Consider the following 144,179-nt stretch of genomic DNA (forward strand, 5'->3'; position numbering starts at 1 on the left):
GTTAAAAACTTGGCGGTCATTCTCTTTTCCTCAATGGCCCATAGACACAGCTTCATTTAAGTTTGTAAACATTAACAAAAAGTGCTGGTTTTAATAACCAGTATCTGCTGGTTGGCCAGTATTGCAATTGTTTCTTCATCCCAGATGCCTGGAAATCTCATGATGTTGATATACAATGTACCTATACACTTTGTGGCTCTATGTATCGTTTGCTACTGTTATTCTTTACAAAACCATAGTTTTTCTTTCTCAATTCTATTTGCTACATCTTTGAATTTTATTTCAAAAGAATCATTAATACATCCAATAGTTATGAATTTTTATTCCTTTCACTATTTTGAATCTCCTTTTCTTAGTGTTCTCACTTAGTTATTTTCTTAGAGTTTCATCTCTTTAATATTTCTTAGTGGAGTTCACTTAAGTATCTTATTTATTTGAATTTTTAGAACATGTAAAAACAGTATTTTGTCCATTTTTTTCTTGTTTCCTACTGCCACTCCTATGCTTTGTACAATTTTCTACTTCCCTTACCACACATTTTTAAAATTAAGTATGCAGGGCCAGAGAGATAGTAGCAGAGTTAAGTTAATTGCCTTGCAAACTGCAATCCGGGAACCACATGCTCCTCTAGCACTTCCTGAAATAATCCCTGCACATAGAGCTTGAAGTGATCCACAAGGATGATTGGGTTTGATATGGACCAAGGCCTTAGTCCCCCAAATATTAAATATCAATTTATAGATATCTTGTTAGACTCATTCCCTCTAGAATTCATCATTAAATAGGAATAGATCTTGTTAAAGTTCTGTACCTAAGAGTAGGGTGCTGCACTCTGTCCAAAATCTTGTTTCTGAATTTCCAAGATGGTTTCATTATTTAGTTAAAATATAATCCAAAAATATTAATAGCTTTAAATACCTCTCTGTCTTTAAGTGTTTTTCTTCTGTCAAGTTAAAAGTAAATTAACAATTAACTCCCACTTTACAGTAACATATCTTAAACAATGATAAATGGTTGATTGAGTATTTTCATTCTTGCAAAAATGTCATAAAGCAAAATTACACAAATCTACATAGTGTATTTTTCTAGACACTTACGTTATATGTAGAGACAAATTCACTATGTACATCAGTCCCAATTAACTGAGACATAGGTGAGCATACATGGCTGTAGTGACCGTTTTCTACACTAGAACAGCATCTGTGCTGCCAGGAACTACTCTTACTACATAATTTCTTGCTACGAGATCCCATTGGTTCTTAAAGAAATAGTGAGTTAATCCAAAGATATTTGGGTTATACCTGTGAATTATACACATAGTCATACATATTCACTTATATAATCCAAAAAATAATTAAAGAGGTTTAATTAATAATTAAACCTCTTTTGGACAAAGAGGTTTATTTTAACCAACTCTAGATATTCAGAAATAAATGGGAAAGTCAGGAAAACAGGAACAAAAATTAAAGAAATGTGGCTTTTTTTCAGCAACCACTAATTCATAGCTAGGAACACATGTCCATATTTTAGATGAAAGTAAATGAGTTAGAATTAGTTGCTGACTGTGCATTATCTAAAGAATTGAAGTGGTATGACTTTGGGAAATATAAAGGTGTTTGAGTCTTTTGTAAAAATTCTCAGCCCAAAAGCAATTTTATTTTGTTGTTGTGCATGTTGATATAAAAGAAAAGAACATAATGAACTGAAGTTTTTTCCCCCAAAGGAACTTGACCTCCTTAGTGGAAAAAAAATTTTTTTAATAAAATAAAAACCAGCTGTTTGGCCTAAAGGAAGAAAAGGATTCCCCAATGACAAATTTACAATCAAGAGGAACTCAGGTCCAAAGAAATAAAATAAAGACAGCCAATGTGATTGTCTCTGAGTTAAAATAAAATACTTTTAGAATCAAAGGACAGGAAAGGGAAAAGTCACTGAAGAACCAAACTTCACAGTAACTCTCCAAAAAAGAACAAGAAAGGATAAAACAAAATAAAATATTTCAAATATAATGCATTGCTAAATTTTCTTTAAAATTTCCACCAAAAGGCTGAAGCAATAGCAGGTAGGGCACTTGCCTTGCAGGCAGCCGACCCAGGTTTGATTCCCAGCATCCCATATGGTCCCCTGAGCACCGCTGGGAGTAATTCCTGAGTGCAGAGCCAGGAGTAACCCCTGTGCATCGCCAGGTGTGACCCAAAAAGCAAAAAAAATTAAATAAATAAATAAAATAATAATAATAAAATTTCCACCAAAAGCCAATATGTCTTAAACATATTCTTAATATAACCATATCAGAGATGAAGTGATGCAAAGTCCTAACCATAGCCAACCACAATCTTTATCTTTGATGTGGAAAAAACAGATACAGCCTAAATCATAGGAAATAAATATTTAAGGGTTGATAATAAATATAATAAAACACGAATTAAAATACAGATCTAGGTCAGTGACATAGTTCAAAGGACTGAGCACATGGTTTGCATGGAGGAGGCCTGAGTTCAAACTCCAGCACATATAGTTCCCCAAGAACCCCTAGTATTGAACAACATGGACCAGATCACTGATTTGGCTGAAAAGTCAAGTAGATCCTATTTTATTAAAAAGCAATGTACTATCAAAGCAGGTGAAGAAATTAGAACCAGAATTCATACTGAATACCAGGTCTAAATGAATCAATTCAATCCATCTAGATCTATAAGCTAAAAAACAAAAATATTAAGTTTTTTCATATAACACTATACTATCATGCCAGATGGTATTTTTGCCATATATGCCAGACACAGTAACAACAAAGTCTCCAATGGAGACGTTACTGGGCCCTCTCGAGCAAATCGACGATCAACGGGAGGGCCTTTACCTTTACCTTAGTCTTTGAACAAGGAGCAGTCAAAAAGGCCTTAACATGAGTCAAATGCATTTGCTCTCTATCGAGCTTTTTTGCTCTATGAAATTACAGATCAAGTACATCACAAACCTTTATTTAAATAGCATTTAGAATTTGAAGATGACTGCAAAGTCTCAAATTATAATCCCAGGTTTTTAATAAATGTCTTTTATTTTAGTCCTATTTAGTGTAAAAATCTCAAAAATAAGAGATCTCATTTTATAACCAAGTGATTCTGTTCAGTTTCTTGCAGTTGAAGGTTAGAGAGAATTAAATTTTGAAAATGTTCATTAACATCTCAAGGTACCTTAAAGGACCCTATATACAGCTGTCATTTTGGATCTTGGTTTGTTTGTTTCTAGTCTTGATTTTTATTTTTGGACCAAACTCGACGGTGCTTAGAATTTACTCAGAGATCACTCCTGGCAGGTCTTAGGGGAACCTGATAGAGTACCAGGAATGGAAACCAGTCTGGCTGTGTGCAAGATAAACACCCTTTCCTCTGTGCTATCTCTCCAGTCTCCACATTATTTTGTAAACTCAGCTTCAATGTTCATCATTAACTTTCCCTTTACCTGCCACAACTTAAACTGTTTTGTGTCTTGTACTTGCTTCTGAAACTCCTCAAAGAAGTTTTTGCCAAATTATCTACCACAAGAATAGTATGAAAGTATGTCTCAAAATGAGAAGTTTTGAGATTAATTTTTCTAACAAAAAACTAATTTTTAATTAATAAAATAGCTTCAACTTTTTTTGGTTTTTGGTTTTGGGGCCACACTCAGTGGTGCACAGGGCTTACTCCTGGCTCTCTACTCAGGGATCACTGCTGTTGGACTTGGAGGACCACATGGGGAGCAAAGTATCAAACCAGGGTTCGCCATATGCAAGGCAAGTGCCCAATCTGCAATAAAATGTATTTCAGTTACTTTAATAAAAGGATTGAGAGGAAAGAAATCTTAAAAAACAAGTTAGAGTTTTTAAAAAATTTTAAAAACTTTTCAGTTTAAAAAAAATCAAATACAATAAAAGCCCATGTAGATGATGTTCTGCATTTCCACAGTCTCAAAAATGGTGATGTAGGTAAATAACAACAAGATGGAAAGAAGTAATTTCAAATAGCCATTCTATTCCCAATGGCAAAAAAAATGATTTCTGGGAGAATAATAGCAGGCACAAAATGAATAACGTTTTCTAAGGCTATCATGCTTTTTTTTTACCAAAAGGAAAAAAAATAATGACTGCATCCCATTCAATGGAAAAACAGAATTGCAGATGTTGTGGCTTCTAACCAGAGAAAGCTGGACCCCTGAGCAAGGAAAACTCTCTGGTGGTCAGAATTGCTGAACACACATCCTGAAACAGACACAGTAAAGCTGGATGAGAACTCTGGAGAATCAGGAGAGGCAAAGCTTGCTTCAAATTAAAAATGCACCCAATTTTCTACAGTCGCTTTATCTGAAATTGAAATTGTGTGTAACAGAATGTTAGGGTCATTCTAAGTTTTTGAGAAAAAATAGCACGTAGTTTTTGAGACAATTGAAAAAAAATGTTTCTGTTTATAGCATTGACTAAAATATTTATGCACACACATGTGAAATGTCCTGGGAGAGAGTGTCTGAGGAAGTTTGGTATATATGGAGTAAGTTTTCTCTAAATCAGGATCTCAAAGACATACTTGATGATAATCATCTCAAAAGCACTAAGTTGTATTGATGGTTCTTCCAGTCCTTATTTTACCTGCCATAGACCATAAAGAACATCTCTTGGAATCTGAACCACTAGGGCTTTAATCTAGTTAAAACTGAAACTTTACTGAGTTTTCTTAAATATGTTCAAGTTTTCGGCATCTTGGAGAGAGCAGTTCTAAGATCCTCCCCCCAGAATTTATGAGCTAGATATGTTACATTTATTCAGAGTTCCTTTACTTTCCCTTGTTTATTAAGCAAATATGCATCACAGATATAAATTTGTGCCTTTACACATGAGATGACAAAACAGAAAAGAAAATGGCAGCATTATAACAGTAGATCTGAACCCATCTAAAAACGAAAACACTAGATTTTATTTTTGCAAGTCTTTTCTATCCTTGTTGTCAATAAATACTAAACACTCCTTTGTACTTCTTAATCCCTCAAATAACTTCAAGTTCATTCTCTCCTATTATTGTTTCCTCAAATTCTGGGAATGCATATTTGATATAATAAATCTTAACAGATTCCTAAGGATTTCATTACATTTTGATCCAAACTAGTTTTCAGAGGTATTCTATTTGTTTCCCATCCCAGAGTAGATTTTATAAAAACTTGAATATTTTGCTTTATCCAAGTTACATAATTATCTCTGAAAAGGTTGGTATAATCTGAGCTTATGACATATGAAATGAAGAGTGGAACTGGAGTGATAGTACAGTGGTAAGGAACTTGCCTTGCATGCATCCATCCTAAATTCAATCCCCAGCACCACACAGGCATCGCCAGGAGTGATTCCTGAACACAGAATCAAAAGTCAGCTCCAAGCACAGCCAGACATGCCAAGCTACCCACAAAAAAGTCCACACACACACACACACAAAAACAAAAAACAGAAGCAAAAGAAAATAAAGAGACTATGAATCTTTCTCGTCTCCACTTAGTTTATTATTTGTTCTCTCTGGGCAATGTGCTCTGGAAGCAGCATCAGTAAATTTGAATTTTCCCAGAAAAGTTTGATACACTTCATAAATGAATTCAAAATCATCCCCAAGGGAAATTATTAAATGAACTAATCCAAAGAATTCTTGATAAACCTAATTTCTATATTTGTATAATTAATTCAAGTCAGATGATGAATAAAATTCTAATTTAATGCATATAAATACATTGGCATGAGATGTGATGTCATATAATTTCTGTTGAAGTTTATAAGTAAATCTCATGATGACCAAATCAAATGAATTCATAATTTAAATATATTATACATAAATAAAATATACACACTTTTACTTCATGCATTTTGGGTAGAACTTATGTTTTTCTCCAGATATGTAGAATAGAATATCAACACATAAAATACTAAACATTTAACAGCAACTCAAACTTTTTTATATTCTATGACTGCCTACATATAACCAAGCAAACTCTTTTTAGACTACAACCAGGAAAATGGAATTTGATTGCATTTATGTGTCTTTCAAATGCAATCACATTTTTTCTTTAAACTGTTATTTTTCAGACTAATACTTCTCACCATTAAAGATGGGCTTTTTGGGGGGGGGGCTTGGGTCGCACCTGGTCATGCTCAGGGTTACTCCTGGCTCTGCACTCAGGGATCACTCCTGGTGGGTTGGGGGTGGATGGGATGAAGGGAGCAAATCTGGGTGCCAGAGAATGAACCCATGTCAGCTACATGTAAGGAAACACCCTGCCCTCTATACTATCACTCAGGATCTTTTCACTCTTAAAGTTTTAAAGGATGGTATTAAGGTAACTTTTCAACCGATAAGGGACAATGATAGGGATGCTTCATGCACAATATGAGTTTATGTAAAGGAAAGGTGCTTGTCACTGATTCTCAAGAAAATAAAATCAAAATTTCAATTAGATACCACCTCATAGCTCTGAGAATGATCTTTATCAGTAAATTCAGAAATAAGTGCTGGGGTGGGAGTAGGAAAGAAGGGGTGTGGAGAAAAGAGAATGATCAATCATCATTGCTGAAAATGTAAAATGTTTCCACCTCTAGGAAAAGCAGTGTGGGGACTACTCAAAAAATAAATAAAAATAGAACTGCCGTATGATCAGTTGGATCTGTAGTTCACCAGTAGGGATCCAATTTTTTTAAACTAATTTGAAAAGGTATATATGAACCCACTCTTATAGTGCTGTATACAATAGCCAAAAATCTGGGAACTGTCCAAGTACTCAAAAATAGGTAAGTTTTGATGTATATACACAATGGGATTTTATTCAACTGGCTTATGTCCTTCAAGATATTGTGTACTAGGTGAGCAATACTTATAAAATGATATTTTTATATTGCTGTTTATGCATCGTTTATCACCCTTCTGGTCATCAAGGCAGAAAGGTAATACTTATCTGATATTATCCTTGGAGCAGGAAATTTTCTGAGTTCTAATCTATTTTCCCTTTCATTAAACTTACAAAGTTTGAACTCTAGACCGCCAAAGCATAGGAGCTGTGCTACTGACACCATGACTTTTGATTAACAACCTGTAAATCCATTCCACAGTAACTCTATTAAAATTTCAAGAATATTTTTAAATATTAACTTTCCATATAAATGTTATTGCTCTGACGGTATCCATTCTGTACACGAAGTACTAAGTGTTTGCCTTATGTGGTATGGATAAGAACTTCATACATGCAGAACATAGATGCTAATGTCAAGAGACGATAATATTTGGGGGAGTTTAAAAACAACAGAAAAATATAAAACACAGAGGAATCCTATAATGGAAACATATAGAAATGGCATCTAACTCAGATTAAAAAGTCAGAGATGGTCTTGCAGAAAAAGGAACACAGTAATCAAGTGTAGAATTGTTAGGAAAGTGATTCCCCAAGAACTAGAATATTTAAGTTAGAGGGAGAATTGGACTTGAAGAACTGATCTGTAGGTTTGGACAATTAGAAAGAAAGAGCATGAGTGAGGAGGAGGTGGGCAAGAAAATTATGAGATAAATGATTATGAACTGTACATCACACCAGAAGTTTAACTGTTTTTATTTAAATCATTCAAGTCAGGACGTAATAGTAGAGTGAGAATAATCATAGAATTGAGGGATCTTGTCCTAGAAGTCACAGACAGGATTCAGATATGTATGCATGACTAGAAGATAAAAGTCAATGGAGCCATTCATTCCTCTTTTCTCAAACTAAGGTGATGGCACTCATGTTTCAAAAGTGCAGCTTTCTCACCATTTAAGTGCAAGTTACATACACTTAATATGCAGTTATAAGTATCCTTAAGTTTTTCCAGAGGACTTTCCATTTTTATAAAGTAGTCCTTTCTCTCTGCCATATTACTTATCCTGCTTTTCCCCAACCAAAACATCTAGTCTCCGTCTTTAAAATTACACTTCTTATTACCCATCTAGTATTTCACCAAAGGCACATCCTGCCAATGCACAGAAGGACAGACAGAGCTAATGTTAAATACCCCACTTACAGACCGCTTGGCTGTTCTTTTTGCTACCGCTGCCTTTAATTTTGAGGTCTTCATCAGTTTAATTTTTCTTCAGTAATGGTCAATTATTTCTTCATTTTGTTTAGTTACTGAAGTATTTAGCATGTTTTTTAAATGTCTGGGCAGACTGAATCACGTCTGCACACACATATAATTTGGTTTTTGTTCATTATTTTCATGTTATTCTCCCATTTCTTCATCAAAAGCACTTATCTCCACCACCAATTAGTAATAAATGCATGGATACGGCCTAAAAATTATTTGAATGCCTGCCCTAAAAAACTCCATATTTTGTCAGAAAATAGCTTATTTTTTATCAAAAACATTCACATTCCTATGCAGATATAAAGCCACAATGGGTAACTCTAGCTTTATATTTTATTTATTAGTTTATTATTTATTATATTCAACAGGGATTTGTTTACTTGTATGATGCTTACATTTATCCCATAGCAGATCTAAAACAAAAACAATATTTAAAGCAAAATTTTAAAAACATACCAAGAACCAAACCAAATAAAAACAAAACTAACTTGAAGTTAAAGGACAAAGTAAACAAAAAAATTTTTGGTGATAGATCCAAACTCATTTCCTTGGAAATTTTCTAACTTATTCCAGAATGCTTACTTAATAAAGTATTTTTCATTTTTATGTAAACTTGCTAGGAAGACAAAATATTGTTATCCATCCCATGCTTTATCCTTTTCTGACATTTTTATCTTTTTCAGTGCCAAAGATGAGTTTACTTTTTCTTCTAAGAGAGAATGTTACAATTTTTTAATCTTTTAAAAAAGGATTATGGTAGAGTATCTCAAAAGCCCTTAACTTTAACATAAGTAAAGCTCTATTTTCTATCCTTATTCTACTTTGGTTATCAGGATAAATCTTCTCTTGAAACAAAAATTCTCAGATAATTGATTGTCAATATATTTTTTCTGTCAACATTTGCCAATGTCTCCCTGAAACTATTTTTATTATAACATCTTTTAAATCTGTCACTGTCACTGTCCTCCCATTGTTCATCGATTTGCTCAAGCAGGCCCAGTAACATCTCCATTGTGAGACTTGTTATTGTGTTTGGCATATCGAATACGTCATGGGGAGCTTGCTAGGCTTTGCTGTGCAGGCAAGATACTCTCGGTAGCTTGCCTGGCTCTCCGAGAAGGGTGGAAGAATCGAACTCGGGTCAGCCATGTTGGCTGCTTGCAAGGCAAACGCCCTACCGCTGTGCTATCACTCCAGCCCACGTCTTTTAAATAAATATATAAATTATGCACTCTAATTGAATACATTCACACTGTAAAGGAAAGACTCCATCATGATAATACTCTTTTTTTGAAGGAATAGTCAGCTTCACTAAAAGTCCTCATTTGAGTTTTTCTCAAATAATGAACATTAACTCTATAGTCCCTATCCTTTAATATCTTTCTGTCTTCATACTTGTTCAGGTCTTCTTTCTTCTTAATCAGGTGAATCACTGTATAGTCAGAACCTTTGTTAATATTCTTGTCACCTACATGGGTGAAGCAGTAACACTGTAGCACTGTCCTGCCATTGTTCATCAATTTGCTCTAGCTGTCCCAGTAATATCTCTATTGTGAGACTTGTTGTTACTGTGTTTGGCATATCTAACACATCACAGGTAGCTTGCGAGGCTTTGCTGTGCAGACGAGATACCCTCAGTAGCTTACCGGGCTCTCTGAGAGGGGCGGAGGAATCGAATCTGGGCCCACCAGGTTGACCTTGTGCAAGGCAAATCCTTACCCCCTCTGCTATCATTACAATAAAACAGGAGGGTGAGTCACTGATAGAGAATATCGATGTCTTAGCCCTGAACTTTGTCTTTTTGCTCCATTACACTTGGTCCTTCGGATTTTCTCAACTTTGTTAAACATTAATGTGCTGATAACTCACACACCTACATCTACAGCATTAATCTTTCCCTAGATCTAGAGCCCTGCTTTAACTCTACGTGAGCATCTTTTACTCAGATGAACTTGTATCTATGCACCATTTCTTTCCAATATATCATTCATAATGCATTGCAATAATCTAGAACTGTTTTATTTATAGTTTAAAGTATTTTAGTGGCATCACTGTGCATTTGCAAAACACCAATCCCCTAGACCTGGTTATAATTAGAATTCAGTTTTATCATTTGATTGCTCTAAAGTCTACCATGGCTATTAAATTCAACCTCAACAATTCACACTTTTCTCAAAATCTTGGAATCACTACAAATCTTGCAACACATTTTCTCCAAATTGCCCCACGATGACATTATTCTTCATGTTACCAATTGCAACTAATGCTTCAGATTTCCATGTGAGGTTCCACAATCATAAATATCGCCTGGTCCTCTAAATTTTGTCATGCAAACGACACTATATTTGTATTGGTTTTATCTAAATACTGTCTCAAAGTTCAGGAGGAGCAGAGAATGTATATGTAAATAACAGCACTCCACATGAGAATACCAGAATTCAGGGTATTTTGCAGTTGATACCTATAGGTCAAATAGATACAATTAATATGCACTTAAAATCCAAAATATTAATTTTTAGTTCACAACATAATAGTAAATAAGTCATTGGGTCTAAAATAAAATAAGGTGAGTAACAAAATCTGAAGTTGTTTTTAAGACTTAAGAATGAATTATCAAAATGGATTTCAGTGGCTTACAATCATCCACACTTGGCAACTTAGAAAAGTCATATACAATTTGGTAAAAGGCACTTCCAAGCAAAAGCTAAATTACCAAAAATGTCTTCCATATCCTTATTTATCAGATCATAAATGGCACCACTTATTTAATAAATAGATTTCATAAATATTTCATTAAAAACTTTTATTTCTGTAAATTAGCAGGTTGTTATTGCTATTCCTGCTCAAACTCTGCCTAGCAAAGACTGATTGACTCAGTCTTATACCTCTAGCGATCTGAAGTCAGTTTACTGGCAGATTACTGGAACAGAGTCACAGTTATCCTTATTCACTTGACATAAATAATAGTAGTTGTGTGATTTAAAGTTGCCCCAGTACTAATTACTAATTGAATTGGAAGGGTTTATTTTACTTTCTAAAAAATTATGGGGTTTATGCAAGTGGAAGCAAACATAAACAAATGGGACTACATCAAACTAAGAAGCTTCTGCACTTCAAAAGAAACGGAGACCAAGATACAGAAAGAGCCTACAGAATGGGAAAGAATATTTACCTGATACTCATCTGACAAGGGATTAATATCCAAGATATACAAGATACAATAGAATTGTACAAGGAGAAAAACCTCCAACCCCATCAAAATATGGGGAGAAGAAATGAACAGAAGTTCCCTCAAAAAAGAAATACAAATGGCCAAAAGGCATATGAAAAAATGCTCCACATCGCTAGCCATCAGGGAGATGCAAATCAAAACAACAATGAGATATCATCTCACACCACAGAAACTGGCACACATTCAAAAGAACAAAAGTAACCAGTGCTGGCATGGATGTGGGGAAAAGGGGACACTCTTTCACTGTTGGTGGGAATGCCCACTAGTCCAGCCTTTCTGGAGAACAATATGGACAGTCCTTCAAAAACTAGAAATTGAGCTTCCATATGACCCCACAATACCACTTCTGGGAATGTATCCCAAGGATGCAAAAAAGCACAGGAGAAATGACATCTGTACTATACATTCATTGCAGCACTGTTCACAAGAGCCAAAATCTGGAAACAACCCAAGTGCCCTAGAACAGATGACTGGTTAAGGAAACTTTGGTACATCTACACAATGGAATACTATGCGGCTGTCAGGAGAGATGAAGTCATGAACTTTGATTAACAGGACAGACATGGAGAGTATCATGCTAAGTGAAATGAGTCAGAAAGAGAGGGACAGGCATAGAAGGACTGTACTCATTTGTGGAGTATAAAACAACATAACATGAGGCTGACACCTAAGGACAGTAGATACATGGGACAGATAGATTGCTCCATAGCTGGAAGCCTGCTTCATGAGCAAAGGGGAGAAGGCAGCTAGAATAGAGAAGGGATCACTAAGAAAAAGATGGCTGGAGGAATCGGTTGGGATGGGAGATGTGTGTAGAAAGTGGATAAAGGACCAAATATGATAACCTTTCAGGGTCTGTATTGCAAACCATAATGCCCAAAAGTAGAGAGAGATTATGGGGAATCATATCTACCATAGAGGCAGAGGGAGAGGGGGAAGGGGGGGGGGTATACCAGGGATATTGGTGGTGGGGAACGTGCACTAGTGGAGGGATGGGTGTTTCATAATTGTGTGATTGTAATCCAATCATGAAAGCTTATAACTATCTCATGGTTATTCAATAAAATTTAAAAAAATATATATGGGGTCTGATCTAAGAACCAAACCCGCTATATTCTCAGAGCACCAAGCCATATTTCAAGTCCTGCCATCGAATTTGGTTAAAATTATTCAAAGCAACACATTAAAGTGAATGGTTGGATCCAAGGGCCTTTGGTGACATGAAATTTCAATTTTGTTTTTCCTTTCTTATTATTCTTTATTTATTTCTAGGATGTTCCTAATTAAGCTAACTTTTATTGCTTATTCCCCAAAAGTTTTATATATATATGCACACATATATATAATATTGATATAGAAATATGGATAAGGATATTCATGAATAGGTAAATGCACATGTACATGCATATGCCTGTACATAGACATGTATACACATGTACATATTCATAATAATTTTCTTTTGTCGTTTTCTTTTTTATATATAAATTTACTTACTGAATCATCGTGAGAGAAGTTACAAAGCTTTCAGCTTTTAGTCTTGGTCATATAATGATGAAACACCCATCTCTTCACCAGTGCACATTTTCCACCACCTAAAACCCCAGTATACCTCCCATTCCACACCCTCCGGCTACTGTGTGGTAGGTGATTTCCACTTTACTTTCTTTCTACTTTGATTACATTCAATATTTTGACACCAGATCCACCATTATTATTTGGGATTTTGCCCCAACACTCGGATCTGCCAAAAAGGCAACATTAGACGATTTGTTTCCTAGTGCTGATTATGGATAGCATATGATGTCATGCTGCCACGGTAGTGGCCGCATTTTTTTGGAATTCTGAAGTCTTATTAAATCTGGAGGGATTTCTACCAAAAGCTGCTGGGTTCCAAGATTTGTTTCTGAGTCTCTGGGATCATGGCTTAAGCACCTGGTTGAGTAGCCAAAGGGCACACTCAAGGGCAGCAGCTAGGGGTCTTGTTGGGATGGAGGAACAAAGGGTCTGCTCCACCCCCATGCCATGAGGCCCTGAGTGTCTCGTCACTGTGGACCTCTACCTGGCTATCCATTGGCCTCTTGAAGATGGCAGATCCCAAGCCGCCAGGGGGAACTGGCATTGGATCAGCAGGGGTGGCCCGGGACTGGTAACCTAATGCAGAGTCTGTACGCATTTCTGCCAAAAGCCGCTGGGTTCTGAGATTTGTTTCTGGTGACTCATCTTTTGTCCTTTTATTTCTTTTTTACTCACAATGATACTCTATTTTGAATTACATTATAAATATTTAAAATATTAATATTTTGATATCAATTTTTTACTTCAAAATGTTTATCAAAAATTAAAAATGGAATAGAAAAGTTTAATGAAAACCCTTAAGTGAAATTCTTATTTTTGAGATTAGTATCCAAAAGTACCTATGACAACTAATATTGCCTTGGCCTGGAACTTATTGTATTACAACTGTTAGGTGTGCTTTGCGAAGGCAGTGAGGAAAACTGCAGTTGTTTTTGTATTGTTCGTTTACACAGAAATAGATGCAAATATGTATTTTAGATGCTTGGTTTTTGGAATAGTTCATTAATGCCATTTAACATGTCATTGATATTTTGATTAAAGAAGTTTATGAGTGTTACAAATAATTTCTTTCTCTCCCACACCAAATGTAAGTTTCACAGTCACTAACAACAACCACACCCATTCACACACCTTTTCATTATATAAAGAGCTAAATTTTATTAAATTTTTATTGACTCTAGAACCATACATCTGTTCAGAAATGATGCACCCTTAAAGCTAACTTAATGCAAAACTTCACTGATGAAAAACAGGTCCACTGAATAAGTAATAATGATGAGTGAGGTTTCATGCTGTTTTACTGCTAACAGACCATCAGAAATGGGGTTCAGTTCATATAAAAACAGTCCTCCACCAAACAAGTCAGGATGGCTGGCGTCCTTGGTAAACATGTAAGTGAACTTGATAACCCTCTCTGTTTGGAGAATTCATGTAAAGTACTCTACAGCTTGCTTTATTTGGCTTCGTTTTAAAAGTCAAGGGATTTGCAATAGAGCCATTAGCTTCTGAGCTTCTAAATTAACTAAATGTGTATTATGATGGCTGTCCAGGGCCTGAAGTATGACATGCAATAACTTTGGAGGAAACCTAAGAAATATGCAACAGATTCTAGCGTTTCACATGATTAAGGTGTAAAGGTAGCTGACAGAAAACTATTAGGCTATTATTACTGCACTGCTAGGCATTATTGTTCAAAAACAAAGAATTTGAAATCTGAAAAATTGTAAGTTGTAATTAGCAAAGTATAACAATATGATAGTAATAATAGATACCTATTAACCTCCTACACATTGTGACATCCATCGCAATATTCTTTACATATATGAATTCATTGCATGCATATAGTATTTTGGTAAAAAACAAACTAGTCACACATCACAAAAATTAACATCAGCGGTCAGGGAAATTAGATCACATATGAACTTTGCATATAGATTCAGAGCTCAAACCCTGCTTAATTGAATTAAAAATCTTCTCACTACATAATATATAAGACAACGAACACTACACACAAATTCACTTTTCATTCATCTATTTTATATTTGAAGTCTTATTAATTTTAGTCATATGAATCTTGATTTTAATTCTTGATTTAATCAGGATTTTAATCAAATCCCTGTATCCTATGGCAAACTAAATAAGAAGCAAAACTAAGTGATTTATAGGTAAGTCCATCTCCCGCAGGCAAGGCCTTGCTGACTTGCTGACTCTGCTCTACTGATTCCCAAATCAACCTCTCAGGAGACGCACACCAAGCAGCTAAAATTTCTGGAATCACTGGCCCCTACAGCTGAAATTGCCAGGATATTCAGAAGGTGGGTAGAACCAGCTAAAGCTCCAACAGCCGCGCCCACACCCTACCACTGCAGCCACGCCAAGGACTCAACTCCACTGCTTCATGAATATTCTCCACAGAGATGCTAAACTATGAATAATTTTAGGTACCCAGTGCACAGACTAAGAACACTGGTGGTTTTTTTTTGTATTCAGTGTTGGTATCCTCCCCAACCCTAACCCTCTCCCTCACCCCCATGTCAACTTATGAATCCAGACCATAGGTCCTGAAGTCTCAGAACTACACAGCCTCACACATGACCATATGTCACCTCCTAATTCCTTGATACTGAAATTCCAGCAGATGCACACCAAATTGATGGAAAAGTAACACAGAAGGTAACTAAACTCAACAAACAAAACCAGTAATACAGAGAGCTCACAAATCACAATCACAAATCATCCTGTTAATTGTCGATTGCCTCGAGCAGGCCCCAGTAACGTCTCCTTCATCCTAGCCCTGAGATTATATTCAAGGCTCTTTAGGAGAATGAGACCCATCATTGTTACTGGTGTTTGGCATATTGGGTACGCCACGGGGAGTTTCCCAGACTCTGCCGTGTGGGCAGGCTACATTTGGTAGCCTGTCAGTTTGTCCAAAGTAGGAATGAGATAATAAGATGTCATCATAAGATGCTTTCGCGGCCACGTGGTTCTGGGAGCTGGTTTTTATAGTCTCTGAGTCTTGGCCGTTGATGGGATTACACGGTGCCAGGGGGCCAGTTGGTGGGTGTGACCCCTGCCTACTGGAATTTGGAGGATCTGGGTGGAGGATGCTCGGCCCAAATCCGAGTAGGCTTGGAGATCTCGGCCCCGGAACCCACGTGACTTTGTCCCTCTGCCAGTACCTTCTTGTGTGCGGAGAGTGGTCTCAGCATGGTGGTGGCTGGTCCTGGAGGTCTTTGGCTGTCGTAGCCCTGGTAGGGGCGGGGAGGAAAGCTCAATCTACTCCCCTTCAAGGGGCCCTTGCGGCGAGGACAGTCAGGCGCGGGGACAGGAGAGAGAGACAGGGGGCCACGCCTGACAGAGAGCTCAACTAGCAACAATCAATTTAATAAATTCTTAGACAAAGACTTAACCCCATGATCAGATATAACAATTCATACATAAATTGATTTTTTATACTTATCGATTTTAATATTTGAACTTTGTTATCTAATCAATTTTTATTCTTGGACCATATCAATAGTTTTTGCTTTTGTCTTTTTTCTCTACATTAAAATAAAAAATGAATTAAAAAATTAACAAATAAATTATTCATAAGTCGATTCATGAAAGTTAGCATATTTATTTGTCTTCTTCAAGGTTGAATTGGTTCTGATAAAATGAGACAACACAGTTTTTTATTTTATTCCTTTAAAAGCTCTTTTTATTTAAAGATTATCACCACTTGTCCAGCAAAAAAAGTGTTTTTCATTCAGTATTCTTAGTCTCAAGATATCCCTCACTTTAACCCAGCTCCATGAGGTTGGACAAATGCCCAAACTTGATGAAATCTTTATGTATCAAAACATTTTGAACATCTCATTCTTCGTATATGATTCTCATAAAGTTACTGAATTTTTTTTTACTTTGCAAATTCTATCTCCTCTGAGAATCTTTGCTGATTGTTCTTCTGAATGTTCCACATTGTTGATAATAACTGGATTTGATGATTTCCTGTGCCTAAAAACCTTTACTTTTCTCTGCTATTTGTTTTCTAATTTCACATGTTTATCCAGCCTTTCTTCTTTCTAATTAGTTCTTATATTCAGTGTGTATTGACTCTGGCTTAGTTTAACTTTCAGAATTTTTAGCCACCAGGCACACAAATACAAAACATTCACAGAGATCTCTGGTCGTCTTTTTCATGAACAATTTCTGCCTATTTGCTTTCTGAATATTAAAATTAGGTTCAGAGTCCCATATTGCCATGATTACTCAGAAATTCTAGAATCCACTTTGTACAAAGCAGTTTTCCTCTGTTACCAAAGAGTGAAATCCAAAATACGACTCTGAAGGTACCTATAGAAATTTGTCCCAGCCCCTCCATTTTGGTAGACGGGACAAAAAAATTCCTTTTGCTTCCTAAAGTTTTGCATTTGATTGGAATATTAATAGAAAGCCACATGAGTCTAGGTTTTATTTCCCTTTGAAAAGTCACCCCACTTGCAAATAAACCCTGAATTCTCTCCAAAGTTTCTCATTATCTATTCCGTCTTTGTTTACTTCCTTTAATCCATGTTCCAATTTCCTTTTCTCAGAATTCCCTAAACATGCATAGGCATGAAGATGACTTCCTGACAGCAGGCTGGTCTGAGTTTGAATCATAGATCCCTAATTTACCAGCTGAGTGAGTTTGCACTGTGATTTAATGCCTCTGAGGCTCACTTTCTTTAGTTGGAACATCTAAAAAGCCGTAAAGGACAGAACACAAAAGTTATTGTATGATATAAGCTGAATAATGTTTAAAAAGTACTGAAAATTGCCCAGTTCTGTAGAAGTGGTTTAATTACTATTAATTACAAGTATTTATATTTTGAAATCTTAGGGAAAAAATCTTTAACTTTTGTATAACTGAATAATGAAGGTTTTTAAAAATTGTTAAGCCTGAGACTGAAAACAGTGTTTAGGCACAATTATTAAATGCCAGGTGAGCCAGTATTGGCCCAGGCCTTAAATTCTGATTCTTCCATTAAAGAGCCAGGTAACATTGGCAATATGGCAGGTGGTATATTTCAGTTTCCTAAGTCTTATTTTCCTCTTATTTAAAATGTCACTATTGTCAACTGTCTCACCAAATTTTTATGAAATTGAAGGCATATTATACAAAAAGGAGGAAATCTGGTAGTTATTGATATAACTTCATAGGGATGGGAAGAAATTAGAGTAAGATTAGAAAGAATGGCGCCAGAGAGAAAAATTCCTGAGAATGGGCTCTGGATGCAACCAGAATATTTGAAAGATAATCCTTTCAAGTATCCTGTTCTTTCCCAGTACCATCTTACCATCTTGCACGTCTAAAGTCCATTGCAAAGGTGCTTACCCATCCTATTATATAAAGAATATTAAAAGTTTTTTCCACATTTCCCCAGTATTCTACTTAATTAGACCCTATAACCTATTTCCTGTATTTGCCTTCCTTCTCTCAAATTAAATTTCTACTATATTGGACCACCAAATCTCCCATCCTCTGGTCTGCCTGAGATAAGAACTTGAGCTGCTTTAAGATGTTAATCACTTTCTTTATTGTTTTCTCTGTCATTTCTGTTGCTGTTGTTATCACAGTAGCCTAGGAATGACCTAGAAATGGGTTTAAAGTAAAATATATTCAAGAAGCTAGTCAATGGACCCCTATGGTGGTGTTAGATGGCAGCCTGAATTTCCAGGCATTGAAGGGCACTAAGCTGCTAAGGGTTGTGCAGGAACTTTCTGAGAACCTCTGTTTGCAATCACTCCAGCCAGGAGTTTCTTAGACACATATTAAGAATATGTTTAACTGTGCTTTCCCAAAAAGAAGTCATCTTGTTACCAAAAAGGGGTGCGGTGCCAGGGCCCACATAAGACTTTGGTTCTTATTCTTCCCAAAGGAAATAATACTAAAGATATTCCGTTTAGAAAGCAGAAAGAAGGATTCGTTGCAGCGTCAAGTGACTCCGAAGGCAAAGAGGCAGAAGGGCCAACCCAGTGAGAAAACGAGTCTTTTGAGAAAGCCTAAGGCCTGTCTTTATACCCTCTGTCTCACAATGTACTAACTGTAAAAGGGGTTATGGTCTTGAGAACCCAGATGATGCTTCTCCAGACATCATTTATTAGCAGCTCTCTTCTCCCACCCATTTCTGTTTTGTGAGGGAGTTGTTGATTCCAGTGTTTTCTGGTTTAGTTCTTTAAGATCATTTTGTCTCAAGGTCTCTCTAGTCTTCATTAGTCCTTTTTTCTTCCTAAAGCGACTATTGTCGCACATTGTTTCATTTCCCCCTAAATCACCTCCTTCCTGGCACCAGGCTCAGTAAGAAGTTTCTTCTAACATTCTGAGATTAACTAAGATAGAGAGTTAACTAGTAGAACAATTTCTCTTTATATTCTATGTGTAAAAACGAAAGAGATGGTAGACCAAAGAATCACGTTTACCTTGCATGGACCAGAACAAGTGAAGAGAGAGATGGGGAGAACTTTTTATTTACTGAAGTGATCCCATATTTCATTATTTCTGAACACCAAGAAATAAGTCAGGAATCTTGACATACTATGAACAACCTAAAGTAATGCAATACTTCATAATATTATAGGAGCACAAGCAAACAGGCACACATGACTTTTTAAAAAGGATACTGGAAATCAGATGTTTAACTACTTTATTATAAACATGAGTCCCTAAAATTTCAAATAGTAAAGAAATTATAACTAAGGTAAATAAAATGTGAAGATCAGAAAAAACTCATTGAAGCAGACCATGGGAAGTAGTGTAGGAGGCAAGAGACAACTTTAATGTAGCAATAAAGAGAAGATGTCATAGCTTTATAATGATTACCTCCATTTATTATCAAAAGAATGCACTCTGCTCAGTAGAGAATTATTTTAAAAATCTAGAATAAGTATAGGCTTTAGTATGAAAATACAGGAGCACACAAATAGTGTGTAAAATGGTACTTGCTCCCCAAGTCTCCAGAAGAATAATTTTCTAGCAATTAGAATTTTTTGTCTTAGAATCTGTTATTTTAAATTCAATTGAGAACAAATTAAACATTATCGCTTCAAAAAGAAATACAAATGGCCAAAAGGCATATGAAAAAATGTTCCACATTGCTAGCCATCAGGGAGATGCAAATCAAAACAAGAATGAGATATCATCTCACACCACAGAGACTGGCACACATTCAAAAGAACAAAAGCAACCAATGCTGGCATGGATATGGGGAAAAGGGGACACTCTTTCACTGTTGATGGGAATGCCCACTAGTCCAGTCTTTCTGGAGAACAATATGGACAGTCCTTCAAAAACTAGAAATTGAGCTTCCATATGATCCCGCAATACCACTTCTGGGAATGTATCCCGAGGATGCAAAAAAGCACAGAAGAAATGACATCTGTACCTATACGTTCATTGCAGCACTGTTCACAGAGCCAAAATCTGGAAACAACCCAAGTGCCCTAGAACAGATGACTGGTTAAAGAAACTTTGGTACATCTACACAGTGGAATACTATGCAGCTGTCAGGAGAGATGAAGTCATGAACTTTGCTTATAACTGGATAGACATAGAGAGTATCATGTTAAGTGAAATGAATCAGAAAGAGAGGAACAGACATAGAAAGACTATACTCATTTGTGGAGTATAAAACAACATAACATGGGGCTAACACCAAATGGCAATAGATACATGGGACAGATAGATTGTTCCATAGCTGGAAGCCTGCTTCATGAGCAAAGGGGAGAAGGCAGCTAGAATAGAGAAAGGATCGCTAAGAAAAAGAGGGCTGGAGGAATCGGTTGGGATGGGAGATGTGTGTAGAAAGTAGATAAAGGACCAAATATGATTACCTCCAGGGTCTGTATTGCAAACCATAATGCATAAGGCATTAGCCCAAAAGCAGAGAGAGATTTGGGGGTATCATGTCTTCCATGGAGGCATAGGGAGGGTGGGAAAGGGGGGTATACCGGGGACATTGGTGGTGAGGAATGTGCACTGGTGGAGGGGCTGGTGTTTGATCAGTGTGTGATTGTAACCCAAACACGAAAGCTTGTAACTCTTTCATGGTGATTCAATAAAACTTTTTTTAAAAAAAGAAAAAAAATTATTGCTTCATGGTATTACTGAACTTAAAGTATCAGGAAATTTTATAATATGACTCCATATTAGGAAAGTTAAATAGAATCCCTATTTTAAAAATTATATCAATTTCTGGATCATTTACAAAATTGATTCTGACCTTATCAGTTTCAATAATCTTCAGATTTGGATCAGTAAATTTGTCTCATAATGCTCTTGAAAAGTGTAAACCAACCTTTCTTATACCTGCTTTTTTATTGCATTTGATTTTATGAGTAGAAAAACATGTGTGTGTGTATGTGTACCATACAAAAATATATATTAATTCCTAATAAAAACTTACCATACATAATCTTCATATAACTTATGTTTGTCCTAATATTTTAATTGTGCTATAATTTTATTTTTACTAGATTTTTTTTTTATGTGTATTTGGAAGTCACTCCATTTGGGATCAAGATAGATTCAAAACAATTAAGTAAAATATTCCATCTGTAAAAATATTCAATCAAAAACAATAAATTAAGTTACTGAAACTAGAGACATACATGTCATACCTGCTTTGTAAAATCAATAGTTTGTTCTTTTAGGGACTAAAAGTTAGTACAGTGGGTATAGCATTTGACCTTCACTGCACATTCAAGTTCAAGCCCCAACACCACAAATGATCCCTCAGTCCCTCCACTGAATGTGGTCTAAGAACAAAAACAAAAACAATAGCTGCTTTAGAAGTCTTAAAACTTGTACAGTTTAAATGAAATTAGTCATAATGTTGAAAAGAATTTACTGATGAAGATTTACTCTGTGTTTATGTTTTACTTTTCAACCTTGTTTGTTTAGATCATGTCTTGTTCAAAACAATTCAGATTCTGCTAAAGTCTGACACACACATCAAGAGTGAATCATGTTTATTTGTAAATTAGTCATCCTCTGTAAAGATTCTGTATTTAAAACACACTTCAGAGCTGTATTAATTCAATAAAAATGTTGGGTTTTGGCCGGGATATGAAGAAGGGTCAGGGAGATACTATATTCAACCAGGGTCCAAAGAAATAGGAAAGCAGGTAAGGAGCTTGCCTTGCACACAGCTAACCTATATTTGACTCCAAGCATTGCACATGGTCCCCCAAGTACCACCAGAAGTGACCACTGAGCTCAGACAAAATTGGTCCTGAGCACTGTTAGGTGTGCCCCCCAAACAGACAAAAGCATACAAAGTTTACTCATGCTCTTAATTTGTAACGCATAATCACTTCAAAATTTTGATGATTTACCAATATATAATCAAGTACCACTGCCTGTAAATAAGATCAATGCTGCATAGTTAAAGCACAAAATCTCCTCTTGGTGGGTAAAACAGAGACAGCCTCATGCTTTTCACATCCTTGTTGCCCAAACCTGTGAATATGCTAGTTATATATCTTTTAAATAATAATTCTTTAGATGTGGTTATTTCAATATCTGACAGAGAAAAGTTAGACTACATTGTCTTGGTAGGCCCAATTTAATAGAAAAGTCCTTATAAAAATTCAGATTAAAAATTATATGGACCCAGAAATTATATAATACATTTGCTGTTTCTTAAAGTGGAAGAAGGGTCATGACTTAAGGAATATATATAAACAGACTCTAGAAACTTGAAAAGTTAGTGATGTAAGGGAACAAATTCTCCCTCTAGAACTTTCCAAAGAAACAAAATCGTGATCTGACACTTCTAAGTTAACCGAGTGAGACTTATGAGCTCCAGTATGGCAAAACAATGAATTGGTCTCTTTAATTCACCAAATGTACAGTAATTTACTTTAATAATTATAGTAGACATAGACACCTATAAAAGAGTTGATTTCCACTTGACATTTCACCTTCTTCCCTCTTATTCTCTCTTAAACTCTATTCAAAATAGTCATTTCATCCCCACGACTCCAATAAAATATTTTTTCAAGTCAAGATCTCTACATTGCTAAATGCTCTGACCAATATTCCTGTCTCTCTGTCTCATCTCCACAGCAAAATCTTACACAATCTCTCATACTCTTACTCTTAAGGCATCTTCTTTTAATTAATTTCAGAACAGGACCAAATCCCGGCTTACTTGCTACTATTTTTTTTATTTTTTTTAAAAGATTTTTGATTGGATTACCATGAGATACAGTTACAAAGTTTTCATGTTTGACTTCTAGTCATACAATGATTAAACACTTATCCCTCCACCAGCGCACATTTTCCATCACCAATGTCCCCAGTATCCCCCCAATCCTCCCCCTGCCTCTATAACTGACAATTTCCCCCATACTCTCTCTCTACTTTTAGGCATTATGGTTTTCAATATAGATACTGAGAGGCCATCACATTTGGTCCTTTACCTACTTTCAGCATGCATCTCCCATCCCAAATGACCCCTCCAAACATCATTGACTTAGTGATCCCTTTTCTATTCAAGTTACCTTCTCCTCCAGCTCATGAAGCAGGCTTCCAACTATGGAGCAATATTCCTGGACCTTGAGTCTACTGTCCTTGGTAGACTCATACAGTCTCATACTATGTCATATTATATTCCACAAATGAGTGCAGTCCTTATATGTCTGTCCCTCTCTTTCTGAATCATTTCATTTTGCATTATATTCTCCCTGACTATCCACTTATAAGCAAATTTCATGACTTTATCTTTCCTAACAGCTGCATAGCATTCCATTGTGTAGATGTACCAAAGTTTCTTTACTTGCTACTACTTCTTAATGTCACCTCCACTTTCAATGCCTAAACTTCAAAATACCTCACAGGGTTCAGTCTTCAAATGTTCCCTTTGTGTTTCTTAAGCATTCCCATACATTTTTATGGTTTAGAATATTACATTGTAGCCTAATACCTAAATTTTCAGTTTGAATTTGTAACTGCCCATTCGATACTTCTTAATCTTTTTAGGCATCTCAAACCTAGTCTATTTATAATCAATCTGTGGTTACCTTCTGATTTTTCAACTTTTTCTTCCCTGCTTTCTCTATCACAATGAATAACCACACTATTCAATTAATTTTTAAAGAAAACACTCTGAGGACAGCATTTGCCACTTTCTTTCATAGCCCATATCATATCTGTTTAGGTCTCATTTTATGAAAAGCTTAGTTAACTGACCACCATTTTTTTCTATTTTAATTAGTCTGAAGAAACTGAAAAGCAAATCTAAGATCTATGGGAATATTTTCAAATCTGTCTCTGTCACTGTTCTCTCATTGTTCATCAATTTGCTCAAGTGGGCCCAGTAACATCTCCATTGTGAGAATTCTTGTTACTGTGTTTGCATATCAGATAAGTCACAAGGAGCTTGCCAGGCTTTGCCATGAAGGCAAGATACTCTTGGTAGCTTGCCAGGCTCTCCGAGAGGGGCAGAGGAATTGAACTCGGGTCGGCCATGTCGGCCACGTGCAAGACAAACACCCTACCCACTGTGCTATCGCTCCAGCCCATATTTTCAAATGGTCTAAATAAATAATTAAAGTCTAGGCTGAGTACAGTTAAAAATAAAAGGCAGGGAAAATATTTGGAAAAAATACTAATTTTAAAAATTTATCAAAGACATCAATATACAGGTCCAAAAGTTTCAGTAAGCCTTTTATAGAATAAATAAAATAAAGCCATAATTGGGACTGCGTGATAGTACATCAGGGACAGCATTTACCTGGCACACAAATATGTAGGCTTGATTCCTCACACCAAATAAGGTTGCCTCAGCACTGTCAGAAGTGATCCCTGAGCACCGTGCCAGGAATAAGCTCTGAGCACTACTGGGTGTGGTGAAAAAATAATCCACACTAAATCTGCAATAGAAACTTTAAGAAAAGAAACAAAATCAACCACAAACAATAAAGGGGGGAATACAAATAGTGCTTAGTTTCTAACCAGAAATTAAAAGGTCAATATTAACATCTCTTATTTCCTTAGCCTCTAAAACTAAAAAGTATTAACCTATTCTCCTATATACATGTATGTAATTTCTTTTTAACTTAGAAACAGATGAAAAACCAAAGTTTTAGAAATCCACAATCCATATAATCAACATCAGTTGACTTCTACTGAAATACTAAATGACTCAGATTATAGATTTTCCTATTACCGTAGTTTAGATGTATCATAAAATAGCACTTCCATTCTTATTCAATCATAATAATTTCTCTCTATCAATGTCTTTCTTGAGTCATGGATTATGGAGAAGTGTCTCTCTTGATTTCTAAATATTTGGAGGGAGAATAATTTTAGATTGGGTACTACTGATTACTCATTTAAGGATGGCTGAGGCCAATGATGATATTTTATATAATTTCAATACTTTGAAGATTCTGATTCAGATTTATTTTGAGATCCAATATATGATCTAATCACCCTCTATGATCTAGGGTGATTAGAGGTCACCCCAAAAGCCTCTATCCCTCTCGGAAAGACTGGCAAGCTACCGAGAGTATTCCGCCCGCACAGAAGAGCCTGGCAAGCTATCCGCTGTGTATTCAATATGCCAAAACCAATAACTACAACTGGTCACATTCACCTGACCCTGAAGGCTTCACCGACATGGCAGCACTGAAAGGATGAGAAAGGAGAGGCCGACAAAATCTCAAGGCCGACCTAGGCTGCCACAACGAAGGAAGACAAAAATGATCGTCTGTACTTTCAATGCACGTACGCTAGCATCAGATGCATCCATCGAGGACCTGATGGTACAAGCGCGAATGATCAAGTACGACATCATTGGTCTGACCGAGACAAGAAGGCACGAATCTCACCATGCCGTTTTCGACACTGGAGAAGAATTGTTCCTCGGAACATGTGATAAAAGAGGTGTTGGAGGCGTCGGTGTCCTTGTCAACACAAACTTGGCCAAGAGCATTGATACATTCGAATGCCTAACAACCCAAATCGGACGTTTACATTTGAATAGAGGTGACTCACTTCCGGCAGTTTCTATCTTCGTTGTCTACGCACAAACATCTCATTATGATGAAAGAGAAATCGAGAAGTTCTACATGGAGCTAGAGAAGTTCTATAAAGAAGACCACACCTTCTACAAGATCATTGTGGGTGATTTTAATGCCAAGATAGGACCGAGAAGATCAGCTGAAGAACTTCACATCGGGACCCATGGCCTAGAATGGAACGAACAGGGTGAGAGACTGTCTGAGTTCATCATGTCAACCAAGACCATTCATGGTAACTCACAGTTCCAGAAGGCAGAATCAAAACGATGGACATGGGAGTCTCCCGGTGGACGATTCCACAACAAAATAGACCACATCATATTCAATTGACGGTTTTGCCTGACTGATGTCGCTATTGTCCCAAAATTTCGAACGGGATCGGACCACCGTCTCCTTTGTGCAAAATTCTACTTCACAGAGCAGGGAGAAAGGGCTGCAAAGTTCAAAAAGAGAACTCCCAGAATGACCACCAACTGGGAACTCTTTGGTACTATTGCGGCAACATGGGAAAATGCCATTGTTGACAACATTGACGAGGAATACGATCGACTGGTTCAGCACCTCCATGAATGTGCAAGGAACGCCAAGAGAGAGATAGCCACAAAAAATCGCCTATCTTCGAAAACTCTTGAGCTAATTCGCCAGCGTGGTTTGGCGCATGCCTCAGGCAACCGCAAGCTAACATCCGAGCTCGCAAAGCACTGCAGAGATGCGATCAAGGAAGACCTCAAAGAGAGAAGAACAGAAGTACTGGTAGATGCGGCAGAAGCCGGGAAAAGTATTCGTAATGCCCGCCTGTCCTTTGCCAACTATAAGACCAAGATGACTGCCCTCCGACATCCTGATGGATCCATCACATCCTCCAGAATGGCAATGGAGAAGATTATCCATGACTTCTACTCAAATCTCTTCGATAGCCATGTCCACTTGCCAACATACCAAATTCCACAGGATGGATATGTCGTTCCCAACGTTCTCCCTTCCGAAATCCGACGCCATTTCGTTGGTAAAGAAACAAACAGCACCCGGCCCAGACAAGGTCAGACCTGAACACCTGAAGAACCTGCCATCAGTACTCATCAATACACTGGCTCGGCTCTTCACTCGCTACCTGTCTGAATGCAAGGTTCCGTCCAAATGGAAAACCAGCAGGACCGTACTACTGTTCAAGAAGGGAGACATCCATGACATTGGCAACTATCGCCCGATCTGCCTATTGTCTGTCATCTACAAGTTGTTTACTCGAGTCATCCTAAATAGGATTGGCAGAACACTAGATGAAGGACAACCATGCGAGCAAGCCGGGTTCCGCAAAGGATTCAGCACCATCGACCATATCCACACGATAACCAAGCTCACTGAGGTTTCTCGGGAGTTCAAGATGCCGCTCTGTTTAACGTTCATTGATTTAAAGAAGGCCTTTGATTCTGTTGAGTCGGAAGCGGTCATTGAAGCCCTAGCCAATCAGGGCATTCAAGCCCAATACATCAGGATCCTCCGTGAGCTGTATTGCGGATTCACTACCAGGATCTCACCATTCTACAAAGAAGTGATCGTTGATTACAAGAGAGGGGTGCGGCAGGGTGATACCATTTCACCAAAACTCTTCAGTGCCACCCTCGAGAACATCATGCGACGACTGGAATGGGAAGAAATGGGAGTGAAGATAGATGGTCGGCAACTACACCACCTCCGCTTTGCTGATGACATTGTTTTAATAACACCAAACATCAGCCAAGCGGCACAAATGCTGGCTGACTTTGACCGTGAGTATGGAAAGGTAGGACTACAGCTGAATCTTACGAAGACAATGTTTATGAGAAACAGCCTTGTTCCTGGCGCCCCATTCGCTCTCAATGGAACGACCATCTCCGAATGCAACAGCTATGTGTACCTAGGTCGAGAGGTCAACATGACAAATGACCTGGCACCCGAGCTGCGCAGGAGGAAGAGAGCGGCTTGGAACGCCTTCAAGAACATCGAAGAAATAGCTAAGAGGACGAAGAAACTCCAGCTCCAGGCACATCTCTTTGATTCCACTGTTCTTCCTGCATTAACATATGCCTCAGAGACCTGGGCCCTACGCAAACAAGATGAGAACGCTATTCAGGTCTCCCAAAGAAGAATAGAAAGAGCTCTGCTTGGAATATCACGTTTCACTCAAATGAGAGAAAGAATCCGGAGTTCTGACATCCGTGACGATCAAGAATCAGGAACGCTGTCTCATTTGCCAAGGTGTCGAAAATCGGATGGACTGGTCACATAATGAGATTTAAAGACGACCGCTGGACTAGAGCTGTTACCGACTGGATTCCACGGGATGTCAAAAGACCTCGTGGCCGCCCACCTACCAGATGGTCAGACTTCTTCATCAAGATCATGAACGATCGGTTTGAGGCCCTTCATGTTCCCAGAGCGAACAGATGCCTTTGGGCTACACTAGCACGCGACAGGGACAAATGGAGATGTTACTGGCGCCCGCTCGAGCAAATCGACGACTAACGGGAAGTTAAGTGATTAAGTGAATATATGATCTAATAAACTGATATTTCAAAAGTGCATATTATATATATACATACATGTATATTTTTAGTTGTTTGGATAATTTAAATGTCACTTAGGCTAAGGTGTTCAATGATGTTACTCAAATCTTTCACATTCTTTTTGTGTGTGGATGTGACACACACAGCAATTACGCTTAGCTCTGCACTCAGATATTACTCCTGGCAGGCTCAGAGGACCATATGGGATGCCAGGAATTGAACCCAATTAGGCCTTCTGCGAGGCAAACATTCTACCCATTGTACTATCATTCTATACCAAAATATTTATATTCTCAATGGAATTTTTTTTTTAGTTCTTGTCTTATCAACTGATGAGAAGGAGTTTCTATAATCTCTAACATCCCATCATGGATTGCTTTGTCTCCTTTTAATTCTGAAAATGTATGTTTCATATGTATTGAAGCTTTTATTGTTGGATCAATATACTTTTATAATTATTCTGACTTCTTGCACAATCATATTACTATTACTAGTGTTATATGTTCCTTATCCAATACTTTTATTTTTTTAATTACATTTCCCAGCTAATATTGTCATCACACTTTTTTTCTTAGTATTTGAACAGTGTTAATTTTCAACCTTTTGCTTTCAATCTGAGAACTGATAACCTCATACATTTTCTTTTAAACACCAAATAGATCTTACTTTTTGTCAACCTCTGTTTTTATCAATCTCTTTTATTTAAAATGTGTCTTTTTAAGAGAGAGAGAACAAAGGGGAATGCCCTGCCACAGCGGCAGGGTGGGACAGGGGGCATGGGGGGTGGGAGGGATGCTAGGACCCGTGGTGGGGGAGGATGGGCACTGGTGGAGGGATGGGTACTTGATCATTGTATAACTGAAACCCAAGCACAAAAATTTATAAGTCTATAACTGTACCTCATGGTGTTTCACTAATAAAAAAATGATAAAAAAATTAAATGTGTCTTTTTTATTCAATGAAATTCTTATTCTATTGATATAATGCTATCTCTATTTTTGTCAATATAACCATCTTTACTTTTATCTCTATTTTATATCTATTATGCATTTTCTATAAATCAAATTTATTTATATGTAGTATTTTATTTCATTGTTTTTATATAATTATGCTTTAATTATATATTATAACTTCATATTTTCCTCCTACTCTCAAGCTTTCAATTTCTGTAATATATACAGATTTTACACTTCTAGATTGTAATGTAATATACAAATAAATTTCACCTACGCCTGTGGTAGGCTGGAGGCTCTACTTGTTTCTAAAGCCCAGTCCAGCATACTGATGAAAAACAATGATCAAATTATTAATTTATTTTAACAAAACATCATTTTCTTCAATTCTACACTCTGATCTAATATATAGCCATCTCTTGCCTAAACTTCCACAATAACTTTCTTTCTATCATAAATGTATATTTATTTTAAAGGATGACAAATACTGAATAATCTTACTCATTCTGGTATACAGAAGTTAAAAAGGGGAATAGATAGAATCTAATAATGGCAAATCTTTGCCTTTTGATCACAAAATTGAAACTGCAAAGCAGTGGGGGAAAACAGTTGGGAATGGGGTGAAGGAAAAGGTGGAATAGAAGTAACATAAGGACCCATGATCGAGGCTCTTGGACACTTTTGTGGTGCTGGTGGTAGCAGTTGTTTTGTACATCTAAATCATTAACATTAACACTTCTGTAGACATATTACCCAACTACAATAAAAACTAACAAGTAAAGGGACTGAGAGATTGTGTAACAGTTTCTAGCACCACATGTCTTCCTGTGCATCACCAGAAAGAAACTCAGTGGTTCTGAGCATCATATTCTGGAGCCTTAGCATTAAAACCACTGCCTGGGTGAGGATCACTGGAACTAATATTTGGAGCCCCTAATACACCTGGGGGCTCCCTCACCAACCACAGTGAAAGAAAATAAATAATGATGACCACTTATTCAAATAAAACAAAAATAATAATTAATCCAAATAAGAACTTCCCTAAGAAACAAATATTGCATTCTCTAATATTACTTTATTAGAATTAAACATGGAATAGCACCTTTATCATTTAAAGGTGTCAGAACTTAAGAGGATACAAGACTATTGCATGTAGTTCTGCTGCTCATTCTCCATATGAAGAAAGATTACAAAGAATATGACTTATGTCCAAGCCCCTAAGTTTCCCTTTCTCAAGAATTTTCAAATTATCTAGTGTAGCATATGATAAGTAGAATAAAAGTTATATGATCTTTCAATGTTAAAAAAATCTGAAATGTGAAGTACTTTAATTCAAAATACTGTTGTGCACTAAGTACTATTGTGCACAAAATACTATTATGTAGTAACACCAATGGGCTAGAGCGATAGCACAGTGGGTAGGGCGTTTGCCTTGCACGCAGCCAACATGGCCAACCTGAGTTGGATTCCTCGGCCCCTCTCGGAGAGCCAGGCAAGCTACTGAGAGTATCTTGCCCGCACGGCAGAGCCTGGCAAGCTACCCGTGACGTATTCAATATGCCAAACACAGTAACAACAAGTCTCATGATGGAGACGTTACTGGGCCCGTTCAAGCAAATCGATGAACAATGGGAGGACCGTGATACCGTGATACCGTGACTAACACCAATCCTATCACCAGTGTCCTCTTCACCATGTCCCTAGGTTTCCTCCCAATCTCAACCTGCCCCTCTGACATGAACATTTTTCAGTGTAGTAATTATAGTGTGAGTTTCATATTTACCACATTGTTCACTCTGTGGTTTAGATATATAGATATAGCAAGGCTCAACATCACCAATATACTAGAGGACCTTGCCCCTGCCCCAGTTACCTCCCATCTGATTCTTCTTACTTCCCACCTCCATTTATTTTCTTTCCTATCTTTCTCATCTCTGTAATCTAGGATCAAGGGTATACTAGGTATTTCCCCCTTTGTTATCTTGCATTCTCTTGTACTCTTTGTTCTATATACCACAAATAAGTTACATCATCCAATATTTGTCCTTCTCACATTACTTAATGTTTATCCTCCATTTCATCCATGTTGCATCAAATTGCATGATTTCATTCTTCATACCTTGCAGCTGCGTGGTATTCAACTGTGTATATATGCCACATGTTCATTATCCACTTTTCAGCCTTTGGATAACTAAGTTGATTCCATACCCTAGCTATTGTACTCTGGTGCAATGAATAATGATGTGTGTTTGTCCTCTTGAATAAATGTTTTTGCATTTTGGGGGTAAATACCAAGAAGTGGAATTGCTGGGTAGTGTGGGAGTTCTATTTTTACTTTACTAAGATATCCCCATAGAGTTTTCCATAGGAATTGAACTAGACAATGTTCCCATTAAAATGGATGTGAACTCCTGTCTCACCATGTCCCCTCCAATGAGATTGTACCCAGTTTTGTGGTTGTTGTTCACTTATTTGTTTGGTTATATACTATGCTGGGACCACTCTCCACACACTTGGATGAGCCTCACGCATAAAAGAACTGGCAGAGGAACCCAGGTGTGTGGGACCCGGGGCTGAGATCTCCAAGCCTGCACGGTTTGGGACTGGACCTGCCAGTAGCTAGACAGTTACACCCACCAACTGCCGTGTAACCCCAACAATGGCCAGGATGCAGAGATTATCACACTCAGCTCCCGGGAGAGAACAAGGCAGAGTCTCCTACCTTGTGCCTGGCTGTCTCCACCAGGGCCCAATAGCTGAAGACCTCCGGGCCACAGCCAAGGCCATGCTGGGACCACTCTCCACATACTTGGATGAGCCTCACGCATAAAAGAACTGGCAGAGGAACCCAGGTGTGTGGGATCCAGAGATTATCACACTCAGCTCCCAGAAGCGCGTGGTCGCATTCGCAGCCATGCGACATCTTATCATCTCATTCCTACTTTGGACAAACTGGCAGGCTACCGAATGTAACCTGCCCACAGAGCAGAGTCTGGCAAACTCCCCGTGGTATACCCAATATGCCAAATACCAGTAACAATGATGGGTCTCATTCTCCTAACCCTGAAAGAGCCTTGAATATGGTACTTTTTAAAAAAATCTCAGGGCTAGGACGAAGGAGACGTTACTGGGGCCTGCTCGACGAACAACAGGCTGGTCATGATAGTCGTGATCGTTGTACCATTCTATTGGTATGAAATGAAATCCTATTATCATCTTGATTTTGGGTTTCCTTGATAAAAAGTGATGATCAGCACTTTTTCATATGCCTATTGGTCATTCTATCTTCTTCAGAGAAGCGTCTGCTACAATAGCTTTCTTAGATTGAGCGATACTACTACCAGTAGGGTGCTTACCTGACAAACAGTCAACCTTGTTCAATACCCAGCACCACAAATGGTCTCCCGAATCACCAGGAGTGTTTCTTCAATGCAGAGTCAGTAGTAAGGCCTGAGTAACATTGGGTGTGGCCCCAAAACAAACCAAAAAAAAATCCAAATTTACCAAATTTAATATTTAAAGGAAAGGATCTTGCCTTGAACACAGCCAAATAAGGTTTGATCCCTGGCACCCGACACGGTTCCCCTGAGCATGTTCAGGAGTAATCCCTAAATACAAAGTCAGGAACAGAGTCAGATGTGACACCATGACTAAACAGAAAAGATAGGTGCTAACTCATTATCAGTCAAAATGGTGAACAAAAATGAGGAGATTTTAGCTCAAGTCATGGAGTCAAATGGTATGCTTTTGGTTGTGAATGTATTAGTTCAGGAAGATTATCTACTGAATTCTTATATGGAGTAAAAGATAGAGTGACAGGGGGGTCTTCCCAAGGGCCTAGATTTTTGTCGGTTTCCCACTTCAAATAGAAGCTGTTCTTCAATGACTTAGTATTCTGAAACTATTCTCTAAAAATATTTAAAGACTCAAATATCACTTTTCTTCATGTGTGCATATTAAAGACAAGAAAAGCCAAGTGGCTAGGGAGACACACATAAAACCACTGGGCTATATGTGATGTATTTGTGTCCTTTGTGCTTTTGAACACAAGCATTTTCAATTAAAATGAACGTTGTTCTACACAAGGGGTGTAAGTGAAGAACCACAATGCAACAACAATGCAAATTCTTTAGAAAAGAATGGCTGCTCCACTGAATATTTTTTCTGAGTCTTTCATTCTCTTCTGACTTGCAAATTTGGAAGAAGTTTCTTAGAAATGAAAAAAAAATTGTTTTATTTTATACAAAGTTTTCAAATATATATTTAACTTCTCTCTAGGAAACTTCCTTTCCTCCAACCCTGAAGGCCTTCTGGCCTTTTTTTCTTTGAATCTTTTGAATCGTATTGCTTTACTTAATGGCACACAATATGCACTGGAATAGCTGGTGTACTTATCTTATAAAATACTGTTTTCTTTCATGCAGGTGGCAGTGAGCGGGTGCCAGGTGTCCATGGGTGGCCACCTTGCCTATTTAAATGTAAATTATGTATGTATGAGAGTTGAACTGCAGGCACTGCTGTAACAAATAGCATTAAATAATGCACTGAAGTCTAGACACCAACTGCAAGAATGTTTATTGTTTGAGGATTAAAGGAAGCATTAGCATAAGCAGAATATCATGAAGAGAGTCATTAGCTGGTCATGCCTTCTAGGAACAGCATATAACAGTTCAGGAGAAATCTAAGTTTGGACTGTTTGCATTCCAAGGTTGACGTACAAATTGAAAAATTAACAGATCCATAGAAAATTCAATCTCTTTTCATGTCTTTTCTCTAATACAAATTGTTTATTGAGTATATATAATGTGTATATTGCTTTAGTTGAGTAAAATCTCAAAAGTTTTTGATATTTCTAAAAGTTTGGACTATTATTGCATTCAGTTCTTGCATTATTTTTCTTTGTTGCATTCATTCGTTGTCCCATTTTATTGCCTTTCTTATCTTGTTTTCATTCTTATAAACTTCAAGAAGAATCCGACACCATCTGAGCTGTGTGCTTAGATCTGTTGGCTAACTACCCTATAGAAGAGAATATAGTCATGTTACATATTCTAGCCATTTTTTAGTGACACAACAATGATTATGCCTTCATATAGGTTTTAATTCTGCACTTAGATATCAGCGTCTTTATAGACTACATTATTTTCGTCAGGAAAATCTAGATTCCACCCATCATGATGCAGCTTGACCTCATTTATCTGATTTACTTACACCGTCTCCCCCTTCCTGTCCAGCAACTATTATTTTGTTTTTGATGTCTAAGAGGGTTTTTTGTTGTGTTCCTTTTTTTTGTTCTATATCTCACACATATGAGTAAAACTGCATGCTGTTTATCTTTCCCTGCTTGATTTATTTCACTAAACCTCATATCGTCTAGATAAATCCATTGTCAAACTACAAGATTTCTTCTTTTTTCCAGATAAGTAGTATTCCATTACATGTATATGCCACCTCTTCTTTATCCAGCTCAAGATTCATGGGCACTAATATTGTGTCCTACTTCCTAAGTATTATAAATAATGCTATAGTGAACATAGCTTAATCTTTTGAACTGTTTTGGACTATAAATTACAATTCATTTTCTCAAGGTAAAATCTAATAGATCAGCTGGATCATATGGCATTTCTAATCTTAATTAATTTGAAGAATCTTTATTCTGTATTCATTATTGATTACACAATTTGCATTCCCACCAAGATTTGTATGAGGGTACTTTTTCCCCTCTACATCCTCATCAACACTATCTTTTCTTATCTTTTGGATAGCCACCATAGTCACCTCTGGGAGATGCTTTCTAATTGGTGTTTTGTGAAGATATTTAGCATTTCTTATTGAATAGGGAAATGCAAATCCTCTAAACTTCTTTTGGCTATTTTCCTTAGTATCATCAAAATTCCTTCTCACGAATCTTCCAACCATACTTTATTAAATATGCGTTTGTTCAATTTATAGTTTGGGGTATTTTCCATCCGGAAATAGAGAATCCTAGAAATGTATGGAAAACATAATATGCATCATATATTTCTTTACTTTCATGAGGGTGGCCATTCACAACTGTGCTTAGAGCTTACTCATGGCTCTGTGCTCAGGGAGGATCATTACTGGACCATATGTGATCCTGGGAATCAAATTGAGGTCAGCCACATGGAAGGCAAATGCTTTATCCCATGCACTACTCTCTGGCCCAAACTGATATTTTAAAATTGGTAAAATATTAGATTTTTTGTGGGGTGGAGCAATAGCACAGGAGGGAAAGTACTTGCCTTAAACACATCAGACTCAGGTTTAATTGCCAGCACCATATATGATCCCCTGAGTCCTGTTGGGAATGATCCTGAATGCAAATCCAAGAGGAATCCCTGGGAACTGCCAGTTATTTTGTGGCATCAGATCGACAGAATTATTCTATACTTTTAATACACACACAAACACAAAAAGTTTGTGTATAACTTTTTTATATTTCAGTGATGTAACTCAGATATATAATACATGTCACACATGTATAATCCCTATGTTAAACTAGAAAAAATTAGAACTGCAAAAATACAAGATAAAATAATGTACTGAAAAAATAGGAAGAAACCATTAAGAAATATGGAAGGAATAATATATACATATAATCTTTATACTATGATGTTAGAAATTAAATCCCAAGTATAAGTTGGGATTGAGTTTTTAAAAATTTATTCTTTTCAGTCATTTAAAAATTTATTAAATTTTTAAAAATTTATTCTTTTCAGTTTTTTTAATTGCTAAATTTTATATGTCTCATGGAATAACTCAGTGGCTTAAAACATGAGTATTGCAAGCAGAAGTCCCAAAATTCAATCCCTGTACCACTACATTCACCAAATGTAAGCTAAGTGGCGTTTGGTAACTCTGCTCTTTGTGAACCTGACTTGGCAAGGTATTCACAGCCACACAGCAGCCAGAGATAGGGTGCAACCCTTGGCATATACCATACTAAATTAGCTTTATGAGCACCACGGCCAGCAAATGCAATTCCTGGTTGGCTCTTATATGAGCATGACAAGGTGCCCTGCTGATAACTACGATCAGAATGTGTGCTAATATGACAACAGAGAATGGTCCCAAAAAATGCTATATAAACACCACATCTAGAGGATTGTGACCCTTAGCAAGAACTACTGAAAGTATGAGCACAGCAACCTGATATACAAACGCCTCTGTTAAAAGTAAACAAAGAGTGTACAAGCACCACCACCAGGCTTGTGTAGGACCCCCACTGCACTGCAGCAAACTGCAACAAAGGGAGCTAAGTGGAAAAGTCCTTTATTCCCCAAATTTATTTTTCTACAAAGATATTTGTCTGAACCAATTTTGTAACATTTATGTCCAGGAGTCAACTGTTTATGCCAATGCTTTGAGAGTTAATGTTGTTTTTTCCTCCTGAGAAAGAAAGTTTACGAAGTCAGTTGTTTTACTCTGTACTTCTGTGGTTTTTACTTTTAATTGTTATGTGTAAATTTCTAAAAGATTTCTAGTTTTCAAAATGTAGCACTTAACAGTGGACTTGGTATAATGATTTTTTGGTGTGCAAAATTTCCGCTTTCTTCTCACACTTAATGATCTAGTCAAGGGGCACATGGCACTTTAACAACAGAGCAGGACTGTATACTGGCCTCAACAGTGAACTCCATAAGCAGAAAAAGATAACAGAACAAAAATAGGAAATACATACATATTTATATATTAATGATTAATGTTAATGATGAAAGTACCACCAAGAATAAGGTACTAAGAATCTGAGTTAACATTTGTGGAATATAAAGTAACAGAATGGGAGAGTAACATCCAAGGATAGTAGAGATAAGGAGCAGGAGGATTGCTGCATAGCTTGGAAGCCAGCCTCACATGCTGGGGGAAAAGGCAGCTTAGATAGAGAAGGGACCACCAACTAAAGGATGCTGGGCGGACCCGCTCAGGATGGGAGATGTGTGCTGAAAGTAGACTATAGACCGAACATGATGGCCACTTAATACCTGCATTGCAGACCACAACATCCTAAATGAGAGAGAGAGTAAAAGGGAAGGCGTCTGCCGCGGGAGGAGGGGGGTGGGATGGGGGAGTGGTGGGAGGGATACCGGGAACTTTGGTGGTGGAGAGTGGGCACTGGTGGAGGGATAGGTACTCAATCATTGTATGACTGAAACATAACCATGAAAGTTGTAAGTCTGTAACTGTATCCCATGGTGATTCATTAAAAAATAAAAAAAAGGAATCTGAGTTAAAATTTGTATTTTTATGTATTGTACACATTTGCTCAGGAGGGGGACTGAGATAATAATGTAATAATGTTTATTCTCGGATGCTATATTATGACAGATAGGGTTTAAAAATGAAATAATTTAATCAATTTTGACCAGAAAATTATCATACTCTCTTTCTACCCTTCATCATGATACTTTTATAGACTTATACAAATTAAGCTTTAGGATTACAAATATTAATCAGATATTCTCTGTATCCTAGGTACACATGTGACTAATGATGCTCTTAAAGTTCTGACTTTTTGTACCTTTATTAAGAATTTTTCCCCAGGGATGAAGTGATAGCACAGCAGGTAGGGCATTAGCCTTGTACACAGCCAACCCGGCTTTGATTCCCAGCATCCCATATGGTCCCCCAAGCACTGCCAGGGTGCAGAGTGCAGAGCCAGGAGTAACCCCTATGCATCACAGGGTGTGACTCAAAAAGAAAAAGAAAATAATTTTTCCCCAGAAACTGATTATTTAATTTGAGTTTTAAAAAAAATTGGCATCTACACTAAAGTGTTTTGCAGTATAGTCATTTTAAATACACCACAGTGTCTATATGCTTGGCATCTCCAGCCAAGTTATAAGTCATTCCTCATGGCTTGACCTTTTCTGTAGCTGCACAATAGTATACATATATACATACCCCTTGTGCCTTACTTCCTCCCCACCAGAATATGCCCCCTGTACACCATATACCCCCCTTCACCTATTTTTATTTCAACATCTAGAACATTTCCCTGAAGGCAATATGAAACTTGGCCGTGATCAGTTGCTAAAACTAATATTTAGTGGCAGCAAAAACTCATTAGCTGGTGCAAATTTGGCTGGGGACAAGCAAAGTTGGTTATAATCCATATCTTGGTTATTACTTGGATTCTGTTAACAATGAGAAGCCAAAACTCAACTGAAGGTAGTCCCACAAGCAAAATACAGGTAGACATGATTGGTACAGAGTACCTTCCCACTCTAACCCCGTACCTATTTAGAAAGCCCATTGTTTAATCTCAGATTGCTCAATTCTACAGGCAGTAGGTCAAGTTAAAGAAGGAACCCACTTTGTGATGCAAAGTAGTATTATAGGCAGAAGGTCAGGACTCCTAGGACCAGCCCAGGCTTCCAAGTCTATTGCTTTTATTGAGTGTTTACTATAGAAAGATACACACACTTAGGAAAGAGGTCTATAAAGAAATACAAACTCTAATCTGAAAGAGTGTACAGTCTGTCCTTAGAAATTGAGATATCCTTTCTTAACCTTTCAATGCTCAAGTTTCCAACGTGAAAAACAGAAAGAATTAAATTTATTCACAATACATTTCACAAACAAATAGTAATGCTCATCAGGCTTACAAACAAGAATCAAAAGATCTATCCTAAAGAAATCACATCTCCCAATTATAAAGCCAATTTTATCTGTCAGCCCATAGTTTGTTATTTTAAAATGTTTCTGGAATGATGAAAATTAAATTAAATGGACTGTTGACTAATGCTTATTCTATTTTATTTTTACACAAATTATTTTTTGTTGTTTACATTTATTTACATTAATTTAAACTTGGAACCACAGAAACTTATTTGACATTATTTCTCAGAAATGTAATCTTCATTGGAATAATATGATAATATGAAAACCACAAAGAATAATTATTTGCCAAGAAATCAATTCACTTTGGAATAGATGACAGCATGATCAAGAAGAGTCCATAAGAAATAAAGATTGTAATAGGATTATAATAGGAAACAAAGATTATAATATGAAAATAAAATATGAGGAAAAAAATTTAAATGAGTGAAATGAGACATCAAAATGAAGAATGGAGTTTTCTAAGATGACCATTTTTTTCTGCTACCTTTCTCTACAATCCTTTTGCCAAAAACTTCTTAGGAAAATAATTAACTATGGCAAAATAAACATTTGCAAAAAATGTTTCTCTCCCCAAATCTATCAGATTTGTAATATTAAAATCGGTAACTCTATGAAATTAGATTCTTTAGAGATTTTATTAAAATATAATTAACCCTTGAACAACAAGGGTTTAAATGTGTGGGTTCACTTATATGAACATTTTATTAAAAACAGATGACAGAAATATATAGCACTAATTATTAATACAGCATTTTCCTTCCTTTTGTCTCTCTTAAGAACATTTTTTTCTCTAGCTTTCTTTGTTGTGAGACAATAGCATGTGCTACATAGATTATAAAATATGCACTATGTTACCAGTAAGACTTTAGCTAGTCAGTAGATGTTTATTTGTTTTTAAGCTTTTGGGTGACTCAACACATAGAACAGATTTTTGATACCACAGGCACCATGGTCTCTGTTTCAATCAAGAGTCAACTGCACTTATTTTTCTCAGTAAAACATAGTCTATTAATCCATTTTCAAACACAGATAGAAACTGGTATAAAATCAACGAATGGAAAATCAGTAAGAGCACTAAATCATCAATAGTACCATGAGGAACTAGGGTTGAAGCTATAAAAAGTCAGAACTGAAGAACTCTGAACACATGGACTGAAGGAAATATATCCGTATATTTCTATTTCACCAAAGTCCTTAAACTCAACCCATGTCTATTGAATTAAAATAGTTCTGCTGTTTAAATTCTGTCAGATATATGACTTGACACAATATAAGAAAATAATTGGGCCATAGATATTGTTCTTACACTGCTTTGCATGTAGGAGGGAGAAGTTCAAATCCTTGCACCTCAAGTTCCCCAACCAAAACTGGGAGAAGCCCCCAGACAAATCCAGGGAAAAGATGGAAAGAAGGAAAGGAGGGAGGGAGGGAGGGAGGGAGACAGGCACTTTAGCATTAAAATTTCCACCAGGACTTATTTATATATTAAAATAAATATAAATATGCCCTCCCGTTGATCATCGATTTGCTCGAGCGGGCCCAGTAACGTCTCCATTGGAGACTTTGTTGTTACTGTGTTTGGCATATCAAATACATCACAGGGAGCTTGCCAGGCTCTGCTGGCGAGATACTCTCGGTAGCTTGCCAGGCTCTCCAAGAGGGGCGGAGGAATCGAACTCGGGTCAGCCATGTTGGCTGCGTGCAAGGCAAATGCCCTACCACTGTGCTATTAGCACAATTTTATTGAAAACCCATTTTTATCATATTCTTAAGATAAAATAGTAGCACTGTAGCACTGTCCTCCGTTGTTTACTGATTTGCTCGAGCAGGCACCAGTAACATCTCTATTGTGAGACTTGTTGTTACTATTTTTGGAATATTGAATACACATGGGTAGCTTGCCAGGTTTTTCTGTGCAGGTAGAATACTCTCAATAGCTTGCCGGGCTCTCCAAGAGGGGCAGAGGAATCGAACCCAGGTCGGCCACATGAAAGGCAAACGCCCTACCCACTATGCTATCGCTTTGGTCCAAGATAAAGTAGTAACCAGTGAAAAAGAAGTTCTTGTCTCCATGTATGTAGTTGTGGACTAGTAGAGAGACATACCAGTAAATAAACAAAATAAATAAAGAATAAATAAGAAGATGAGTGAACCTGCATATGGAGTGAGTGTATAGGTGGAACAGTGAATCAACTGAAATGAAAATGCTTCACACTAGTACTTAAATGGGAGTAGAGTTCTGAAAATGTGTATAAGAGAAGAGAGAGAAAGACAGTTGGGTGTGCTGGAAAGAGAGAACAGTTTTTCAGAGACCAAGAACTCTATGTTGCAAACAATAGAAAATAATTCAACCAGTTTATAGGCAAAAATTAAAACTCCAGAATAATAACATGAGAAGGAGAAGGAAAAAATATGAAATAGAGCAAAGAGAGCTCTTTCCTCTGAAAGCTGAAGAAAATAGCTTAAATTATGACTGTCCAGGGGTGAGTGTGGAAGGAATGGAAATGTAAACTTTCATGATTTCTGTTTCCTCTAGGAAATAAAAGACAGTCACTAATTGAAAGTGAAAGGTCTAAAGTGATTTGTTTGAAGAAAATGATAGCATTTTCAGTATCTGCTTAAAAATAAAGTTGATTGCAATGAAAAGGACAAGTATTGTCAAGGAGAATTGTGGGTTCAGCTAGGGGTTGGACACCAATATCTAACTCCAGATCCTCTCAGGAAAGCACAGATCCTGAAAACACCAGGCTTTCTGAGGCTATCCATGGGAAAAGTTCACGAAACAGTTCTGGGACCAAGCCAGGGTATTCAGAATATTGGATAATCAGTTTGAACATGACAATCCCTTGGAGATTAGCTTGAAGCCAGCATATAAATCAGGTAAGAATAAGCAGAGATGCCAAAATGGAAATGGGGCAAACATAGATGAAAAGAGGAGGCAAAGGGTCAAAGTCTGAGCAGTATCGCACAGAGAAAAACCTGTGGGCAGTTGGGACTTGGTACAGGAGAACACATTTTGCAAACACAGTTATTGGCCAGTACATTAATTTTTCCTGTGGCTAGGTGAGCTCCAGCTAGGTCCAAGCAGGACATTTACAAGAATTTTCATGGATACAGGAAGCATGGTTTTTTTCTAGCAAATTTTGGTGCCCTGGAGTATAACCCTCAACATCAGAGGGTTAAGGCTAATTTAAGACTTTAATATTAGCAGACAAAACATTTGGAATATCAACTGAAGCAATGATCTGGGCCAGATTTTACTTCTTATGTTGTTGTTAGAAGTCACGTACCAGAAAGAAGGTGACTAGATGGCTGTATAATAGACAAGTGGAAGAAAGAGAGTGAAAAACTGGTTATGTTCACTAAGAAAGCAATCCTGTAGGACAGTTTTTCATATCAATTTTGGTACTGGAAAATATGTGATCCTCAATGGAGTGGTTCTGCTGTACAAGAGAAGTTGGGAATAAAAGAGATAAAGAGAGAATGTGGCGCTAATTCCCTTATCTTCCAGTTGGTTAACAGGCAAAGAATATGAAACTATAAAAAAATGAAATTAGGAGGCTATCCAGGGAGCATTGGAAAGAGTCTGTGTAGGGCCAAAAGTCAGAGAGTTTCACAAATAAGCAGATCACTGGCTCTATACTCTTGTACCAGCATGGTAGTTCATTGTCATCATCAATGTGCCACACAAGTGAGGCAAAAATCAGAATTATGTGTCATTTTTTTCAGTACTTCAATGTTTACAATTTATTTGACTTCTTGCTATGTTCAGCGATCCTTGGGATTACTCTGAGAAAGGGGAGAGATGATTTCCCTAAACACCATTACATAGAATCAGAAGCTAGCAAGAGCTAGATAAGCAGTCACTTTCCTCCGATTATCATGTATGTGGGTTAGACAAGCGTCACATATTAAGTTGAAGAAGAGTAAAAACACACTCTGAGAGTTAGTGAAAAGCAGGTAAGTTTGCTAAGCTTCAACCCCATATAAATACAAATTAAGAATACTTTTGATTCATTGGTAGTAAGTGAAGAAGTTTATATTTTATTTAATAAGTTACAAAACGGTACTGTTATCATGAGAAAATATTCTCTACCACTCACCTTAAATCCATAGACTTGGCAGAATTCAAAATGACTCCCTATGGCAACAACAAAGGTTCAGCTGCCATTTAGTGTTTAGGAGAGATTCCTGACTGCTTTTCTCTTACATCACTTAAAACATTGATCCTAAGTCAATATCTGCACAATTGTGAACAAAGTCTTATATGTTTACATGCTGAGGGCAAGGACATAAATTCAACAGTATCATCCAAAGAATTGAACATATTGTTATTCTCTGAGGAAATTTGCTGAAACCCATTGGATATACTTTGAATTATTTGTTTGGTTAATTATCAGTGGCTCCAAAGTGGGTCCTATAAAAGTTTCTCTGCAAATTGCTTTCAAAGCCCGGGGCTGTGTGTAAGCATTACACCTCTTTACGCTTTCTGCACAAGGCTTTCTTTGTTTATGGCTCTGTGTGCCACATATGTCCCTGAGCTTTCCCTGATGGTTTGTGTGCTGCCTGGCTTCACAATTACGCTGGCCTGATCACTTCAATTTCCCATTCTCTCTGGTGGGGTTTGGACTTGAACATAAGCTCTTTACCATCTTCATAATTACATGCATCAGCTCACTATGATGAATTTAAACCTGCAAGTTTCCAAGTCCTTCTTACTCAATATCTTTCGTAAGCTTCCAGGTTCCAGACTGACAATTACCACATCATATGGCTTCTGCTTCCCTTATTATCTTATTATCTTTCTTAGTATCCTTTGCAATTAAGATTCTATCCAGTGTGTCTGGAGAAAAGGTGATCTGGATGAGACTTCCTGAGATGGTATCAGACACAGGCACTGAAGTAAGATGAGAATCCCAATCAACACATCCTATCAGCCCTCAAATTCTAAAGCCATTTTTCCAGGAGAAGCTCAGAATGGTTTGAATTTTCTTTTTTCTTTTCTTCTTCTCCTTCTTCTTCTTCTTCTACTTCTTCTTCTTCTTCTTCTTCTTCTTCTTCTTCTTCTTCTTCTTCTTCTTCTTCTTCTTCTTCTTCTCCTCCTCCTCCTCCTCCTCCTCCTTCTCCTTCTCCTTCTCCTTCTCCTTCTCCTCCTCCTCCTCCTCCTCCTCCTCCTCCTCCTTCTCCTCCTCCTTCTTCTTCTTCTTCTTCTTCTTCTTCTTCTTCTTCTTCTTCTTCTTCTTCTTCTTCTTCTTCTTCTTCTTCTTCTTCTTCTTCCTCCCTTCTTTTTTTGTGAGTGTGTGTGGGCTGGAGCGATAGTGCAGTGGGTAGGTCATTTGCTTTGCAGGTGGCTGACCCAGGTTTGATTCCTCCATCCCTCTCAGAGAGCATGGCAAGTTACCGAGAGTATCCCACCCACATGGCAGAGACTGGCAAGCTCCCTGTGGCGTATTCGATATGCCAAAAACAATAACAAGTCTCACAATTGAGACATTACTGGTGCCTCCTCGAGCAAATCAATGAACAATGGGAGGACAGTGCTACAGTTATTTTTTTTTTGCAATCCGTGAAAAGTGATTTTCTCAGCATATCTACCTCATGTATAGCTACAATTCTCAGATTCTCTCTCCTATAGAGTTAAAAGTTCCTGTGGGCCACAAGAGAAACTTGATGTGATATTTAAGAAACGGAAATGAAGCCAGTCATATCTTTGACACTGGGAAGAACCAAAGCAGTGAATCAGGCGCTGTTGCAACTCCAGTTTTATGTTGCTTTGACTGTGCTGGCTCCCTTGCCTCAGAGGAACGGTAGCCAACCCACAACAACTCCAGTAACCCCTGGGTTTCCACCTTCAGCTTTCCGGGATCCCAGGCAAGTTTGCACAGCCCCTGTAGCTACAACAGGTTTATTCTTCCAATTCCTGCCAAATCTTTTCCCGATGCATCTAACTATTGGGTCGGATACAGGTTTAGCTCCCACAGAGAAGGGTACCAGCCTCACACTCAAATCAACAGCAACCTTGACGTTGAGAGTTTGCACTGGCAAGAGACATATGTGGCTCACATTCATCCTTATGGGTTCAGATTGGTCTTGCCCTCCCTCACTAACCTCACCTTGCTCCTTCAACGTCCCATCATGCTGACTTCAGGCCCAACATTCAATGTAGGAAAGCAAGTAAATTATTTGACCAGTTCCTACAAGTGTGTAAGTTGTCTTATTCCTCCCTGCCCTTTCGATTACTAGTCTGCCTGCACCTTTAGTTGCTAGCCATGGTGCTCTAACACACTTTGTTGTGGTGCTCAGGAAAGTAGACACTTTGTTTTGGTGCCCAGTATCACAAACAGAATTGCCTCTGGGATTGCACTCAGCATGTGAGGTGGTCTCTGTAATTAAACTCAGAGCCTTGTGTCTATGGGGCAGTTGCTCTGCTATAGTCCTTTTAAAGAGGAACTAATTGATTTTCAATGATGTTACAACTATATACTATTATAAAGCAATGTTAGTTCGATAAATAAATAAGCAGTCTTGATAAATAACAGAGCTCATATAATTGGTTATAATTGGAGATGGTAAAGGAGAAAGTTTCTTATTGTTCTAGTTGATATTTTGAGACTCTTATCTTTACAAATCATTTTATTGCTGATTTTTTCCCTACAGTAAGTAACAAATAGAACAAAAATATTAGAAACTTTTAAGATAACCTCCAATGGGCTATTCAAACAGTCACATTTAGGCAGAAATTCATTCAGTCATATGGGAGCAATATTCTTAATTAGGGCATGGATGAGTTTTGTAATCCAAGCCATTGAAATAATTTCCTAACTTTGACATGAAGAATTAATTCTTCTCACACATGAGAAAATAAAAGTACTCGTAAAGTCAATTCAAGACATGGAAAATATCTGGTAGTGAAGACACTAACTAAAAGTAAATGAAACCAGAAACCTAGCTAATAAAATTGTTTATGAACATGAATATCCTGCCTTAATACATTTCCCTTTATAAGCTATTAATCTAATTTATATTATATACTTTCTCCCTTTTGCTTTCCCCATCCTCTCAGAGGAGTGAATATGCTAGCATAAATTCACAGAAGGACATGTTCTCAATTCTACAATGCTCATGAATTTAAAAGACAGAGTTGAACACACATAATTCTTCAGCTTTGTGTCTGTCCCTATGTTACTTATATATGTCAAAGTTATGGAATATATAACATCTGAGGCACTCAATGCTACATAGTATTTCACATATCCATGATACTTGATTGCAGATACCATACAAGATAAAAGGATGATAAGACCCCCAATTTTGCCTGTAATTCAGTGAATATAGAGTAAAGATATTAACATTATTGACCTGTTCCAGTAATATAGAGAATAGGACGTGCTCCAAAGAAAGGCAACAGGAGGAGTTGAGTTTGTTACTCTCTATATCCTTGAAAGAACTTTAGAGACAAAAGAGAAATGAATGGTAAAATGAAGAATCAACAGGTTGGAGAAAGGTGTTTTGATGAAAATATACTGCCTATGTATACATTCTTAGGGAAATGCTTCATTTAAATTTCATACACAATCTACACTAAAGTCTGTGTTTATCCAGCAGTGCAAATGAATTTTAGCAAAAAAAAATTTTTTTAAGTTTTATTTCCTATCGGGTAACATAAAACCTCTGCACGTCTATTCCAAATAAGCTTTTATTTTTTAAGACAAAAAGGGCCTAAAACTTAGATTAATAGTAGAGTGTGATACAAGCACCACAGTAACCACAAAATAAGACAAAGATCATGTAAAAATAACGTTTTACAAAAATAATATTATTTGGGTAAAGGTAGAAGTTAATTAATCAGTGATCTGTGTCAGTAATTTGTAGCAGATTATGGACTAGTCCTGATTGTCCAATTGTTGGAATATGGATCCCAAGAAACCATCTTCTAAGAGAATGTCATGGAAAGTATTGATGATTTAGAAGTAAAAAGAAAACAAATAGCATTTGACCATCACTCCCATAGTTGCAATAACTATTTACTCCACTTTGTTTCCATTGTTCCCACTGGAACTTCCCTATGATAAGTATATTCTTTGCCCAGAGTTGATTAGTTCAAAACAGGGCCTCAGACACCAGTGGAGAGTCAGAGAGCATTCATCCATAATTTCTGGATCCATGTCCCAAAAGATACTTAACGCTCTTTCTAGTAACGCTGTTTTAGAACAGAAGCACAAATTTCATGTTGTGTGTCCTTTTATTGTGCTTTACATATGCTTCCTACCATATACAATGCAGAACAGATGTGATCTACACATGCGTACAAAGACACACACACACACACACACACACACACACACAAAGAAGTTGACTCACAAAGAAGAAAATAATCACAAGATGGAGCAAGATGGAATTTAATTCCATGTTTCTGTTACAAAGGACCAATCCTGTTCCTGGAGTTCTTTGATACTGTGAGACATTCCAAAAAGATTTTTTCAATAAATTTCCCTGATTGCTTAATCTAGTTCAATTTGGTCTTCTGACACTTGCAATAAAAAAGGTTGTTACTAATAAAAATTGTTTTCTCTTTGTAGAATTAACAAAAAAGCTGACTAGGGAGACATGTAAGCATTGCCAGGCACTATTATGGTGTCCATATGAAACTGAGACAATAAATGGGAATTGTACCCATCTGCTTGGCGTGTGAGTTTCTGCAGAAGCATATTACATTTCCTAGAGGAATAGATCTAGGAATAGATGAATACAAGGTAGGTTATAAAACAAGAAAATATGTTGTTTTAATTATAAAAAAAATCAGTGGAAGAACAATAGAACATGAGGTTTAATGATATTGACAAATGTGATTGAGATGACTAAGAGGAAATGTCTTTTGAAAAAAATGATGCAATCCGTTAATAACCCAGAAGGAAGGAAGGAAGGAAGGAAGGAAGGAAGGAAGGAAGGAAGAAAGAAGGAAAGAAAGAAAGAAAGAAAGAAAGAAAGAAAGAAAGAAAGAAAGAAAGGAGAGAAATTCAAGATCCATATTTATACTCCATTGTTATCTTAGCAAAATCAAATCACTATAACTGTTCAAGCCAAGATTAGAATAAAAGAACTGATATTATAATAACTGAGCAAAAGATTTTTGTTTGATTTAGGCTTTTGTTTGTTGTTACTGCTTTTTTTGCCAATAATCAGATGTTTAGCATACATAATTGATTGCATATCATAAGGATAAGATACTCCAAGAAATGTTTTCACAAAAGAAAACTCTGGTTTTGAGGTTGTGGGAATGAAAAAAAAAAGGTGAAAAGTATTGTGTACATACCACTGTGAAATAAAATGGTAACTCAAGTTGCCAGCATTTCGTAGTTTGGAGTAGGGGTAGAAGAATGTGTCAAATCATCTCTCCAGGACCTGTTTCACTAAGGTTCAAGATTTGGAATTTTTTATTTTATCCCTGACGCTAAGAGTACCATCACTTTTTTATGTTAGTTCAGAGATGTGTATTATCTTTGAGATATTAAATTCACTGTCACTGTATCACTGTCATCCCATTGTTCACCAATTTACTAGAATAGGCACCAGTAATGTCTCCATTCCTCCCAGCCCTGAGATTTTAGCAGCCTCTCCTAACTCATCTTTCCCAATGATTGGAGGCTCTTTCAGGGTCAGAAGAATGAGACCTATTATTGTTACTGTTTTCTGCATATCGAATATGCCACAGGGAGCTTGCCAGGCTCTGCTCATGTGGGCAATATAATCTCAGTAGCTTGCAGGGCTCTCCAAGGGGCTTAAGTTGAGTAAATATGACAGATGCCTAGGAGTAAATATTACTCGGTGTGAGTTTTTACAACACCACAAGACACAAGAAGAAAGAGAAAGTGTGGAAAGGTTTGCGGTGGTAGGACACAGAGGTGGTGTTTGGGTGTTTCGGGGTGTGGGGGTGGGTGCATACCTAATTTGGTCAAAGGCAATTCTTGGATCACTGCTTAGGAGTGGCCCCTGCTGATGATCAGGGGACCACATGCCTAGCATCATAGGGGTTGCCTGTATTCAAAGGAAGTGCCTTATCTCCTGCACTATCTCTCTTTCTCTACACACACACACACCCATGACTACTCTCAACTGAAAGTTATTTCCTATCACTAAAAAGAATATGCATTGCTTTTTTTTTTGTCCTTTTGGGTCACATCTGGCAATGCTCAGGGTTTTATTGACTCTGCACTCAAAAATTACTCCTGACAGTGCTTAGGGAACCGACCATATGGGATAATGGGGATCGAACCTGGGACAACCGTGTGCAAGGACCTATCTACTGTTTTATCACTTAGGATCAGAATTTGCATTTCTTTGGTGTTAAGTAAACCTATATACAATAATTAGGGAAGGACCTATGAATAAATCAGCAATTCATATGCTTATTAAAATAATCCTGCCATCTTATTAATATCCATCTCTGAAAATTTTATATCAAAAACATATTCAAGAGTTCAGTTTTCTGAAATGGAACTCACTATTTCCAATCACTTAAATAATCCAGAAGATAATTTTTTCATTTAGTAAGATTAGCTTTCTGTAGCATTTAAGTAAAATTCTGATACCTTAGATAGAATGAAATCTGAAGAACTTTTGATTCATTATTGCTATCTTTTTCTTAATATAGCCAAATTTTCTCCTCTCTAAGGAGGAAGGAATTGTAGAAAATTTAAAGATCAAACTTTAGAATCAAATAAGTACATGATTGTACTGCCAAAAAATTAAAATAAATGGCTTAACATATCAAGATTTCAGTTATGAAATTCACTGATCTTTCCAGTGAAACTGTCTTCTTAATTATTGATTTAGCAATAACCATTTCCATGAACATATTTCCTTTACAACTATTCATTAAGTGTAACTATAATTTTTTTTTAAAAAGCAGCCTGGAGCATAGGGTGGTCTGGATAGTGGAGATAGTGGCAGTAGTGGAGGTCTGCTGATGAGGTATTTATCTGGTACCGGTAGGGTGGGACTTCTGGGTGTGATCCCTGGATCGCTGAAGATTGCTGGAAGCAGGCAGGCAGGGTAGGGTGAGGCTTTTGGGTTTAATCCCTGGGTCGTCGGAGTTTGGTGGGAGCAGGCAGAGGATCTCTGTTTCCAGGTCCCATTGAGTCTGGAGTCCAAGGTCACAAAGTTCCACTTGCTCGGTTCTATGGGGCTTCACTCATGTGTGAACCTCAACCTGAGCATCCAGAAAGTGGCCTGGAGTGGGGCAGTGGGGGGGTAGTGCAGGTAGTGGAGGTGTGGCGGAACGGCACATCATAAGACACTCAATAGCCATCTTTCAAGATTACTGCACCATATTTGATGGGGTTGAAATACGGTTTGAACCATGGGAACACCTGCAATGGCGATTAGAGGCCGCCCTAAAAGCCTCTATCCCTCTCAGAGAGCCTGGTAAGCTACCAAATGTATCCCGCCCACATGGCAGAGCCTGGTAAGCTGTCCGTGGCATATTCAATATGCCAAAAACAGTAAATACAATGGGTCTCATTCCCTGATCCCGAAAGAGCCACCAATGGCAGCGTTAAGAAGGATGAGGAAGGAGAGGCTGATAAAATCTCAAGGCTGAACTAGGCTGCCAAAATGAAGAAGGACAAAAATGAATGTCTGTACTTTCAATGCACGTATGCTGGCATCAGATAAATCCATCGAGGACCTGATGGTACAAGTGTGAAAGATCAAGTACGACATCATTGGTCTGACCGAGACAAGAAGGCATCAACCACTTCACGCCATTTTCAACAAAAGAAGAACTGTTCTTTGTGACATGCAACAAAAGAGGTATCATTGGCGTTGGTGTTCTTGTCAACACGAACTTGGCCATGAGCATTGATTTATTCGAATGCCTAACAACCCGAATCAGACGATTACACTTGAATAATTGTGCCGGCAGTTTCTATCTTCGTTTTCTATGCACCAACATTCAATTATGATGAAGAAGAAATTGAGAAGTTCTACATGGAGCTGGAGAAGTTCTATAAAGAAGACCACACCTTCTACAACATCATTGTAGGTGATTTTAATGCCAAGATAGGACTGAGAAGATCAGCTGAAGAACTCCATATCGAGACATATAGCATGGAATAGAACAAACAGGGTGAGAGACTATCTGAGTTCATCATGTCAACCAAGATCATCGATGGTAACTCACAGTTCCAAAAGGCCAAATCTAAATGTTGGACATGGGAGTCTCCTGGTGGATGGTTCCACAATGAGATTGACCACATCATATTCAATCAACAGTTTTTCCTGACAAATGTCACTGTTGTCCCAAAATTCTAAATGGGGTCAGACCACCGTCTTCTTCATGCAAAATTCTACTTCGTGGAGTGGGGACAAAGGCCCACAAAGTTTAAGAAGAGAAATACCAGAATGATCACCAACTGGGAGCTTTATGGCACTATTGCAGCAACATAAGAAGATGCCATCGTTGACAACATTGACAAAGAATACGATCCACTGCTTCAGCACCTCCATGATTGTGTGAGGAACGCCTACAGAGAGATAGCCACAAAAAGATGGCTGTCTTCTAAAACTCTAGAGCTCATTCGCCAATGTGGCTTGGTGCAAGCCTCAGGCAACCACAAGAGAACGTCTGAGCTCACATAGTGCAGAGAAGCAATCAACGAAGACCTCAAAGAGAGAAGAACAGTAGTCTTGGCAGATGCGGCAGAAGCTGGGAAAAGCATTCTCAGTGCCCACCTGTCCTTCACCAACTACAAGACCAAGATGTCTGCCTTCCGAAGTCCTGATGGATCTATCACATCTTCCAGAAGGGCAATGGAGAAGATTATCCATGACTTCTACTCAGATTTCTTCAATAGCCACATCAACCTGCTCACATACCAAATTCCACAGGATGGATATGTCATTCCCAATGTTCTCCCTTCCAAAATCCGACACGGCATTTTGTTGGTAAAGAAGTGAATAGCACCTGGCCCAGACAAGATCAGACTCAAAAACCTGAAGAATCTTCCATCAGCACTCATCAATACACTGGCTCAGCTCTTCATACTTTACCTGTCTGAATGCAAGGTGCCATCCTAATTAAAAACCAGCAGGACTGTTCCACTGTACAAGAAAGGAGACATCCATGACATTAGCAACTATCGCCTGATCTACCTGTTGTCTGTCGTCTACAAGATGTTCACTCGGGTTATCCTGAATAGGATTGGCAGAACACTAGATGAAGGACAACCATGCGAGCAAACGAGGTTCTGAAAAGGATTCAGCACAATTGACCATATCCACACTATAACCAAACTCATTGAGGTTTCTCGGGAGTTCAAGATGCCACTCTGTCTAACGTTCATTGATTTAAAGAAGGCCTTTGATTTTGTTGAGACACAAGCAGTCATTGAAGCCCTAGCCAATCAGGGCATTCAAACTCAATACATCAGGATCCTCCGTGAGCTGTATTATGGATTCACTACCAGGATCTCACCATTCTACAAAGTAGTGATCATCCATGTCAAGAGAGGGGTTCGGCAGGGTGATACCATTTCACCAAAACTCTTCAGTGCCACCCTCGAGAACATCATGCGACAACTAGAATTGGAAGGAATAGGAGTGAAGATAGACGGTTGGCAACTACACCACCTCCACTTTGCTGATGACATCATTCTAATAACACCAAACATTAGCCAAGCGGCAGAAATGCTGGCCTACTTTGACCATAAGTGTAGAAAGGTCGGACTCCAGTTGAATCTCATGAAGACAATGTTTATGAGAAACAGTCTCCTTCCTGACGTTTCATTCGCTCTCAACAGAATGAACATCTCCGAATGCAACAGTTATGTGTACCTAGGTCGAGAAGTCAACATGATGAATGACCTGGCACCTGAGTTGTGCAGGAGGAAGAGTGTAGCTTGGAATGCCTTCAAGAGTATCGAAGAAATAGCTAAGAGGACGAAGAACCTCTGGCTCTGGGTACATCTCTTTGATTCCACTGTTCTTCCTGCATTAACATACGCCTCAGAGACTTGGGTCCTACAAAAACAGGATGAGTATGCTATTCGGGTCTCCCAACTAGGAATTGAAAGAGCTACGCTTGGGGTATCACGCTTCATCAAGTGAGACCTCCATCAATGATCAAGAATCAGGGACACTGTCTTGTCTGCCAAGGAATCAAAAATCAGATGGGCTGGACACGCAATGCGATTTGGAGACGACTGCCAGACTAGAGCTGACTGGATTGCACAGGACGTCAAAAGATCGTGTTGCCGTCCACCTATGAGATGATCATACTTCTTTATCAAGACCCTGAACAATCGGTTTGAGGCTCTTCATGTTCCTGGAGCGAGCAGACGCTATTGGGCTACACTAGCACGTGACAAGGACAAATGGAGACATTACTGATGCCCACTCGAGCAAATCGATGAGTAACGGGATGTCAAGTGATTAAGTAATCAAGTGATCGGTCCCTCGTTAAGAAGGTTAAGAGAAAAGAGGAAGGAGATGAACAATTATCTGTTTTTTAATTCTGTCATACAGTAAATGATGATATTTTCATTACTCAGGAGAGGGAAAAAAGAAAGCAGACAGAAGATAATTATTTTGGAGTAAATTAGATATTTTAACACTAAAGAATAAAATAATTTACTTATATAGTGTATATAAAGGGATTTGGGAAAAAAACATAATTCTTCTGAAATAAATTAGTCTTTCACTTTTTGGTTTCTGGGAATGTGTTACTAATGCCAATTAATCTCCACCTACCCATACATACAACTTCCCCATTCCTACATTCCTAGAATCTCAGTCAACTGTTGCCTTTGGCAAATTTCTGGAAAAGTATGTAGATTTAAGAATGTCTTTGCAGATGGAAATTCTACTTTCTTCCTTTCATTATCTTTTATGCTCTTCACTTTTCCTGACCATGGGAAAAAAATTTAATGAAAGAACACCTTATAAGAAATTTATTTAGTCCCTAAAGGCACCAAAATACCACTTATTTTCTAACATATTGTTGATCTTTGTTTTCCTTTTTGAAATAGGGAATAGACAAACAGTGTCCTATTTGGAAAAGTATAATTGTCAACTCTGATTTAAACAGAACTCAAAAACTTCTTGGAGGAAACTGAGAATTTCACCTCAAGATAGTTGTTTCTATGTGTGGGTGCATTTAAAATTCTCCTAAGAGGGGAGGGGTAAGGAACAGAGAAAAAAAATCACTTACAGAATTTTGAATGATAAGTTTATTTTTAGATAACTTATTTAAAATAACTAGTTCTTGCTTGTGTATATTTGAATTAGTATGCCTCTTTTTTTAAGGAGGAACTTAGCATTTCCTATCAATACTTAAAAAGGAGTTAACTGACCTGACAGATTTGATTACTCAAAGTGGTCAGTCTCATATTTTAACTTTACTTTGACATAAAACTTGGCACAAGTCTATTACAAACTATGCTCGTTTATTGCTACACTTCTAAGTTATAAATCTGGTTTACATCTATGGAAAATGTAGTGTAGAATCGAAGACATGTCCAATTATCTGGGCAATTTGTTTTATAAACTTATACCAAATTAAATAGAAAGGAAAGCATTGCTAGTATTTGTCCTTCCTCTGTGGGCTGCAAATCAGTTAGAAAAAAAAATCTTGAACAGCGGCAGTGAAAGCTCTGGCTTTTCAGACTATTTCCTGAATGTGTTCTGATTAAAACAGGATCTGAAAGTCTGATTGATAGTTGCTATTTCCTTTCTTAATGTCACAAATACATTCAGAATGTTGACTCCTGTGAAAGGTAGAAGTGCTGAGCTAGATTGCTTTGCCTACAGCAGTTCTTTGTATTAGTGAGAGGAAATGATTTGACTAAGCACTTAAATCAAGGATATGCAAGGCTGGTTTTCTCAGGAAATAGTTACTGAAAGAGAATTTGTGAGTCTCTCATCTACAAAAATAAAAATATATACAACATAAGGCGGGCAATCAGCACAAAATATTTATTATATATATGTTTGGGGATTTTTAGAAATAAAATTATTCATTTGATCAAGCATCCATATGCACAAGGTGAATGCTTAAGCAATTTTCTGCTGATAATAAAGAAGTGGGTGCTACTCTGGGGCATGAAATTATTGTGGGTGATAGTAGAAAATTTTGTGGTCTGCTTTTATGGTTTTATTCTTATTTGGGGGGTGTTGGGGTTGGTGGGGAGGACTCTGTAATGTTAAAAAACTGGGAAAGATTTTAAGATTATGAGGACTTCTTGGATAAAAACTAATTTTTACTTAGGCAAAAAATTTTTTAAGTAAAAGAGATTTAGAGGAGAATGACCAGGAAAAGGAACAGAGGGAGAGTCTCAGGTTGAGACTCAGGTGACTCTCTAAGACAGAGAAATGCACCTACTTAGGTAATTTTTAAGGAATTAATCATCAGTTTGTGATTGGAATCAGCTCTTGGGTTGTTCCTGCCGGGAAACTTGACACAGTTTTCTTTAAAAAGTAAATGTCTTAACATTCTATTCTTGTTTTAGAAATAAGATAATTTCCCCATCTTTCTCATGTTGAAAATCAAAATTCTATTAAAATTTCAGATCTAATAGATCTTTAAAAATGAAAGGAAAGGAGGTGGGAGCAAAAAAAAAAAAAGAAGAACCAGGAAGCATCCCACCTTAGAAGGCTATTGTAATAGTTTGTGCGAAGTTGAAGGCTTAAAGAGGAGAAAGAGGGTAGGACAAAGCTTTTAACATAAGATTGTTTCAGATCAGGCTGCTATCCAGGGGGAATGCAGGAGATCTTTTCATGCAGATTACCTTCTATTGTAGAAGACACAGGTCAGAAGGACATGCCCAGGAGGGGGTGGAACTGAAATTAGATGCTGTGAGTTGGGCCACAGAAACTTTTAATATTAGAAAGCTAATTTAGGAAGATGGCTAGCCAAGTGCTGCTCAGAGATCCGTACAATGCTGGGACCAAGCTCAAGAGTTCCATGTTAAACATGTTCTCTGTCAGTAAGCCACATTCCTGGACCATATATCATGACTATATCTTTATTCATTATATCTTCTATCTTCTTTAGGGATTTGGCTTCAGTCAAGATGACACATGGAGCAAAATAAAAATAACTCAATTTAATTTAGACCATTGTGTTTACCCCATATTTTTCTCTGCTATATCAATACCTATCTGTTTTTAAGACTCACCACCAATTGCCCTTTTACTCTAGATATTTATTGTCATTCATGTATGGATATATATTCAAGAGCCAGTATCAAATTAAATTTTATTTATATGATTTTTAAATTGATGAATTTTGTAAAATAAAATTTAAACATCTAAATTTAGACTGTAGAAAATAACAGTAAATAGCATATGAAGAACATATAAATCTAAGTATGAAACAATTAGAAAAATAAACTACACTATTTCTTTGTCATGGCTTTAGCTCTTAAAAAGCCATTTTTTCTTCCATTGAAGGGAACACAAAACATAACAAATAGGAATATTTTTATATAGAAAACTTTTGAATAACTATTAATTCACTCTTAAGGTAATTTACCCTTAAGAATTACTCAGGCTTAAATTTGCTATCATACATAACAAATCAAGCAGCACAAAAAATAGGACTTTGAAAATAGTTTTTATGCTTATCAAGATTTAATGGCCTAGTAAATACAGTCTATCTCTATGGATGAAGATTTTATTCTCTAAAGACTAGTGAGTATTGGTTTTTATCATATAGAAGAATTAAAAACTATTTCTTAGGATGCTTAAAAGAAATTTTCTTAGCCCATATACATTCCCCCTATGTATTTATTTCTGTAGTTAAAATTATATGGATTTTGTATTGAAACTTATTCCCATTGCCTGCTAATATCTCCAGAATTATTCATGTCACAGTTTATTTTTTCCATTTATTCCATTAATTTTTAGAAATGTGACAGTTTTTCTTATGCATCAATGAATTGTTTTGACAGTGAGCTTCTCATCAAGATTATGAAAAATCCTGAAAAAAGAAAATGATAATATACAGTTAAATCTTAAATGATTTTATTGTTATTATTTTAATTTATTCCACTGTCCTCTGTGCATTATAATCACAAAAAGCTTAAATGACAAGATAATGGATAAAAAACTTTCTAATTTGGCTTAGCTAAAGAGGCCATATTGGATGCGCAGCTAGATCCAGCTCCTAGAAAGCCGTTTTTCTCCCCTGATCTGCGCGGGACGGGCACGGAGGCCCAGCTCTGGGCAACAAAGCAGAACGGCTCCAAATCCAAACAGGTACAGCCCGACCCCAAGGGCCTGGGACCCTCTCTGGGCATGCACACCTAGATCCAGCTCCTAGAAAGACGGTTTTCTCCCCTGATCTGCGCGGGACGGGCACAGAGGCCCAGCTCTGGGCAACAAAGCTGAACGGCTCCTTATTCCAAGCAGGAGACGTTCCCAACTCCTTGCCCAGTGCCAGGGACTCTTTGCGGAGCCCACTACATAGGAAATATTTTCCCACTACATATGCCATAGGAACCATAAGTTACCATCTTAGATGGAAACTTCTCTAGTTTAGCTCAGCCACTAGAAACACAGTAGCCAATAACTCATAAGCCTATCTTAACTCACACTGCATATAAAGCAGAATAATAACAGAGAACGTGAAGGACTAAACCACACCTCTCACAATGGTAAAGCAACGCAAAAGCCCACCAAACTTTCATATTGAAGAGTCTAGCCCAGATGACACCAACAGTATTGTAGTGTTAGACAACCTCTCTGACAAGGAATTCAGAAGGGAGCTACTTAGGATGCTTCGGGAATTAAAAGAAACAATGGAAAGCAATGCCAATAGAAGACAAGATGATTTGATTGCAGAAATGAGGAAAATGCAATCAGAAATGTCAGACCTGAAAAATCACGTAGGCGAATTGAAAAGCTCAGTGGGAGGCCTCAGCAGCAGAGTAAGAGCTGCTGAGAACAGAATCAGTGAGCTCGAAGATGAAGTTCAGAGACTCTCCAGAAAAGAGCAGAAAATGGAAAAGAGACTCACAATTCGGGAACAGATGGCAAGAGAAGATCGTGATGAAGCCAAGAGGGGTAACATAAGAATTATTGGAGTCCCAGAGGTACAGGAAGAAAACCTTGATGAAGAAGAAACTGTCCAAGACATCATTGCTACAACGTTTCCAGAGCTGAAGAAAACTTGTGACCACATTCAGGAGGCCCGAAGGGTACCAGCTTGAAGAAATCCGAATAAAAATACCCCAAGACACATTCTGATCAAAATGACCAAAGCCTTAGACAGAGACAAAATTCTGAAAGCAGCAAGATCGAAGAATGAAATCTCTTACAAAGGAGCATCCTTAAAATTCGCAGCTGATTTTTCTGATGAAACCCTCATGGCCCGAAAACAGTGGTGGGACATAGTGAAAAAACTCAATGAAATAAATGCCTCCCCAAAAATACTTTACCCAGCAAGACTCTCATTCATAATAGAAGGAACAATACACAGTTTCACAGACAAACAACAGCTCAGGAACTTCATAGACTCAAAACCATGGTTACAAGAACAATTAAATGGGCTACTTTAAGGCAAGAAAGGCCCCTCAAATACACCAAATTTTAACAGAACAATGGGACAAAATCCCATAACAATAATATCTCTCAATGTCAATGGGCTAAACGCACCAATTAAAAGACATAGAGTGGCAGGATGGATTAGAAAATTGAACCCAACATTCTGCTGCCTGCAAGAAACGCATCTCAATAGTCAAAGCAAACACAGACTCAGAGTCAAAGGCTGGAAAACAATCCTACAGGCAAACAGCTCCCAAAAAAAAGCTGGGGTAGACATCCTTATATCAGACCACATCGATTTCAGAGTGAGGAAGGTCATAAGAGACAGTGAAGGCCATTTCTTATTGATCAAAGGATCTGTACAACAGGAAGAACATACAATAATAAATGTATATGCACCTAATGAGAGACCAGCAAAGTACTTAAAACAACTACTCATAGATTTGGAAAAAGACATCAATAGCAACACAATACTAGTGGGAGACTTCAACACTGCTTTGTCACCTCTTGATAGATCAACCAGACTCAAGCTTAGCAAGGACATACTTCATTTGAGGGAAACAATGGAAGAAAGAGACTTAGTAGATATATACAGGACACTTCATCCACAAAAAGCTGAATACACATTCTTCTCAAGCGTACATGGAACATTCTCCAAGATAGATCACATGCTGAGCCACAAAACATGCCTCCATAAAATTAAGAAGATAGAGATTGTATCAACAATCTTCTCAGACCATAATGCTCTGAAATTAGAAGTAAATCACACACAAAAACAGAAAACTAAATCAAACACCTGGAAATTAAACAATGCACTATTGAACAACGAGTAGATTAGACAGGAAATCAAAGAGTAAATCAAAAGATTCCTAGAAACGAATGAAAATGAGAACACAAGTTGCCAAAACTTATGGGACACAGCAAAAGCTGTGTTAAGAGGAAAGTTTATAGCTCTACAAGCATTCCTCAGGAAGGAGGAGCGAGCACACATAAGTAACCTAACCTCACAGCTTAAGAGCTTGGAGAAGGACCAAAAAAAAGAGCACAACCCGAACAGGAGAAAGGAAATAATAAAACTCAGAGCAGAGATTAAAGAGATGGAAACCCAAAAAACAATCCGAAAGATCAATGAAACCAAGAGCTGGTTCTTTGAGAAAATGAACAAGATCGATAAGCCTCTAGCAAAACTCACAAAGAAAGGGAGAGAGAAAACCCTAATAAACCGAATCAGAAATGAAAAGGGGGTCATTACAACAGAAACCACAGAAATTCAGAGGATCCTCAGGGAGTACTTTGAGAAGCTTTATGCCACGGAACATCAAAACCTCGAGGAAATGGATAAATTCCTAGGCTCCTACAGACTCCCAAGGCTGAACCAAGAAGACCTGGAATTCCTGAACAGACCTATCACCATCAAGGAAATTGAAATGGTAATAAAAAGTCTCCCCAAGCACAAAAGTCCTGGCCCGGATGGATTCACTAGTGAATTCTTCCAAATCTTTAAAGAGGACTTACTTCCAATCCTCTTTAAGCTTTTCCACGAAATTGAAATATCAAAAACACTTCCAAACAGTTTCTATGAAGCAAATATCACACTGATACCAAAAGCAGACAGAGATACCACAAAGAAAGAGAATTACAGACCGATATCCCTGATGAACACAGATGCAAAGATCCTCAACAAACTACTAGCAAATAGAATCCAACTACTCATCAGAAAGATCATACACCATGACCAAGTAGGATTCATCCCAGGGATGCAAGGATGGTTTAACATTCGGAAATCAATCAACATAATCCATCGTATCAACAAAAGAAAAGTTAAAAAGCATATTATATCAATAGATGCAGAGAAAGCATTTGACAAGATCCAGCACCCCTTTATGATAAAAACCCTAGCAAAAATGGGTATAGAGGGGACCTTCCTCAACATAATTAAAGCCATCTACCACAAGCCTACAGCAAACATCATCCTCAATGTGGAAAAACTGAGAGCCTTCCCTCTAAGATCAGGGACGAGACAAGGATGCCCACTCTCTCCACTGCTGTTCAATATAGTACTGGAAGTACTTGCTATAGCGATTAGGCAAGAAAAAGATATTAAGGGCATTCAGGTAGGAAAGGAAGAAATCAAGCTCTCACTATTTGTAGATGATATGATACTCTACTTAGAGAACCCAATAACCTCCACCAAAAAACTCCTAGAAATATTAGACTCGTATAGTAAAGTTGCAGGTTATAAAATCAATACCCAAAAGTCCATGGCTTTCCTATACGCAAACAGTGAGAGAGAAGAAAGCAACATGAAAAAAAACAATCCCATTCACAATTGTGCCCCAGAAAATCAAGTACCTAGGAATCAGCTTAACTAAGGAAGTAAAGGACCTGTACAAAGAAAACTACAAAACGCTTCTTCAGGAAATAAAAGAGGACATGAGGAAATGGAAAGATATCCCCTGCTCATGGGTCGGGAGACTTAACATTGTCAAAATGGCAATACTATCAAAAACATTGTGTAAATTCAATGCAATCCCTATAAGGATACCCATGACATTCTTCAATGAAATGGAGCAAACACTCTTGAAATTTATATGGAACAATAAGCCCCCACGAATAGCTAAAGCAATTCGTGAGAAAAAGAAAATGGGAGGAATCAACCTCCCGAACTTCAAACTGCACTACAAAGCAGTAATAATTAAAACAGCATGGTACTGGAACAAAGGCAGAACTGCAGACCTATGGAACAGGGTTGAATACACTGACATCTCCCCTCAATCATATGATCATCTAATCTTTGATAAAGGTGCAAGTAATGTGAAGTGGAGTAAGGAAAGCCTCTTTAATAAATTGTGTTGGCATCACTGGACGGCTACATGCAAAAAAATAGGTTCAGAACTCTGCCTAACAACATGTACAAAAGTAAGATCAAAATGGATTAAAGACCTCAACATCAGACCAGAAACCATAAGGTACATTGAAGATAAAGTTGGCAAAACCCTCCATGACATTGAAGCTAATGGTATCTTCAAAGATGCCACGCCACTGTCTAAGCAAGTGAAAACAGAGATAGATAAATGGGACTATCTTAAACTAAGAAGTTTCTGCACCTCCAAAGAAACAGTGACCAAAATACAAAGACAGTCTACAGAATGGGAAAGGATATTCACCGAATACACATCGGACTAGGGGTTGAAATCCAGGATATACAAAATACTGGTTAAACTCCACAAGAAGTAAACATCCAACCCCATCCAAAAATGGGACAATGAAATGAACAGAAACTTTCTCAAAGAAGAAATCCGAATGGCAAAAAAGCACATGAGAAAATGCTCTACATCATTAATCATCAGGGAGATGCAGATCAAAACCACAATGAGATACCATCTCACACCTCAGAGACTGGCCCACATTCAAAAGAGCAAAAGCAACCGATGCTGGCATGGATGTGGCGAGAAAGGGACACTCCTTCACTGTTGGTGGGAATGTCCACTGGTTCAGCCCTTCTGGAAAACAGTATGGACGATTCTCAAAAAATTAGAAATTGAGCTCCCATTTGACCCAGCAATACCACTCCTGGGAATATATCCCAGAGAGGCAAAAATGTATAGTCGAAGTGACATCTGCTCTTGTTTGTTCATTGCAGCACTCTTTACTATAGCCAAAAACTGGAAGAAATCTGAATGCCCAAGAACAGATGACTGGTTAAGGAAACTTTGGTACATCTACACAATGGAGTACTATGTAGCTCTTAGAAAAGATGAAGTCATGAAATTTACATACAAGTGGTACAACATGGAAAGTATCATGCTAAGCGAAATGAGTCAGAAAGAGAGGGATAGACATAGAAAGATTGCATTCATCTGGGGGATATAAAGTAACAAAATATGAGATTAATACCCAAGAATAGCTGAGATCAGCACCAGGAGGATTACTCCATAACTTAGAGGCCAGCCGGGTGTCCTAGAGGAAAGGGCAGTTCAGATAGAGAAGGGAGCACCAAATAAAGGGTATTTGGAGGATCCTCCCAGGAGGGGAGATGCATGTCGAAAGTAGACTATGGACTGAACATGTTTGCCACTCAATGCCTCTTTTGCAGACCACAACACCCAAAAGGAGAGAGAGAACACAGTGGATTGCCCTGCCACAGAGGCAGGGGGGGATGGGGGATGGGGGTGGGGGGATATTATCCATGGTGGTGGAAAATGGGCGCTGGTGGAGGGATGGGTATCTGATCATTGTATAATCGAAACCCAAGCACAAAAAATTGTAAATCTACAACTGTACCTCATGGTGTTTCACTAATAAAAAAAAAAGAGGCCATATTGGATACTGAAATATAAATTAAAACAAATTGTTTAAAAAATAGAAAAAAAGTCTAAATATGCCCATAGTAGGTGAGCAGTTATTATATATATATATTATATATATATAATATATATTATTTTTAAACAATATATATTTAAAAAGCCAATATTTTGAACTTCTATATCTTTTACCCCTATTCATTTCTCATAACCTGAATAAGTATGATCTGCATCATTGGTTTTGTGAGTAATATGAGTTTTTCTTAACCTGCATTTTGCCTATTTTTTTCAGATTCCCCTTATTTGTTAATTTTTTTTGCCTTGATTCCCTTTTCCCCTATATTTTATCTACCCTGTTTTCTTTTATTCAACCCTGCCTCCCTCTCTCCTTCCTTCCTTCCTTCCTTCCTTCCTTCCTTCCTTCCTTTTCTTCCTTCTCTCTTCCTTTCTCAAATCTGTCAGTATTTGCTTTTTATTTCATGAATTTCAGAATTAGTATCTAATATGTTTTCACTTATGGCAATGAAGTTTTTTCTTGCACACTTCCCCTCATCTCTATTTCTGTTCCTCAAAAAAATCCTCAAAAAAATAATTCAGAAGTTAAAACTCTTTGAACTCATAGTTTTGTAGTTGGTGAAGGACAGGTGGGCAATACGAATGCTTTTCCCCGCTTCTGCCACATCTACCTGCACTTCTGCTCTTCTCTCTTTGAGGACTTCCTTGAAAACCTTCAAGAAAAGCATTCATAACGCCCGCCTGTCCTTCGCAAACTACAAGATCAAGATGACTGCCCTCTGACGTCCTGATGGATCTATCACATCTTCTAGAAGGGCAATGGAGAAGATTATCCATCCTCAGATCTCTTCAATAGCCAAGTCTACCTGCCCACATACCAAATTCCACAGGATGGATATGTCATTCCCAATGTTCTCCCTTCTGAAATCTGACACGCCATTTCGTTGGTAAAGAAACGAACAGCACTTGGCCCAGAAAAGGTCAGACCAGAACACCTGAAGAACCTGCCATTAGTACTCATCAATACTCTGGCTCAGCTCTTCACAGGCTACCTGTCTGAATGCAAGGTTCCGTCCCAATGGAAAACTGTACAAGGAGGGAGACATCCACAACATTGGCAACTATCTCCCAATCTGCGTATTGTCTGTCATCTACAAGCTATTCACTCGAGCCATACTGAATAGGATTGACAGAACACTAGATGAAGGACAACCAAGCAAGGAAATGAGGTTCCACAAAGGATTCAGCACCATCGACCATATCCACACGATAACCAAGCTCACTGAGGTTTCTTGGGACTTCAAGATGCCATTCTGTCTAACGTTCATTGATTTAAAAAAGGCCTTTGATCCTGTTGAGACAGGAGCCGTCACTGAAGCCCTAGCCAATCAGGGTATTCAAACTCAATACATCAGGATCCTCTGTGAGCTGTTTTATGAATTCACTACCAGGATCTCACCATTCTACAAAGAAGTAATCATTGTTGTCAAGAGAGGGGTTTGGCAGGGTGATACCATTTCACCGAAACTCTTCAGTGCCACCCTCGAGAACATCATGCGATGACTGGAATGGGAAAGAATGGGAGTGAAGACAGATGGTCGGCAACTACACCACCTCTGCTTTGCTGATGACATTGTTTTAATAACACCAAACATCAGCCAAGTGGCACAAATGCTGACTGACTTTGACCATGGGTGTGGAAAGGTGTGACTACAGCTGAATCTTACAAAGACAATGTTTATGAGAAACAGCCTCCTTCCGGACCCTCCATTCACTCTCAATGGAACCACCATCTCTGAATGCAACAGTTATATATACCTAGGTCGAGAAATCAACATGATGAATGACCTGGCACCTGAGTTGCGCAAGAGGAAGAGAGCGGCTTGGAATGCCTTCAAGAGCATTGAAGAAATAACTAAGAGGACAAAACCTCCAGCTATGAGCACATCTCTTCTATTCCACTGTTCTTCCTGCATTAACATATGCCCCAGAGACCTCAGCCCTATGAAAACAGGATGAGAATGCTATTCGGGTCTCCCAAAGAGGAATTGAAAGAGCTATGCTTGGAGTATCATGTTTCACTCAAATGAGAGAAAGAATCCGGAGTTCCGACATCCATCGACGATCAAGAATCAGGGAGGCTGTCTCGTTTGTCAAGGTGTCAAAAATCAGATGGGCTGGACACGTAATGAGATTTAGAGATGACTGCTGGACTAGAGCCGTTACCGACTGGACTCTATGGGATGTCAAAAGACCATGCAGCTGCCCACTTACCAGATGGTCAGACTTCTTCATCAAGATCCAGAACAATCGGTTTGAGGCTCTTCGTGTTCCTGGAATGAACAGATGCCATTGGGCTACACTAGCACGCGACAGGGACAAATGGAGACGTTACTGGTGCCCGCTCAAGCAAATCGACGATTAATGGAAAGTCAAGTGATCAATTGATCAAGTGAACTCATAGTTTAGCTTTGAAAAATAGTCTTTGTTTACAAATATTTTACAGAATAGGTGTCTACCAGCTTGCAGAGGGTGTTGTGACACTTTGCGAAGGAAGTGTTTATTCAGTATATGCGAGGTGGTATCAGATAATAGCCCCTGGAATTGCCCACTTCAGGTGTGTGTGCGTGTGTGTGTGTGTGTGTGTTTGTGTGTGTGTGTTTGTACCTGGCACCTTTTCTGGGAATTCTAAAGTACCAACAGCCTGGTATGGAGTCTGGGATAGAAAGCAGTTTTCTTCTACTATAGGATTAAAAGATTTTATAACCTTTCCCTCAAAATACATGGCTTATAGAATTGGACTAAATAGTTTCTTGTCCAAAATAATTAAGGAATAAATAAAAAATAGTCTAATTTTTGAGTATAATTTTATGAATTCAATTAGTTATATTATTTAAACTCACTATTTTTTATAAACTATGCTTGTATGGTGATAATTTGTTTAAACTTTGAATATTTGGGGGATAATAGTAATATTAACATCCATGTTAATATGTAAGCTATCTGTTGGATTAAAATATTATTCCAACATATATCACCTGATTTAAAATTCTTATAAAATTGTTAGCACAGAGTTGAAAGCATTAGGATTGGTTTTTAACATTATTGGTAATTGAGGGCATTATCTTATTAAACACAAAAACATTTATATTACCACTTCTTTGAAGCATTATTCTAAACAATAAGTAGTTTTTAAAAAAGTTCTCAGAAAGGTCAATTTAAACTTAATATGGAACATCCCATTTACCTTAATGAAAACTACTATTTTAATAAAACATTTAGACAAAAAAATTGCTTCACACAAAAGTTAAATACTGTTATTTATTGTTTTTATACTGAAGCACTGAAAGATTAAATAAGTAACACTAGAAACAGACCAGAAGCCTAGTAACAGCCGGCACTTTATTACATGAGAGATTGTTGAAATTTTACGTTTAAGTTACTAAATATCAATTTATGTAATATTTGAACATGCAAGTGTCACATTCAATTCTTTTTAAAAAACCTGCTTTATAAAAATTGTTAAATTAGATGCTGATAATTTCTTATCAAATATGCTGAACTTTTGTTTGGTCAGCTGTCTGGCCTTTCAGCCTGTGCCCTAGCTGCCACACTTCTTTACCCAACATTTTTTATGATAGAGATTCCATTTTGCTACATGATAATTGATTTGCTTCATTATAGTGCGTAGCAACACTAGTTGTAGCCCTTTCCCTTGCCTCAGACCTATTGATTCAATTATGAGTACATGGCAAGAGTTAGCCAATACATTTCTTCTCTGATATTTTATTTGTACCGGATAAATTTGTTGTGATAACATTTTCATATTTAAAGAGATCAAAAGATGCTCATGGAACACATCATATTTCATTGGTTAAAGAAGCCATTAACTCACCAGAGAACAATGATTAGAAGAAAGAAAGGGAAGAGAGAGAAAGAAGAAGAAAGAGGAGGAAGAAGAGGAGAAGGAGAAGGAGGAGGAGGAAGAGGAGGAAGAGGAGGAGGAGGAGAAGGAGGAGGAGGAGGAGGAGGAGGAGGAGGAGGAGAAGGAGAAGAAGAAGAAGAAGAAGAAGAAGAAGAAGAAGAAGAAGAAGAAGAAGAAGAAGAAGAAGAAGAAGGAGAAGGAGAAGGAGAAGAAGACAGTTCTAACACTAATTTATTTTCATAACTTTCTTATTGTTCTGTTAAGATGGAAGTGGAGGCAGCTAATCATCATGATTCAATTGGTTGCTTTATAAAACCTTATTTGTACAGGGCATGCATGATCTAATTGGTCATTTATGAAGCTTAGGTAACATCAGTCATATACCGAAAATAGCTAAAAATGGGGATAAGAAATAAATTTAAAAAATAAAAAGGTTACTACATAGGAGATCAGATTGGCCGACTTGTGACCAGAACATGATTATTTCTACAATAACAACAACACAGATGGCTTCAGTGGAGAAAATAAGGACCTAGATATTGAGGACCCAGATTATACAGACTGTGATGAGAAAAGAGTAAAAAAGGGGAGTGATGACTTGGTTCCTGCACGGAACATGGAGTTTCTACTTTCTATGGCTGCTGCAGCCCACAGTGATAGATGGACGTGAGCTACAATATATATATATATATATATATATATATATTATAAGAAAAGTATAAAACTGAAAATATCCTACAGGTTCCTAGACCCTAAAAGTTAGCTGGTTCCACTATAGCAGCTCTGAAAAATACATATTTGTCTTGCAGGTTGCCAACCTGGATTCAGACATCAGCATCCCAGATGATACTCAAAGTTCCACTACCAGTGATCCCTGAACTGAGAGACTGAGCACTGCTGGGTGAAGCTAAAAAAAATTTTTTTCTTATTATCTTTGATTATCCCCAGAATATTGTAGCATTGTCCTCCCTTTGTTCATTGATTTCCTCAAGCGGATCCAGTAACGTCTCCATTGTGAGATTTGTTGTTACTGTGTTTGGCATATCAAATATGTCACAGGTAGCTTGCCAGCCCTTGCTGTGTGAGCGAGATACTCTCGGTAGCTTTCCAGGCTCAAAGGGGGGGGGGGGGGGAGCGGAGGAATCAAACTCGGTTTGGCTGGTTTGGCCGTGTGCAAGGCAAATGTTCTACCTGCTCTAAATATGGGCTATTGTTCCAGCCCATATTTATGTATATATTATATATTACTTTGTAGGAAATTATTTATTGCTTTATAGGTCTCATTTAGAGAGATATGTAATTGAAGAAAAGCAAAGTGCAGTTATATTTTTATATAAAAATGTATAGCTTGGGGTGGAAAGAAAGTACAGTGGGTAAGAAACATAGTGGACCTAGGTTTGATCCCAGGCATCACATATGGCCTTGGAGTCTGCCAGGAATGGTTCCTGAATGCAAAGACAGGGGTAACCTCTGAGCACCACCAGGTGTGGTCTAAAAACTAAAAATAAATTAATTAATTAATTTAAAAAATTGATTTAACATCAATAAAATGATTTAACATCAGTAACAGTCGGCTTTTATTCTATTTTATTTATCTTTAAAAATATATTTATTAAAATATTGTAACTTATAAAAATGTTCATAATGCAGTTGTTTCAGGCATTAAATGTTCCAACACCAATCTCACAACCAATCCCACCACCAGTGTGCCCTTCCCTCCACGAACCCTCAGTTTCTCACCCACCACCATACTCTGTCCCCTTGCATACACAAGTAAATTTACTCATATTGTTTGTTACAACACAAAGGCAAATGGAATTATCAAAACTTAGATCAGTAAGAGTCAAGTTATGATCATTGTTATAGCTATACAGATTAGTCTCAATCATTTAGCCTTCTGTAAAACTGTTTAGGCTCATTGAATTTGTGGTCTTCTATTTTGTGGTCTTCTAAATTGCAGCTTTCCAGTTGGATTTGTAGTAATCCTATTGGGCTGATGGTATTATAAAATTCTGAGTTGTTGAGAGGCCCAGGAGCTCTATAATTGGAACTACTTGGTAGCTTGGCAGCTGGGTGAGCATCAGTTGTAGAATTGGGCCAGTTCTATATAGAAGGGTGTTGGGTATTGCTGTGGTCCAATGTGCTTTAAAGTAGAAAGGGGAAATCAACCCACATCCATATGAAGAAGGCCCAGAGTTCTCTGGGTAATTTTGAACGTTATTATAGAATCATCACCTAGTTGACAAAAAAAATTATCCCTGTTTCCCTATATAAATCCACTTCACTGATGCCTGCAAAATGAGCACTTATACCTTAACTCTAAACTTCCTTTCATTCAAATATCTTTTTAAGGGGTCCTAATCATAAATGACCAGTTGTTTCGATTCTGTGCTCATGTGATGGCATAATGCATGATATGCTGCAACCTTTGTTAATGGAGGACGTAAAATGGCAGTAGAATATTCACCTCTATAGAGAAGGTAAAGGTAAATCTGACATAAGGATGCTTCGCATGCCAAAGACCTGAGTTTTCCATATTAAACACTATCTCTAGTTATAGTCACCAGGTAGGAACTGGGGAATACAACCTGTCAGATGGTCTCTTGACTGCTGTTTTTATTTCAAAGTCACTGTCACTGTCCTTCCATTGTTCATCCATTTGCTCGAGCAAACCCAGTAACATTGTGAGACTTGCTACTGTGTTTGGCACATTGAGTAAGTCATAGTAGCTTTCCAGGCTTTGCTGTGTGGGAGAGATACTCTCGGTAGCTTGCCGGGCTCTCCAAGAGGGGCAGAGGAATCGAACTTGGGTCGGCCATGTTGGCCACATGCAAGTCAAATGCCCTACCTGCTGTGCTATTTCAAAGTAGGACTTAAAAATTTTTTCTGAAGAATAATGATTGTCAGAATTTTTCATGAGGAATGTCAAATAGGGAAAAACTTTGCCTCTTTCAAAAGATGGAGGAATACACAAATTAGGAAAACTACCCATATTACAAAGTACTGTCTTTAGCTAAAATTGTTGGTGTTACTGATCCTTGTCATGATCATTTCCCAGTTTCCCTGACGAATTTCCTTGAGTTCACCCACTGTAAGTTGTGGAGTAGCTTTGCTTTGCAGAGGCATTGCCCTCTTGTGATCGAACTAAACTTCTCATCTTTTTGACTATGTTCCTGGCTTCCATACGATGTCATATTCTATCTTTCCCATTTTCTGATAATGGTTCTTAGGCAGATATAACATCCTTGTTCTTCTATTTTCAGAGCTAAAGTCTCAAAGGGGACCAAAATTAATTTGTTTCTAAGTTTTCTCAGAAAATTTAAGTTCTATTTTGAAATTTAAGCTCATTTCACTTACATTCTTTTAGATCCCTTTCAAAAATCTATTGTTGGTTTGCTGATTACAGGAAATGGTCTGATGGTTCTTAACTAATTGAAAAGGTAATGATGAAAAAACAGACACAAAAATGCCAAGGGAATAGTAAGAGGCTAGGAAAGAGTTTGAGAAAAGACATACTAAATAAAAACGAGGCTATTGTACTAGATAAGCTCACTCATATATGGTACGGAAACATAATCAAAGGAGCAATGTTGAATGGAAATTAACTCTTTGATTTTGACCACAGAAGGGAAAAAGGGGAAGTAGTCTAAAAGAGTTAAGGAGAGTGTGTGATTAGCCGTGAAGTAGAGATAATGACATTTTAGTAGTAAAGTGGCATAGTAACTCTGTACTCCTAAGACAAACACAAAGTCTTGTAAAACAATATTGCCTTAATAAATTTTGTTTAAAAAGTAAACAAAACAAAGCTCCAAAATGAAACAAAAGACTATTATACAATTCCACATTTTCTTGCCTGCTTTCTCAATATATGCACATTTTGAAGGACTGGGTCACATCCAGATGTGCTCAGGGCTCACTCTCTTGATTTTGTGCTCAGGGAGCACTTTTGTTGGTGCTTAGGGTCCCATATGTAGTGCTAGAGATCAAACCAGGCTCTTGGCCCATGTGTGTAAGGTAAATACTTTCCCCGGTCCCTGTATAAAGTGTAGTATAGTCTCATTTTAAGGAAGATGGATTCAGTTAGCATAATGTCTGAAAAAATAAGTGATGACAAGCAAATATTGGTTTTTATGAATAAAAAAAGCAGTAAGAATTTAAATCAAAGTGGCCAGGTGATAAAGGAAAAGTTATGATAACTGCACTTTTGAGAACAAATCCAGACACTCATAAGGTTTGGAGTCAGCGATGTTGAGTGGCTACTGATAAAGTGAGTTTGTCAAAGTAATGGAACAGATGGCTGGTTCTGAAGGTACACAAGATGACTTTGGCTTTTGCTGTATTTATTTTTTATATTCACATAGTATATCCAAAGAAAATATCCAGTATGGATTTATACATTCACATCTTGAAGTCAGAGAAGAAATTGAGACTGGAAATCTGGCTTCGATAAAGGTGTTCTTAAAGAGAAGAATGTAAGTGAACTTTAAAAAGTGAATTGCGAGAAGATACTTTAATTGTGATGGAAATTGATTGATCTACACGTTAGAACATTAAAGAGGAGTATAGTCCAACAGGAAATTTAGGAAAGAGAAAATAAAGACTATGAAATTGTATAACCATTGTCACGTGGTAGTTCTATAGTTTGATCAATTCAAATGGAAGATGCAGAAAAAGATGATTTATATAAGAATCTGTAGGGAATCTTGCAATTTGAGCTGTTTTCTATCCAACTAATTTCTGCCTATGGTTTGAGACAGTTCTTACTAAGGACTTTACAGAGCTGGTTGTGTTAATATTTTTTTTCTTGTCTTGTACAGTTGGAATGGCAGCCAATGTCTGACTATAATCTGAATGACACATGAATACTTATCTTTGACTCACTGAGTTCATTTTGCTTAATGAACACTGAAGAAGATTGTCTTTGCTTTAGGCAAAGAACTTCAGCATCCTCAAAATAGTCTCTGGGTACACATTCCCATGCTAATCTCTTGTTATCTGTTTTCTAAGAATTATTTGAACATGAGGAAATGCTAGCATTGAAGAAAAATTGCAATAGAGGGACCGAGAAGACATAGATAGGGCCCTTTAGGTCCTCAAAGTTGAGTACACTCTCTTCTCCAGTGTACACATAGCATTCTCCAAGATAGTCCATGTACTGGATCACAAAACGTATCTCCATAAAATCAAGAAGACAGAAATTGCATCAACTATCATTTCAAAACCAGAATGATAAAAATTAATCACAAACAGGAATGGGGGAAAAACCCAAACATTTTGAAATTAAACACTAAGTAAATGAAAATACAATTTTATCCATGAAAAGTTGACCACTAAAAACAGCATCTGAAAACAAAATAAAGATACATAGAACGGGAGCAGCACATGGCTTGGAGGCCAGCCACACATGCTAGGGGAAAAGAGCACAGGTAGAGAAGGGAGCACCAAATAAGGGATGTTGCGAGGATTCTCCCAGGATAGGAGAAGCATGCTGAAAGTAGACTATAGACCAAACATGATTGTCGCCCATTGCCTCTTTTGCAAACCACAACACCCAATAATAGAGAGAAAAAAAGGGAATGCCCTGCCACAGAGGAAGGGTGGGATGGGGGATGGGGGGTGGGAGGGATACTGGGATCCGTGGTGGTGGGAAATGGGCACTGGTGGAGGGATGGGTATTTGATCATTGTATAATTGAAACCCAAGCACAAAAATTTGTAAGTCTACAACTATACCTCATGATGTCTCACTAATAAAAATTTTTAAAAAAAGAAAAGAAATAAATGATTTAAAATTCAAAACAAAATATAAAGATAGCTTTTCACACACAAAAAAAAAAGAAAGAAAGAAAGAAAGGGAGCAGCAAATAGCTAAAGGCCTCTGAACTGGAGCGTTGGTCTACAGAGCTGAGCCTAACAGGACATGGTGAGATGCCTGGGAGGGACTGGCACTTTGGTGATGGGTGTGGTGTTGGGCGGAATGTCAAACATATAAAAGTATTGTTAACATTATTATAAATCATGGAACCTCAATACAATTGTGAGAAAAACTATAAAAACAAAACATAGCTTGTAGTACAATCTTTTGTACACAGTCCTTTGTCCTACTCATAATATAGCTAATGCCTGCGTGATAGAGCAATTTATTTGTTTGTTTTTTTAATTTGATAACAGTCCCCAATAGATTGATTGCAATAAACTTTTACAATATGCATGTAAGCAACATGACAAGTTAATCTAATACATTCTAAAAATAGCTTTTTGTACTTTTAAATTCAATCTTTGAGACAAGACTAATAACAAAAGGAAGTAAAAATATTCCTTACACTTGGAAACTTTCGTTGAATTTTTCTACTGTTTTTGTGATTCAGTTATGGACTCCAGAAAATTGAATCTATTTGGACTTGGGCTGTTGATCTATTCTGTTTTCCATTTTTTGAAACACAAATTGGAAAATTTATTGTTTCAGAGTTATAAGCCAGAGGTATATTAAAAATATGCATTCTTTTTTTTCTGATGGAAAAATAGTGCTCTCCATTGGGAAGAGACTCCTCCTTTGGTGGAGTTACCTGCAGAATAGGAGATTATTTATTATGAGTTTAGGATTATTGTCCCCCAAAAATTTGGTGTTTAGTGTGTTCTATAAAACATTTTATTCTTTTCCTTAGATTTTTAAATTTTGTGTATTATAGACATAAAGCTATCCTATTGCTTTTAATATTCATGAAGAGCCATATATTACCCTTAAAATTTCATATTTTTCTTGACATGATCATTAATTTAGAATTAAGAATGTCTATAATTTGTGAGCCAATCAATGAGATTATGAATAAAAAATTGAGTCAATTAAAGCACCAGAGTTAAGATGCATGAGTCAAGTTGTTCTAGAATAAATATTAGTTACCAGTAGTTGAGAACTATATTCAGTCAAAATATAATAGAGTAACCATATGAGAATTATAGAGTAATTCAGTCAGTACATGAAGTAATTTGTGTTTGTTCTTTATAGTTTTGAGGTGATCCAAATATTAACTAATATTGCTAAATACTGAATATTTGTGATCATTCAAAAGTCATTTGACAAAACCCTAGCCTTCTATATGATGTTTTGAAACAGTGCTTTTGAAAGGCAATTTGGTGTGTTTTTTTTATGAAGCCACACCCAACAGTGTTCAGAGCTTACTTCCAAAATTACTCCTGGAGGATTTGGGGGGACCATATGGAGTACTGTTGATCAAACTCAGGTTAGCTGTGTGCAAGACTGGTGCCCTAACCGCTGTACTATTGTTCTAGCTCCTTGAAAGTCACTTTTGGTAATAGCAATTATGAAGATGGGTCCTATTGATGAAGTTAGTAGTCTTACAGGAAGAGAAAGAGAGAAAAATCTATTTCTCCGCTTGTGAGGACATTGTCAGAAGGTCACAAACCAGGAAGATAATTATAACCATAAACATTTGGTCTTTATCTGAATGTTGAATTTCCTATCCTTGAGAACTGTATGAAAATAAAATTCTATTATGCAAGTCACCAGTCTGTGGTGTTTTATATGGAAGCCCAAGACAATTATAATCTTTAGTTGCTTCCTTGTTTGTTTTTTATTTTTTGAATTTTATTTTATTCTTCATGTTTAAAGGCCAACTGATCAATAAATAAACCATTCAGAGATTATTGAAGTATTGCATGGAAACAGTATGATGTCATAGAAACATGGAAATGAAACATCTTTTCTTGGAGATACCATCTTTTGTTGTCAAGAATAAGACTGCTTGCAGTTCTTCATAACAGACAATACAAAATATATTATTTCAGTTGTGTTTTGGGACAGGGATTGGACTTGGGATGGAAACATTCTGAATTTGGTGATGGGAAGGTGTAATGGTGGGGAGATTGGTGTTTGAATATTAAATGTAATCAAATATTGTGAACTTATAAATTAAAAAAATTTAAAATAAAGAATAAGTCTGTTCACATTCGTATTGTGAGGAGGAAGTGAGAGTGTTTCAGAAGGGACTATCCATCTCATTAACTTTCCTGGCACTATATATGGATTCAAAATCCTAAATGACTTCAGTGGAAAATAGGCAGATAGTTTTGAATTTCCTTAGAGAGACTAATTTTTAAAAATTAAACCTTTTCCAGCTTATGAATGCAAATTCTTTAAAGAAAGCACTGTAGCAATGTCCTCCCATTGTTCATCAACTTTCTTGAGCAGGCACCAGTAACATCTTCATTGTGAGACTTGTTACTGTTTTTGGCATATCAAATACGCCACAGGGAGCTTGCCAGGCTCTGCTGTGTGGGCAGGATACTCTTGCCAGGCTCTCTGAAAAGGACAGAGGAATCGAACCGGGGCCCGCCCCTTGCAAGCAAATGCCCTACCTACTGTGCTATCACTCCAGAAAGATAATAGCAAAATATTTAAGATGGAATGAAAGCTCTTGGAAAAGTTTATGTTGTTAGTTTATATTTGTACTCCTATTCCTTTGTGCTACAGAGCAATTTTTTTTCTTTATCCGTCTTGTTTCGGGGTCACATCTAGCTATGCCCAGGGCTTATTACTGTTTTTGTAGTCAGGGATCGTTACAGGCAGTGCTCAGAGGACCTTATATTGTGTAGGGGATAGAACCCAGGTCAGCTGCTTGTAATAGAAGCTCCCTCCCTGCTGTATCTCTGAGGCCCAACAGAGCAATTTCATTTGTCTCTGTGTTCTGTAAGATTAACAACTGTGAATACCTTTTTACATCAGACATTGGAATCTCTGAATAGATTTGGGTAGTCAGTATAGATGTGCCTGTGTGCAGTGTTTTATTTCTACCATGTAAGTTAAGTTCTAACCTCCAGAGCCAGATTTCTGTCTTGATTTCCTGACTGAGCTCTATAAATGTGGTTGGCATGATCTGAGGGTAGCTCAGGTAGCCAGGAACTGAGATTATATTTACCATTTTCATAAACCCTCATGGAATAAATATAAGCTCCAGTCGCCCTTTCTTTTAGCCCCCACTATAGCCTTCAGCAGGAAGGAAGTATCATTTTCATCTCTTGGTACAATGAAAGCTCTGAGAATCTAGTTACAATTTCTCTTAGCAAATGGAATCCCAGAAGTGTCTGTACATAGCTGAAATGCACATGCATTCTCCCCCTTTTTCAGACCACGGCTGAAAAATATCTGCTCTCTAAATTATTCCATTGCTTTACAGAGGAAGTATTAATTACACGACTGCAAAGCACAGATCAGGCTGGGATGTAATTACAGGGCTTACTTTGTCTCTGTTGTCCAACAGAATTAGGCAGGAAGTTCTATGATGCCAGCAGTTTGAGGTGTTTTGGAGCCCATTATGTTTTTGGTTCTTGAGAGAACCGAAGCGTGGATCAAATGACATTTCTGTTGCCCAAATGTCTGGAAAAACTACAAAACAAGCATTGCCAATGATACATTTTTCCAAGTTTAATGTTTGTACATTGACAAAAATGTTATATGCAATCTTAAGGTGATCTTCTATGGCTTTGCTGGTTATCTGATTTTTTTTCTTTTTTTGCTGCTTACTAGCTGTGAATTTGGTTATTCCATTAAACAAGGATGTAACTAAGATGATCAAAATGTATTTAGTAGTATAGCTTCACTCCTTTAAAATAATATGCTGTATGACATTGTTTTATCTTAAATATATAATTGCAATTTACAATGCCAGAATATAAGTCAAAGTTTCTAAAACTATCTATCTCATCCGCTTGTTTCCAGCATTGTGATTGTTCACCATTCTTAATAAAATGGGATCCATTTATATTTTTCCTTAAAGGACACTTTAAATTTGTGATTATTTTCTGTTGCTTGGAGTTATATGCCTCCTGAAAATTTCCCCTCCGTAGAGATTCTTGTCCATCTCTTCTTCCATTCCAAATATTTTCTTGATATTTTTTTCTTGTCACTATTGAGCAAGCAATGATATATCCTTACTCTTTACACAGACTTTTATATTATTAGACTGTTTTCTCTCTCCACAATTTTTCACAAACTATTCTTGAAGCACATGTGCATAAAATGACTTTTAGTCCCAGTTATAATGCTGATACGGAGAGCCCGGCAAGCTACCGAGAGTATTCGATATGCCAGACACAGTAACAACAAAGTCTCCAATGGAGACGTTACTGGGCCCGCTCGAGCAAATCGACGATCAACAGGAGGGCCATATAATGCTGATCTTGTTACTGTTTTTGCAATCACTGAATTTATTTTCTGTTCAAGTTTTATTTTTAAAACTCATAATCTTTTTCTTTTAAAACCAGCTGACAAATTTCTGTCATATATCACTAGAGATAAATACACTTTCAGGGTTGTACATGCCTCTGACTACTGACATTTTTGATATTAGTAAAAGCTATTGAGATAAAAACACAGATCTGAATTTTTTCTAGTGTTTTCATTCTTAGCTAGGAAGGTAACACCAAATTTGGTTAATTGGTTAACTTGTTCTAAAATGAAATAAACAGTCACATTTAGTGTATTACTGAAGTTAAAAATCTGAGTATATGTACATTAAGAAACAAAATAAAAATGCTCAACCAGAAGACTGTGGTCTAGAAATCACATGTAGTATTGCAGAAGAAATGGTGATATAAAGTCAGAAGCCTTGGCTCTGACTTTTGGCTATGTCTTTTATTTTCTCTGTGATAACTTTTGGATATTCATCCCACTTCAAGTCAAATATAAAAAAGGGCTATCAACACCCAAGAATTATCATGTTAAAAATAAAATAATATTGATGTGAAAGTTTTACTTTTTTTAAATAAATTTCTGTCCCATACCTTTATACTTCTTAGTCTGAACTCATTTTCATTAACTTAGTTCTCTGGTTTTCAACCTGTACTAGTTACAGATTAGGGAGCAGTGGTATGCTTTAGTGATATCATAAAGCATAATAGTTAAAGAACATAAATCTAAGCAATTAAATTTGTGTTTATATCTCTCAGCTCCCCTGTGGTATTTTTTGTTTGATGTAGAATAGAATATTTATTTCCAGTTTCCTTGTCTGTAAATCTAGAATAATAATATTAGTATGAGATAGCATACCAAGTACTGATCACAACAACTAGAATATGTTTCATAAATATTCAATCAATATTAATGGTTATAAAACACCACTGTCCTGATTGCTACAATTAAACAGATCCATTACTTATTATAGTAATATTAGCCAGGATGGTTGTATTACATCATGTTTTTCCATTAAAATACATCACAACATAATGCCCTAGCTTTGCTTATGTATACTTATCAATTCTACTTTATAAAATAAATTTAATATATTTTCTAAATTAGATCAATCTGCAGATGTTTGATCTTATTTAAAGAAAAAAATTATCACTTCACTCAATCACTTGACATATCACTACTCATCGATTTAATTGAGTGGGCACCAGCAAGTCTCCATTCGTCCCTGTCATGTGCTAGTGTAGCCCAATAGCATCTGCTAGCTCTAGGAACATGAAGAGTCTCAAACCAATCATTCTGGGTCTTGATGAAGAATTCTAACCATCTCGTAGGTGGACAGCAACATGATCATTTGACGCCCTGTGGAATCCAGTCAGTAATGGCTCTAGTCCAGCGGTCGTCTCCAAATCACATTACATGCCCGGCCCATCTGATTTTCGACACCTTGGCAAATGAGACAGTGATCCTGATTCTCAATCGTCGACAGAGGTCGGAACTCTGAATTCTTTCTCTCACTTGAGTGAAGCGTGATACTCCAAGCATAGCTCTTTCAATTCCTCTTTGGGAGACCCGAATAGCGTTCTCATCCTGTTTTCATAGGGCCCAGGTCTCTGAGGCATATGTTTATGCAAGAAGAACAGTGGAATCAAAGAGCTGTGCCCAGAGCCGAAGTTTCTTCATCCTCTTAGCTATGTCTTCGATGCTCTTGAAGGTGAAATAGTGCCAAAGAGCTCCCAGTTGGTGCTTGTTCTGGGAGTTCTCTTCTTAAACTTTACAGCCCTTTCTCCCCACTCCATGAAGTAGAATTTTGCATGAAGGAGACAGTGGTCCGATTCCTTTTGGAATTTTGGGACAATAGCAACATCAGTCAAGAAAAACCGTCGATTGAATATGATGTGGTCTATTTCGTTGTGGAATGGTCCACCAGGAGACTCCCATGTCCAACGTTTAGATTCGGCCTTCTGGAACTGTGAGTTACCATGGATGGTCTTGGTTGACATGATGAACTCAGATAGTCTCTCACTCTGTTCGTTCCATTCTAGTTCATGGGTCTCGATGTGAAGTTCTTCAGCTGATCTTCTTGGTACTATCTTGGCATTAAAATCACTGACAATGATATTGTAGTGGGACTGATAGCCTTATTAAATATTTCTTAAAGCTATTCTTTCTTCTCATGTTTCAAATATCGCTTACCCATCTTCCTGTCAAATGCCCAACCTTTTCTAGGGTACCCTTTGTTCTAAATTCTGGTAGTACAGCGGTCCTGACAGATAAAATGTTATATATTTTTTGAGTCCAGTGGATAAAAATGTAGAGCACTCAAAGAGAATAGCAATGTAGGTAGCAAAAGGAGTAATTTATGTTATCAAAATAAGCAAACATGACTCAGCCGAAGAGAAGGACAACATGGAGGGCTGGATCCACAGATCCCGAAGGAAAAAAAAAAAACAGGTTCCAAAAAGAGCCGAGATCATCGGGAAGTCCCAGATGGGGTAGGTACCGCATCCCGCCTCCCCCAGATGGAACCCCGGTGACCAGAAGCCTCTACAAGCACAGTTCGAGTATGCGGGAACTAGGACTTTCCTCAAAACCAGCCGCGCGACTTCTCTCTATATACAAAGTGATCAATGGGAAGTAAACCACCCAACCTTTCTCCCTGAAAATCAGAGTTAAGTTTGGAGCACGCCACAGCCCCAGAAACACAAGGACTTAATGCATAACCCAGCAGCTTGGAGCAGAAAAGTGAACGGGCTATGCGTTAATCCAGGCCATCATGTCTGCCCGGAGGGGAAAGGGTGTTGCCCCATTCGCCCTCTCTTCTCTGGAAAGAAGGATGGCGGCCGCATGGGGGCCTTGTGGACAGCAGGTATGAGCCGGGGGTGTGGGGGCGACTAAAACCTCATGGGAAGGGGGGCGTTCCGGTCCGTCCTTCACGCCCTACCGAGGCCACCAGTTGCCCCCCACGAGCGGCTCTCGAGCACCGCCACGGCCCCAGAAGCACAAGGACTTAATGCAGAACCCGGCAGCTTGGAGCAGAAAAGTGAACGGACTATGCGTTAATCCAGGCCATCAGGTCTGTCCGGAGGGGAAAGGGTGTTGCCACACTCGCCTTCTCCTCTCTGGAAAGAAAGATGGCGGCCGCATGGGAGCCTTGTGGACAGCAGGTATGAGCCGGGGGAGTGGGGACGACTAAAACCTCATGGGAAGGGGGGCATTCTCACGCCCTACCGAGGTCACCAGTTGCCCCCCACTAGCGGCTCTCCAGCACGGTCACGACTCCAGAGCACAGAAACCAATTTCTTAACTATCTGACTTTCAGTAGAAATACTTCCAGGGTCAATAAGTAAAATAGTAGAAATCCAAAACCAACATTTAATTCTTGAACCCAGCTGTAGAAAGCAAATCACTTCACAATGCTTTTTCAGCATGTCTGATTTGGGGGGGGGCGGTAAACTCTAAATAATAGTGGTGAATCTTTTATTGAAACAATGAATCTAATCAAAGCAGATAGAGTGTTAACTAGAATTCATCTGCCTCACAGGGACTGGGAGGGGTGGGGGGTGGGGTTTAATTGGGGTTCTTCATGGTAAAAAATAAGTAATGGTAAAGGGAAATGTGTTTGATATTTGCATGACTGAGACCTAAACCTGAAAGCTTTGTAAGCTTTCCCACGGTGATTCAATAAAGAAATAAATAAAAAAATAAAAAATAAAAAAAAATAAGCAAACATGAAAAGCAAAAAGAGATTTTTTTAAAAAAATTAAAATCTGACTGAGCGATAGCAGCACAGCGGGTAGGGCGTTCGCCTTACAAGCGGCCAACATGGCCGACCCGAGTTCGATTCCTCCGCCCCTCTCGGAGAGCCCGGCAAGCTACCGAGAGGATTCGATATGCCAGACACAGTAACAACAAAGTCTCCAATGGAGACGTTACTGGGCCCGCTCGAGCAAATCGACGATCAACGGGAGGGTCTTTTTTAAAATCTGACTGTAAGGGCTAAAGAGATAGTATTACATGTAGTGTATTTGCCTTGCATGCTACCGAACCAGGCTTGATAGATCTTGCACCCCATATGATCCCCTGAGCCGTCCCAGGAGTGACTCCTCAGCACAGAGCTAGGAGTAATCCCTGAACATCACTAAGTGTGTCCCATAAATCAAAAATAAGAAAAAAAAATGGGCTGCCCCTGAGGACCTGCCCAAATTAAAATTCTCAAGTGGTCTTGATAATGTAACTATGGAATATGGTACAAATTTGAACATCAAATTGGATCTACAATGCCTTTTGGATTCCACAGCTATAGACATGAAGCTTTCTCTGGCAATGACTGATGGGAGGAAGAGGGCCCCCCAACAATCTCCCGAAATGATAGGGCAAAGGAACTCTCTGGACCTCTGTTGCTGTTTGCCAGCTAGCTGTCTCTGGAATCTCTTTATTATGTGTCTTATGGCCCTTTCTACATTAAGGTGCTGACTGACTTTTATGTTTGCAGTTATAATATAAACTTCCCCCTATCCCATAAAATCACCTTGCAATATTGTACAATTAGTTTGATTCCAAAAGAGAAAACCTTCCACTTCAAGGTAGAGTTAGCACTATTACCATCTAAATGTTATAGCACAACTTTTCAGGTAACACCAGACTTAAAAGATAAATTTCATTTAAAAGGTAAATTTAGTCATTTTAATTGGTTCTCTCTATTTCTTCCTCTACTAAAATGTAATCTCCAGGATAATCCATGAGCATTCATAATTTGTACTATTGCACATTTTCTTCTACCTGAAACACAAGTCCTCTGTGATATATCATTAAAAACTTAGGCATACTTAGTTTAAAATCAAGCATGACTTCTTCTGAGACCATGCTTTATTCTCCTCGTGGAACACTTAACATCCAGCTCTATAAAATCTTATCACATGGTGATTCTATAGTTACATGTTCTTTTTTCTGTCTTCTGCAAATGACAGAGTTACTGAAGAATGCGGAGGTTTACTAATTAAAACGGGCTGGAGCGATAGCACAGCGGTAGAGCATTTGCCTTGCATGCAACCAACATGGCCAACCTGAGTTCGATTCCTCCACCACTCTCGGAGAGCCCAGCAAGTTACCGAGAGTATCTGGCCCGCACGGCAGAGCCTGGCAAGCTACCCGTGACGTATTCGGTATGCCAAACACAGTAACAACAAAGTCTCCAATGGAGACGTTACTGGGCCTGCTCGAGCAAATCAATGAATAACGGGAGGACAGTGACAGTGACTAATTAAAATATACATGAGCAAGAATTGTCACTGTCACTGTCGCTGTACTCCTGTTGTTCATCAGTTTTCTCAAGTGGGCCCAATAGCCTCCATTGTGAGACTCATTGTTACCATGTTTGGCATATCAAATACATCACTGGTAGCTTGCCAGGTTTGTCTGTATGGGCAAAATACTCTCGGTAGCTTGCTGGGCTCTCAGAGTGAGGCAGGGGAATTGAACCCAGGTCTTCCAGGTCGGCCACATGCAAGGCAAACCCCCTATTAGCTCCACACATAGAAACAACTATCTTGAGGTGAAATTCTCAATTTCCTCCAAAACCCAGCTTGCAATAAACACTGAGTAAATAAACATCATTTGTAAAATGACTTCTAAAATTCACTGACAAAAACTTATTTAAACTGTGAGTGTAAATCTATTTCATCTATTGTCAATAATACAAAAGTTTATCATCTTAGGTTAAATAGAATAAAACAATAGAGTCAATTTTACAAGTTACTAAGGTACATTACAGGACAAGAACAGAACAGGAATTTTAATATCTGTCTTGCAAGCATATGGTCCAAAGTTCATATCTCTACTGTTGTCACATGCACCAAGGGTGATCCTGAAACTCTGCTGATTTCTATGACCTCCAGTACCACATGCAGTTTCTAGCCACACATAGCTCGGGGTGCATGAGAACCAGTAATAAAGGGGAACAACCTCTGATGAACAACACCTCAACTAATGAAAGACGTGTGAGCACCATGGCCAGGAGTGACTCCTGTGACGATTCTTGGGAGTACTGCAACAACACTCCCCATTCCCACCTTGCTCACCCCTGACCCCAGAAAGCACAACAAATAGTAGTTTGTGTGCTTCAACTAAAAGTTCGACCCATGGTGAGCACTCATGTAAACACCACAACTACAGGAATAAAAGCTTAACGGCCAGAACCATTGAACAGTAGGGAAGACACTTGCCTTGTGCACAACTGACCCAGATTTGATCCCTGGCACCCCATGTGATTCTCTAAGACTGCAAGGAGTGATCCCTGCACGCAGAACCAGGAATTAACCCTGAACATCACAAGGTGTGTTTCCAAAACCAAATAATAAAATTTTAAAAATTAAAAAGGTGTACAAGCATCAGTGAGGATCACTGCAAGTGTGTAAGCACTGTGACTTGATATGTTGTAGAATTACATTGGTTTGTCCTTCCTTACGCGACAGGGACAAATGGAGACGTTACTGGCGCCCGCTCGAGCAAATCCACGCCTAACGGGAAGTTAAGTGATTAAGTGATTAAGTCCTTCCTGCATAGCCTCAAGTAGTTTAGGCTTATTGGATTTCTCCCTTCACAGTACTCCTATTCCTCTGTGTTTATTTGTTAAACTACTTTCTTTGTGCTCTGTTAAATTGTAAATATTTTTTTTCTTTTCTCCTTAAGTCCTTTGCATAGTTTATTCAGAGTAATGTTCTTTTTGTATGGGCACAGGAAGACAGTAAAAGCTACGCTTTTGTAATGTGGGAGTCATTTGACTCTCAGTGATATTTTCCTCCTGGGCATCTGTTCTCTCAACCTAAGCCTCAACTGCCCTTACCTCCTAGCGCCCCCAAAAGCAGGGTCCCAACGAGGGACTGGATGGAACCAGGGCAAGTGGTAAACTATGTGCTACACTGGCATTGAAATGGGCCTGGTCAAAGTGCCATAATGCTTAACTATAAGTTAAGAGCTTGGTCATGGACAAATGCTGTCATGATCCAAAAAGTAATAACTAGATTTGGACCCTGCTAGGATTAGGAATGATTAATCTGGCCTGAGCTTTGTAGTATGAGTCTGTGGCAAGATGTTCCCAGGAGAGCTGCCCTACAAGCCTCAATGTATTTCTTACTGTGTCCATACAAAAATAACTAGTATTAAGATGTTGATAGCGTTATTAGACTGAGGAAAGGAGAAAAACACTTTAGGAGGTATTTTGCCCTTGGGCAGTCAGGAAGGGCTTTGGAATACCCCTAGGTGATGTTTCTGTCCTTGATCCTGGCAGTTAGTAAGGGCTTTCTTATGTTGATTTTGCTATCAGACTGAGTGTAGTGTGGGTCCAGAGTGCTGGGGAGTTGGAGAGACAAGAGAGTTGGAGAGATGAGAAAGAGAATGAACAGGGCAGCAAGATGGAGTGTGGAGAGACTAGCAAGGGGGACAGAGGGAGAAGAATGTAAGAGAAGAATACAGGAGCAGGCACATGGAGGGAGCCCAGGCTGCAAGATGGAGCGCAGAGATGAGCAGGAGAGACAGAAGGAGACAGGAATGAGGAGCAGTGTGAGACTAGAATGGGAGGCTCAGAGAGACTGGGCCAGGCGCTTGGGGGAGAATGGAATAAACGGCATCTGATCAATCAACTGGCTTGGCCCTCATTTTGTCCACCGTCTGCCCCATCTCAGGGAGCAGCCTGGGCCCCCAGGACCTGGGCGGCGAGGGGGAGAGCCGCTGGGGCCTCCCCTGGTCGCCCCTAAAGATATTATACCAATATGTAACCTCAGAAAACATACACCTTTAAAAAATGTAGTAGCACCACAACCAGGCATGTATATCACTGCCGGTCATTGAAGAAACAGCAACAGCAAAGAGAAGGGAGAGTGGAGGAAATAAAATTAAATTTAAAATGCATTAACTTTCTTGAAATTGAGTTAATGCAGGAGCAAAATAAAAAAGCTCTGCTATTTTTTTGTTCAATTGGCACAGATATTTTTTCCTTACAATTAATTCTGTGCCGCTGCTGTCTTAGATATTTGTGTAATACTTCAAAGTTCTATTTTTGTCTCCTCTACTTTCTCTTTGGCTTTAAAATAAGTGCAGTGTAACTGTAAATCTCTTTCGTTTTGCTATAATGTATTTAATGGAATTGCTTGTCATTAGGCGCTTAATAAATATCTTTTTATGCTAAGTCAAAAACAAATATTTGCAAATAAAACCAAGATATAAAAAACATGATAAATCTGCATTTTTATTCTGACTTGATGTTAGAACACCTCTTCAATTCTTCCAGTCCTCCAGATGATCTTTTTACAGTGCTTTGATTTTTTATTCTATGTGACAAGAATAATAAGATATTTTTCTTTGACATTATATATATATGTATATATATATATACTATAAACTTTTGGGGAAAATAATTTTTTTAAGTTTTTAAGAAAATATTATCTGAAGTGCTATTTGGAAAGATAATTATTTGGGAAAAGTGCTACTTCTTTTTAAACTGACCTCTATTTTTTTCTTTTAAATGACTGACCAAAGACTTATTTTGTCCTATATTTCACTAATTCACATAAGGATAATCAGTTTTTCGGGAACTCTCCTTCTTCACTTTCTTCTGTATATATATGCCTCCTATAAAATATGCTTACTGATAGGCCAGATAATAATAGTACTGTACGTAAGGCACTTGCCTTGCATGAAGCAAATCAAGTTCAATCCCTAGTACCACACATGGTCCCCCCATCCTCTACCAGGAGTGATCCCTGAGCACAGAGCTAGAAGTATGCCCTGAGTATTTCCAGATGTGGACCCAAAACCAGAACCTCAAAGTAAAATATCCTCCTTGACATGGAATATTTTCAAAATTCTGAGCTGCATTTTGTAAGAATGGAAGCTTTTTGTCCATTCCTATTTGCATGTTGTTTAGTCTTTTCTACTAACAAATTTGTTGAAAGTCATTAGCTATGGATGTTTTTATCTTTTTTTGCCTTGGTTTTAAAACTTACCATGATGTCATGTCTACTTAATTGTTCAACCTTAATTTATTCATTGAAATTCTTAATATATTTAATCAGGATGTTAGAAAGAGGATTAGTTATATTCAAAAGGACCTTACTCTCATTTGCTTTTATTTTTCCCCCTCACTTTTTTTTTAGTGTACCTGCTACAGAGAGGGCCACTGTCTACAATTAATGCTCCACACAAGCTGTGCACTACTTCTTATTTGAATTCACAGAAGAACTCTAAATCCACTTTTCTTAGTGGCAAGATTTATTTCTTCACTCTCTTGCCTCACATATGAAGGTTATTACAAAGTTGATGAGGATAATCAAGTCATACTGGAAAGAATGTTTTGGACAGTGAAAATGCAGCTGCAATGAGGAGATATTTTGGCACTTCCAGCATTGTAAAAGTTAGAATGATTAATATGAAGAAGTATGGAATTGATCTACTGAGAATACTCTAATCCCTTCATAGTTATTAAGAGATGTGTGAAGCGTATAGAAATAAATGTAGATTATTTGTAACTTAAGAGATTTATGATCCAGTTTTATCACCTTTACATTCTTATATGGGTTTTTTGTTTTGTCATTTACAAAACATTTAGGATTTGTGACTTAGATGCTTAGATTCACATTTTTTTAATAATTCTGCATCCTTGTCGAAAGTAGACTATGGACTGAACATGTTTGCCACTCAATGCCTCTTTTGCAGACCACAACACCCAAAAGGAGAGAGAGAACACAGGGGATTGCCCTGCCACAGAGACAGGGGGGATGGGGGCATGGGGGTGGGAGGGATATTATCCATGGTGGTAGAAAATGGGCACTGGTGGAGGGATGGGTATCTGATCATTGTATAATTGAAACCAAAGCACAAAAAATTGTAAATTTACAACTGTAAAAAAAAATAAAATAAAATAAAGGGGAAAAAATAATTCTGCATCTTAATGGTTATATCAAAACATATATTTCAAGTGATGGAATAATACATGCTTATTTTTGTGTTATTACATCCTAAAGTTACTAAGTAAATTTTGAAGGAATTACATGGCATATATGTTATCCTATCAGTAACAGTATTGTAAATTAGAGTGCCTTAAGGGGAAACGATAAAGGAAAGAAGGAAAAGAAAAAAGTATTTTTCGTAGAGGCAGCCTGGGGCCTGGAGGGAAACTGGAGATATTGGTGGAGAAAAGTGGACACTGGTTCACTGTCTTTAAAAAAAAAGACATTCTTTGAAGAATGTACATGACAAATATAAATGTCATGTAGAAGAAGCAAAAACAACACAGTTTTAGAAAAGCAAGGAGAATAAAAGAAATAGTTATCACCTTAACCTAGAGAAAATTGAATTCTAAGACTTCAATTGAGAATGTTCAAAAGCATAGGCAGAACGGTTTTCCCTATAAATCTTAAAAGTTTCTTATAATTTATAGCAGCTGCACTCACATATACGTTCCTTATAATTGGTAGAACCTCCAATCATATAGACTCTGGAAAGAAGACCAAGGGTCCATGGGGCCCAACTGGTATTTCAACTTTAATGTGTGACACACTGAGCCACTAGATCTTCCAAATCACTATTACCTAATTATTATAATACTTTCAATATTATTAGTTTTTCTTAGTAAGAGGTTGAATAATTTTTCTCTAGGAGTACAACCAGAGGAAGGAAGGAGATCTGAAACTGTCAGGAGTTCATTGACCAAAGAGTAGGTCAGCTCACCCGCCAAGAAAGCAGATCAGATGACAAGTCCATAAGTTTCTAACCAGATATCTAGTAACTTATTCCTAAATATTCATGGAAATTCAAGAGTCACTAGATATTTGATAAAACTTTTAACATAGAAGGCAGCCAAAAAAAGGAAAGAAAGAGAGAGAAAGAGGGAAGGAAGGAAGGAAGGAAGGAAGGAAGGAAGGAAGGAAGGAAGGAAGGAAGGAAGGAAGGGAGGGAGGGAGGGAGGGAGGGAGGGAGGAGAGAATGACAGAAAGAATTTGAACAAATCAAGCGTTGGAAACTGAATAAAACTCTTTGTGTATGTGTGCCATATGCTTACTATGCAGCATCCCAGAGCTAGGAAATTTTATACATATGATTAAAAAAATACTTAAACTAACAAAAAAAGAAAGAAAAGAAAAAACTTTTGTAAGTTAGAAATATGAGAACAGGAAAGAACAAAATACCAACTAGAAAATGTTAAAAATGAAGCTAAGAACATCTTTAGAATAAAAATTCTAAAGTACAAAAATTAAATATAAATAAACATGAACTACCAATCCAAGGAGTTCATTATCTAAAAAATAAGAAAACCATAAAAAGAGGACATATTTATTTTTAAAGACATTTAAATAAATAATTGCATTGGACTTCAGGCACTATTTCTTTTAAATCAGTGGTATGCCCTATTGGAACAACTTTGGAGCAAGTTCTGGACTTTGAGAAAGAATTTCCAACTTAAAATTAACCAGATCTGTGACTGTTGAGTGTTGAGGCTGATGAGGTAATGGGCAGTGGTGGTAACTGAAACCAAAATCTATACTAATGGTTTTCTCAGAGAGAATTTCTGAGGGCCAAGAAAAATTTGCAGGAGAGGGTAGGGATTATATGATACAGTGAAAAGAGAAAACAGATCAGTCACAAAACGTATTTTGAGAACTTCTGCATATATTATCTCGTATAATGCTCTCAGAAACTGTGACATTAGGGAGGTTCCAATTTTAAGTAAACGTTTTTATCACAGTACCTCTTTTTAATACTAGAAGGAGCTGTCCTATTTCCCTTCTCACAGCTATACTTTACTTTTGATATGAACTTAGTTCATCTGTTAGACCATGATCTTTCTGTATAACTTTCATCTACTGGTTTTGTCTTCAAATGAAAGATGCTTATAATGGTTCTCCCATTTTATAGATTAATCATTCAAGAACAGAAGACCCTACCTCATTTTTATCTCCACTGATTTCTACCATACGCATAATCATAATTTTTCTCTCGATAATCAGGTTTTCAATTTCCTTTTCTGAAATTGTCACCTGAACTGTCTAACATTTATTCTTTCAATGGCTTGAAATATATTTTCATCATTCCCATAAACATCTCCGAATGCAACAGTTATGTGTACCTGGGTCGGGAACACAGCATGATGAATGACTTGTGCCAGAACTGCGCAGGAGGAAGAAAGTGAAGTGGAATGCCTTCAACAGCATCGAAGAAGTGGTTAAGAGGATGAAGAACCTCCAGCTCCGGGCACATATTTTCTACTGCACCATTCTTCCCACACCAACATAGGCCTCAGAGACCTGGACCCTCCAAAAACAGGATGAGAACGCTATTCGGGTCTCCCAAAGAGGTATTAAAAGGGCTATGCTTTTTCAAATAAGAATGATAATCTAGCTGGATATAGCAATTTCACTGAGATTTAATTTTTACTTTCTATTTTTATTTTCTTCTTGCCTATAGTAGAGTCTCATTTGATAACTGTTGTGAATCTTATAGTCATTTTTGGTGTATAAGTGACCTCTTTGATCTTTGCTCTTTCAATATTCTGTCTCTGTTTTTGGCTTTTGTCATTCTGATTACAATGTATCTCAGAGTTTTTCTCTCTGAGCCTGCTTTGGCTTGGACCATTTGAGCCTCATGGATCTGGGAGACTGCACTCCTCAATTCTGGGAAATCTTTATCTATGATTATTTTAATCATAGTAGTTCTTCATGACATTCACCCTTCTAATTTTTTTATTTGACTTTTTATTATTATTGTTATTATTTTGTAGATTTTTATTAGTGAAACACCATAAGGTACAGTTGTAGATTTACAAATTTTTGTGCTTGGGTTTCAGTTAAACAATGATCGATTACCCATCCCTCCAACAGTGCCCATTCTCCACTACCACTGATCCCAGTATCCCTCCCACCCCCCATTCCTCCCATCTCACCCTGCCTCTGTGGCAGGGCATTCCCCTTTGTTATCTCTTCTTTTGCGTCCTAACTTCTTTTACGTCTTTACATCGTGACAAATTTTCTTATGTTACTGTGTCAAAAGAACATTCTAACTAATTCTTAGGGAGAGTAACATTTATTTGTTCATTTATTTATATATATATATATATATGTGTAGACCTCTACATATATGCACACATATATATTACATATATTACCTCTTTTCAGTAGGCAACAAATCTATGCCTCTTGAAGAGCCCAGCAGGCTACTGAGAGTATCCTGCCCGCATGGGCAAAGCCTGGAAAGCTCCCTGTGGCATATTCGATATGCCAAAAACAGTAACTATAACAGTGCCATTCCTCTGACCCTGAAAGAGCCTCCAATGGTTGGGAAAGACGAGTAAGGAGAGGCTGCTAAAAATCTCAGGGCGGGGATGTTACTGGCACCCACTCGAGTAACTCAGTGAACAGCAGAATGACAGTGATACAGTGATATCACCTTATCTATAAATTTGGAATTCATGGAATGACATCTCAAATTCTACATCAGTGATATACCAGGAGTAGCATACACTGGATAAGATGTAAGGTAAAAGGCAACCAATTTCAATTAAAAAAAATATATAAGCACACAAGGCTCAACCTGTAACATGTTAGTAATACAAGGGCTCAATAGCTCACGGTTAGATACAACAGTTTTCACACAATTTCTTCTAAGGAAACTTTTTCTTATCATTTTAGTGGATTATTCAAATAAAGCAATACAAAATAAATTATTTATGTCCTGCTATTGAGACAGGCTTGGGTGGCGATTGGAAAAATTCAAAATACTGTGGTGGGAAGGTGTAATTGTGATAGGATTGGTGTTGTAATATTAAATGCAATGCAATAAATTATTGTGAACAACTTTATAAAAATAAAATTGTCTGTCCTCTCATTGTTCATTAATTTGCTCGAGCGGGCCCAGTAACGTCTCCATTGGAGACTTTGTTGCTGCTGTGTTTGGCATATCGAATACATCACAGGGAGCTTGCCAGGCTCTGCCTTGCAGGCGAGATACTCTCAGTAGCTTGCTGGGCTCTCCGAGAGGGGCGGAGGAATCGAACTCGGGTCGGCCATGTTGGCTGCGTGCAAGGCAAATGCCTTACCACTGTGCTAATCACTCCAGCCCCATAAAAATAAAATAAAATTTAAAAAATAAATAAATTTTGTAATAGGGCTGGAGCGATAGCACAGCGGTAGGGCGTTTGCCTTGCACGCAGCCAACATGGCCGACCCGAGTTTGATTCCTCCGCCCCTCTCAGAGAGCCCGGCAAGCTACTGAGAGTATCTCGCCTGCACGGCAGAGCCTGGCAAGCTCCCCGTGACGTATTCGATATGCCAGACACAGTAACAACAAAGTCTCCAATGGAGACGTTACTGGGCCCTCTCGAGCAAATTGATGAACAACGGGAGGGCCTTTACCTTTACCTTTAAATTTTGCAATAAAAAAAAAGGCTATGCTTAGAGTATCACGCTTCACTCAAGTGAGAGAAGGAATCTGGAGTTCTGACCTCTGTAGACAATCAAGAGTCAGGGACTCTGTCTTGTTTTGCCAAGGTGTTGAAAATCAGATGGGCCGGGCACATAATGTGATTTGGAGACAACTGCTGTCCTAGAGCTGTTACCAACTGGATTCCATGGAACATCAAAAGAACGCCTTGCTGTCCACCTACGAAATGGTCAGACTACTTCGGCAAGACCTTGAATGAACGATTTGATGCTCTTGTCATTTCTGGAGTGAGCAGAAGCCATTGGGCTACACTAACATGCGAAAGGGATGAGTGGAGACATTGCTGGAGCCCACTAGAGCAAATCGATGAGCAATGGGATGACAAGTGATACAAGTGATATGTAGTCAAAATTAGAGATGCATATTCCAGAAAATGTAAGCAAATATTAGGGCAAGACAATAAGAAATGAAATAACATCTACAAAAAATTTAGAGAGATGGTTTTGTTTACAAACAAGACTTGCATGATAAAAGAAGAATTAATGAAGAATCAGTTATATCATTCAACGTGATAGAGTAGATGCCTGGTCTGGAAAAAGATGCAGACTTCTTTCCACAACACAACATAAACCCTAGAGCACCCCCAGGAGGGGAACGGGTAGCCACTGAGTAACAGCAGCACTGGGAATGACCCCAGAACCACCCTAATCTCCCAAAATGTTCTTATTAAAATAATTGACAGAGAAATTGAGTTTCCTCGCTTACACTATCCAGTGCACATGGAAATAGACCAATTTAATGGGGAAATTGGACAGAGAGAAGTGGGACTTGTATAACACTGACTCCGAGTTAATATAAGATGCAGACGACCTTTGAAATCAATCACCTAGGTAATAATCCCTTGCTTTCTTTTTTTTTTTTGTTGAATCACCTTGGGAAAGGTTACAAAGCTTTCAGGTTTAGGTCTCAGTCATGCAAATATCAAACACATTTCCCTTTACCAATACTTTTTTTTTTTACCATGAAGAACCCCAATAAAACCCCACCCCCCACCCCTCCCAGTCCCTGTGGGGCAGATGAATTCTAGTTAACACTCTATCTGCTTTGATTAGATTCATTGTTTCAATAAAAGATTCACCACTATTATTTAGAGTTTACCCCCCCCCAAATCAGACATGCTGAAAAAGCATTGTGACGTGATTTGCTTTCTACAGCTGGGTTCAAGAATTAAATGTTGGTTTTGGATTTCTGCTATTTTACTTATTGACCCTGGAAGTATTTCTACTGAAAGTCAGATAGTTAAGAAATTGGTTTCTGTGCTCTGGAGTCGTGGCCGTGCTGGAGAGCCGCTAGTGTGGGGCAACTGGTGGCCTCGGTAGGGCGTGAAGGGCGGACCGAAACGCCCCCTTCCCATGAGGTTTTAGTCGCCCCCACTCCCCCGGCTCATACCTGCTGTCCACAAGGCTCCCATGCGGCCGCCATCTTTCTTTCCAGAGAGGAGAAGGCGACTGGGGCAACACCCTTTCCCCTCCGGACAGACATGATGGCCTGGATTAACGCATAGTCCTTTCACTTTTCTGCTCCAAGCTGCCAGGTTCTGCATTAAGTCCCTGTGCTTCTGGGGCTGTGGCCGTGCTGGAGAGCCGCTCGCGGGGGGCAACTGGTGACCTCGGTAGGGCGTGAAGGACGGACCAGAACGCCCCCCTTCCCATGAGGTTTTAGTCGCCCCCACTCCCCCGGCTCATACCTGCTGTCCACAAGGCTCCCATGTGGCCGCCACCTTTCTTTCCAGAGGGAGGAGGGCGGAAGGGACCAACACCCTTTCCCCTCCGGGCAGACATGATGGCCTGGATTAACGCATAGTCCTTTCACTTTTCTGCTCCAAGCTGCTGGGTTCTGCATTAAGTCCTTGTGCTTCTGGGCCTGTGGCCGTGCTGGAGAGCCGTTCATGGGGGGCAACTGGTGACCTCGGTAGGGCGTGAAGGACGGACCGGAATGCCCCCCTTCCCATGAGGTTTTAGTCGTCCCCACACCCCCGGCTCATACCTGCTGTCCACAAGGCTCCCATGCGGCCACCATCCTTCTTTCCAGAGAAGAGAGGGCGAATGGGGCAACACCCTTTCCCCTCTGGCAGACTTGATGGCCTGGAATAATCCCTTGCTTTCAAGTTTCCCAAATCCAATCTCAATCAGAATCTGATATGCCAAAAGTCATGTAACTTTCTAAGATAAACTGAGATGGACATTATAAGTAAACACAATACAAGTGTGAATTATCTGCATTTGGAGAGCTAGTAAATTCCTAAGTGTCAGATAATTTATTCATAAAGTTGTAATAACGAGCTTAGGAAAATTCATAATAATAGTCTCCAAAAAAACCTTCCACAGAGGAGGGAACTTTATGTGTTTGCCCAAAGTAGATGTAAAACATACTATAAAAACAGACCCAAAAGTTTGGACTGGAGAGACAACATAGCAGGCAGGGTGCTTGTCTAGCAAGCAGAGGTTCTGGGTTCTATCCCTGGCGTCCCATATGTTTCCCCCAGCACCACAAGCAGTAATTCCTGAGTGCACAGCCAGGAGTAACCCCTGAGCATCAGCAGGTATGACCCAAAAACTGAAGAAGAAAGGAAAAAGGAAAGGAAAGGAAAGGGAAAAAAGTTCAAAACATGTCTCTAGAAAAAAACATTGGGAATAAAATTTTAGGTTGGCTTTCTGTTATTGATTGATTTCAAAAAGTGTGGGTGCTTGACTCATACAGGAACCGAACCACCTCCCTACTGTGACTGGCCAACAGCAATGGGTGAACAAAGGAGGAAATGGGGCCAGGCTGGTTGGTGATGAGTCACCATTTATTCCTATCTGCATCCTGCCATATATTCCACTCTCATCACGAACCTATTCCAGTCTCACTCTGTCCCCCATTCCAGTCTCACACTACCTCCATTTCCATCTCCTCACGCCTCATCTCACAGCCTCAGTTTCCAAAGGAATCCTGAAATGTTGGTGGTAGCAAATACACACAGGCCTAGTATCACAATCAACATATGTAAAGTCTTTCCTTCCAGGGAAGCTCCTAGGACAAAATCTCATCCTACTAGGAGATCTGCCCAGGGCAGAATCCATCTAAAGTTATCTTTCTCCTTTCTTTAATCCAAATTCATTTAAACAGTCATCTTAAATCTACTTCTTAATAATATTTCTAGCCATTTTGTATAGACACAGTAAGAAATATATTAATCTTAAAGGGAGGCTCTCTTGGGGACATCTAGCAATGTATCCCAGACTACACTTCTTAGGCCAGGTTAGTCTTTCCACACCACAGCAGGGTCCTTATCCGGTTACTTCTTTTGGGGTCATGACAGAGTTTGTTCATGACAACCTGTCCCTTTTTGATGCTAGGGTAGCTTACAGCTTGTCCTTTTTCAATGCCTAGATGGCTTATGGCTTGTCCTGGGTCCACTCAATCCCTTGTTGGAAACTTCCTTTTGGAGTTCTAGGAACTAAGGGCAACTGAGGCTTAAGTCAAGTAAATATGGCAGATGCCCTGGAGTAAATATTATTCAGAGTAAATTAACTCTCAAGTTACAATAATATAGTATTAACTGTCTTCCTGTGGCTATACAAATAGGATAGTGTTCTAAAGTAAACTGCAAAGGACATAAAGGAAGAAGAAAAAAAATATTTCACTTACGAAATCCAGAATCCTCTAAAGAATCTGACTTTACAAGTCTCAGAGTCTTATTAGGGGAAATGAGCGATTAACAGATAGGAGGAACTTAGCACAAAGGAGACGTTAAAGATAAACACTGAGAAAATGAGTGTCTCGGGAGCATTGTGATGGGTATTACTCAATAAACCTAAACTCCTTGCAGCAGAGGAGAAAGGACAGAGGAGAAAGGATGACCCAATATTTTTAGAACTATAATCTAACAATAGATGATTATAGGTATATAATTATTGAGCACTTAAAAATTGAACAACTAGTTCAAATTGAGATATGTTATATGAAAAATATGTTATAGATTCAGTACCAAAAGAATCTCATTAATGTAATCATAATAAATATTAAAGTAACATTAGATTTTTTGTGTCAAATATGCTATGTTATTAAAAACTAAAGTTTCCAATTTATTTTCTTTTGTTGTGTATAAAGCCTGGCAAGCTACCCGTGATGTATTCAATATGCCAAACACAGTAACAAGTCTCAAAATGGAGACATTACTGGGCCTGCTCAAGCAAATTGATGAACAACAGGAGGACAGTGACACTGACAGTAACAGTTGTGTATTAGAAAATGTTTAATTACATAGGCTCATATTTGTAGTTCATGTTATATTTCTATTGAATGCTCCCCATATGTAGGATTTGTAGGAAAGGTAAGTAACACATTAATAAACTAAATTGTGTGGACTGAGCATTTTTGATTCAGAATTTTTTATCATAAATTCACAAAAATTATATATTAATTACTTTTATTTTTATTTCTTATTGTCCCTTATTTTCTTTCTCTTGAACAAAAATCTTAAAATCAGGGTAAAATAAGTTTTAAAAACGTAGATATTTTTTATATTGAGCATTTAACACTAGCCTGACCATAAAATTAAGACCTAGCAAGCCATTATACTATTATCTATTCTGATATAGAAGATATGCTTAGGAAAAACCTGTCTTTAAACCCTATTTTTTTTTATTTGTAAAGGAGAAAACTCTACTCTAATTTATAGAGAGATTACAAGTTGACCAACTATGTCTCTCTATCCTTGGGTATTTTTAATTGCTGTGCCCTCTGCTTCTCACTAATGTCTCTTATTTCATCCTTTATCTATACAAGAAGCAAGTGTTCTCTCACCTTGAAAACTAAAATATCTCTTCCCAATATAATCAGATGCTTTCCAATCCTTTTTAAAGGAAAGGAAATTGCTTCTCTGGCTGCCAGCCATCATGAAGCTGAGAGTATGTTTCTTGGTAAAGGTAAGGCACCCTAATGAATGGCTTTCCTTTGAAAGAAGGAGAGACAATCCCTGCTGTAATTCAGCCCAGGATTTTGTTATTTAGATACTGATGGAGGAAATAAAAATAGATAAAGGCACAACTTCCTATGTGTAGCTGTCAGAGCGATTGATAGTAAGTCACTTCCAAACAATTGAAATGTTAAGTTTAGTTATTTAAAGGAATACGACCAAACATCTATTTTGGTACTTTGGATTCTGTTTGGGCTATTTTTGGGGGGCGGGTGAACACACCCATCAGTATTCTGGGTTACTCCTAGGTCTGCTCTTACGGCTCATTTTTTTAAATTGAATCACCATGTAATACAGTTACAAAGCTTCCATGTTTGAGTTTCAGTCCTGCAATGATCAAACACCCATCCCTCCACTCATGCACATTCTCCACCACCAATGTCCATAGTACACCCCCTTTCTAACCCTCCCCCTGCCTCTACAGGAGACAATTTCTCCCATACTCTCTCTCTACTTTTGGGTATTTTGGCTTGCAATATCGATACTGAGATGCCATCATGTTGGTCCTTTATCTACTTTCAGCACACATTTCCCATCTCGAACTATCCCTCCAATTATCATTGACTTAGTGATCCCTTCTCCATTCCAACTGCCTTCTCCCCAGCTCATAAGGCAGGCTTCCAACTATGGAGCAATATTTCTGGCTTAGGGATCATTGGCAGAGTTGGGAAACCATATGAGGTGCTGAGGAATGAACCTGAGTCAGTCATATACAAAGCAAGCATGTTACCCTCTGCACCATCTCTCCAGACCCTCTATTTTGGATTTCTATGTCATATATTATTTGTCTATTCAAAGGAAGGAAGGAAGGAAGGGAGGGAGGGAGAGAGGGAGGGAGGGAGGAAGAAAGGGAAGGTAGGAGGGAAGAAGAAAAGGAAGGAAGGAAGGAAGGAAGGAAGGAAGGAAGGAAGGAAGGAAGGAAGGAAGGAAGGAAGAAGCCAAACCTTTAACAATGCACATATCTGCTTTGAAATATTATACTTTACTCAGAGGTTAACCCATATGTTAGCCTTATGATAAGAAACCAAATATTTTGTCTAGTACATGGGTATGGTGTCACATATTGCTATTAACTGTCATTTAATAATTGTTTACTCAATTTGTGGTATTTTTCTTGTTACACAAAATATGGAGTTGTGTAGGATGTATTTTGTCATCTCCATACTATTTGGTTCTGCTTTATTTGATATTATTTATCTTACGCTAAAGTAAGGCCAAGATATACAATTCAGAACAAATAAACAGTCTTAAAATTGGCATGGTTAAATTCTCTTTTTCTCTCCATTACCTTATATCTACCAATGATGTCCTCTACTTTATAAGTGATTCTAGCTGGCACTGGAATTCTGCTTCCTGAAGTTAGGAGGGAGAGGTGTTCAGAATCCAGTGATTGCACAAGGTTGCACATTAAAATGGCAAATTAGAACAAAACGACTCTTCCAAAACACACTGTCATTGAACTTTATCATTCTAATCTTCAGGAATTTTTTCCAGACATATGACATGGGATTAATTCCATCAGCTATGGCTATTGTGCAATCAATACATTGCTCTATGAGGAGACAAAAGAAATTTCATTGGACATGGTTTTCCTACCATGACAGACAAAATAATGTCAAGGGGGAAAATAAAAAGCCCTGGTAATCTATTGCTACATAACAATCCACTCCAAAACTTAGTGGCAGAAAACAATAAGCATTGTATTGCTCACCATTCTCTGGGTAAGGAACTCACTCAGAAATAATAGAAAGCAGCTTCTCTTTTATTACAGTGTTGGCTGAAATAACTTGACTGTGGCTGGGAGGTCCAGGAAGGTATATTACATACCTGGGGTTCCAATGCTGGTGGTTATCCTTCACAGAACTGTTATCTGCACTCAGTAGTCTTCATCTATTATTGTCCTTCGGTAGCACTGTAGCACTGTCCTCCCGATGTTCATCAATTTGCTTGAGTGGGCACCAGTAATGTCTCTACTGTGAGACTTGTTGTTACTATTTTTGGCATATAAAATACACCATAGGGAGCTTGCCAGGCTCTGCCACGAGGGCAGGATACTTTCGGTGGTTTGCCGGGCTCTCCAAGAGGGATGGAGGAATTAAACCCGGGTCAGCCACGTGCAAGGCAAACACCCTACCCATTGTGCTATCACTCCAGCCCAGTCTAGACCAAACATTTCAAGTTAAAACTTAAGACCACTGCCCCCTTAAAGCATTCAGCCAGAGGAAAAAAAGGAGTATCGTATCTGTACCTTCCATTGGCAGATCACTACACCAGAATAGATCTAGAAAAAAAAAAGAAAAGAAAAGAAAGTCACAATACTAAGATGCTGAAGGATGAGAGATATTTTATCTATCTTTAAAAAGGTTCTGCCAAGCCATTGTGAAACAATTGGAAATTAAAAAGTAATAGATACCCAGAAATCATATTTATAGAGAAAGTTAAGTCATAGCAGAATCTTAGGTAGCTGCTGTAAGTTGAAAGTGAAACGAACAGGTAGGTGGCAAAATGATTCATTACATCAGGCCAGAATAGAAAGGAATTTTAGCAACTTCCTCCACTGGGGTACCACTGTGTCCTAAAGAGAAATATAAGGCCACTAAATCGGTTAAAATTTAAACTTTAGGAGTTGGAGTAATGGTATAGCAGGCAAGGTACATGACTTGCATCGGACTGACCCAAGTTTGATCCTTGCACCCCATTTGGTCCCCCAGGCCTGCCAGGAGTGATTCCTGCATGCAGACTCAGGAGTAAGCCCAGAGTTCCACCAGGTGTAGCCCAGATGCCACCTCATCTCAATGTCAATTTTTAATATTTTTAAATTTTTTTTGAGACACCATGATTTACAACTATTCATAATAGAGTTGTTTCAGATATACAATGTTCCAACATGAATCCTACCACCAATGTCCCCTTCCCTCCACCAGTGTCTGCAGGATTCCTACTACCACCTAGCATAGCCCATGACAGACATATAACAAATTTATTTCATATCACTTACTCCAACAAAGCTTAAAGAAATGGAAAATGAAATTATTAGAAATCAAATTAACAAAAGTTAATTTGTTCTGATTCGTTGCTATCTTAATTTATGTGGATAAAGAAATTTAAATTATTTAAATGTAAAATAGTATATTGCCTATTCTCATTTACATAACTAAGTTTTAATCTCTGGTATCTAAAATATATTGCATTAAATTTTATTTTATACTTGGATCTTATTGTGGTAATCATCATATATTCCCCTGTCATAAATAAAGATATTTTTTACTCCCGTTGGCAGTCATATTAATAAATTTATTTCACATTATTTGGTCCAAGAAAACTTAATGGAATGGCAAATAGAATTATCATAAAATCAATAAAAGCCAATTTGTAATGATTAAATGCTATATGTTTTTAACCTTTCTTAATCTAGTAGAAGACAACCAGACACATCATTTGTGAGTGCCATACTCAATGCCACATGATGGGAAGTTTCTCCTGTCCTTTAAAGGAGCTCTTTTAACATTTCTTACAAAACTGGTTTCAAGGCTATGAATCCTCTGAACTGTTGCCTGTCCATGAAGCTCTGTATAGTTTCTTCAAATCTGAATGATAATCTAACTGGACAGAGTATTCTAGGTGAAGTGTTCATTTCATTGGGTTTTTGTACTAGATCTTTCCAGTATTCCGGCTTGTAGAGTCTCATTTGATATATCTGCAACATATATTAATGAGCTTTTCAAATGTCAATTAGAACTTTATTATCAAAGTTTTATTTTTCAAGAATATAGTTTCACACATAAACATGAAAAAAGTAAAAAAAAATCCTGGTAAATCTGAATCAAAGAAAAGATCGTTTTTTTAAAAAATTCTGTCATTAACGCTACTTTTATTTTTTTATTTATTAATTTAAGCTTGACGGGTTTTATTTATTTACTTATTTTTGCTTTTTGGGTCACACCCAGTGATGCTCAGGGATTATTACTCCTGACTCTGCACTCAGGAATCTCTCCTTGCGGTGCTGAGGGACCATATGGGATGCCAGGGATTGAACCCAGGTCAGCAGCGTGCAAGGCAAACGCCCTACCCGCTGTACTATAGCTCCAGTCCCTAAAGCTACTTTTAAAATAAACAAGAAGGATTCAGAGAGACAGTACAGTGAGCAGAGAGCTTGCCTTGCATGCGGCTGACATTAGTTCCATCCCCAACACCCTAAATCCTATCAGGAATAATCCGTGAGAGCAGAGACAGGAGTAAACCCTAATCTAAGCATAGTTGGGTATTGCCCCAAGATCAAAGTGCGTGTGTGTGTGTGTGTGTGTGTGTGTGTGTGTGTGTGTGTGTAGGTATGGAGGGAATGGAACAGAGCTATTGGTATAAATGTGTCTGGGAACTAAATCCAGGATTCACACATGCAATACAGTTATATAGTTAGTCCAGGATCAGAAATTTTACCTTTGAATTTTTCTGAGCTTCCCAAGCTGAGTACAATGACGTTACATTAATTTTGTCTTCTAAAAAAAAAAGTGTTGTTCATTAATAAGTGCAAGTCAATTTTGTAGTTATAAGGCTTGGGATTTTTCACTAGTACCACCTACAAAACACAATTAGAATATTATTATAGAGGATATGTAAGAACACTCCTAAATAATCAGCTATAGGTAAATCAGTCAGAATTTCTACCCGTTGCGGACTAGAAGCTGTCCCTTTTTCTTTAACTGACAATTTAAAAAATGTGTGTTGCTCTTTTCAAGTGTATCAATAGCATTTTCAGAAAGTATATTTCTAAGAGCCCATTTAGGAAACTCCTATCATTTGCTCCTCATGTTTCCATTTTGGAGTTCAAAACAACACAAATTCAGTCACTGGCTATAATTTTGTGGTGTATATTTTGTAGAAAGCAGAGTTCCAGTTGCAGTTAGGAATTTAGGAAGGGCAAAAAAGTTCATAGCATCTGAAAATACAGAATCAAAATTATTTTTAACTCTAGGAACAAGTAGAAAACTTGGATAATCCAAGAGAAGTAGCTTAATACAACCATCTTGAAAAACTATTCTCATTAACAGTCACAAATATTATATTCAGCTTATTGATAATGAAAAAATTATTAGTTTTTCTTCCCCAGAAGTTTTATTGAAATCAGAGAGTTGATTGATTTAAATCTGGGATTTTCATATGGAGAAAAGTTTACCCTTTCTCTCGTCCTCCACAGATGAGATATAAAGACACTTTGGTTGTGTGATTAAGCATCTATTGGGTATATTCTGCTAAGCATTCTACAACTCTCGGGTTAGTTTTTCCACAAAGGAGAATGATCAGGCCCCAAGTATAAATACTATCAAGACTGGGTGATTCTACTTCAGATAATGAAGTATCATGTCTATGGTTTCTCTAGAGAAAATTTCTCCCATAAAAATAATGGAAATATAGGGCTGAAGAGATAGTACAACAGGTAGCACACCCGCCTTGCACATGGCTTACCAGGGTTCAATCCTTAGCATCCCATATAGTCCCCCTTGCACTGTCAGTAATAATTCCTGAGAGCAGAGCCAGAAGTAACCCATGAGTATTGTTGATGTGGCCCCAAAACAACAAAAAATGGAAATGAAAATGAATTGACTCATAATTGGGAATTCAAACAAAAACTGCTACTCTATTTTGTGAGGGTTAATTTCTCTACAAATTATTTGGTTAGATTAAGTAATCTAAACCTCAAAGTAACATTGTGAAGCACTATTATAGAGAACTAAATATCATTACTACTATTATTCTCAGTTTACCCAGTCTTGAAACTGGGCACATAACTTGCACATCCAAAGAACATATTTCTTAACACCCCATTAAACAAGGAATGAATTTGGGGCAAAAGGTAAAGATACAATAAATGTACAATTCCAGTTACCTCTAAAAGAGTTCTCACAGGACTACTTTATTCTTTTTTTTCATTCTGAGTGCTGGGAAGACTAAAAAGTTCTACTAGCCACTTTGGACTCACAAGTTGCAGTTATGTGTGATTATAATAGGGACACTTTCCTGCTCCAAATATTCTCCTAACTTTGGACTGATGTATGAGTTAAAATTATTTCCTACATTTATTGTACCACCATAGTTAAAAGTTTGTTATTATAGGAGATTGTCCTACACAGTAGCTATTACACATAGATATTATCATCATTTTAAATATGCAGATCAGAGTAACAACCAAAGCAACAACTAGTAAATTGGAAAGGCTGAGGTCAAACCAAATATGACTCAGTGCTCAGGGTAATGACCAATATGCAATGTTGCCTCATTCCTGCCTCATTTAGCTAGAGTTTATAAAAGTTATTTATTATTGTAGATTTTGATTACAATAAACTCCTTAAAATATTTTTATAGTGTTTTTCAAAGAGAATAGAGCAGAGGTAGTTTTATTATATCTGACTGAAATAATCAACGCCTCCAATTCCATTGAAACTTTAAATTTACCTTTTTCTTTGAAATGGAAAATTGGATATGCTTTAAACATCTCATTGAACCCTGGTGCTCTTGAATAAATGATACACAATTGGGGAGCTATAGAACCTAGAGATACCAGCATGAAAGGATACAGTCGATCCCTAACACAGAGCGTGACTAATTTGACAGTCCAAAGGCAAAACAGAAAGAATGAGTGGCATATGAAAAACTAATTATCTAACAAACAACAAAAAAAATAACAAGAAAATGCTACTTGCTACTGTAGTTTGTACATAAAGACACTGGAGTATTTTAACAGAAATAATCTTGACTTCCTATTGTCAAATAATAGGATCCTTGGTGTTACATAGGAAGTGTCATAATACCTGTTTTAATCAAGGAAGCACTTGGCTTCACAAATCATAAGGAGGAAATGGTGGTAGGATATCATATTTTTAAGAATATATAAAGATCTCAGAAATTGAGTCAGTGGTGCTCTAAGTCAGGTCTCAAAGGAACTAAATTTAGCAATCCATCAAAAACCAAAGTCTGTCTCATGTTTCATGCATTTATTTTTAATTCAAGACTACTTCATTCATTTGCCTCTCTCCCAGGGATCCTTTCCTGCTTCAGCTTAAGCGTGTCTCCCAGGGAGTATTTTAACCCCTTTAACCCCCTCAATAAAATAACAACCCTAACAGCCTGCTTTGTATAGTTCTGGTGTATCTCCCTAAGGTTAACTGCCTTGGGCAGATGTTTCCCAATTCTAAATTCCTGAAACGTGGATCTGATGGGCTCTCTTTACATTTGTTTGAGCCAGGCTATGCAAGCCCTAAATTTCTGCCTTGCTGAAACTCTGACAGGCTTTCTTGGAGTAGATGACCATCCCCAGGCCAGTAAATCTCAGCCAGATGGTGGGATCACATGATGCACAACTAGCACACATTCTTGTAATGGAGCAAGTACCTCAACTGCTTCACTTAGAAGGGGTTGAGGAAATAACAGGTCATTTAAAATCAGTCTAGTACAGCTTTAATCATTTTGCTCAACTGAGAAACCATTTTCAACTCAGATACGAATCAAGAAAGGATTCTTTCTGCCAAATACTGGAGGATGAAATATGCTTGCAATTGCAACGGTGGGAAAGAACACAGAGGCAGCTAGCCAGAACACACAGAAAACAACCGAGCAAAAAACTGGGTGGGCTCAGAAAGTGAATGAGTAGAGTCGCAGCACTAAAAACTGCAAAAAAGAGTCTGGGTCAGGTAATATTCATCAATTTCAAGTCAAAGAAATGTACTCATGTCTGCTTGAGTAAATACAAAGTTAATGCATTTGCTGAATATATGGAAAGTGCTTCACAACTGAAAGAACTTAGGTAACAATCAGTTAGCTTTTGTACTATTGCACAAAATCTAAGTCAGAAGGAGATGCTTGAGAAGTTTGTCCAGGTGCGAAATAAATATACCTAATCATTTTCACTTTGTCATTCTGCCCACTAGGCAAAATTCTCAGTTTCAGGAGTTCCCAGGTAAGCACTGAGGGAAGGATGGAAGCAACTTCACTAACCAACTCAACTTGGAAGTGGTGAATAGAGAATAGCCCTAAAGAAACTGGATGGTATTTAAGAGCTAAAGGAAATGATTATTCAACTAATAATAATACTCGTAATGTCTGCTACAGAATCTGTGTCTTAAGCAATAAGCTGGCAGGACATAATACTGAGACATCTCTTCAAGCATGCTTTTGGAAAGCCAGGTAAAAAGTAAAATTTGAAGAAAATCTTTCACTGGGAATAAAGATAATAGCTTAAATGTGGAACGCACTTCCTGTGTGCCAGCAAGATTTCTAAACAGCTTTCATTTGTTAACTCATTTCATCTTCACTTCCATCCCATGAAGTTGTCAGATAAATCCCCTGCAGAGAGAAAATGGAGCCAGGGAGAGATGAAGTGATTTATATGAGAATCCATACAGAAGTGGCCTCGTGGAAATCAGATCCCTGTATGGCTGGCTTCTCTAAGAACCCACTGCAAGTTTCTTAAGGGAAAAAAGAGAGATAGGAAGTTTGTAAGAAAAAAAAGACCAAAGAACAAATAGAAGGGACATGGTATATTTATACAAAAAAAAAAAAAGAGAGAAATCAAGAAAAATTCAAGAAGACCAGATTTCCTGATCTGACATCCATGGATTTCAGTCACATTTTGGCTAAGAGAAAAATGAATCAATAGATTGATGATCTACTGTATATTAGTTACAGCTTCTGGAGATACTGAAGTTTCCTAGATTGCAGGAGTAGAGTTTATATTCCAAATTGTGAAGTCAGATTTTCTCAGCTGATCTTGTCTTTGTATCTTCCCATTTTAATCTTTCTCCACAGATATCCAATAAAGGCGATTGAAATGGCGACTGAAATGTGGATATTTTCAGTTTTTATCTTTACACAAGCAAAAATTTTGTCTAGTTATTCATTATAATTTTAAGTAATCTTTAACTAAGAGACATTCTTTCTAGTCATATTAATGCATTCTCTATTAATTCCAGGAAAAGAAAGATGAAAAGTGTGAGCACGCCAGGATAACCTGCCTATAACGGTCTACACCCCTTCATTGGTGAGTTGTTTACATCACAGAGTTTCAAGAATTTCACTTCTCTCTTTTCCTGTTTGCTTTCACAGACAAATTAAATGGGACTCCAAATTGCAATTGTTTGTAAACAACAGAAGATTATTTGGTTGATAGAAAAGACTTGTCTATACTTTTAGATAAACTTAAATTCTGTGTACTAGAAATAGCTAAACATGAGTCCTGAACTAACAAACTTACTATCTTTATGTCGCTAGCTCAGGTTTATTGCTTATTATATGGCTAATTGCCTGTTGAGAGTAGACTAAACTGTATGAAATTAGTGAGTTTCTCTAATAGTACAGATTTAACTATATGGTAAATAAAAAAGGAAACTTTACTGTGCTCTGTTTCCTATTCTTCCTTTTTAATTTATAGCTAAGTTGTTCAAAAAAAGAGAGGAAGTCAGTCAAGGACAAAGAGAAATGTTTGTTTAATGCAGTTTATCTTCCTACTCTTCCACATTTCTTAAATTAAAATAAGTAAAGAACTGATTAAGTTGATTAAAATTTAGGAAAATAAAATTTTCTTCTACCGTAGAAGAAATACTGAACTGAAGAATAAACAAAAGACCTGATAATGTCAACATATTGGTTGATACCAAATATTAAACTGAATTTCTCCACTTGTTTCTTCTTTTTGCTGTCAGTTTTTTTTCACTGACATGTAACATTATCTAACATTATAGATGATGAACATGACCTGTTGGTTTGATAGTCATGATACTCATATATTGTGATACTCATATATAATAAAGTAGATAAATTAATACTTTCATCTTTCTATTTTTCTAATTTTGTAAGACTATCATCATCTAAGCAATTTAGCAACTCTTAATTATACAATATGGTTAATAAAATAATGTATAATTAATCACCATGCTATATATTGCATTCCCAGAATTTTTCATCTTATAGTCAAAAATGTGTATACTTTTGAATGTCTCTTTCTTCTCCCTACCAACTAATCCCTGGCAACAACCATTTTACTCTGTTTCACTTAGTTTAATTTTCTATTTCAATCAGTGACAGCAAATGAAAATTTTTTTCTCTGTATCACTTATTTTCACTTAATCACTTAATCACTTTATTCCCATTATTCATCAATTTACTCGAGCGGGTGCCAGTAACGTCTCCATTCATCCCGGTTGCGTGCTAGCGTAGCCCAATGGTATCTGTTCATTCTAAGAACATGCAGAGCCTCAAACCGATCATTCAGGGTCTTGACGAAGAAGTCTGACCATCTTGTAGGTAGGCGTCCACGTGGTCTTTTGATGTCCCGTGGAATCCAATCAGTAATGGCTCTAGTCCAGCGGTTGTCTGTAAACCTAATTATGTGTCCGGCCCATCTGATTTTTGATGCCTTGGCAAATGAGACAGCGTCCCTGATTCTTGAGCGTTGACGAAAATCAGAACTCCGGATTCTATCTCTCATTTGAGAGAATTGTGATATTCCAAGCATAGCTCTTTCAATTCCTCTTTGAGAGACCCGAATAGCATTCTCATCCTGTTTTCGTAGGGCCCACTTATTTTACTTGCATAATTCACTGATGGTCAATGTTGTCATAAATTACAAGATTTCCTTATTTTCTCATGGTAGGATAATGTTCAATTATGCAGAAAACTATGTATCTAGGATAATTTAATTCATAGATGGATACTTAAACTATTTTAGTTATTATGAATAAACTGCAGTGAACTTAGAGTACAGATTATCTCCTCAAATTCCTGACTCCATTTTCTTTGGCCATATCCACACAGTGGGATTACCAGATCTAAGAGTTATCACTTATATCCCTTATATATGGAACATTAGTCTCTTATTAGATACCTGATTTACAAAATGTTTCTTTCTTTTTATTTTGTGGACTGGAGCGATAGCACAGCAGTAGGGCATTTGCCTTGCATGCAGCCAGCCCAGCCAAGCCAGGTTCGAATCGAAGAGCCCAGCAAGCTACCGAGAGTATTTCGCCCACACAGCAAAGCCTGGCAAGCTACCCGTGATATATTCAATATGCAAAACACAGTAACAGCGAGTCTTAAAAACAGAAGTTACTGGGCCCGCTCGAGCAAATCTATTAACAATGGAAGGACAGTGTGTTTTTTATTTTGTGATTTTTTTTATGTGTAGAAGCTTTAGGAGTTACTATAGTAATAATTGTTTAGTTTTATGTGTGTTGCTTGTGTTTTAGTGTCATATCCAAAATTTGTTGCTAATAACAATGTCAAGGAATATTTTCTGTTTTATTACAAAATACAGGAGCATTATGGTTTTGTCTCATGTTTAAATTCTTTAACCTATTTTGATTTAATTTTGAGTAAATTTGTAATTTTGTCAGACATGAGAGATGTTCATTTTCATTCTTCTTTATTATCTAGTTTTCCAAGAACCACTTGTAGCGCTGTAGCACCATCCTCCCATTGTTCATCAATTTGCTAGAGCAGGCACCAGTAACATCTCCATTGTGAGACTTCATGTTACTGTTTTGGTCATATAGAATACACCACAAGGAGCTTGCCAAGTTCTGCCATGCAGGCAGAATACTTTTTTTTATTGAAACACCATGAGGTAACAGTTATATACTTACGAATTTTTGTGCTTGGGTTTTAGTTATACAGTGATCAAGTACCCATCCCTCCACCAGTGCCCATCCTCCACCACCATGGGTCCCAGTATCCCTCCCACCCCCCGTCCCCCCATCCTACCCTGCCTTTGTGACAGGGCATTCCCTTTTGTTCTCTCTCTCCTTTTGGGTCCTGTGGCTTGCAAGAGAGGCATTGAGTGGCAATCATGTTTGGTCTATAGTCTACTTTCAGCATGCTTCTCCCATCCTGGGAGGATCCTCCCAACACCCTTTATTTAGTGCTCCCTTCTCTATCTAAGCTTCCTTTTCCCCTAGCACATGTGGCTGGCCTCTAAGTCATGGAGCAAAATTCCTGGTACTAATCTCGGCCACTCCTGGGTGTTAGTCTCCCATTTTGTTACTTTATGTTCCCCAGATGAATGCAATCTTTCTGTGTCTATCCCGTTCTTTCTGACTCATTTCGCTTAACATGACACTTTCCATGTAGTACCACTTGTATGTAAATTTCATGACTTCATCTTTTCTAACAGCTACATAGTACTCCATTGTGTAAATGTACCAGAGTTTCTTTAACCAGTCATCTGTTCTTGGGCACTCAGGTTTTTTCCAGATTCTGGCTATTGTAAAGAGTGCAGGCGGAATACTCTTGGTAGCTTGCCGGGCTCTCTGAGAGAGAGACAGAGAAATTGAACCTGGGTCAGTCGCATGCAAGGCAAACATCTGCTGTTCTATCGCTCCAGCAAAAAGATAATCGAGATACCTAAGTGGAAAGTCAAAAATTCTATTCCATTATCTTCTAGAAAAGAAACTAGATAATATTATGTTTTGTTTTTATGTGATTTTGGATAGTAGCAAATATTAGATATTCAATCAGAATTCTAGTACTAAGTATCAAACAGATGATTAAATTACAGAGGTTTTTGAGAAGATCATTTAAAGAGATTGAGCACATACTGGAGTCATGGATTTAATCCCCAGCACTGAATGACCCTGTGAGCATTGTTAGGTGCAACCCCTGGGCCCTAGTACCTACTAACTCACAAACACTGCTGGGATTCCTCCACCACAAAAAAAAAGACTAAGTGATAAACATAACCTCCAAGGAAAGACTGTTTTTCTCTCTTTTATTAAAGTGATTTACAAAGTTATTGATAGTTGAGTTTTAGGCATAAAATATTTTAACACCAATCCCACCACCACCAGTGTCAACTTCCTCCACCAGTATTCCCATATTCCCTCCCCACCTTATCACCACCTGTCAACTTGATAGGCATGTAACAAATTTTCAGTGCTTGTAGCTTAGATCCCACATTTTCAGTTTTGTTAAGACTGTGTTTTGGATGTATGGCTATCCCACTCACATCATGGGTATAACTGAAACCCTAATATCTGTTCACCCATTACTTCCTGTTCCTTCTTCCCCTACCTCCTTGATTTCTTTCCTTCTCAGTTATTCTCTAAAACCACTGAGGTCAAGTGTGATCTAGGCATCTCCATTTTACTGATACATTTCCTCATAAAGTATTCTTTATAACACAGATAAGTGAGATCATCAGGTGTTTATTTTTTTCTGGCTTACTTCTTACTTCACTCAACATGGCATCTTCCAGTTCAAATCGCAGTGCAGCAAATTGCATGATTTCATCCACCCTTGCAGCTGCATAGTATTCCATTCTGTATATATACCACATTTTCATAATCCATTCATCTGTTGTTGGACACCTAGGTTGATTCTATATCTTAGTTGTTTTACTGAGTGCAGCAATGAATAATGGTGTTCATATGTCCTTTTGAGAGAGGGTTTTTATGTCTTGGGGTTAGACTTCCAAAAGTGAGTCATATGACAGTTCAATTCTAAGTTTACTGAGAATTCTCCATAGAGTTTTTTGCAGGGGTTGTGCCAAACAACATTCCCACCAGCAGTGGATGAGAGTTCCTTTTCCACCACACCCCCACAAACACAGATTGTTCCTGCTATTTTTGATATGTCTGTTCTCACTGGTGTGAGATGGTATCACATTGTCATCTTGATTTGGAGTTATCTGATGATAAGTGATGCTGAGAATTTTTCATTGCTTACTGGAAAGGAAAGACTGCTTTGAGGAACTGGCACTTAAGCTAAGATATGAATGATGAGAAGGTTATAACCATGTAATGGCTGGATGATCCAGATAGAGAGAGTCTGCAAGGAGGAACCTGAAAGTCATGTTAAAAATATAGAGTGAGGGGCTGCAATGAGAGTACAGCAGGTAGGGCATTTGTCTTGCACATGGCTGACCAGGGTTCGATTCCCAGCATCCCAAATGGTCCCTCAAGCACAGCCAGGAGTAATTTCTGAGTGCATGAGCCTGTGCATTGCTGGATGTGACCCAAAAATCAAAAAAAAGAAAACAGAATGATCCAATATTTCTGGACCATACTAAACAATGGGAAGAACATAGGTAATGGGTTAGAAAAAGAAAAAACAATCTCATCATGACGGCCTTGTCAGTCAGGCAAAGGTTCTATACTCGGTGAAATGGGAAGACATGATTAAATATCTATGTTGGTACAATGTACTCTAAAATTTTTCAAAAATGTGTATCAGACATCAAAACATGTTCACTGATAATAAAATGAATGGGATAAGAGAAGAAATGATGACTTGTAAAGGGTTTTTTTTTAACTTTTCTGTATTACTTATATGTTTTGCAATGATAACATTTATGCATAACATAAGGAATTACATTAAAATATAAAAGAAATTGGGGATAGAGAGAAAGGCTTTGCCTTTCAATCAACCTGCGTTTAATCTCTGGAACTACATATGATCCCCAGAGCACCACCGCTAGTGATACCTGAACACAGAGCCAGGAGTGAGTCCTGAGCATAGCTGGCATGGGAAAGAATGGAAGAAAGAAAAGAAAGAACTAGAGGAAAATTTCTTAAGTATAAGACAGATAGGAAATCTTTTTACCACCCAAAAGAGGCATGAGTCTTTAGTGAAATATGTATTTTACAATCCATATGTTCTGGAGCTGAATATAAAATAAAATCTAGAATTTTAAAAAATTCTATGATGTGTTGGGGCCAGAATAATAGTACAGTGGGTAGAGTATTTGCATTGCAATGGCCAACCCAAGTCATTCCCCATAGCCCTATATGGTTCTCCAAGCCTTCTGGGAGAGAGCTCTCAACTCAAAGCGAGGAGTAAACCCTGAGCACTTCTGAGTGTGGCCCAAAAGAAAAAAAAATTCTGTGATGTATCTATATTTATTTTATTCTGGATTGCTACATACAACATGCTATATAAAGGAATTGCCCTCGTTATTACTCTTTGTTAATTTGAAACCTGTGAAGACAATAGGAAGAAAAGAAAGACAAGACATATTTCTGAGTATTTCATATTCCATACAGTTCATGAAAAAACACAAGAGCCATTCTATTAGTAGTAACTGTTTATAAAAAAAAAAAAGTCTGGTATACAGGTCTAAACATGAGTACTATCCTATCAGTATCATCACATACAGGTAGTAAATATGACTTAAATCAGGTGCAAGAGCAGATGTGATTCCTGTGGTTTTGTCTTTCATCACAGACACCCTTTCAGACTACATGACATAGTCAGGAAAAAAACCTTACAAACATCCCAAACCCAAAGTTTATAACCTTATAAAAATATTACCATTTAACAAATAGACAAAATAAATAACTAAAATGTGCATTAAAATGTATGACATTTTATCAGTTCAATTTAGTTTGTATAGCATTACTTTATACTAAGAACAATGAAAGTCTTAATTTTTAATTTCATTGGAATTAACAGATTCCATGACAACAGTGACAAGACATTTTAGATTGAAATGTAGTTTTTGTTTTCAGGAGTCATAAGTACCTTCTAAACAATGTGACAGCTTAAGAAGCAACTCATTCCATGGAAGAGAGTAAAAGGTCTCTTTTTACAGAACCAAAGAGATCATTTGGAACTCATTGTAGTGATGTGTCCTTTGAGACCTTCCAGTTTGACTTCTTAAGGAGATTTGTACAAGGTTCCTAGAATTCAGAAGTCAGTATTAAAACAAAAGAACAATCAAATGAAATGTGAAAATCCATATAGACGCTATAAAAGACAAATAATTAAGGAGTAGAAAGTCACTTTTAACATTTACTAAGAATTGATTGGGCTGGAGCGATTGCACAGCGGTAGGGCATTTGCCTTGCATGCAGCCTGTCCGGCCGAGCCAGGTTCGATTCCTCAGGCCCTCTCGGAGAGTCCGGCAAGGTACCAAGAGTATCTCGCCCGCACGGCAGAGCCTGGAAAGCTACCTGTGATGTATTTGATATGCCAAACACAGTAACAAGTCCAAAATGGAGACATTACTGGGCCTGCTCAAGCAAATTGATGAACAATAGGAGGACAGTGACAATGACAAGAATTGATTGGCTGGGGCCAGAGCAATAGTACAGCATGTAGGGCACTCACTGTGCATGTTTTGGACCCTGGTTTTATCTCCAGCACCATGTATGGTGCCCCAAGCTCTGTCAGGAGTGATCTCTTAGGAGAGTAAGCCCAGAGCACCACTGAATGTCCCCCCGCCCACACACACACACACACACACACACACAAAACTAAAACAACAAAATTTAATCAACTGGTCTATGCATGTGCTTCTATAAGGTTAACAAACTTAATTTTCTAGGCGAAGGTTATTAAATGTGAGAAGTTTTATCCACTGTGAGAAGTAAAAGAAAGCAAATTGTTCATGCACTCTAAAGTCTAAATTAGGGGGTATGGTGCCCCCAGCAGGTCAATCTGTACCTGTGAGGCGAGTGCATCAGCAGCCTCATGGTGCCTTCAGACTTCCAGATACCCCAAAATTGCTGCTGTGCCTTTGGCCAGACCCCAAAAACTTGGGGCAAAGTTTACCAAGCAAGTAAACAGCCAAAAGTTAGGTATGTGGGAAACACACCCACAAACCACCTCCAGCTCAGCTATATAATTGGAGGCAAGGCCTCTTTGATTCCTGATTGAACTGCTTGATGGACATGATCCCAGAGACTCAGAAACGAATCTCGGAACCCAGTGGCTTTAGGTAGAAATGCGTCTGATCTCTGCAGTGGGCTGCCTGTGCTGAACCAACCCAGGTGGGAATAGGTTTCGTGCCTTGGCCTACTCCCCCTGGCGGCCCAGTGGCCGCCATCCGTCTGAGGCCACTGGATAGTCACATTTGGGCCCACAGTGATGAGACACACAGGGTCTCACGGGATGAGGGTGGAGCCGGGCTTGTCCTCCCCACCCCAACGAGACCCCAAGTCATCGCCCACGAATGGCCTCTCTGGCTCCTGATCAAGCTGCTTAACGGCCATGATCCCAGAGACTCAGAAACAAAGCTCGAAACCCAGCGGCTTTTGTCAGAAATGTGTCAAGACCCCGCAGTAGGTTACTGTCGCCGGGCCACCCCAGGGGGGAATGGATGCTGTCCCTCCGCCTGTTCCCTCCTGGCAACTTGGTGGCTGTCATCCTCCAGAGGCCATTGGACAGTCAGGCTTGGGTCCGCAGTGAAGAAACTTGTTGGGTCCCACGGGATGGGGGGGGAGGTGGAGCCGGGCCTGTCCTCCCCACCCTAACAAGACCCCAAATCATGGCCCACAAACAGCCTCTCTGGCTCCTCATCAAGCTGCTCAACGGCCTTGATCCCAGAGACTCAGAAACAAATCTCGAAACCCAGCAGCTTTTGTCAGAGATGTGTCTGGACCCCGCAGTAGGTTACTGTCACCAGGCCACCCCAGGGGGGAATGGGTGCTGTCCCTCCGCCTGCTCCCTCCTGGCGACTTGGTGGCTGTCATCCTCCAGAGGCCATTGGACAGTCAGGCTTGGGCCCGCAGTGACGAAACTTGTTGAGTCTCACGGGATGGGGGGGAGGTGGAGTCAGGCCTGTCTTCCCCACCCCAATGAGACCCCAAGTTATCGCCCACGAATGGCCTCTTTGGCTCCTCATCAAGCTGCTCAACGGCCATGATCCCAGAGACTCAGGAGCAGATCTCTAAACCCAGTGGCTTTTGGCAGAAATCCCTCCAGATTTAAGTGTTAAAATTTCAGAATTTCAAAACCGCATGGCCCTACTGCAGCCACACGACATCATATGTTATTCATAGCCAGCAATAAAACACAAATTGTCTATTGTTGACTTTTCAGCAGATCTGAGTGTTGAGGTAAAATCTTAAATAATGATGGGTCTGGTGTCGAAATGGTGAATGTGATCAAAGTGGAGAGAGAGTACTGTGGAAATCATCTGCCCCATAGGCGGGGGGAGGGTGTGGGATGGGGGTATACTGGGATTTTTGGTGGTGGAGAATGGGCACTGGTGAAGGTATGGGTGTTTCATTGTATGACTGAGACTTAGACCCAAAAGCTTTGTAACTGCTCTCACGGTGATTCAGTAAATAAAATTATAAAAAATGGAAAAAGAAAAAAAAAGTAAGGTGGAGTTCATGCACAATTCAATCAGCTAATCAGTGGCTGAATAAATAGCAGTACTCCTACAAAAAAAAAGAGGGAAAAAAATGAAGTCTAAATTATATAATATGAAATTACAGTCATTATTTGAGTTTGTTTTTTGGAAGTGCAGGTTCTACTGACAGAGACACCAGACACCGATAGCAGTATTTACTAGACAACTACCTACTGCACTGTACTATAATCCTCTAAGCTAGGCTCAGGAAAACAATAGCATAAACATCATAAATAAGAACAAGATGCAGCCTGAACTCATCTGGAGCTCAAAATATGAAGAAAAAGAGAAGTCAAAAGCAACTGATGGCAATTGTAAAATCTTATCACGCCAAAGGTTGTGTGTTCACGGGCTCACTGGATGGCACTGTCTCACCACCTGCATTCGGTGCTCTTGAGCTGCTGTGTGTGGCCTGGATCAGAACGGCTGTTGGCCAAGGGCAGACGGAAGAAGAAACGAGGGTCAGGCCGGTCTATATCAATAGTAGTTTATTCCAATCCTCTTCACTCCTGTCTTTCTCTGCCCCCTTCTCTCCTGGGCCCAAATCTTGGAACCTCTCTCCTTCTGGCTCTGACTGTGGATCTCTGGAGCCCGAGCTCTCTCGCTTCTGACTCTCCTCTCTCCGAGCTCTCTCGCTTCTGACTCTCTTCCTCGAGCTTTCGTCTTAGTTTATATAGCAGTCACATAAGGCGGTGACATAAAGGTGGGTTGAATACTGACGAATCAACAAAGAGAGGTAAGACCACTCCTCCAGGAGATTAAGTCAAGGATAAAATTTCATCTACAGAGATTACTTCAGATTACTAGGAGATCCACCCAAGGGTGGGATCCCAACAAGGGTGTGTTCTTCCCTCAATTAGTAATCTACTTAAATAGTTGTAATAAATCTACTTCTAATATTTCTAGCAATGTCATTCTGTATGAGCACAGTAAGAGATATAAATTTAGCTTAGTTCTTCCTGAGAACATCTCACTATACATTCCGCAGTCCTCAGACCAGGTTAATCTTCCTAGCTCCAGCAAGGTCCTAGTCTCGTCGTTACTTACTTTTGGATCATGACAGCATTTGTCCATGATCATGCCCTCAACTTATAATTGAGTATCGTGGCTCTTTGGCCTGGCCCATTTCGATGCCAGAGTAGCTCACAGCTTGCCCTGGGTCCATTCAGTCCCTCGACGGGACCCTGCTTTGGGGGTGCTAGGAACTAAGGGCAACTGAGTCAAGAAATCAGATGCCCAGGAGTAAATATTATTCGGAGTCAATCAACTACCAAGTTACAAAGCGTAATATTAACTGTCTTCCTGTGTCCACACAGAAAGGACATTGCTTACAATACAAGTTCAGTGTCCTTAGATGGGTGTGACTTGACAAACCTAAGCTACCTGAGGAAGGACAAAAGAGTGTTATCCTACAGGCAATGACATTATGTTAATAGATTATTTATCCAATGATTTCACCTATTTAAACGATGTGAACTGGGATCAATGAAGGATTTCCTAATGAAGGATATTGCTTTAGTGAAATAAGGAAATAATTAGATAAGGTTTAACTGAAAAGAGAATAGGTGTCCAGAAAAAATTCAAAAAGGAGGGCATTATGAAGATCTTGAAGCCAAACAGAAGGAAACTATTAGAATATAGCCAAAGATTACAGCCTAAGAAAGAGCATTAGGAGAGGAAGATATTGAGATAGGCAGGTCTCACAACCAACTGGAGCTATTTAGATCAGGTTAGCAATTTTGGATTTATCTTAAAAAACAAACAAGATCGGGGCTTGAGTGATAGCACAGCTGGTAGGGCGTTTGCCTTGCACATAGATCTGACCTGAGTTCGATTCCCAGCATCCCATGTGGTCCCCTGAGCACCGCTAGGAGTAATTCCTGAGTCCAGAGCCAGGAGAAACCCCTGTGCATAACCGTGTGTGACCCCAAAAAGAAAAAAAAAGGCACAAGATCTCTAGGAAAGGTTGAAACTAGAAAAAATAAATATAAATACTATAGTAAAGTGCCCTTGGCAGTTTAGGATCACTAATCAGAGGGTAGTGTTCATATAGGTGAGAATATCAAAGAACAGGTTTATATCACATTTACATGAAAAAAGTAGCTCAGTTTTCCCCCAGCACCATCTTGCCACACACAGCAGTGAAGAAACTTGGCCAGCGACCACCACAATACCCAGAGAATTCTCTGGGCCCCATACCAAGCTGATATCACCGGGAGATCCCAGATGGGGTAGGTGCAGTCTCCCTGCCTTCTCCAGATGGAATCCTGGAGACCACGAGCTTCTACAAGCATGGGTCCGGTATGTGGGCACCAAGGCTATTCTGAACTGCGTGACGGGCCATGCAATCTTTCCTGATATGCCAAGTGAGCAACGAAAAGTAAATGATCTAGTGTCTGTCCCTGGAAGACAGGCTTGAATGGTGGTGGGAAAATTCAACAAAATATAATGCCCAACCGAAATGCATCTTAACTGTGCACCATGCCACCCCAGGAGGGTAAGGGTGTTTGTCCCTCCACCTTTTCCCCCTGGCAGCAGCAGCAGGGTGGTCATCATCTTTCAGATCCTAATGGACATCCAGGTATGATTCTGCAGTGATGAGACAGGAGGGGCCTCGTGGGATGGAGGGGTGGAACCGTCCTGCTCCACACCCTGACAAGACCCCGAGTTGTCACCCATGAACATCTCCTCCAGCTCCTGAATAACCATGATCCCAAAGGCACACAAACCAATCTGAGAACCCTGCAGCTTTTGGCCGTAATCTCTCCAGATTTATTACTAAAATATCAGAAATCCAAAATCACGTGGCCGCGACATCATATGTTTTTCATAATCAGCAATAGAAAACAAATTATCTAATGATGTCTTTTTGGCTGGTCTGATTGTTGGGGAAAATTCCAAATAATAATAATGGTGGGTATTTTGTCATAATATTAAATGTGATCAACGTAGAGAGAGAGAGTAAAGTGAAATCTGATACATGGGGAGGGATATACTGGGGTTCTTGGTGGTGGAAAATGTGCACTGGTCAAGGGATGGGTGTTTGATCATTGTATGACCAACCGAGACTTAAACTGAAAGGCTTTGTGGCTGTTCTCACGATGATTAAAAAATAAAAAATCTTAAAAAAAGAAAAAGTAGTTCAGCTACAGTGAAGTTATTTGTAATGTAGAGAAGACATAAACAATTGCAAATAATGTATAATGAACTGAAGTGAATATTTGCATATAAAAGTAAATGTATAACTCCAGACAATTTTCCAGTGATTCTGAGAAACTATACTGTAGAATTGGTCCCTGAAAAAAGCTTCTGATTTTGTACCTGAAAATAATGGTTAGCTCTCTCTAGCCAAAGGAGGAAGAGAAATACCAGTGTCTCTTACAATCATATAAGTGTAGCAGAGAACTCAGAGAATGCCAGCTCAGATTAGTAGTATTTGTATTCCAATCCTTAGGTAAGTATTTCTGGAGAAGATGTTCTTTATAAAATTTCCAAAGACACTGCGGATTATCTGCCTAGAATTAGAATCCCAAAAATACATATTTAAATTTCTGCTTGAAGTCATGTGAAACAATGATAACAGTCTTCCACTTACATTTAATAGAAGAGTTTAAAAATAGCAAAAATAGAATATGATGTAGGATTTTATTTAGTCCATATAAAGAATTTAGCATACATATTATTTATATTCACATAGAAAATTCAAGCAGAAAGAGGAGAGTTGAAGAATTAGAAATATTTACTATTATGCTTCTATTTAGTATATCTGAACATCTTTCCCTTGTTATATAATCCTCACCACCACCAACACCCCAAGTAACTTATTAACTACATGGTAATTCTTTTTCTAGGCTCCTCCCTAAATATGCATTTTGAAAGAAAATTTTTAAGCCTCTAGGAGTTATCTTTTGTCCCATGGTTAATCTCTTAATAAGACTAATTTAGCTGTAATATAAATGGTAATGCATAGCAAACTATTTACTGCACAATTCTGAACTTGCTCATAAATTGCCTATGAGCAGATTGGCCTTACCCAATGGCAGAGTTGGTGAGGAGATACGTGGTATGACTACAGAACCACAGAAAAGACTTATGCTTTTGACCTTGGTAAACAGTCTTGGGAGAATTATTAAAGACCTTGTCAGTACTTTACTTAGTCATATTTAGTCAAGCCTCCTATATATGAGTTGCATTAGACAACTCATACATGTTCTAAAAATATGTCTGAGAATACAAGACTCAGACATGACGATAGGAGAACTCTATCTCTTAAAAAAAGACAAAATTAGCAGAGAATAGGACAAAGAGTAGAACTGACAGTTGCTAGAATGAGTTAGAGCATGATGTGTGAGTGAGGTATATTACCCGATGTGAAGCAGTAATAATATTCCATTTTTAATTATGGGGTTGTGGATCAATAATACCTAGATAAAAAAATAGAGATCTCCTTTTATACATAGATAGTTTTAATTCCATTATTGTTTTAATTCCCATTGCCACTACCTACCATTTGCAAAGAGTTTACATTCCATCTGCTGTAAAAGAAAAATTTGCAAAGGAGTTTATTCAATATTTTTCTTAGGAATTTAAAATGACACTGGGTGTCAGCTTATTCTACTGAAGATTTCTTTGCCACTTTCCTCCACGATGCCAGTTTTCATTCAATCTCCATATATGTTTATAATTATAATAGTGTACAAAAGCTCCCTTAAGTATTGAGCATGTCACGGGAGGTATCTGTTTTTCTCCTTCTCTATGCCCATATTTAAACATGTTACGTAAATACATCCACACCTAAATCTGTCCCATCTTGTTGATCCATTTTTAAAATTCACACCCTGTCTTGTATAAACGCAACCCAACCATGAAAGTAATTTGTTCATGAGTCATAACCTTATAAACATTGAAATAATTGTAAAAGCATCCCTTGTTAGTTTGCAATTAGGGTATTAAGTTCTATATCATGTTGTATTAGATTTTAGAAAAAAAAAGTCATAAAAGGTTTTATTTCTTAATGCTCAATAACATTTCATCATAAACACATACAAAGACAAAGCTAAATATATATCTGTTTCAACACTTAAAAATAATTAGTTTTCTTGGTGTACCATGACAGATGGTACTTTTTTTTAATGTATACAGAATACATAGAATACATAAACTGAGGAGGTACCTGTAGGATGGCACAGTATTCTAGATTTTTATTTGATTAACATAGTACTTTAAAGTTAAATCCTCATTCACTATCAGAAGAAAGGGAGGTGGGGTGGAAATCCTGCTATTATGAATAAACCTATTAGGTTCTGGAGTTTATCTACTTATTTTTTAGCAGCTATGATTCAGGTAATGTGCAACTCAACTGTATGGGAACTGGAAAGGCACTTATGTTATGTCATATATGTCATATATGTCTGACATCTATTCAGTAAGATATAAGGATATCTATTTCATTTATTAGGCAGCCTCTGAACTACATTTTTCCTAGAAATCCTTCTGGTAGGCTAAATTCTAGCAGAATGCACATAGTCTTCCCAAACTCCCTAGATAAACCCTTTTGCCAACTGGAAAAATTTGGGGGTTTTTGTTCCATTTATTCCTTCAGCTGGCTGGGTGAGGCCTGCTGACACTCAAAGTGTTGTCCTTTATTCAGAATGTTGATTTCAATGTTAAAGTCAACTACTCTTACAGAAATTTGCAGAACATCAGTTGACCAAATATATGAGAACCCCCCACCAATTTAGCACATAAAGTTTACCATCATATTTTCCTGTAGCCACCTAATTTGTAAATGCCAGAGGTGGAATTTAAAGTCCTGTCTGCATTTTCTACAACTCAGTTATTCCTCAGTGCTGGAAATGTGACACTGCAAGAATTGCCAAGGAAGTATGATTTTGCTACTCCAAACTGTTGTAAAGATGACAGAAAAACTATTCAATATGTGATAAAAGATAATGATAGGTAAATAATAGTATATACATACACAAATTCTCTCAATCTCTCTCTGTCTCTGTCTCTCTCTCTCTGTCTCTGTGTCTCTGTTTCTGTCTCTCTCTCTCTCACATATACACACATGCACACAGTTATCTATATTGGTCAACCATTTGATTTTGGGCAAATTCGATATGTGGTATACTAGAGCTACATGACTCAGAAACACAAGGAAACAGAGACTGACCATTGGGATGTGTATGTATTGGGGGTAAGAGGGAGGATAAGATAGCCACTTGGACTTCTTTCAGTACTGTAAAAGTTTTATCAATGGTTATGAATTTCACGACCTTAATAAATCATGGATCATTGATTATAATCAAACATAGAAGAAAAATAACTTGAAAAAAGAACTCCTGAGCCTTGCCATATTACCTTTCTTGTAATGACTTGAGAACAGCTGTAGCACTGTAGCACTGTCCTCCCTTTGTTCATTGATTTGCTCGCGCGGGCACCAGTAGCAACTCACAACAAATGGTGAGACTTGTTGTTACTGTTTTTGGCATATTGAATGTGTCACGGGGAGCTTGCCAGGTTCTGCCATGCGGGCGAGATACTCTTGGTAGCATGCCGGGCTCTCCAAGAGGAGCAGAGGAATTGTACCCAGGTCGGCCATGTCGGCCACATGCAAGGCAAATGCCACTTGAGAACAACAATGACAACAAATCACTCTTTGTTTTCTTTTGGTTAAAATCAGAAAGTTTGCGTCTACAATATGCGTGATCCACAATTATATTCTGTTAAGACAGTATTTAGAAGTCAAGTATCAAGAATATATTAAGGAATTAGCTGACTAAAATTATGCCACTTCTATTTTGTTTCCATGGTTTCATGTGGCATTAAGTTTTACAAAAGGGAAAACATACTGCTCCAAAGGAACCTTGTTCAGGATATGTCTTGATATGTGGAAACTACAACACTTTGTTAAATAAAAAGTAGTTATCCATGAGTGCTATTCACAGAACCAATTAATGAATCCATCTGCTCTTTCCTCAGTGCAATTTTATTAGCCAGGTATATACTACTTTTAAACTTATCTGAGGCTTTAAATCAGCAAGCTTGCATTTCTATCTAACTTCAGGGATAACCCTTTAAAATTTCTTCTGTAATGGCCAGAAAGATAGTACAGCATGTAGGGCACTTGCCCTGCACAAGGCCAACTGTTTTTGATACCAGATTTGCTCCCTGAACCCCAGTAGGGTTCTTACTTCTGAGTACAGACCCAGGAGTAAGCCCTGAGCACTGCTGGTATGACCCCCAAATTAAATAAACTTGTACTATAAGATAAATTTACTGGTGTTCCTATTCAGGCATATGTGCTGATATAATACTCTCAGTAGCCTGCCGGGTTCTCTGAGAGCGAGAACTAGAGAATAAGAAGTTGCCTGTTCCTTCATGTGGGAGGCTCATACAAGCATGTGGAGAGTGGTCTCAGCATGGCTTTGGCTGGGTCCCAGAGGTCTTCAGCTGTCAGGGTTCTGCTCGGGGCAGAGAGGGAAACTCAACCAGTCTTCCTCCAATGGCCCCTGGTGAGGACAGCAAGGCACAGGGGCAGGAGACTCTACAAGTCTGTCTTCTACAAGCTGTTCACGTGAGTCATCCTGAGTAGGATTGGCAGAACACTAAATAAAGGACATCCATCCAAGCAAGCCGGGTTTCAAAACGGACTCAGCACGATCAACCAAATCCACATGATAACCAAGCTCATTGAGGTTTCTTGGAAGTTCAAGATGCCGCTCTGACTAACGTTCATTGATTTAAAGAAGGCCTTTGATTCTGTTGAGATGGAAGCAGTCATCGAAGCCCTAGGCAATCAGGGAGTTCAAACTCAATACATAAGGATCCTCCGTGAACTGTATTACAGATTCACTACCAGGATCTCACCATTCTACAAAGAAGTGATCATCGATGTAAAGAAAGGGGTTCGGCAGGGTGATGCTATTTCACTGAAACTCTTCAGTGCCACCCTCTAGAACATCATGAGATGACTGGAATTGAAAGGAATGGGAGTGAAGATAGATGGTCGGCAACTACACCACCTCCACTTTGCTGATGACATCACTCTAATAACACTAAGCATTAGCCAAGCAGCACAAGTGCTGACCGACTTCAACTGTGAGTGTGGAAAGGTCGGACTACAGCTGAATCTCACAAAGACAATGTTTATGAGAAACAGTCTTATTCCTGACGTTTCATTCATTCTCAATGGAACGACCATCTCTGAATGCAACAGTTATGTGTACTAGGTCGAGAAGTCAACATGACGAATGACCTGGACCTGAGTTGCGCAGGAGGAAGAGAGTGCTTGGGATGCCTTCAAGAGCGTCAAAAAAATATCTAAGAGGATGAAGAACCTCCATCTCCGGGCACATCTCTTCGATTCCACTCTTCTTCCTGCATTAATATATGCCTCAGAGGCCTGGGCCCTACAAAAACAGGATGAGAACGCTATTCGGGTCTCTCAAAGAGGAATCGAAAGAGCTATGCTTGGAGTATTATGCTTCACTCAAATGAGAGAAAGAATCCAGAGTTCCGACCTCTGTCAATGCTCAAGAATCAGGGATGCTGTCTCATTTATCAAGGCATTGAAAATCAGATGGGCTGAACACATAATGAGATTTGGAGACCACCACTGGACTAGAGCCGTTACCGACTGAATTCCATGGGACATCAAAAGATCGCATGGCCGCCCACCTATGAGATGGTCAGACTTCTTCCTCAAGATCCTGAATGATAAGTTTCAGGCTCTTCATGTTCCTAGAACGAGAAGATGCCATTGGGCTACACTAGCAAGTGACAGGGATGAATGGAGACATTATGGCACCCGCTCAAGCAAATTGATGAGTAACGGGATATCAAGTGATCAAGTGATATAAGACGCGTTTGCCTCACAAGCGGCCAACATGGCCGACCCGAGTTCGATTCCTCCGCCCCTCTCGGAGAGCCCGGCAAGCTACCGAGAGTATTGGATATGCCAGACACATTAACAACAAAGTCTCCAATGGAGACGTTACTGGGCCCGCTCGAGCAAATCGATGATATAAGACAAATAGTAAAAATTATCTGTATCAGATGCTTCTGAGGAAGATATCGAAGAACATTCTGAGAAGTAAAAAATAAATAAATGCCTCTAATAGGAGCAGTTTGGTTCTATGGTGATTGTATATTTGATGACTAAGAATCAAAAGTGTCATGCTACTTCTTAAAAATGGAGTTTTAAGGTTATGTACATTATCATTATAACTTGTAGAAATTTCTTAAGTCCTGGCAGACCTGAACACTGGCTTCTGCTGTTTTCTTTATAGAAGTCTTAGGAGAGAGATTTGATTAAAGCCAGAAGCCCTGGAAGTAGAGATAGGGGGAGTAACGTTTATTAAATATGAGAGTGGAAGTTACTGTTGCGAATTATAGAAAGGTAAAATAAAATCGAGGGTTAGGCCAGGGTGTATCGCAGTAGTCGAGAACTTGCTTTGCACTTGTGAGGCTCTGAGTTTGATTCCTAGCACCACAAGAAATAAAACAAAATGCATGGCTCATTGCTCCCCAGATGGAAATGTACAGATCAGAGGGAATAATCCTTAAAAAGAGTTGAACCTGGAACTCCAATCTTGGCCCTGAGTTGATTATAATCTGTGCCACTCTATTAATTTTATTATAATACCTAACATCATCATCATAACAATTACTTCATATATCAAATTCACACTATAATGATTCTATAAAAAGATACCAAGGAAGGCAATAGATTGGGAAATAATGACAGGAAAAGACTGACTATGAGAAAGCAAATCAGAATGAAATGTTGGCACTAAAGATCTGAAAAAAGAAAAAGAAAAGAAGCAAGATATATGGAATGGGATCAAATTAGAACCAGAACCAGGATTCCAAATTATACTAATTATAGATTCACACGGAAAGAGAGAATTAGAAGCTCTTGAGAATAAAGGCTTTAATGCTTACTAGGGAAGAGAAGAAAATGCGATTATACAAAAGGGGAAACTAAGAGAATCCATTTAGTGCTATCTCATATCCCTTGAATTCACAAAAGACTGAGGAGGAAGAGAAATATCCTCAGGCAGAATGTCATCAAAAATATTTCAGACATATTTGCATCTTTACATGTTAAAGCCTGTTTATATCTTCCTCTCACAGGACTTACACATAGTCAGAAAAAAAAATAGCAGAGAATGTTTAGAATTATACAGGAAAAGATACAAAGAAGTCAAAAATTACCCATGTACGAATTAGGTTATGAAACTTTGACTAAAAAGTCACTGGAACTATTTCCAAGACACATTTTTGCAACGATTTAAATGTCAGGGTTGTATGATATAAACTTGGAAAATAGTATGCTGATTTATATTCAAAGATTTATTTAGGGGAAAGAATCAGAAATTCAAGCTGCAATTTGTAATAGCACTGTTTAAAAGGGCCCAAAATAAATTTTGTTTATATATTAAATTAGAAATGAAATATTGGCTAAGAACAGCAGCTTTTTTTGTATTTAAAAGGTACTGAAGTGTTAGAATTCACCAAACAATGAACTCATCTGAATTCAGCACAACAAAAATAAGTTAAAGAAGAGCGGAAAGCTTGAATGGCTAAAACAAGTGACTCATATGTATATATATATATATATATATATATATAGTCATGATCCTTTAATTACATAAAACTTATAGGAAACAAATCAGGGAGAGAAATAACAGCAAGCAAGATTATATCAATATAGAACTGGTATGATGTATATCACCTCCAAAGACTTAATTTACAAAATGGATTTATTTGCTTGAAATTGAATAGAAGATGCACTTCCAGTTGGATTCCTAGGCCAGAGGACCTTCTGAAATGTGTAAATTATATTTGTTTTAAATATGTGTTTATAATCAGTCAGCACACTGCTCAGAAATGCCTTCCACTCTCTATTGCTCTTGGAAAAAGTGACCAACAACAGTGAAGCTCTAAAGATTTTTATGGGAATCTTTTATAGGATCTGGAAAAGAGGAGTGTCTGTTGCCATGTTTGAATGTTCTCATCTTAGTGAAGATCATGCAAAAAGACAGAAAGAATCTGTTTGAAAACCATGCAATATTCACACATGCTAACACAAATTTATGGAAACAATTACAGGAAAATTTTAGAAGAAGAACTCCAAGAAAAAAAAAGGAGAGATCACCAAATTGTTTCAAAGAAACAGTCCTTACTTAGGGAATGACATCTTGCAAAAGTATCCAAAGGGTAAGTTAAGATATATTCTAAGCTTCACTGTTTTGGTTGGAGACCTTAGAAGACCCATTAAATTCTCTAAGCCTCAATTTCCAAATCTATAAAATAAAGCTAAAATATCAGGTTGCAAAGCTTTCCCAACGACCTGGAGAACTTGTATTGTATGTGGGAGGCCCAGATTTAAACCTACACCACCTGGTCCCAAAGTACTGCCATCAGTCGGACTATAGCACTGTCCTCCAGTTGTTCATTGATTTGCTCGAGTGGGCACCAGTAATGTCTCCATCGTGAGACTTGTTACTGTGTTTGGCCCATCGAATCCACCACAGGGAGCTTGCCAGGCTCTGCTGTGCAGGCGGGTTACTCTTGGTAGCTTGCAGGGCTCTCCGAGAGGGACAGAGGAATCGAACCCAGGTTGGCCATGTGCAAGGCAAATGTCCTACCCGCTGTGCTACCACTCCAGCCCTGCCATCAGTAGCCCACTCCTCCCCCAAATTAATATCTTCTTTAGAGACATATTTTGAAGATTAAGGGTTTCATCTGTCCCATTGTTATTTCCATGGTGCTTTCATTCTATCAACATATTTTTTTTGAGAATCCACCAAAGTGAACAGGGATTACTGCATCTACATCTTTTAATCATGTGATTTTGTAAAACTTATATAATTGGGGTTACTTATCTTTAAATTTGAAATAAAAATAGCACATGTCTCATAGGGGTGTTATGTGGTTGAAAACGCTAATATAAGCCAATATTTAGAATAAGACCTAAGACAAATTTGAAAATCAACTGATGTTGATGAGATTTTTACGAATTTTATTTCTTCACTTTCTCTTCCTCCGCTTATCACATCGCCATAATCTTACGTCATGCATTCTGCTGGACCTGACCCAATTTGGTGGTGGTCTTTCTTTAGCAATAGTAATAAATAGGAAAGTCTTATTACATTTTAATTCCACAATTAGTCGGGACTCTTTGGTTTGCAGTGAAAAAAGTTAATAAACTAAAATGAGAATTTGTTTTGACAGATAAAACAGAACAACACAAAAGCAAGAGGCCAAGCTAATGTAAGGATCGTTAGTACTCATAAATATCCCATATGGCAGAATATTCATTCCTTCCCAGTGCTCATCCCATCTTTGTCTTGTGTTATCAGTCTATCCCATACTGCAGGCAACTTCCTCTGTGAGGCAGGGCCCCATACACAGAAAGTTCAGGTTATAAAAATCTAAGAAATCCTAACCTGGGACCCCACAGGTCATTCTGTCTAACTCCAACTGGAGAAGTGCATATAGAAAAGCACAAATTGACCTTTTTTAATTAACATGCCCATCTTTGAACAAATGATTATGACTGGAACACTGACATGCTCACCACAAAGAAGCATGTAATAGGAGAAGGGATAAGGAGTGGAGAACTGGGCAAGTCCTCTGGAAATACAGGGACTTTATTGATTGATGTCACTGATGATCCCCTTCCCTGTACTGTCCCTCTTTAATAAACTCATTTGCCTAGCCATGCTTAGTACCGGAGAGGTAGCCAGTACCATACATGACAATGCCCTGATCTTACATAATATGTACTAATATGATATTTATAAGCTTCCTGGTCTATGCATTCTGTTACAGGAAATAAAATTAGACTAAGAAACTGTAAAAGAGTCTTATTAAAATAATGCGGCACAAAAATATTGTGATCTTTTCAATGGTCTTGTTTTTAAAAAGTTGAGAACTGGACTGCCAAGGCAAATAATATTCTGAGAAGAATAAGTATTTTCACTTCCACCAGTTCTTTGTTAATTGCCACACTGGCCAGAAACGCTTTATTGTCCCCCTTTATGCTAGTAAAGATGAACAACAACAATGGTTTTCTAAAGGTTTCTGTTGGTATTGTAATATAATTACACTTGAGGTATATTTCTTCAATGACAAGGAGGATAATTTTGTAGAATGATAGAAGTGGGTGTTTAGAGAAGTGGCTGTTTATAGCTGCATATTGATTTACAAAGACACACACTAGAAATCCATAATATTTTAAAACAGCTTTTCTTTTTACTTTTTTTTTGTTTCTTTCTTTGATTTGGGGGAGCCACACCTATCATAATGCTCAGGATCCTCCTCACTCTGCACTCAGGAATCACTCCTGGCAGTGCTCAGGTGACCTAGGTTGCCTGCATAGAGACCCAGTCTGTCGCATGCAAAGCAAGTGCCTTAGCCACTGTACAATCTCTCCAGCCTCTTGTTTTTGTTTGTTTGTTCCTTCTTCCCTCCGCCCCCCAGGGTGGAAAGCTACAAAGAAAGGGAAGAGGAAAGTAAAAAACAAATGACTAGCTTTTGGATAAAAAAAAAAAAAGACCAAAGGAGTTTGCATGTGAGCAGTGGATGTGTGAACTTGCAGCTTCACTCATTCCTTAAGAGTCTCCTCACCAAATGGCTGAGATTAGTACCAGGAATTTTGCTCCATGACTTGAAGGCCAGCTACACGTGCTAGGTGAAAAGAAAGCTCAGATAGAGAAGAGAGCACCAAATAAAGGGTGTTGTGAGGACCCTCCCAGGGTGGGAGAAACATGCTAAAAGTAGTCTATAGACCAAACATGATTGCCACTCAATGCCTCTCTTGCAAAACACAGTACCCAAAAGAAGAGAGAGAGAACAGGGGGAATACCCTGCCACAGAGGCAGGGTGGGACAGGGGGTGGGGGGTGGGGGGGGATGCTGGGACCCATGGTGGTGGAGGATGGGCACTGGTGGAGGGATGGGTACTTGATCATTGTATAACTGAAACACAAGCACAAAAATTTATGTCTATAACTGTACCTCATGGTGTTTCACTAATAAAAAAAATAATAATAATAATAAAAAAAGAGTCTCCTCACCAGATTCATGCTTTATAAGGCAGGTTCTCTTCCAATGTCTCCAGGTCCCTGGCTCCACTAGACTGCAAGACTCAAGAGCAATTCTCCTTGACCAACCCCTCTATCCTCCAGACCAGGGATCCTACATCTGCAGCTTCACCGGGGGGGGGGGGGGGGGGAGCTTTGCTTCTATCTGGGCAACCCCCAAAAATGACCTTTCTTAGCTTCCTGCTTAGAGGCCTCCTTCCCCCAACTCCAATCCTGTGCTAGGGATTTCTCCCCACCCTTCTCCTGGGGAGCTGGGGAAGGTCCATTGCCTTCTACCTGTTATTCACATTCTTTAAATTCCAGATCGAGATAGCTGCCCCCTCACAGCTCATAGAGGTGGCAGCCTGGACACTGTCAAAGGTTTCCACTTTCACTCTGTGGAATGGCTTCAGGCCTGCCAGGAACCTTACCAAGGGCCACCAAGGAGTGTAGCACTGAGAACAGGGCCATCTTCTGAGGCTGTGCTGTACAGCCTGCCATGAGATCCTGCAGGCATTTACAACCCTTTCTTTGCATTCTTCCATTGTCTTGAACAGTGGTCCCTAAGTTCTACAGAAGGTTGAGTAATCTCCTTCTAGGTTATTTAACCACACCCTTTGTATTCTCTGCTGTAAAGAACAGACTTGCTCCTTTGTAATATTGATAGACTGATAGGACTGAGAAGAAAGTACCTTAGGTAAGACTCTTAGACTTACCTTGCACACAACACACCTGGATCTATCTCTGGCACTAGATATGGTCTCCTCAGCACTGCCAAAAAGTGGTGCCTAAGTACAAACCCAGTAGGAAGCCCGTGTTGGTAAAAATCATGACATATATACAAACTCTCCCAGCAAGGGAAGTCTATTTATCTATTCCTTGAGTTTGAGCTACCTTCTGACTTACTCTGCCCAATAAAATATAAGTGAAGATTGTGCTAGTTTTGAAATGACCTCAAAAGGCCACGTGCTCTTACTTGTTCCCACTCTCACTCCTCTGCCTTTGCCATGAGCACCTGCCCAGGCTAGCCTGCCGGAGGAGAACAGACATGTGGCAGCCCCATGGCTCCATCACTCCAGCTGACAGCCAGACATGTGAATGAACTCAGTCAAAACAAGAACTGCCCAGCTAAGCCAAGACTAAATCATTGACCTAAGGCTTGTAAGTGAAATAAATGCTTATTATATTAATGCTGTATTATTGTGGTTATAGAAATCTGATAAAGGGTTTCATTCAAGCCCGACTTAAAGCACACCTGTAAAAGTTTAATGACCTCATTGTTGATCATACAAAACCTGGTCAAGTTTTATCCTTGTTTTTCACATATAACTTACAATGTTGGTTGAACTTTCAAGTAGCTAGTGTTCTCTCACTGGTCCTTCTAGTACATTTGAGAAAATTATGCTAACTATTGAATCAAACACTTTGTCATGAACACTCTTATGTATTCAGTGACTTGACAGGCTTCTAACAAACAAAAAGCCTGGAATGTTGAAGAATTCTTAGAAACTTATTAACTTGACCAAACATGGGCAAAACCAAATCCATCACAACCCAGGAACTAACAAAATAAGTCCATGTGTAATTTTTAAAATAGTTATATAAATCTTTCCAGTTTTTGACTAAGAGTTGTACTTTTTAATTGATTCTAATTGAAATCCTTGATTTTTAACCTATCAGTGCCCATTTTGTGTTTTCAGATAACGTTAATATTTAAAAAGAATGTTTCAAATAAATTTAGTTGATACATTTCAAGACTCACACATATTTCTCCGACTGCATTTCTGTTCTATCCAAGGAAATCTCAATTAAAAGAAAAAATCTAGCTATCCAATGAAAAGAAAGGTAAATCTTTATTTAAAGAGTTCAAAACTGAATTCAGAATGCCAAGGAGAGCCCTCAGAAGAGTGACTTTAAATCTTGTCTATAGAACTGAGCTTATATTTGGATGTGGTGTGTTGGGAACATTCCTTGGGACACTGGTGGTGGGAAGTAGTACTCAGATAATGACTGTGGTATTGGAAAAAAGTACACATGAAAATTATAATTAGCTGTATTGTAAATCCTGGCACCTCAATAAAATGTTTTTTTTAAAAAGAGAGAAAAAGAGGGCTACCCTGAAACTGGAAATAATGATATCATGATATCATTATTCTTCCCAAATAATGATAACTAAATAAAAGAAAAAAACATGCAATAAAATAAAAAGTTTTCTTTCCCTTTCTTTCTGGCAATTCTTAAAGATTTCCATTCAGAAAACTGATATCTGATCAGTTTATACTAGAATCACTTCACTGATTATTCCAGTAAATAATTGTTACAATAGAATAGATGTTCAAAAAGATAATTTTGGAAGTTTAATGGTCATCAGTGGACTCTTGACTAAAACAACTAGGATTAGAATAGTTCTTAATATTTTTTTCCATACATTAGCATTCCCTTCCACGTCTTTGTGCATAAAAATAGATTGACCGCCACTAATATGCCATTAGTGCCTAGGGCTGGAGTTATAGCACAGCAGGTAGGGCATTTGCCTTGCATGTGGCTGACCTAGGATTGATTCTTCCATCCCTCTCGTAGAGCCCGGCAAGCTACCAAGAGTATCCCACCCACATGGCAGAACCTGCAAGCTATCTGTGGTGTATTCGATATGCCAAAAACAGTAACAAGTCTCACGGTGGAGATGTTACTGGTGCCCGCTCTAGCAAATCGATGAACAACGGGAGAACAGTGTTACAGTGACAGTGCTGCCCCTCTGTGCCCAATGCCTCCCACTGACACACCATATAATTTTACTCCTTGGGAAATGTTTTGAGGTTGTAATTAGATCATCATTTTAAAATGCCTTTGTCTTTTATTTTTATCTGAAGGAACCTTAATTTTGACAATACAGGAGTTTGTGAATAATTATAATAAGCAAAACTCACACACCAATTTAGTATTTCTATACTATGTTTACTACGAGCAAAAAGTGAAAACAACTAATGGTGGATAAACAGTACAATAATGACATAAATTTAATATACTTAGTTCATTATAAGCTTCTACAGAAAGATAATTTCTGAAGAGTAACATGTGAGTCAGAGAGGCGAGCAAAGAAGCTTCTGTTCTTTCTTATATAGTCTTTCATTCTCCGTGTCATTCATTTCTTCCAAATCTGATCTATAGTCCTTAATTCCTACCTGAAATTGATCTTAGAATGTAAGTTCTTTCATCACTGATCCCAAATATATTCCAAATCCATGGTCTCATTGTCAATCCATGGTTTTCCTTGCCCAATGCTACCCTTTCAGCCAGCATATTTATCCTTTTGATTATAAGTGACTCCAGATTTTGTCTTGTTGATGGTTAAGATGTCTGTAATGATCTATAAGTAGAGCTCCTTATGACCAGAGATCCAAACCTGTCTCTTTCTAAATAACTCAGGTTGTGCTCCCTTCTTTGAGTTGATGGCAACAGAAATCTTAGTACTCTCAAGATCAGACGACTGCTTTGCATTTCCAGTTAATACTGATAATTTAAAAATGAAGTGTCAAATGTATTTAAATCAAGAGGTTTTAAATCTCAAATTATAACTGTCTGCCTATTCTAGGAGAAAAAAAGCATTTTTTTTTAAATTTTCACTTTTTTTTCATGGAAAGCATTTTTAGAACTTATAATTTTCTATTGAAAAGTTGCCCCATCCCTTTGGGCTGAAGATATAGTACAGAGTGCAGAGCTTTGTCTTGCACAAAATTGACCTAAATTTAGTATCTAGCACCCCATAAGGTCCTTTGTGATCATCAAAAGTGATCACTGTGTACAAAGTTGGGAGTAAACCCTGAGCACCACTAAGTGTGCCCCCCCCAAAAAAAAGAAAGGGAAAAATAGTTGTCCTATCCCAGAGTAGATGCACTGAGACCTTCCTCTAAATTCCTATAATAGTTATTAAAACATATTCAAATAGCATAAAAATTTAATTTGACTCATATATAAACTTTCTTTAATATCTTCTCTATAAATTCTTAATTCTTGTCTAGTTTTCGCTCCCGGAGAACCCGTCAGGCTACCAAGAGTATCCTGCCTGCACGGCAGAGTCTGGCAAGCTCCCTGTGGCATATTTGATATGCCAAAACCCAGTAACAATGATGGGTCTCATTCCCCTCACCCTGAAAGAGCCTACAATGTGGCACTTGCTAAAATCTCAGGGCTACAATGAATGAAAACATTACAGGTGCCTGCTCGAGAAAACCTACAAACAATGGGATGACAGTGATGCAGTGATGAATTCTTAACATTTCAATGATATTCACTCTTTCTCAACTACAGCAAGAACTTTTTGATTGCAGAAACTATTATTAGTTTAATGTTTGACCACTTACAGAGACATTCATTTAGTAGGCAGAGTGTAAATATTGGTTGGCTTCACTATCTTTAAAACATACTTAAAAACGTTTCCCATATGCAATCGAAGAGCTGTCTTGTACACTAAGAAAAAATTTAAAGGCAAGAAAGATGGCAGAGTTGTGGCACTCATGCCTTGCATGCAGAAGTCCCTGGTTCTCATTCTCGGCACAATATACTCCACCCCTGACATCACTGGGTATAGGCCCAGTGATCCCCAAATACAACTGGGATGCTTCTGCTGTTCCCCAGGATCATTGGGCCAGAAATTGCCAGGATCACACCAGTAGGCCAGATATAATAGTTCAATGGCAGAAATATCTGCCTTGCAAGTGTGAAGTGGTGAGGCCCCAAGTTTGATCCTCACACTGCCACCCATATCCTAGGAGAATCCCAGAAGCTTTGCTGTTTAGAATCCCTAATGCCAGAGCCAAGGCTGCCATTTTTTTTAATTTATTTATTTATTTATTGAATCACTGTGGGAAAGGTTACAAAGCTTTCAGGTTTAGGTCTCAGTCATGCAAATATCAAATACATTTCCCTTTACCAATACTTATTTTTTACCATGAAGAACCCCTCTAAAACCCCACCCCCCACCCCTCCCCATCCCTGTGAGGCAGATGAATTCTAGTTAACACTCTATCTGCTTTGATTAGATTCATTGTTTCAATAAAAGATTCACCACTATTATTTAGAGTTTACCCCCCCCCCCAAATCAGACATGCTGAAAAAGCATTGTGAAGTGATTTGCTTTCTACAGCTGGGTTCAAGAATTAAATGTTGGTTTTGGATTTCTGCTATTTTACCTATTGACCCTGGAAGTATTTCAACTGAAAGTCAGATAGTTAAGAAATTGGTTTCTGTGTTCTGGAGTCGTGGCCGTGCTGGAGAGCCGCTAGTGGGGGGCAACTGGTGGCCTCGGTAGGGCGTGAAGGGCGGACCGAAACGCCCCCCTTCCCATGAGGTTTTAGTCGCCCCCACACTCCCGGCTCATACCTGCTGTCCACAAGGCTCCCATGTGGCCGCCATCTTCCTTTCCAGAGAGGAGAGGGTGAATGGGGCAACACCCTTTCCCCTCTGGTAGACTTGATGGCCTGGTTCAACGCATAGTCCGTTCACTTTTCTGCTCCAAGCTGCCGGGTTCTGCATTAAGTCCTTGTGCTTCTGGGGCCGTGGCTGTGCTGGGGAGCCGCTCACAGGGGGCGACTGGTGACCTCGGTAGGGCGTGAAGGACGGACCGGAACGCCCCCCGAACCATGAGGTTTTAGTCGCCCCCACACCCCCGGCTCATACCTGCTGTCCACAAGGCTCCCATGTGGCCGCCATCTTTCTTTCCAGAGGGAGGAGGGCAGAAGGGAGCAACACCCTTTCCCCTCTGGGCAGAAATGATTGCCTGGATTAACGCATAGTCCTTTCACTTTTCTGCTCCAAGCTGCTGGGTTCTGCATTAAGTCCTTGTGTTTCTGGGGCTGTGGCCGTGCTGGAGAGCCGCTCGTGGGGGGCAACTGGTGACCTCGGTAGGGCGTGAAGGACGGACCGGAACGCCTCCCTTCCCATGAGGTTCTAGTCACCTCCACACCCCTAGCCCATACCTGCTGTCCACAAGGCTCCCATGCGGCCGCCATCTTTCTTTCCAGAAAGGAGAGGGTGAATGGGGCAACACCCTTTCCCCTCCGGACAGACTTGATGGCCTGGATTAACGCATAGTCCTTTCACTTTTCTGCTCCAAGCTGCTGGGTTCTGCATTAAGTCCTTGTGCTTCTGGGGCTGTGGCCATTCTGGAGAGCCGCTTGTGGGGGGCAACTGGTGGCCTCGGTAGGGCGTGAAGGGCGGACCGGAACGCCCCCCTTCCCCTGGGGTTTTAGTCGCCCCCACTCCCCCGGCTCATACTTGCTGTCCACAAGGCTCCCATGCAGCTGCCATCTTTCTTTCCAGAGAGGAGAGGGCGAATGGGGCAACACCCTTTCCCCTCCGGACAGACCTGATGGCCTGGATTAACGCATAGTCCGTTCACTTTTCTGCTCCAAGCTGCCGGGTTCTGCATTAAGTCCTTGTGCTTCTGGGGCTGTGGCCGTGCTGGGGAGCCGCTCGTGGGGGGCAACTGTTGACCTCGGTAGGGCGTGAAGGACGGACCGGAACGCCCCCCTTCCCATGAGGTTTTAGTCGCCCCCACACCCCCGGCTCATATCTGCTGTCCACAAGGCTCCCATGCGGCCGCCATCCTTCTTTCCAGAGAAGAGAGGGCGAATGGGGCAACACCCTTTCCCCTCTGGGCAGAAATGATTGCCTGGATTAACGCATAGTCCGTTCACTTTTCTGCTCCAAGCTGCTGGGTTCTGCATTAAGTCCTTGTGTTTCTGGGGCTGTGGCCGTGCTCCAAACTTAACTCTGATTTTCAGGGAGAAAGATTGGGTGGTTTACTTCTTATTGATCAATTTGTATATAGAGAGATGTTGTGCGGCCGCGTAAGCGGCCGCACGGTTTTGAGAAAAAGTCCTAGTTCCCGCATACTCGAGCTGTGTTTGTAGAGGCTTCTGTTCACCAGGGTTCCATCTGGGGGAGGCGGGATGGGGCACCTACCCCATCTGGAACTTGCCGGTGATCTCGGCTCTTTTTGGAACCTGTTTTTTTTTTTTTCCCTCCGGGATCTGTGGTTCCGGCACCCTTCATGTGGTCCTTCTCTTAGGCTGAATGCTTCAAAGATGGCGCTGGGGGGCGGGCTGTGGGCGTGACTTCCGGAATCAGAGGTTACCTGGGAGCTGTAGTTCGGCAGATTTGAGAAAAAGTCCTAGTTCCCGCATACTCGAGCTGTGTTGGTAGAGGCTTCTGTTCACCGGGGTTCCATCTGGGGGAGGCGGGATGCGGCACCTACCCCATCTGGAACTTGCCGGTGATCTCGGCTCTTTTTGGAACCTGTTTTTTTTTTTTTCCCCCTCCGGGATCTGTGGTTCCCGCACCCTTCATGTGGTCCTTCTCTTAGGCTGAATCCATTTTTATGTACACAAACACTATATGAGAACACCACAACCAAGTGCGTGTGACCTCGAGTTACCGCAACCATCCCAGAAACAAAGGGAGCAAAAAAGGAATAATCAATAATTATTAAATAAACAAAGGGAATAAGAGACTTAATTCTCCTTTTTTATCTAGAGATAACAAAATACAATAGACTACTCGTTAGAATATAAGAACTATAACATATGCCTCAGAGACCTGGGTCCTGTGAATATAGGATGAGAACGCTACTCAGGTCTCCCAAAGAGGAATTGAAAAAGCTATGCTTGGAGTATCATGCTTCACTCAAGTGAGAGAAAGAATCTGGAGTTCTGACCTCCATCGATGATCAAGATTCAGGGACGCTGTCTCATTTGCCAAGTCTTTGAAAATCAGATGGGCTGGACACGTAGTGAGATTTGGAGACGACCACTGGACTAGAGCCGTTACTGACTGGATTCCACGAGACATCAAAAGATCGAGTGGCTGTCCACCTACGAGATGGTCAGAATTCTTCGTCAAGACCCTGAACGATTGGTTTGAGGCTCTTCATGTTCCTGCAGAGAGCAGATACCATTGGGCTACACTAGCATTCAACAGGAATGAATGGAGACATTGCTAGCGCCCGCTCGAGCAAATAGATGGGTAACAGGAAATCAAGTGATCAAGTCATCACGGCTCTATTTTTATCAAAATTGACATTGTTTTCTAAACTGCTTCTTAATTTTGGGGCTACCCTGGGTGGTGCTCAGGGACTATTACTGTCTCTGTACGTAGGAGTGACCTCTGCCAATGTTCAAGGAGCATATGTGGTGCTGAGAATTTGAACCAGGGTCATGACCACTGCAGTAACATGTGAGGTAAGGCCATGTGCTTCTCCACTCTCCAGGTACAGGGACACATGCTTCTTTACTATCTTTCTGACCCCCATTAAGTGATATTTTAATCATTCCCAAGCTGAATCTTTTTATTTCAACATTACTGACAATTTTAAACTTCTATGCAATAATTATAAAACTTAAACTCTATGAGCTTTTGCACTGATTAACTGAAAATGTAGCTAAAGAAAAATGATTTGGCACATGCTTTTCATAAGCTAAAGTTTTCCTCCAACTGAAAATGAGAAAAACACTTCTTTTAGCAAGGAAATATGCTGTGCCAAATTTCACCAGTAATAAAAGGTATTGACTTTGAAGCAATTTGCTACTTTGAAAAAATTTTAGTAATGACTATGAAGGTTAAAAGAAAATGTATTGTAAATTAACTTTGTGTTCAATGATGATAGCAAGTGAATCAAAATTAAAACCAAGAAAAAAGGCTAAGTAGTTTCAAGTAAATATAATTTCTTTACTCTGGATTTTTGGTTCTCATTTTCATAATTTCATTATTTTTCAGTTTAGATTATTTTTCTTTTAATTGGTCTCAAATCGCCACTAACAACATTTTTCACACCTTAATGACTTTAAATCATTTAGACAAAAAACACCACTTATCAGGAAAGAAATTAATCTGACCACAGTATCTCCATAAAATCAAAACTAAACTTTGAATTTGGCTTAGCTTAATATTTATTCCAAACCCTTTTTCCAGGAACATATTTTAGAATACTCCTTAAGACAGTTCATCATCAGATTACAAAATAGTTAAGAAAACAATAGAGAAAAATCTGCTTATTTGACTTGGGGAAGCAAAAATAAACTCTTAGACATGGGAGAGATAGTTACAGAGGTTAAGATAGTTGCCTTGTATGAATTGATTCCAGTTAGATCCCTGGCACCATGCAGTACTCTAAGCACCACTGAGTGCAGACCAGGAGGCTCTCAGATATGGCTAGAGTAGCTTAGGGTAATTCCTGCCACCACAGGGCTCAAGCAGCACCACATCCTTAGACCCTAATTCACATTGAATTGCCAGCACAGTTGGCCAAGAATCATCTGGAAGGATCCCCAAACCTTATCAGAAAAGAAATTAACGTAACCACAGAATCTCTATTAAATCAAAACTAAACTTTGAATTTGGCTTAGCTTAATATATTTTCTTTTCTAAATTATATTCATTTATTCATTTTTTAATGAGTCATTGTGAGGTACAATTACAAACTTCATGATTAACTTTCAGTCATACAATGATAGAGCACCAATCTCTCCACCAGTACACATTTTCCACCACCAATGTTCCTGGTATCCCTCCCAGCACCCCCAAGCCATCTCACCCTCTTCCTCTGTGATAGTCACCTTACTTCTTACTCTTTCTCTACTTATGATCATTATGGTTTGCAATACAAATACTGAGAGGCCAACATGTTTGGTCCTTAATCTACTTCCAGCACACATCTCCCATCCCGAGAGATCCCTCCAACCATCATTTACTTAGTGTTCCTTCTCCACCCCAACTGCTTTTGCTGTAAGGCTGGCTTCCAAATCATGGAACGATCCTCCTGGCCCTTATATCTGCTGTCCTTGACTGTTAGTCTCTTATGGTATTTTATATTCCACAAGTGAGTGCAGTCATTTTATGTCTGTCCCTCTCTTTCTGACTCATTTCACTTAGCATGATACTGTCCATGGTCATCCACTTATATACAAATCTCATGATTTCATCTTTTCTAACATCTGCATAGTATTCCATTGTGTAGATGTACCAAAGTTTCTTTAATCAGTCATCAGTTCTTGGGCACTCGGGTTTTTTCCAGATTCTGGCTATTGTGAACAGTGCTGCAATAAAAATACAAGTGCAGTTGTCATTTCTACTGTGCTTTTTTGCACCCTCGGGATATATTCTCTGAAGTGGTATTGCTGGGTCATATGGAAGTTCAATTTCCAGTTTTTGACGGAATGCCCATATTGTTTTCCAAAAACGCTGGACCAGTCAACATTCCCACCAACAATGAATGAGAGTCCCTTTCTCCCCTCATCCGCACCAGCACTAGTTGTCCTCGTTCTTTTTGATGTGTTCTGGTTTCTGTAGTGTAAGCGGATATCTCATTGTTTTGATTTGCATCTCCCTGATGATGATTCGGGATGGAGCGATAGCACAGCGGTAGGGCGTTTGCCTTGCACGCAGCAAACATGGCTGACCCGAGTTCGATTCCTCCGCCCCTCTCGGAGAGCCCGGCAAGCTACCGAGAGTATCTCGCCCGCATGGCAGAGCCTGGCAAGCTTCCCATGACGTATTCAATATGCCAGACGCAGTAACAACAAAGTCTCCAATGGAAACGTTTCTGGGCCTGCTCGAGCAAATCAATGAACAACGGGAAGGCCTAAGTAAGTAAGATGATGATTAGTGATGTAGAGCATTATTTCATATGCCTTTCGGCCATTTAAATTTGTTTTTTGAGGAAGTTTTTGTTTGTTTCTTCTCCCCCTTTTTGATGGGGTTGGAGGCTCTTCTCTTGTAAAGTTCTACCAGTGTATATCCTGGGTATTAAGCACCTACCTGATGGATATTGGGTAAATTTTTTCCCATTTCGTGAGCTCTTTCTGAATTTTAGTCAATGTTTCTCTTCTTTCTTTCTTTCTTTCTTTCTTTCTTTCTTTCTTTCTCTGTCTTTCTCTCTTTATTTCACTCTTTCTTTCCTTTCTTCCTTTCTTTCTTCCTTTCTTTCTCTCTTTCTCTCTTTCTTTCTCTCTTTCTTTATTCCTTTCTCTCTTCTTTCTTTCTTTCTTTCTTTCTTTCTTTCTTTCTCTTTCTCTCTTTCCTTTCTTCCTTTCTTTCTCCCTTTCTTTCTCTCTCTTTCTTTATTCCTTTCTCTTTTCTTTCTTTCTTTCTTTCTTTCTTTCTTCCTTTCCTTTCTTTTTTAAAATTTTTATTAGTGAAACACCACAAGGTACAGTAGGGACTATTCTCAAAAAATTAGAAATTGAGCTCCCATTTGACCCAGCAATACCATTCCTGGGAATATATCCTGGAGAGGCAAAAAAGTATAGTTGAAGTGACATCTGCACTTGTCTGTTCATTGAAGCACTGTTTACAATAGGCAGAATCTGGGAAAAACCTGAGTGCCCTAGAACAGATCACTGGTTAAAGAAACTTTGGTACATCTACACAGTGGAGTACTATGTAGCTGTTAGAAAAGATGAAGTCATGAAATTTACATACAAGTGGTACTACATGGAAAGTATCATGCTAAGTGAAACGAGTCAGAAAGAGAGGTTCATACATAGAACGATTGCATTCATCTGGGGAACATGAAGTAACAAAATAGGAGACTAACACCCAAGAATAGCTGAGATAAGTACCAGGAGGTTTACTCCATGGCTTGGAGGCCAACCACACACTCTAGGGGAAAAGGCAGTTTAGATAGAGAAGGCGGCACCAAATAAAAGGTGTTGGGAGGATCCTCCCAGGATGGGAGAAGCATGCTGAAAGTAGACTATAGACCAAACATGATTACCACTCAAAGCCTCTCTTGCAAAACACAACACCCAAAAGGAGAGAGAACAAAAGGGAATGCCCCGCCACAGAGGCAGGATGGGATGGGGGGATGGGAGGGTGGGATGATACTGGGATCATTGGTGGCGGAGAATGGGCACTGGTGGAGGGATGGGTACTCGATCATTGTATAACTGAAACCCAGGCACAAAAATTTGTAAGTCTACAACTGTACCTCACGGCTTAGCTTAATATTTATTAAGTGGTGCTCAGGTACTTGGAGCCCCCCCCCCATCAAAATAAATAAAATGTTAAACTAAACTTGACCTTTTTTTGCCTGCGTGATGATATTAAAACTTATTCAAAATATCTTGGATAGCCATTTGTGCAAAATGATGTGCTATTGGGCCCCAGATATGACTTAAGTGGTCATCACATACCTTGCTTATGTGATGCTCTAGATTCTAACCCCAGTGCCACAGAGTCCCCAAGCACCAACTGATGTGATCCTGGTGGTTCCTAAGCAACACCCACAGTGGACTCCTCAAGAACAAAATAGCAACCTTTTAAAAATCTTGTTTTGATAATGCATGTTTAATGCATATTTATCTAAAAATATTCTTTGTTCCTTTTGGTGATTCTTAGTGTATCTTTAAGATATGAAAATGAAGAAAGGGAAGGAAAGGCACAAGTATAAAAAATAAATAAGTAAGTTCATGCTTCATCTTTCTGTGTCCAGACACCAAATGAATGTTGAACAAATGGGAAATTCATAAAGAGAAATAAAAATAAAATGATACATAAAAGTGAAAGAATTCAACATTCAATTAAATGATAGATGAGGTAGTCACTTAACACAACTAATTTTAAGTCTCACAATAGAGATTTTACTGGTGTCTGCTCAAGAAAATCGATGAATGGGAGGACAGTGCTACAGTGATATTTTTAAAATACTTTTATTGTGGTTTACATAATATGATTACATTGGTATTAGCATACAAGTTTGGGTTTCTTTTTTTTTTTTTGATGTTGTGTCTTTCAGTGTTCAAGAGCTGCTCTTAGCTCTGTGCTCAGTGATTATTCCTTCAGTCCTGGGTGACTATTTGTAGTAGTTAGGTTTGGATTGGGGTGGACAGCATGCAAGGCTAGTGCCTTAACCCCATCTATCTTTTCAGCTTCAAGAAACATTTTCTTTTAATTTTCTTTACTATTTTGCAGATCACATTGAATTTAAGACTCAGAGACTATAAAATCCAGCTCCCGGACGAGACCAGTGCAGTCTCCTGCCCCTGTGCCTGGCTGTTCCTCGCCAGGGTCTCTTGGAGGGGAGCGGGTTGAGCTTTCCTCCCTGCCCCGACCAGGGCTCCAGCAGCGGAAGACCTCCAGGACCAGCCACCACCATGCCGAGACCACTCTCCGCACACATGAAGGTACTGGCAGAGGGACAAAGCCACGCAGGTTCCGGGGCAGAGATCTCCAAGCCTACTCGGATTGGAGTCGAGCATCTTCCACCCAGATCCTCCAAATTCCAGTAGGCGGGGGTCACACCCACCACCTGGCCCCCTGGCGCCGTGTAATCCCATCAATGGCCAAGACTCAGAGGCTATAAAATCCAGCTCCCGGAACATCTTATCAGGACATCTTTTATGACATCTTATTATCTCATTCCTACTTTGGACAAACTTGCAGGCTATCTAATGTAGCCTGCCCACAGGGCAGAGTCTGGCAAACTCCCTGTGGCATACCAAATATGCCAAATACCAGTAACAATGATGGGTCTCATTCTCCTAAAGAGCCTTGAATATAATCTCAGGGCTAGGATGAAAGAGACATTACTGGGGTCTGCTCGAGGCAATCGACGAATAACAGGATGATGAATTGAATTTAAAAGATGGGTTTTATCTTTCAGTACTCTTTAAAACATTTTTATTTAAGTGATGTGATTCAAAAAGTTATTCATAGTTGAGTTTAAGGCATACAATGTTCCAGTACCAGTCTCACCATCAGCATCAACTTCCCTCCACCAGTGTCCACACTTTCCCTCCCACCCACTAGCCTGACTCCTAAACAAAGGATGTGAGATGTACTTCTCTTTTTAGACCTTGAGATATTTTATCAGTCATTTGTAAGTCCTAACCGACCAACTTTAAATCTCTGTGATGATCTCTCAAAAAGATTTATAGAGTTCCTAAATCCTGTACCCTACAATGTCAACTTATTTGGAAATAGAACCATCATAGAAATAATTAAGATGAGGTCATACTGAAGTCTACTGGGCTCTTAATTCAATGTGACCTGTGTCTTTATAAGATGATGTAAGAATATGAGGGAAGAATCCAATTAATGATGGAGAAAGAGACTGAGTTATACAGCTACGTCCAGGGAACACCAAGGAATAACAGCCACTAGCAGAGAGTAGGAAGGATCCAGAGTTCCAAAACGAGAAAAGCACTACTGCTTCCTTGTTTTCAGATTCCTAGCCTCAAGTCCTGTAAAAGATTAAATGCATGGTGTTTTATACCCTGTTTATATCAGCACTGGAAACAAATACACCATCTTCTAGGGATTTCTAAAGATAGGGCCTTCCAATCTTTCATTTACTGTTACCTGTCTTCTTCATACAAACTCCAAACAACGTAGTCTAAATCTCTGGTTCCTCATTATCCAGAGTTCTTAAGGTCTAAGAGCTTCTGAAATTGCAGGAAAGATAATAAGATGCTCTTGTCACTTGCTAGGGCCTCTGTTAACAATCTCCCTAACTGAGTCTCTTAGGACATAATCTAATGTGAATCTCTGCCCAGAGTTTAGTCTGACCTTGATAGATGGGGCTAGTCAAGTCATTGTTTAAATATGTTACTTTATTTTGGTTGTGGGGACACAAGTGTCATTTAGGAATTGCTCCAGGCTTAGTGTTCAGGGGTTGTTCATTCATTCATTCATTTAAAAAGCATACACTGAATACCTAACATGTGCAAAAGAATATCACTGAATCCTAGGAAAGATTATATATATATTTCAGGCTGGGATTCCATTACATAACAATGCAAGTTTTATGCTTTCAGAATCTGAAAAATCTGCAGTTTTTAATTGCTGTTTCAATTTGTTGATGGAGAATTGGTCAACTTACATGACTTTATGTTTGGAGACCAAAATAGTAACTGTTCACTCTAGAAGCTCATGTTATAATCACTTACTTGCAAGCTCTCCATTAAACCAGCAATAAGCTAAGAACAATGAGCTGAAGAAGACATGACTTGGCAATAAAACCTTAGTGGCCTCCACTAAAGGTCTCTTGTTTGGACTTCTACATGCTTAAGCAGCATGTTGGTTTGCCAGAAATATCACCCGTGTTGCACAGGAGGTAAGGGGAGGACAGCTTAATACTGTGTCCATCTGCCAGAATGTTTGCTCTTGCTTTGGCCCCGATGTTTGTAAACAGTCTTGTAAGCAGTTTATTTGATAAATATGTCAGAATTACACAGCCTCATGGGTTATATGTTAATTCAAAATCCAAACGAGTTCACAAACCATTGAATTTCTTTCTTATTAATATAATGAGATCTCATCTCTTTATTTTCAAAAAGTTTTATTTTGAAGGAGATATCTCAAACAGCTCTAGACTACCAAATTTTGTTGTCGATCTTTAAAATGTATCCTCACCATCCTAT

The sequence above is a fragment of the Sorex fumeus genome, unplaced genomic scaffold (genome assembly GCF_029834395.1).
Source record: "Sorex fumeus unplaced genomic scaffold, SorFum_2.1 ptg000008l, whole genome shotgun sequence".
Lineage (NCBI taxonomy): Eukaryota > Metazoa > Chordata > Mammalia > Eulipotyphla > Soricidae > Sorex > Sorex fumeus.